General features: G+C 34.9%; 11 protein-coding genes across 13 annotated transcripts; 5 read left to right on the top strand and 6 right to left on the bottom strand.

Annotated features, from left to right (window-relative positions):
• Window positions 1-27,155: 27,155 nt before the first annotated feature.
• LOC105231109 (uncharacterized) lies at window positions 27,156-30,730 on the top strand. The gene is made up of 2 exons (XM_019992013.3): window positions 27,156-27,315; window positions 30,335-30,730. Exons 1-2 carry the CDS (start codon window positions 27,256-27,258, stop codon window positions 30,728-30,730), a joined length of 456 nt encoding a protein of 151 aa, XP_019847572.2. The 5' UTR covers window positions 27,156-27,255.
• An 11-nt stretch (window positions 30,731-30,741) lies between these two features.
• On the bottom strand, window positions 30,742-31,676 carry LOC125776309 (general odorant-binding protein 99a-like). The gene is made up of 2 exons (XM_049447936.1): window positions 31,517-31,676; window positions 30,742-31,422 (listed from the first exon to the last, which is right to left on the bottom strand). The coding sequence occupies exons 1-2, from the start codon at window positions 31,580-31,582 to the stop codon at window positions 31,009-31,011; spliced, it is 480 nt and encodes a 159-aa protein (XP_049303893.1). The 5' UTR covers window positions 31,583-31,676; the 3' UTR covers window positions 30,742-31,008.
• A 5,062-nt stretch (window positions 31,677-36,738) lies between these two features.
• Window positions 36,739-37,473, bottom strand: LOC105231032 (general odorant-binding protein 99a). The gene is made up of 2 exons (XM_011212115.4): window positions 37,280-37,473; window positions 36,739-37,211 (listed from the first exon to the last, which is right to left on the bottom strand). Exons 1-2 carry the CDS (start codon window positions 37,319-37,321, stop codon window positions 36,798-36,800), a joined length of 456 nt encoding a protein of 151 aa, XP_011210417.1. The 5' UTR covers window positions 37,322-37,473; the 3' UTR covers window positions 36,739-36,797.
• Window positions 37,474-51,271: 13,798 nt separating this feature from the next.
• Window positions 51,272-64,070, top strand: LOC105231031 (uncharacterized). Its single transcript, XM_049447942.1, has 3 exons — window positions 51,272-51,997; window positions 62,740-63,003; window positions 63,067-64,070. The coding sequence occupies exons 1-3, from the start codon at window positions 51,986-51,988 to the stop codon at window positions 63,826-63,828; spliced, it is 1,038 nt and encodes a 345-aa protein (XP_049303899.1). The 5' UTR covers window positions 51,272-51,985; the 3' UTR covers window positions 63,829-64,070.
• A 1,666-nt stretch (window positions 64,071-65,736) lies between these two features.
• LOC109579885 (uncharacterized) lies at window positions 65,737-66,657 on the top strand. Its single transcript, XM_019992025.3, has 2 exons — window positions 65,737-66,142; window positions 66,211-66,657. Exons 1-2 carry the CDS (start codon window positions 66,088-66,090, stop codon window positions 66,591-66,593), a joined length of 438 nt encoding a protein of 145 aa, XP_019847584.1. The 5' UTR covers window positions 65,737-66,087; the 3' UTR covers window positions 66,594-66,657.
• Window positions 66,658-66,798: 141 nt separating this feature from the next.
• LOC105231029 (pterin-4-alpha-carbinolamine dehydratase) lies at window positions 66,799-68,085 on the top strand. 2 transcript variants are annotated; one of them, XM_019992024.3, is made up of 3 exons: window positions 66,799-67,020; window positions 67,118-67,208; window positions 67,698-68,085. In XM_019992024.3, the coding sequence occupies exons 1-3, from the start codon at window positions 66,875-66,877 to the stop codon at window positions 67,995-67,997; spliced, it is 537 nt and encodes a 178-aa protein (XP_019847583.2). In that variant the 5' UTR covers window positions 66,799-66,874; the 3' UTR covers window positions 67,998-68,085. The 2 variants fall into 2 exon arrangements, with proteins under 2 accessions (XP_019847583.2, XP_019847582.2); XM_019992023.3 differs by having other exon boundaries at window positions 67,115-67,208.
• On the bottom strand, window positions 68,044-68,898 carry LOC105231030 (N-alpha-acetyltransferase 40). The gene is made up of 2 exons (XM_011212113.4): window positions 68,410-68,898; window positions 68,044-68,351 (listed from the first exon to the last, which is right to left on the bottom strand). Exons 1-2 carry the CDS (start codon window positions 68,766-68,768, stop codon window positions 68,117-68,119), a joined length of 594 nt encoding a protein of 197 aa, XP_011210415.1. The 5' UTR covers window positions 68,769-68,898; the 3' UTR covers window positions 68,044-68,116.
• Window positions 68,899-69,343: 445 nt separating this feature from the next.
• Window positions 69,344-70,933, bottom strand: LOC105231028 (ATP-dependent (S)-NAD(P)H-hydrate dehydratase). The gene has a single exon (XM_011212109.4). The coding sequence runs from the start codon at window positions 70,840-70,842 to the stop codon at window positions 69,799-69,801; it is 1,044 nt and encodes a 347-aa protein (XP_011210411.2). The 5' UTR covers window positions 70,843-70,933; the 3' UTR covers window positions 69,344-69,798.
• Window positions 70,934-71,216: 283 nt separating this feature from the next.
• On the top strand, window positions 71,217-75,436 carry LOC105231027 (integrator complex subunit 5). Its single transcript, XM_011212108.4, has 9 exons — window positions 71,217-71,870; window positions 71,933-72,262; window positions 72,333-72,677; window positions 72,739-73,000; window positions 73,083-73,515; window positions 73,572-73,629; window positions 73,699-74,346; window positions 74,407-74,549; window positions 74,619-75,436. Exons 1-9 carry the CDS (start codon window positions 71,300-71,302, stop codon window positions 74,889-74,891), a joined length of 3,063 nt encoding a protein of 1,020 aa, XP_011210410.2. The 5' UTR covers window positions 71,217-71,299; the 3' UTR covers window positions 74,892-75,436.
• A 618-nt stretch (window positions 75,437-76,054) lies between these two features.
• Window positions 76,055-79,086, bottom strand: LOC105231025 (serine/threonine-protein kinase stk11). Of its 2 annotated transcripts, none has more exons than XM_011212107.3 (5): window positions 77,632-79,086; window positions 77,228-77,550; window positions 76,959-77,153; window positions 76,732-76,895; window positions 76,055-76,661 (listed from the first exon to the last, which is right to left on the bottom strand). In XM_011212107.3, the coding sequence occupies exons 1-5, from the start codon at window positions 78,439-78,441 to the stop codon at window positions 76,438-76,440; spliced, it is 1,716 nt and encodes a 571-aa protein (XP_011210409.1). In that variant the 5' UTR covers window positions 78,442-79,086; the 3' UTR covers window positions 76,055-76,437. The 2 variants fall into 2 exon arrangements, with proteins under 2 accessions (XP_011210409.1, XP_019847587.1); XM_019992028.3 differs by having other exon boundaries at window positions 76,521-76,661; window positions 76,728-76,895.
• A 1,837-nt stretch (window positions 79,087-80,923) lies between these two features.
• Window positions 80,924-125,085, bottom strand: LOC105231108 (elongation of very long chain fatty acids protein 1). The gene is made up of 6 exons (XM_049447793.1): window positions 124,336-125,085; window positions 112,938-113,128; window positions 111,951-112,031; window positions 101,939-102,101; window positions 100,508-100,644; window positions 80,924-83,130 (listed from the first exon to the last, which is right to left on the bottom strand). Exons 1-6 carry the CDS (start codon window positions 124,478-124,480, stop codon window positions 82,819-82,821), a joined length of 1,029 nt encoding a protein of 342 aa, XP_049303750.1. The 5' UTR covers window positions 124,481-125,085; the 3' UTR covers window positions 80,924-82,818.
• Between the last annotated feature and the right edge of the window lie 19,094 nt (window positions 125,086-144,179).

Raw genomic sequence — 144,179 nt, 5'->3', positions numbered from 1 at the left:
GCAACTTTGGCTCTATCAACAGTTTAGAGAAAAGTGTGGATTAATAAAAACTTTCGGTTTGGAAACTACGTCGGATAGTACATTTTTCTGAATGCCTGAAAAGCCCGAGTTTAACGCTAAGAAGGTCCACAGGAATGATTTGGTAGACTTAATTATGAGGTGTAATGTCACACCCTGAACAGGGTATATAAGTTGCTATGAAATTTGTATTATCTAGAATGAAACGTCGAAAACTCTATAAATTATACATATATATAAAAAAGCTGAGTTGACTTAACCAAGATCGTGCCATCCGTCTGTAAACTTGTCGGAATCGGCGATAACGGACCACTATAGCCCACATTGGCATATCTCATAAAATTTAACTTAAACTAAATTTAGGCTGAAATCACAGACCAAAAATTTTGTAATGAAGTCAGCTAAGTTTTCAAGCATCTCGTTTGCAACCTACATGTACAAGGTATGACAATTAAGTAATGAGACTGATTCCATAAAAACCGTATGTTTAAAAATTATTCTACAACTCCTCCATCCCCTTCAAAGTAGTCCCCTTGGGCAGCTATGCAGCGATTTCAGCGCGTTTTCCATGCTTCGTAACATTTCTGGAACGCTTCGACTAGGATGTCCGCAAGTGGCCTTGTCACGGCCGCCTGGATGTCCGTAATCGACTCAAAATGGGTTCCGTTGACCACCGATTTTGTTTTAGGAAACAAAAAAGTCACAGGGTGACATGTCGGGGGAATAAGGCGGCTGTTGCAACACAGCGATCCCTTTAGCGGCCAAATACTGGGACACGCTGATGGCGGTGTGGCACGGCGCGTTGTCGTGTTGAAGGATCCAGTTGCGAGCGATGTCTGTGCGCACCCTGTTGACTCGTTTTCGCAATCTTTCGAGTACTTGGCAATAGTAGACTTGATTCACAGTTTTCCCTGGAGGAACGAATTCTTTGTGGACGATTCCACGGCTATCAAAAAAAGCAATAATCGTCGTTTTCACCTTCGACTTGCTCATGTGAGCTTTTATCGGGCGGGGGGCGCGCGGAAACAACAATTGTGAGCTTTGGCGTTTGGTATCCGGGTCTAAGAGCACTATTACCATACACTCTTACAATTTTAGCGTACGTTTCCGAAGCTGTTTCGCCCACTCTGGCGCAAAATTTTATCGCGACGCGTACTACAAACACACGTTTACTCAACTTGACGCAGCAGGCGAACTAAACAAGCTAGAGTGATGGTACATATATCAATTGAGAGGGGAGGAATGCCGGAAAAAGAGAAAGGCAATTTCAAGGTCACAGGTTTACCACAAGCGCGGCAATAAAATCAGTCTCATTACTTAATTGTCAAACCTCGTATTCTACGTTCTTTTTGCAAACGATTAAGCTCTTTTGGTACGAGTCTAGCAGTGATGCGCTTCATACCCAAAACATTAACCAAAGTATTGAGTCGATACATGAGCGAGATTTAAACATCTAACCTCTCTCTTTGCCACCTTTTTCAAGCACTGCTTCTTCGAATTTTTCGGGGTTACGCACAATGCAAGTTTTTGATTTCAACCATTTCGATCAAATGAAACAGTCCGGATCATATTTGATCACACGGTATAATTTTTAAAAATTGTGTTGTATTGGAAATTCAGCATTTTCTTCTGAACTAATTAACTTCGTTTAAACTGCTTAAAATGCAATCCTTTAAGACGACACTCTCATCAACTTACTTATCCTTATAAATGTATAAGTAACCATATCCAAAGCAACACCTATTGTTTCCACAAATCGCGGGTTGTTCGCCAATTTTGGCTTGCTTTCAGTGACACAGTGGTGCACAGACTTGCCTACATGCACCAGTCGCTAATAGGCATGTGCTCACCTCTAACTAATTTGTTACCTTGCCAACTGTCTAACAGATTTGCAAACAATAGCAGATTATTATGCCGTGAATGCAAAGTATGAGTAGCGGATCATAAAAAGTCCACACAATGGCTCAGGCCAACAACTGCAAATTATGAATGGGTCCAACAAAAACACTTCCAAAGTACTTGTACTTGTGTTGGCAAAGCTGCGCCGAACACGCCAAACAGTTGCTATGAATAATTTACAATATTGTTGGCACTGCTTCTGTAGGCCTATCTATTATCCGGGCGATTCTGAAGTGGCCACAAATACACACTTATTTACGAGTATGTACATGCAGCATAGTGTAAGTTATTTAAGCATGCTCATACATATTTAAGTGTTTATATGTAATATAATAATTATAAAGGGTGTTGTTTTAGGAAAAAATGGGATTGTCAAATAATGAATAAGTTTATTCGCCTGAAGAAAGCAATTTTCGTTATTGTATAGCGAAATAAAATTGTCCGACTTTAAACCTCAAGTTGCCATTAAAACTATCTGTGATTAATAATTCGGCAATATTATGCACTAGGTTCCATTACGGATTTCACAGTCATCTCAAGAATACCTCTCCACACAGCTCATCGTTCCATCGACGGTGATATTCGCCGTGACCAATGTACAAAGGACCATTAAGCTTTCGATGAATCTTTCTCGCGAAAGCTCGTAACATCGACTCATCAGCTGTTGTCGTCGTCCATGCCTCTGCTCCATATAGCAGGACGGGTATTATGAGTGACTTATAGAGTTTGGTTTTTGTTCGTCGAGAGGAGTTTATTTCTCAATTGCCTAGTCAGTAGGTAGGCAAGAGTTGTCATTGTTGCTGCTGTTAATACTGGTCCCAAGATATACGAAATTACCGACGACTTCGACGTTATGACTGTCAAAATGACGTGGAGCCAATTCGAGAGTGCGACTCGGGGAGGTCCTTCCCGATCCTGACGGAGCTTTTTGGTGATTCAACGTCAGTTTACTCAGCCGTATTAGTTTGGCGGAGATACCAAATTCAGACATAGCGGCACAAAGACCAGTATTCGTGCTGTCAAAAACAGCTTTGAAATCGAGGAGACGTGATCAATCCCCTTTTCATGAGTCCTTTCCAAGATTTGGCGCATGGTAAATACCCTGTCAGTTGTTAATTTTCCAGACCTAAAGCCACACAGATAAAGTCCAATCCGTTTGTTGACGATGGGCTTTGATCTTTCCCTCAATTTCACTCGATTCACTGCTCGATAGAACCTTATATGCGATGTTGAGGAGGCTTATACCACGGTAGTTAGAGCAGATTGTGGGGTCTCCCTCCAAAATTTCAGATCAGACTTCAATTGAAATGTTAATAAGTCATACTGAAAAATTACAGTTGAATAAAAGCTCAGAAACCGATATCTGAACATATTATAATCCCTTGCATTTTTCTATTAGCATAAACTGCCTTTTATCGCACCCTGTACCACCACGAAATATTGCCATCAGAATGAATTTTACATATGAGCAGGTCGCAATTGTTTAGATTTCAGCACACTCGCGGTTATAACTTATTAACGGTAACGAAGAATAGTAAGCGTGTCCCCACACAAACCCCCGAGTATCCATGTGGTCTGTATATGTATAAGAATACATATGTAAACGATATTAATCCACTTTCTACTAACTCATACTCGTGTTTACCGTACACATTAACTCCGTTATTGTGGCATATGCATCATACTCAACCCCTATCAACTAAACCCGCACTCTTCGAGATACTCACACAAACACATATTTAGATGAGATCCTGGTTTGACTTCATTGTCTTATTGCACGCGGTCAAATACAAACAAAGCCAGGCGGCATGTTCTTCGCTCACCTTTCCATATTAGCCATACAGGCATATATGGTTTGTATGTGTTAAATCTCAAACTCCACCAAGATTGGCTTCATCAAGAATTGTAACTTACATGACTGGTTGGTTGTTGGCGCGAAATCAACTGGAAATGAGTACAATAGAATAACAATGAAGCTGCTGGTAGGTTGGAGACTGAGAGCAAATACAGCTAAAGGGGTTACATACTGTAGATACAGTGTTTGCGAACATGTACGTAAGAAGTATCAAAAGCTGAAAATATGTTTAGTATATTTTGTTTTATATCCGAAATATTTACATATACAAATTACATAATATTTGTTCTGTGGGGCGAACATTCTGGTGCTTCCTATATAAACTCAACAAAAATAAACGATATATGTACATTTTAGAAATAGAGAGAGTTCTGGTTCGATTACGCCGGCGAAGAACTGACAAGGAGCATATATTAGCTTCTTGGTAGAATATGGTCGGAGAAAAGCATGCCCAACGATTTAAGTATGCTCTCCTCAATCCACAAAAAGGGAGACCCCACAATCTGCGCCAACTATCGTGAGATACGCGTGCTCAACATTGCGTATAAGATTTAAGCCTACCATCAACAAACTGGATTGGATGTTACAAGTGCGGCTTTAGGACTGGAAAATCAACAACTGACAAGGTATTCACCATGCGCCAAATATTGGAAAAGAGAATCGACACGGACCACCTCTTCGTCGGACAAAAACCATCCAGCTCTGAGGGTCTTCGAAGCAGTACCCGCCGGGGGAAGTAGAGGAAGAGAAAGATCATCACTCCGTTGGAGAGATCAGGTGGATGAGGATACTAGAAGAACGACTGGGGTGTTGTAAACTCGGCTATAACTTTGCAAACGGTTATCAAAAGTCAGGAATGGTTTGCTATGTGTTTGACGGAATCTATAGGTGAATTCCTGTACAGTGAGTTGCTCTCCATTGGCCAAACTCTTAATTCGGTCCTATAATGGCAACAATTGAACCGTCTGAAGGAAGTAATCGCTCAGAAGTGGCCAGCTTTTTGACAATAGGAGAGGAGTTGTGTTCTAACAGAACCACTCCAGACCACATACATACATCGAAGGCGATTCACTAGAAGATCCGGGAACTTGGTTAGAAGATTGATATGCATCTACCTTAAAATCCGGACCTGACACCAAGTGATTTATATTTGTTCTTATCTATGACAAAATGATTTTGTTGATGAAGAATTCGCCTATCTAAGATTAATTCTTTTTTTTTTTATCAGTAGTGAGGGGATTTTAATCACGGTGGTTCAGATATAAGTAAGTAAAACAAAACCAGATAATATTAAAGGTAGTTTAATAAGGTATACTCTCTGTTATCGAACTCAACTCGCCAACATTTTTGTTGTTGTCACAGTTGAATTTTTCAAAAACTAACCGCATATTTTACAATAGTATATAGTTTACATACATATGAATTCCTCGGTTGATATTGACTAAATTTTCTAGAATACATATGTAACAGCTCCGACTAGATCTTCCTTCACAAAATATAATATTTTCTCCAACACTCCGAACTAGTATGAATTATATTCAATATATCCTTTTGTTTCCACAATTTAACCCTTTTCTATGCGCCAAACTTCCGATTGGCTTGGCTACAAATTTTGGTTCATGTTTCTGATTTCGACAGTTGTCATGCAGTCGCCAATACTGCGGGTGGGCTCCCTTACAAATTGAATACCATATTGCCGCGTACAACGCTTATGCCATAGTTCGAACGAGCTGAAGATAAATACTGACAACCAGGCATGTGGCAACAATTGAGGCAGACATAACCTCAAACCGCCAACCATAAATCGCCACGCGGGCTTTGTCTATTGATTTGCAAGCCAACAAAGGATACTTAGTTAAGGATTGAGCAAAAGTCAATCGTTAGTGCAAACTCAATGGTTGTGTCTTGTGCTGCAGGCGCCTTTGTTCGCCAGCAATCGAGCAGAGACTAATCCCGAGGCTGAGCCCGAACGGCAGCTGCTCTAACAACTATTGGCTGAGCGCTGCGTTTGAGCATAAAAATAAGTATTACATTTTACTTTGTTAGCACACGCACATACACATATTTATAAATGCACACATATTGCAGAGCAAAAGCTTGAGTGGGTTTGTGTGGGTGCAAGCTTTGCCTAATGGACCAAATTAATTATGATTACCAAGCAACGCAGAAGTGCAAGCACGAGTCACACACCTTACACACCCAGCTCTGTTAGTCCACGCCTCGCGTAGTGAAATTGTAATCCATACAAGTATTATGCTGCCGCAAAGCATCCTCTTGTGGTTGCAACGTCAACGCTGCCAAGCAATTTAGCGGCTCAAATAAGCGCGCATCATCATGGTCAATGAGATCTGCTGGCCAACAGCTTGTGGTCAGCGAACGCCCATCAGCGCTTTATGTCTATTTATGTTTCTATCCGTGCAATTGGCGTTTTGACTCCTGTGCATGCAATGCGATAAACCAACACACACGCACACACACTTAAGCGCGATTATAACCGTATATTGGCTAGCTTTATTCCGCCCGCTTTGGCAGTATTTATGGAACCACTTAATGTGCACTTGCAAGCGCTTTTCAAGCGATCAACCAGCCAAACGCCCACTTATTCAGCCACCCACAGAGCTATTTAGCTACATGGCTTAGCCCACGCCGCGTCGCCTTGCCATCTGCAATTAACTTCTTTTTAACATAAATTAAATATTCTTTCATTTTTTCCCCGTGACCGCTCTTTCTTCTCTACGTCATTTTTTTCCGTTTGATTCGCTTAATACTCGCGCAACATGTTGCACAGGGCATAATGGTTTTGTGGTGTTTCGAAACAGAAGAATATCCGACCAAATCCACGCCAACTTTGCATTGAGATAATTTTAAATTTCTTCAGACTTTTTCGTTTTCCAATATACCATACATACATATACAAGTACTCGTACATAGGGTTAAGTACAAAAAGCGGAATAAAACTTTGAAGAAAAAGAGCCTTCAAGGTGAGTCACCTCTGACGTAAAAATGATTGACATCGGTCTATAACTTTTGAGTTTTCTACATATGGACTATGAGGACAATAGTATCGATCTGCAACCGTTTGCACCTCATCTGGGTGCCGAGTCATAAAGAAGTAGCAATAGACCTTAAGTCGCACTACAAACCTCAATCCCATTCTATTCTAATGAGATTAGTGCTATAAATTAATAAATTCTTTTACATATTTCGTCTTCCCCGCCTATACATAGATTACATTTTATTTTTCAGGATTTGGTGAACCTAGTCTTGCAATGTTCAACTCACAACTTTCTTGTAAAGTTTGACATTTTTTATGTTATATATACATACTCAGAACGTTTTGACATACGACCGCTATTTATGTTCCTTACAGTAACTTGAAATATGCATCTCGAACAAAAAACGTGGATTGATGAACCATAATCAGGTTTTGGTGATGAAGGGCCATCAAAGGACAATACTTATCGATGGTATGGTGAATTCAATCGAGGTCGTAGATCACTCCAAGACGGATTTCATGAAGGTCGCCAAAAATCAGTTGTTGTTCCGGAAACTACTGATGCTGTGCGCAATCGAATATTTCCAGATAGTCATGTGACCTACAGTCGGGAAAAAATGTTAAAAATATACGATAGCTTTGCGTCTAAATTCATCTATGAAATCGTGTAAGAGGGGACCGAAAGTAAAGAACAGTCAACTGCATAAGTGTTTCAAGATGAGTCGCATCCAATAAAAGTTGCTCACGCACGAAGCACTTCCAAGCAAATGGTTGCCTGTTTTCTTAGAACATCTGGATATACGCGACCATCCCACTAGAAGGACGAAGAACAGTATATTCTGAGTCATACACAACCATATATTTGCCAGTTGTCTTTCAAGAACAATCGGGAAAACCATCCGCCCTAAACGGATCGCTTTTCACCTCGACAACACAAACTTTCACACATCGACTGAAGCAGCTGCATTTTTGAGTACTCAAAACATGAGTCATTCACCGTATAATCCTCAGTTGGCACCGAATAACTTCTTTTTATTACCGTACGTAAAAGATAAACTCGTAGGTCAAAGTTTTTCGACACTTGAAGAGGTGGTTGATGCTTTCAGAACGCATGTTTTCGAGATACCTGAATCAAAGTGAATAAAGTACTTCGAAAATTGGTTCAAAAACAGAAATATGTACATAGATCTTAATTAAGAATATTTTGAAAAAACGTTAAAGCGATTTTCGAAGATTAATATTTGCTTTTGCTTTCTGATCCCGAAATAGAAAAGGCAATCTACGTACCCAAAGTAAGAATTTTCAAACTTCTGGTTAACTTATTACCGAATGCTTCAGTCCAATTTGAAGTCACATTAATAAAATGACATGGAAATATGTGCTCGAGCGTTTGTGACTTTTGAAAATTCCGAGAGTATATAACGTTCGGCTGCAGCCGCATCCATCGCTTTCTTACTTGCTTTTATTTGCATTTATCCACCGACCGCAAATTGCCGAGAGTGGCACTTGGCGCCGCAGGTTGTGGCAACACAACTTTTGCGACGGGTCGGCCAAAGGCGTTGTGTAATCATTATCGCCCCCTTTTCACTGCCCGCTCTTGAGCACGCACAATGCGGGCGCTAAACGTACTAATTACTATTAATTAAATTTTTTCTTCGTTTTCTTTTGCATACTTTCAGTGCGGAAAAATGAAATGAAAATGTAAATGTAGAGCAAAATGTTGGCTGCCAAAGAAAAGTAAAAAAAGAAAGAACTATGAAGACGGAGAAAACTTGAACATTTTCTTCATTAACAAATGTGGCAAGCACGGGTAAAAGTCATTTGCCAGAATTCGTCTTGTCCTCGCCCCAAGTAGTTGCAGTGCAATGCTGTGGAAGTTTCTTCTTTTGCTGCTACTTTTTCTTCTGCATTTTCTGCTGCTGCTTCCACTTCTTGGCATCGTCAAGAATGCGCTGCCAAGGATGAATTTGTTTTCTACTTGTTGTTTTTGCTTTTCTATGCATCCCTCCTTAACTAACTCTCGTAGTGAGTTGTTGAAATATGAGTATGCCTACAAAGAAATGACAAAGTACGAGTAGTTAGTCAGTAAGGAATTTTTACGTAAGTTTCTTGCCAACTCGATTCAATGCACACACTGTGGACACTTAATGAATCTACCCGGCTGAAAAAGTTAGATATCGAAAGCTCGGAAAAATTCGTCGGATATCAATTAGTTCGTCCGAACCATTTTAATAAACAAGGTTATAGTCAAAATAACATTTTTTACTCACTACGATCGGGAGATGACACCTCGTTCATTCAACTTCTTTGGTGTAATTGAATCATCTGAATAATCGTAGCTCAGTTATGTATATTTCCGCATTATATAGTCTATAATAGTCGAGTGCTTTTTGAAAGTGGGCTTGGCTTACATATAACATTACTTAGCTATACATATGTATATGCATCAAGTGGATTTTGTTACTTTTATAAGTGATCTGAAGTTCTTTTACTCCTCATTCGTGACTTACTATCGAAGGAAATTGCCGATAAGTGGAGTTATTGATTTTTTCCTTCCTTCATTGCTTATGCATCTGCGAAGGATTTCAGAAGCCGTTGGTGCGGATGGATCTAAGTGAAAAGTGTGGGAAAGAGGTGGACTCTTCTGTCGGGAGCTCTCATGCAACTCTAGTTTTAAGCTGTCTGAAAGATTTCAGAAGAAGAATTTGGAGATGTGGTGTGGATGGATCGAAGTTAAAATAACCCTAAATCTAGATTAGACCAAAATGATTAGATTTACTAACTTTTTGCTTTGGGTGTTAGTAGCAAATGACGCTCAAAAGTTTCTAAGTATTTTAATAGCATTGCAGAACTTGCATCTTCTGCGCAATGCATAATTTGTGCATTTTCTGGAAATTACAAACACATGCACAGAGATTTTAGTTTATACACATACTTATATTAGTGCACTTTCTATGGTTGCTGTACGATTTCGATGATTAGTGAAAAATTTTTAAGTTTTACATATCCATATATCCAATACCTGTATGTTATGTAAAAGCTTTGTAAACCGAGGCTAAAAATAGTCAAGACTTTTCGGATATTCCTGACACCAAAGAGTTTCTTAGATCATATTTCCAACAGTTTTGGGCCGCGATTTCAAATTATATGCAAACAAAATTGTTTCTGAAGCCGCTACTTAGACGAGCATTGCCTTTTATCTTTCAGATTATATTATACGGTCCGGCACTCGAAGTGTAACCAATTAAAAAAGCCATAAATTCGGTTTGGAAAAATATTTTTTATTTATTTTAAAGTACAAAATGTGTGAAAATAATCATAAACTCACGACCAATTCACTTTTGCTCGATATGACCACCTTTTGCCTTAACTATGACCTTAAGACGGTCAAAAAACGAATCGCAAGCTGCCCGGCCGTGTGAAAAACATAGCATTTCCAAATTTATGCCTCACACTATGCGACTATATTTAGGTCCTGTTGATTGACATCTCAAATTCAATTTTCACTGGAAACGGAACTTAAAAGACGCACAACAGTTGAACTTAAAAGAGAAATCCTTCGACCTTAAAAGAATTCGTAGAATCAAGCATTCTCCTCCTTGTATTCGATAGGTGCGTCACAATCAGTCAGGTTCCATTACACACTTTCGGCGCTTGAAGATTGCGAAATATAATAACGACGGATCTTACTTTGAGACGCAAATGATACGGTGGCATACGAAGCCTGTCTAAAGATTTTGGTACTACCACTGGATAATTCTCGGCGTCTTCTTCATACGACCGATCGATTTGTATGAGCGCAAGTCTCCCGTAATTTGACTTTAAATCTTTCAGTTGAAGTCAAAAACATCGGTATTTTTGGCAGCTAACATTGCACGTGCACTTAAGGAATCGTAGTTACGATAATTTGGCAAATGTCTGAACATTTGTGATGAGTTCATCTTTCGTGAATTGATAAAGGGTAGATGGAATTGATATCGAACCACCGGAAGTATCAACCGTTATTGTACCATTTCCAATTTTTAGCGAAGACGATGTAAAATGTCTTTGACAATCTTTATATCGAAAAGTATGCGAACGTCATTTTCATTCCAGTGATTAACGTGTTCCAGCATTTGTAATTGCTGGCTTACTTCTCCAAAACTTTCACATATTCCCATATACCATTCACAGTAAACAATGACTCAAATAAAGTTGAACCGCGTACATTAATCAATAGCTACCGAAGATAGAAACAATCGTCGTTTTTCGGGTGGATTGTGTAAATTCGTCCTAATGCATTAGTTGATAAGACACCTGCATGTCAATCTACTGGTTGGCCTTGCTTTCTGCGTAACTATTCGACGATGCATTCCATGTATAATACCAAGGTATTTTCGAATAGAGCAATGTTCTCACAAACGAATCACTGACGAAAGTTGAGAAAAAACTCGTCAATGTTAATTTTGTTGCTCTCGATGTTTTCCACTGGCTATACTGTATTCTCTGGGTTGAAATACACTCTTTGGCCATTCTCCAAATTAACTGCGAGACGCACAACAGTCGGAAAACGTTCATGAATTGTAAAAGTAAATATCCTACAAAGCGCTTTATTGCAGTTCACGTATCGACCAGTTGATACTTGCTGATTTCATCGCGTTCAAGACCAATAACCGCCATGTTGCTTGCTTTAGTGACTTACTTACAAACGTATTTTATCGATTACACCAAACTGCAATACTAAACATTGATATGAGTTTTGAATGTGAATTAGACAACAGTGGAGAATATAGTACGATCCATGTGTTGTCAACTTCGATACTCCCGCCTCTTAATTGAATGCTAAATGTTCTGCCGTTGTCGTCTGGTGAGCGACATCGATAGAGTGGATATCCATCATTTCTAGTTTGTGTTTCCGAAAGAAAAGTACGTGGATACTGTTTCGTGCATTTATTGACATGAATCTTATTGGTTTTCATCACTTCGTATAATACTGGATCTTTCTTTGCATCAGGAATTGCCGCATGATTGAATGATTTCATCAATTTGATCTGATGTAATCACCTTCCACCATCCAAAGAAGAATGTGTGCGTGCGGCAAACCTCTCTTTTGCCACTCAACAGGGTACATCTAGCATCTAACAGCACCATAGTATATGCGTTGCTTCAAGATAATGTCCATCGAAGCTGTTGCTTGAAAAGTCTTGCTGTGACATCGTGACGATCGCTTTCTGATTGATCGCGACCCATAATACCGTACGAATGTCATCGCATCCTGGGAGCACTCGTTCATGTGCCTTGGGCTGCTAATGTGTTGATGCCAAAAAGAACGCCGACCGATATTAGCGCGACCTCTTCATGGCATCGAGACAAATTTCAATCTATAATTGATCACTTTATGTGAAAAACACATAACATTTTCACTGTATAATTTTAAAAAATTTTTGAAGCAAACGCCAAATTTGAAAGATTTAAATAATTGAAAACCAAAACAAAAAAATTGAATAAAAAATTTGTATGGAAAAAATTAACTTTTTGGAATTGTTCAATTTTCCGACTTTTCCTCATGAATGACATACAGGTTTTTTTATTTCTAAACCTTCCCCAATCCACGCAGAACATTCTCTGCAAATTTCATCAAGATTGGTTCAGTCGTTCCCTTAGCGTTGCTAATAAACAAACATCCATTCGTTTCTATGGGAAAAAGAAAAGGGCCGCTTTTAGGGATTTTCCGGCAATTTTTCGAGTTTTTTTCTCCGCATAAACCATCCCTGAACCTCAACGAACATTTTAAAAAAAGAATTATCAAATTTGGTTCAGTCGTATGAAAGTGATGCGCGTACATACATTTTGGCGATTCATTTTTATTTATATATGTAGATTCAAAATGTGTGAAAATAATCATAAACTCACGACCAATTCACTTTTGCTCGATATGACCACCTTTTGCCTTAACTATGACCTTAAGACGGTCAAAAAACGAATCGCAAGCTGCCCGAATGTGACTTGCAGGTAATATACTTTGTCCTACTCAAGGACAATGGCTTTCTTCACCATCTCGGGATTGGTGTATTTTTTACTTCGGACCTTGCTCTCCAAAATGGCTCAGAGAGAATAATCCATTTGATTCGTATCTGGTGAATACGAGAGGCATTGTGTGGTCGTAATGAAGTTCGGAACGTTGTTTTTCAGCCATTGTTGGTACACTCGTGCTTTGTGAGACGGTGCTGAGTCTTGTTGAAACGTCCATGGTTTATGACCGAAATGTTTGTTTTCCCGATAATATATCGTATTTTCTTTGACGCTAGGCTCGATGAAAACAATTGGAGAGCGCCCATTTGCGGTCACAGCGGCCCAAACCATTATTTGTGGAAAGTACATGACATCGGCTCACAACCACGCCTACTTCTCATGTAGCACATCCATCTGATGCTTTCACTTTCCAGTGCACAAATCAAGAAGCGATTAATATACCGGTATACAACTTATGCATGAATAAAGTATGGCCAAAAATTGTCTGATTAGTACAAAAACTGTTCAAGCCCCTAGGTAACGAATATTTGAACCCTAGCACCTTTAGTGGAGTTTTTACCGCAAATGTGTGAGGTATATAACTGAAATTCATAGATAATTCTTTCCGGCTAATGTTATGTATATGTGTCAAAAATGGGTTAAATCAGGTCAATAATTCCCTTAACTGCCATATATGTATATACATATGTACCCAATACAGCGATTTCCGAGCTTCAATTTGACTTTATACCGCATAGATCAGCCAACTTGTGAGTTATCTCAATGAAAATGAGAGAGCGTGCCTTACTGCTAACAGTGTTTTTCTGTGTCTAAAATGGATAAAAACTTGACCTAGCCGCTTATAACTAATATCAAGATTTTCGAACATACGGCTGACTTTACTCCATGTGCGTGGTGATGGTATATGTGGTAATGGTATATGAGACATCCGAAACCTACAAAACATTTTATTGGCATGTTAAAAATATTGGTATTGGCGAAATAGTTAAAATCGGGTCGATACCTAACCAATTCTCATATACTACATACACTTAAGCCGAATGCATATATCGGCCAATGTATGAGTTATGTATATAAGTAATTGCTTGGATTTCGATCTTCTGCTTGACGTTTTCCACCTTAGGATATTTCCTTGGCTTTGAGTCTTGGAAGTTGCAAGAGTATAAAAAGTTCGGTTGCACCCGAACTTAGCTCTTACTTGCTTGTTTTACATTAGGTAACTCGTACGTTAAGATATGAAATCAAGCTTTTTCACATATCCTTCACAGTTCCTTTGATATGCGACAAGTTTTATCGAAACGTTGGTTCTTGTTTTCATTTTAGTATATTTCTTCGACACGAACTGAGCGAATCGAGATAAACTTAATTTTATTGCCTTTATGCTATAAGTAATTCACCATGTGCCAAATCTTGGAAAATACCTGAAGAAGATCGACGCACATCACCTTATTGTCGATTTTAAAGCTACTATTCACAGCACGAAAGGTAACTGCCTCCATATCATACACCATAAGATCCATCAGCATATGGAAGGAATGTACAGCTGCTGATTTCATATCAAAAGCAACGTTAGTTCTGTTTTTTCCAGATTTTAATAAGGAAGCGAAGCAAATGGTTTTTGTAGCGAACGATTGTAAGCCGAAATATTTTCTGTCATCTAACAAGAGTCATCGGACTCGCCACTTGGCTTCCAAGTCACTGGAGAAAACCATAACTTCGAATTCGTAGAAAATTTCGTTTATCTTGGAACCAACTTTAACTTTAATTGAGAAGTAAAGTTCTCTCTCCACAAAAAAAGACCAAACTCTACAAGTCACTCATCATCCGTTCTACTATATGGTGCACAGGCATGGACGATGACAACATCTGATGACTCGGTGTTACGAGTTTTCGAGAGCGAAAGATTTATGATCCTTTCCCCTTTGACAACGGCGAATACCGCACTTGGTGGAGTGATAAGCTGTATGAGTTATACGACGACATTGACATAGTTCAGGGAATTGAGAGATAGCGGCTACGCTGTCGTCCGAATGGATGAAAACACTCCACCTTTGAAAGCCTCCGACGCAGTACCCGCAGGAGGAAGCAGAGTAAGAGGAAGACCTCAAAGAGAAGGTCCTGGAAAGACCAGATGGAGAAGGTCCTAGAAAGACTAGGTCGAGAAGGTCCTGGCTACACTTGGAATCTCCAATTGGCGCCAAACAGCAAAAAAGAACGACTGGCGCGTTGTTGTAAACTCGGCTATAATTTCACATCCGAATGAAATTGAAATTTATGCGCCAAAAAATCGATGAAGATGTACAGTTACTCACAAAAATGAGTATACACAGAAGTTCGTAAAATAAATACACAAACTATGGAAAATTTAGTGAATATATTTGAATTTTTTTGATGCACATATATAGATTGAACTCTTATCGACTATATTTGAACATAAATTAATTCATTTATTTAACGTTAAGCAAAAACTTAAACAAAAAACTATAATTATTGACAAATTCAGGTCACAAAATTGAGTATACACTCCATGGAAAATAACAATTTTATCCAACTAACTTTTGTTTTTCTTTAATTTAATAGGCTGTGGGTCCACCTGCTGCATCTATTACAGCTTGCATCCGTCTAGGCATCGATTCTACCAGTTTTTTTGTAAAATTAGGTGATATTTCGCCCCATATCCTGATAATCTCCTTTTTTAGTTCTTCTTTGGTACGGGGACTGGATTTTTTCAGCTCAGATTTCAGTTCTCCCCATAAGTGTTCTATGGGGTTCATATCAGGTGATTGTGGGGGAGTTTTAAGCTGTTTTGGAGCATTATAAAGCAACCATTCTTTAACTATCATCGCTGTGTGCTTTGGATCGTTGTCTTGCTGGAACCAAAACACTGACGGAAGCTTTATTTTCTCCATGCTTGCACGTAAATTGCTTCAGTATATTCAAATAAATCTCCTTGGTCATGTTGTATTCAATAAATTGAATGGTGTCCACTCCATTAGCTTCCATTGACCCCCACAGCATAACTGAACCACCGGTAGATTTCACTGTCCCAACTAAATGTTTACTTCGTAGCTCCGTGTTTGGCTTGCTCCGTACAATTTGTCGTCCATCATATCCCCAAATGTTAATTTTTGTTTCGTCAGTGAAAATTAGACTTTCCCAGAAACTTGGAAGGCTTACCAACGTGATCTTTCGCGAAATCAAGACGTTTTTTTCCTATTTGCACTAGAGATAAATGGCTTTTTACGTGCTATCCGACCATGCAAATTATTTTTGCGAAGAACACTACGAACTGTTTCAGTTGATATTTGTTTATTTATTATTTTTGACACTTCAACCGTTAATTTAGGAACACTTATCTTTGGGTTTAATTCCACTTTACGTAAAATATTACGCTCATCAACCTCAGTCAAAATTTTTTTTCCACCTCTCCCACCGGAATTTCGCAATGTTCCTTCATATCTCCATTTATTTATAATTTTTTGGACTGTGCAATGAGGTCTACCAATAATTTCACCAATTTGTCTGTACGATTTACCTTCACAGTACAATTTAATCACTAATTCCCTTATTTCCATAGTTGTCTCCTTTCTAGTACCAGCCATGGCGAAAATAATGCACAAAATACAATAAATTGCGTATCTAACGATAATACACGACAAAAACTTTAAAACGTATTTAAATGTCAACATGATCACATAACTGTAAAAAGATATCCAGAGATTCCACATATAAAATGCAAATGTATACTTAATTTTGTGACCCAATTTTATCAGTACATTTAGTTTTTTGTTTAAGAATTTGGTTAACTTTAAAGAAAAAAGTTATTTTATGTAGAATTATAGTTATTAAGATTTTAATTTCCAAATATGCATCAAAAAAATTCAAATACATCCACTAAATTTTCCATAATTTGTGTATTTCTTTTACGAACTCCTGTGTATACTCATTTTTGTGAGTAACTGTACATTTCAAAAATAAAAAAAAAAATAATATAGAGCAGATTTTTTAAAAACATCCCTGAATTAGAAAATAAAAAAAATTTTATTTTTCAAAAGCATTTTAACAATGTTATAAAGAAATACATATGTATGTACATATATACATATAGTATTTTCTAACAAATTACATTTGTATACTGTTGTTTGTTGGCATTATATTTCGCTGCAAAGTAACTGTTTTGTTCACATTGCGCATCGCTGAATCTATTCAGCCATAGAATTGCTGCTAACCGCTTTCATTTCGCTTTGTTGCACTAAATTGCAAAAGTTTCGCCCTTAAATGCAGGCACGCTCCGTAATGGTCAATAGTCAGATATTGTACCCCCCCAGCCATCTCTCACTCTCTTTCTCGAGCACACAATTTTTGAGCAGAATCAAGAACATCCAATGCCCAGACCAAACCAAATCCATTCAATATTTATTTTCCATATTTTCAGCACAATTTACAGTCCGAACACTTGAATGTCCATTGACCAAAATGGTATATATGTAAGTATGTACAATTGCAAAACAAGTCAACAACAAAAACAAATTGCTTAGTAAACGGCTGGTTTACGGCGCTTAACGGACTGTATTTTTTTTTAATTTTTGTCTAAATAAAAACACTGGAAATTTATATAAAAAGGGCAATGTTTCCTTTCTTCTGTTGCCCAATGCTAAAGCGTAAGTTTCTTCTTTTATTGCGCTTAAACAGAGTGCACGCGTTTGACTGCATTCAAATATGTTATATTTATTTATTTATTTATATTCCCAATATACATATAAATGTATGTTCCTATATATGCACCATCCGCGATGAGTTGGCACAGTGGTTGGTAATGATTGACTTAACTTACTTTTTCGTTTAATAAAAATAAGAACAAACTTCAACTTCGGCTCAGCCGAAGCTATAATACCCGACACGCATATAAAAAGTACCTTACAAGAACGTGTTCCGATCGTGCAGTTTGTATGATCCGACCCGTGCAATTTCTTCGGAGATTACAAAAATCCGCGGAAATACGTTCTCAAATAAAAGCGTTTTCCAAACAAGGACTTCGCTTTGATTGATCTATGGCAGCTACATCCTATAGTGGTCTAATCATATGGGTGGCTCCGACAAATAAGAAGATGATTTTTCAATGAAAATCTTCGTTGGCATCCATCATTTCCAGCGCCCAATCGGCAAAGCTTCAAATGGTCTCTCGGCTTCAGTTCATTTGCCAACACAATTTTATATGAGACCCAACTCTGCAGAACCGACTGATTCGAATTGGTCTCTCCACTGGCACGAACAGTACCTCGTTATCAAGCCAACTTGCTTCAACTGTATTTTTCCCTTCAAAAAGCAATATTTTATAAGCTCGAAAAATAGTTGAGTATTATTTTTACACTCGCATACAAAAACTCACAGCAATTTAAATAAGTTTGCCTCACTGTGCAGCTCTTGACATATGAACACAAATAAATATAAAAGAAACCCGCATATTTCAATGAAAATCATACAAAATATTAAAAATAAAATTATGTGAGCATTTGTATGTGTATATGTAAGAAAAAACTGCCTGAAACTGAAGCACGAAAAGTGCAGTGCAAAGCTGCTGTTGACTGCGCAATTTTACGCGCCGCTCGAGCCGCAGCCGCCCAACACCCGCTCTGTGCCTACTTTCGCATATCGCGACTGACCTCTTCAGCAAATAAAACACAGTATTTTTATTCGAAATTAATTGGAGTATTTTTTCAGTATCGCCAACAACAACAACCGCGGCTGTGAAGGACATTGCTGCCACCACCGTAGCCGCCGTCAGCGCTGCCACCGCGTGCTCCATTCCAATTCAATTGTAGAACGCGCTGACCATTAGCCCATTTACCCCAATCCGAGCACAATATATTGCAGCAAAAGCAATACACTTGCAGTTCGCATGTTAAACTGAGCAACTGGCCCGAACACTGCATATTGAGCACTTGGCCTCAAGTGGACGGCGTTTGGCCAGCAGCTGTAACTATAGTAACGCGTGTAGGCTCGACGCAATGGACGAGTAGCTTGATGGCAAAGCCGACAATTTAAAATATGAAAATTATGAAAAAGACATTTATATATAAATACAGCACAAAAACAATAAAAACTGCTCTGAAAGGAGTATAGAACAAATACATATAATTTATATAATAAATAAAGGCATACATTTATATTATGTAATGAATACAGTAAAAGAATACGTGGAAAACATGAAAATTCACATTACTTCGTGAGTAGGCGAGATATAAGAAGTGGGTTGCTTTCAATTAACGGGTTTTATTGCGACATAAAGAAGCTGCTAATTATAAATGCACCTTCCGAGAGAATGAAGGTGTTAATTGTATTAAATTTGAAGGGGGTTATAACGTGCGATCCAAGTAGGGATGCTTTTTCAATAGCCTTTTCTTGACTGATCACGCGCGAGTCGTGTCAAACTGTCATGTTATTTTTTCAGTATTGCTTAGCATTTCATCATGGAAAGTCTTACGCTTGAGCAAAGTTTCCAATCGTTCAACTTTATTGTGTTTCTCACGTTTCGATCAATTTATGATCAACATAATCGACCTAAAAAACATAAGGTTTGGTACGGTTTGTGGGCCGGTGGAATCATCGGTCCATATTTCTTCATAAATGATGACGGTGAGGACGTAACCTTCAATGGTGACCGTTATCGCGCAATAATAACCGACCGTTTGATGTCTGAAAGTAAATTGAAGCTCGTGATCTCAGCAACATTTGGTTTTAATAAGACGGCGCAACTTCCCACTCATCCTAGCGATCAATGAATTTATTGAGAGAATACTTCGGTTAGCAGATAATTTCACGTTTCGGGCCGGTCGATTGGCCACCGTTAGACTTTTTTCTGTTAGAATATGTAAAGTCTATGCGAATAATCCTACTTCATTTCAATTGGAACAATTGGAACAAAACATCACCCGTGTCATTTGCCAGTTACAAGTGTATAAGGTAAGTTAAAGGAGTCATCGAAAATTAGACTCAACGGAGACGTAGCAGTGACCATCACTTGAAGGATATATATGAAAAATCGATGAGCTTGCTGGAGAACGAACTCTTTCCCCAATTTGATTCGATTAGAAGCGAATCAGTTTTCCGATTTCTTCTTGACCTTCGGACCTTCTGACCTATAGTGATTTGTAGGAGGTCCTCCGAACTATTGGCTCTTAGCAACAATTACAGGTATACTGACCGGACACTAGTATTGGTTCACATGCGGTACGACTCTTTTTGCCAAAGAAAAATGGAGGAAGACGAAAAGAATTTGATTGCCACTTCCTTTGACCTTTGCCAGACTGAGCTTGAATTATCTCGCTGGACACGATTTTGGTGAACTAAGCGAAGTTTCTGGGTTTGATATTAACCGCCTTAATAAATTTATAGTAAACTCAAAACGGTTCGTCGATCTATGAGGATCTGATGATACACCCTTAGGACTTTATGGGTAACACAAAGGACGAATATCTGTCCATGTGAGAATCATCGATTTGGTTCAGCCCTGCGATCTGACCCCAGCCTAAACTAAGCTGAGACCCTTCCACCCCCCTCCCTCCTTAAACGTGCTGCATGAGCGGTATTGTAAAAAGTGACGCTTCTACTAACTAACATTCTAACTAAACAATTTTTAAAACTATTCGATTTCATTTTAGTCTCCGTTGAAAAAAGTTTTAATAAAGCTATTTGTGACGTGTCTTCCCAATCCATCAAATCATTTCGATGACACATTCATTTCTCACACAAGCATTCGTGCAAGTTTTAGCGATTCAATTACTTTTTCATTGCTTTCTTTACTTGCTTTCACAAATTGATATCCTGTCTGTCTAAATACATGCAGGGATATATTCAAAAAGTTTGGTTTCCAAATAATGTGAATGAGTAGTAGGTATATTCAAACTAAAAAAAAATAAAAAGATAAAAATTTAAAAACATAAATACTGATGAATCAAGCATTAGGCATCTCAGCTCTCTGTCATAACTTTTTAAACATGTTTTTGACAGTAAAATGAAATCAAATTATTTTTTACAAGTATTACAAAATAGAATCCAGAACAATCGTTTGTCTTACTTATTTAAGGTTGGATATAAAATAAAGCTTAAAATATCGGTGCCACACGAGGTAACGCAAGAATAATCACGGACGAATTTCCGTCTGTATACCACCAATAAATTGTAACCAAATCGATCCATTTCTGTAACGAGTAGTCACTTATAACAACATCAAGCGAAAACCGTGACGGTGAGCCCACGCAAACGATGGATTAACAAAGAATTATCTACTGTGACCAACTCCCCTACTGCCAAATTCTTAATTTAGAGCTGTAATGTAAATATGACCATCTGAAGGAAACAATCGCCCAGAAGTAGCCAGCTTTTTTCACTTATAAGAAATGAGTTGAGAGAACAACGCCAGGCAGCACTTAGATGGTGACTCACCAGAAGCTCCGAAAGCTTTGTTGGGAGGGTCTTATGCATCAACCTTATAGTCGGAAGCTAGCACTAAGTCGCCTGTTGCTATATATGGCTAATAATATTGCTGATGAAAAACTCTCTTCAAGAAAAGTTCTTGAAAATCGTTATGGCATAAAACGAGTCATACTATCTTCATAAAACTTCAATCAAATGCAGAACTGATGGTTTTCTGTTTACAAGATCTATTAAAATAAAGGATTGGATTTTGTTTCAATAGTTATTTTTGCAATTAATAACTCGAACAATAAGGTTAAATCCACACAAACCAAAAAACCCACGACTAAGACACTCAAAAATCAAGGTGTTGCCATATTTTTTCGATATTCTTGATTTGGGGCATCATGAATTTGTTCCAGAGGGACAGAGGGTCAATAAGCAGTTCTATTTGGCCGTGAGAACCTAAATCGATAACGACCTGAATTGTGGAAGAACAATTCGTGGATTTTACACGATGCTAATGCACCCACACATCGAGCCACGATTGTGACCGAACTTAAAGCCATAAACGTAATGAATGAGGTGAAAATAGCACCTATGATTACATTTTTACTTTGGGGCATCTGTAGGACTACTGATCCTTGACACTTTTAACCCTTATTTCTTACTTTCCGTAGTTGTAAGCCACCTCATTATTTCTCTACAGCTCATACATTTCTCACTCAGAGCTCAGATATATGAGGTGCAAAAGTGAGAGGTTGATAATTTTAAACGAAGTGGTTATCAATATGTTTTAGGGAAAAGTTCCTTGACAGATTATCGAGCCTGGCTGAAATTGCAATTCTGCAGGAAACTGCAACCAAGAAACTCCGTGCTAAGCTTCCAAATACACAAATTCAAATTAATTTAACAGCGTGTAGCAAAAGCTAAACACATTAAGTTACCATAAATCGCATAATGGGACAATGCGAGCATTTTTGGTCTGGTGCACTGCTAACTACGAACACTTAACACCCGCGCACCCCACCAACACGAGTGTGTTGTTCAAGGCGCTAAACAGCTCATTGAGCACAATTTGAAAACTGATTGGAAATTCTTGTGCTAAACCTTGCAACGGTAAATGTTAACTGCAGCTTGTGCCGAGAGACTGCAACAAACACCAAACAGAAACAAAAGCAAAAAAAAGAAAAAAAGGGAAATAAAGAAGGCGCAAGTCAAGTCATTAAGTCACATATTTTCAAATCACAAGTGAAGCGAGCGCCATTTCGCCATTCACTTTGACGCAATCGCAGCATTTTGCACTCGGCATTTAGCCCTTTGCAGTTGCACTTGGTGGCCGTTGCTGCTGTTGCATGCAACGCAGTTGCATATTTGGATTTTGCATGCACTTTGGTGGCATATTAATTTCTCCATTGTTTTGGCCGTTTGTTTGTGAGCGCATTGTAACGCTTCACTTGCGCAGCACTGACGCCATTGACGGTGGCAAATTGACAAAGCTAATCACGCCGATTGAAAGGAGCCGAGTCCTTGTGTTTTAGAATTTACAAATCGTGGCATAAGCGGGGGTTGCGGTGGGTACAGGTGGGTGTTCGTTGCTTGCAAAGTTCGCACTTGTGACAAAAGCAGCAGAAAAATACAAAAACAAAAACGAAATAACAACAACAATCGTTTAGCCTTTGCAACGATTTAATAGAAAGCAATTGCACATGTGGGTGTGTGCATGTATTTGTGTGTGTATGTGTGTGAACACAATTGAGACTGCTCGAGTTCTTCCACCATTAATAGAAATAAAAAACACTTTGACGTCATATCAAAACGAATTTTAGCTTCGCAAGAGTTTTCTTAATATTGTTGAAACACACAAATACTTACACATATATTCATATTCATACATATATTTGTATGTATATTAGGGTGTTCGTTATTTCTCAAGTAAAATTTTTTCAAAACTCCAACTGAAATTTTACTTTTTGATAAAAAAAAATGCAATGTGAAAAACAGAGAGCCAAAAATATATATACAAGTAATCCTTAATTGATTTCGAGGTTCCCTATTTAAAAAAAAAACACTTAAACTTCAAATTTAATGGCGAACGTTTATTATCATTCGAAAGAATATTTCTTGGCATTTATTTAATGAAGATTATCTCTTTCACACATCTCAGATGGTCCATGCGCTGAGTCCAATTTTTGATGACTCGTTCGAGCATTTCGACAGGTTACTGGGGAATTACACGCGTGATGTTTTCCTCCAAGGTCTAAATCCAAGCAGTATTTTCCGCATAGACTTTAGACTTTACATATCCCCACAGGAAAAAGTCTAACGGTGTGTTATAACATGATCTTGGTGGCTAATCAAAACTTCAAATTTTCTGCTCACCAAAGTGTTCGCATAAATCTATTGATTGATGCAATGTGTGAGAAGTGGCTCCGCCCTGTCGCCGAAATCACGAGCTTCAATTTCATGCATCAAATAGCCGGTTATCATAACGGTGTTCATTAACGGTTACATTTGTTGGTTTTTCTGGATAATATGGCAGCTCTTGAATCTCTACAAGTTTGCTCTTCATCCCAAATTTTCATCCAAACTTTTTCGTGCCTCTACTGGTATTGAGGTAGGGCACCCAAGCTACTTGTTTCTGAATCATGCGTCGCGCATATAGTCTCTTCAAAATGGCTGATCTTCAATACTAAAGCAAGCTCTTCCTGTGTTTGACACGGATCCTCATCGAGCAATGCCTCTAATTCACCGTCTTTGAAGGTTTTTGGCCTTTCTTCACGCGAGCGAGCGAGGAAATCAACCGCGGCACGCCTTGGAATAGCACCTTCGTAAACTTTATGAAATACCCAATGTTAAGTCGTCAATTTCTTTGACTGAAAGCAAATGACGATTATTTGCCAAAAAATTGATCAGACACACACACAACTGAAAGTATTTGACACGTCAACAAAGGCACTAATTTGGAAATACATTTTCTTTTTCAAATGACTGTGTATAAAGCAAAATCGATCATCATTAATTGTTAGATCTATGTATAGTCTAATACAAAAAATGATTTAGTGATTTTTTCAATAAATTTACTTCTTTAAAAGTCACACTTCATAAAAGTTATACATATATCAAATGCACTCCGACTCAGTCTTCAGTAACTGAGCATGCATGTGTCATATCGTATGAGTAACGCAGAATTTATAAGACCTGAATGTTCAGTACATATTCAAAACTTTAACTGCGTATAATTTTTAAAGTAGCATTTTTATGAAGAAAATTATTAAACCCTTTTTTGAAGAGAACAATGTTTTTTCAAAGTTGTAGATTAATTTGCATTAGAGATAAAAAATTTTTAAGGCAAAAACTTAAACTCTGGCGGGCGTTTCCAAAATACAAACCAACTTGGGAAATGATGAAAACCCTAATATAAGTATACACACAAGCTTATTATTCACCTCTGCATCAGTTTTTCCAGCGCAAGTGTGTTCTTGCCACTCAATACAACCTGCAATTCAATTATTTTTCCAACTTAATTTCTTCGCTTTCTTTACACTCTTCAATTTGTTGAAATGAAAAGCAAAGGATAGAAGAGAAAATTAAAAACATCATCAATCAGCTGGAGAGAATAAACACTTCAAATGGAATCGTTCATTGATTCTGTGTTTTTTTCCACAAATATTGTATACATACATATATACACACATATGTGGTGTGGCTACAATAAATATATACACGATTATACTATTATACATTTCTGTGTAAAAAATATACAAGCAAAAAGTACTCGAATTTTTCATACAGAATAGATTGAATCAATATTATTTATTGTTCCTTTGATGAGTTATATAGTGTATACTATATATTTTATTTCTGCTGGTGGGCACATATTCATGGTTGTCTCAGAAAGTCTCTGAGAATTTATAATCAAAATGGTGCAGATATTTCTGGCCTATCTTCTCCCAATGGCATCATATGAATATCATATGTAAATAGATTCATTTACTTGTCAACATTACGATCTGCTAGTTATCCATTTTATTTTTGAGATTTCCTCTTTATATTCAATTGAAGAGTGGGGAATAAAGATCACTCTACCAACAGCAGAGATCGCGATCTACACTCAAGATCAAATGTGACCCATACTGAAAGCTATGTCTGACGATATTAACATTGGAAAAAATTTGAAGTATGAGTTTGTTTGAAGTTTTGTATATTTAAAGGACTGATGGCTACGGAATCTTTGAAAATGTTGCAGAAGTGTTTTGAAGAGTCTACTTCATCAGGAACACAAGTATTTGAGTAGCACGAAGCATTTAGTGAAGGCCATGAAACTATCAAAACTTGCTTCAAGCGAGTCATCCATCCACCTTTTCTAATGACGACAACATCGAAAAAGTTAAAGAAACAGTGCTTAAAAGTCTTCTTTTGCATATCAGAGAGATAGCAGAGGATCTCAATATCGCTTATGGATCGACTTAATGGATTTTTTTTTGTTTCCTTGCCTGAAAAGGCAGATGAAAGGCAAGTATTTTCAGACGAGGGAGGCCAGCATGCACCTCGGCTCTCCAGGCTATTCCGGAGAATGCCTTCCACGACGTCTCCAATGCTTGGAAATCGCGCTGGCAGCGCTGCATCGACGCAGAAGCAGCCGATTTTGAAAGTTTTTAAAGAATTGTAACGATTGGTTCAATAAATTTGTTTTTAATCGACTCAGTCCTATTACCTTCCGGGCAAACCTTGTATATTGTACTTCAGAGTAGAGACCCGAGTACAGACCATTGTGGGACTCCACCGAAGATTTTGTATTATTAATGACTCCCTATCATTGAAATAATTAACTATCCGGTAATAAATATATGTAAGCATGGAGAAGTTTTTAACGCACTTAGTATACTAGGCCAAGATGCCGAGTAGAAAGCATTTTTTACATCGAGGGTTGCAAAAAACAATATTGTATTGTGCCACCCTTCCATCTTTTTCCACTAATGACCTTTTCAGCCAGTGTCTTCACTAGGGTTAACCATAAAAGGCTTCTTCAAAGAGGTCTGGGTCGAATGTTTTGGTTCGATAAAAACTTCTCGTTAGGGTCTGTAGGTGGAGTTGTTTGATTCTTGCAACTTGCACGAATCAAAGGGAAATCGGAATCCAAGCAATTTTATATGTATGTATATGTAAATACATACTAACTTATATGAATACAACTCGTTCACTGACCAACATATTCGACATAAGATTTGTTAGAAAAATTAAAATCATTATAAGTATGTATATGGGAGTTGGGGAGGTATGGACCAGATTTTATCTATCCAAAACCACATACTATAAACATGCCATATAGCAAATTCGATGTTCCCTGGGTTTCATGAAGTACCTCACATACAATCACAAATCACATGGTCTAAAGATAACCGAATGTTTGAACAACTTGATATTAGTTATATGAGAGATAGGTCAAGTTGTATTTATTTTAGGCACAAAGATACACTGTTATGAAAAAAACACATTCTGTAATTTTCATTGAGATTGGGTGATATACTACGTATATGTAAGGTATATATTTTATAAAAACATACAAAACACATACATACATATGCACATACAAACATATCTACATATACTTGTATAATTAAACATAGGTAGACTTCATGTCTAACTACGAGTTTGTCAAAGCCGGTACCATTGAATTCTAGGTTAATGACGCATACTTACTCGCATATACATATCTATGTACGTATGTGCATATGTATCTGGGTATATGCTACTATTAAATCATCGTCTATCAGATTTTTTTTATGTGGCAATTTAAAAATTTCAACGTTACATATTCTAAATCAGATACCTTGTATGAATACATATTTTATGTATAAATGTAGTGTATGTATGTATGTAATTGAGTAATAACAACAAAGTTGACCTAACTATAAAAGCCCATGCAATTTGTTTTGTTCGAAATAGTCGCGAGTCAAATGCGTGGAAAATAAAACAGTACAGCGAATATAGTACGGTAAAAGCGCGTAAAATATATTTTTTTTAAGCTTTTGAAGGAAATTATATAAATTGCCAAAATATGTTAATACCGAGATTTCTAGTAATACCGATAACAATTGTGTTTTGTATTCTAATCAGTGTAAGCATTTTAATTATTTTATGAATATTTAAATAAATTTTCGTTATTAAATATAACAAAACAAAAATGTGTAAATATATATGTATGTGCATGTATTGTGACAAAAAGTACCCGGAAAATGTAAATAAAACGCAAAATATTTAATTATTTATAAATATTTATTTTGTCGCCTTCAAAGTAATTCAAAAAAATAATGAGCATCTCCTTGATTTTTGAGCGCCTCTGGCGTGCTTAATTTCCCTCATTCCGATGATTGTTGACTTGTTTGTAGTTAAAGTGCTCTCCATGAATGTGGAATCGTAATTCTCCTGATCAAGCATGCCCAAAGAAACCTGTTTACTTTACTATTTTTGAAAAAAATTCAGCTTTATCGAGTAAGAACGCATTTCAAACCCAAAATATCCACCAAAATCATTCGAATGGACTCACGAAAGATGTCGAGCTCTGTTGCCATCTCTATAACACTTGCCTGATAATTTTCAGGCACCATATCCACAACTTTCTTAATTTTTAATCGGTTAAAGAGGTCGAAGGTCGTCCAGAACGAGGCATGTCTTCAACGATCTCTCGGCTGTTGTTGAAGACTTTTTGTACAACTCGTAGGCTTCTGTTTTTGAAAAAACTGAATTACCGTAAGCCTTTTCCAACATTCGCAACGATTCCACACACAAAATTTTTTTAGAAGTTCAAAATTTGAGACAAATTCTTTGTTCGATATTTTTATCCATTATAAAAATCGAAATGCACCACTGAGGTGTACCGACATAAGCAGCTGCTGTAAACAAATTGGTTGACAGATCGCCGTACCAGAGGTCATCCAAATCAAAATCCTCTCAGGGATGAAAAAGTAATTAATCATGGCTCTAAACCCCATTCAACGCAACATTATTGCCTGTTTCATTGTTGAAGAAATATAGTCCAATGGTGGCATTTTGAGGATGTAGTTAAAGGCTATCTTCGTTCAAAATGCAAAAATATTGTTTGTTAATATCTCTATTCAACCAAAAGCGAGGTTAATCGTTATACAAAATTTTATTGTGAAAACCTACATCGGCGGTTATCTCCTTTTAAGCTAATTCAACGAACGTGTGAGGCATTTGATGGTCAGCCGACTTCAATTCTAGCACGTTTTGAATATTGAATGCCTGAAAATTAAGATTCTTCCGTAAAATATTGTGTAAAGTAGATTGGCTCTAAATGTTGTGTGCGATGACGGATGAATTTATACGGGTCTTCTTCGATACACTGCTTCACAGCAAAAATAGATGGAGTGCGCACTGTACGGTGTCTCTTAGGAAGCGTGCTAGACTACTAGAGTGATGTCAACGTTTCACCCAAAGTTTCATAGCGATGTTACCCTTGCTGTTTTTTTACAATGCTAAAACATTGTTTCATGATAGGTTGAGGTTATGTCATACCAGTCATATTTTCATTCATAAACGTTCTCTCATTATTGATCCAAAAGCTTTTTAGCCCCTATGTAATGTTCAAATGTTGTTTCTTGAGGGACTCAAGTAGTCATATTCGAACAAAGAAATGAAAAATAATATGAAATAATGGCTTTGATAAAAATAGTGCGAGCTAAAACAAACAAAAAGTACAATAGTTACTGTTAAAACCAGAAGATAACTGTTTTTGAGTCGTTACAATATATAAGTGTTCAAAAACTATTGTCCAGTTAGCAATAACGAAGCTAACGATTACTTAACTATCTCAGTTGGTAACTATGGTCGTATTCTTTCCACAAAAAACGTGTGTTGACGTGTGTTTCACCCTAAAGTGTTTGATCTTATCAACGGAACCCTTGCATAAGTGTCTCTCAGGCGCTCTTGAAAGTTTTAATAATTTGTTAATTACCTCTGCATGTTTATATAAGCGGATGAATCACTATAATTTTGCGTATAGTAAAGGGTGATTTTTTAAGAGCTTGATAACTTTTTTTAAAAAAAAAAACGCATTTGCAAAATCTCATCGGTTCTTTATTTGAAACGTTAGATTGGTTCATGACATTTACTTTTTGAAGATAATTTCATTTAAATGTTGACCGCGGCTGCGTCTTAGGTGGTCCATTCGGAAAGTCCAATTTTGGGCAACTTTTTCGAGCATTTCGGCCGGAATAGCCCGAATTTCTTCGGAAATGTTGTCTTCCAAAGCTGGAATAGTTGCTGGCTTATTTCTGTAGACTTTAGACTTGACGTAGCCCCACAAAAAATAGTCTAAAGGCGTTAAATCGCATGATCTTGGTGGCCAACTTACGGGTCCATTTCTTGAGATGAATTGTTGTCCGAAGTTTTCCCTCAAAATGGCCATAGAATCGCGAGCTGTGTGGCATGTAGCGCCATCTTGTTGAAACCACATGTCAACCAAGTTCAGTTCTTCCATTTTTGGCAACAAAAAGTTTGTTAGCATCGAACGATAGCGATCGCCATTCACCGTAACGTTGCGTCCAACAGAATCTTTGAAAAAATACGGTCCAATGATTCCACCAGCGTACAAACCACACCAAACAGTGCATTTTTCGGGATGCATGGGCAGTTCTTGAACGGCTTCTGGTTGCTCTTCACCCCAAATGCGGCAATTTTGCTTATTTACGTAGCCATTCAACCAGAAATGAGCCTCATCGCTGAACAAAATTTGTCGATAAAAAAGAAAAGAACCGAACACTGATTTTGGTAATAAAATTCAATGATTTGCAAGCGTTGCTCGTTAGTAAGTCTATTCATGATGAAATGTCAAAGTGTCTCTCAGGCGCTCTTGAAAGTTTTAATAATTTGTTAATTACCTCTGCATGTTTATATAAGCGGATGAATCACTATAATTTTGCGTATAACGTAGATTACGGTATTCAATCTTCCCAATACTTAGCAGAGATGACAAAAAATTCGCATCATTGTAGTAGCTTTCTTATCAAAAGTACTATGAGAAATGGTTATAATCGAGGAATCACTTTTAAAGTTAAATTTAAATAAACAGTTGTAAATAAAATTCCATGAAAATAATTTGTTTTTCATCATCACAGTTCCCCACGCGCGCAAAAGCAGTACCGATATCGGAACATGAAGAAGCTTCTCGAAGACTTTACAAGGCGCATGGATTTTGTGTTCAAAACAGCTCTACGCCCACGTCAATAGACAAGGAGTACCGGAGCACCAAACGAGAACCCGCCGCCTACGTACGCTGTGTAGCTAGTAATATGGGTTTATGGACCGATGCCAGTGGCTACCAAGCCAAACGCGTGGCGAAATTCTTCATTAAAGAACACAATGAGAACGAAGTGATGACCGTGGTGGACTATTGTAATCAAAAGCATCAGCAAACGGATTTGGATTTATGGGCCTACGAGGCGTATCGTTGCGCGACAGCAGGACGAATGGGTATTTGGTTGAGAGAGTACGTAGTGAGTGCGAAATTATGAGAGAAACCAAATTTATGTTCGTATATGGTATACATACATATATATTTGCTGATATTATATGTTTACATACATACATACATTCATGTATTATAAATTTTTTACGATTAAAATCATATTTATTACAGTTCACTGATTTTCTAAATTGATTTTTAATAACTGTATGTGCATATAATTATATCACAAACAACAAATATTTTATTTTAACGAAAACAGATGTGCTTGCTTATCAGCAAATAAACAGCAAACGTAAGTAAGTATGTATGCGTGTGCAAAGCAATTCAAGCGACATGATTTCCCACACGCCGCTCTTCCAACTTGCGACCGACATCCTCCTTGAACCACTGACCCACCCGACTGTTTAGCACACACTTGAAGGCCCTGTAACACCACTTGAGGGTCGGTTCATTCTGTGCATTCCGATTGCAGTCGCTCAATATCGGCACCAACACTTCCGTATTCGCCTTATCGCGATAAAGTGCCGCTATGTGTTCGACGTTGAAACCGGTGCGATCATTCCACAATTTCAACTCTGTCCAAATGCAGTGCACATAACGCTGGACCGGCTCCTCGTCCGGATAATCAAAGTTGTCGAAGCGACGCTGATAGGAGGCGGCCAAACGCTCACGCTGGAAACAACGCTCGCCGGCGCTTAAGAAATCATCCTCCGTCTTCTCCTCGTAATCGGCGTTGATCTGTTACATAAATATTGGCGATCGCACAAAAAAGACAGGCAGTAAACAATGCAATTAAATTAAATTGGTGCGGTGTGATTATGTGAGTACTTACGTGCGCGAATAATGCAGCGAAGAGAATAATGAAAACGAACGCTGTGCACTTCATTGCTTGTGGCATTGTCCAAGTTCAGACTGCAACTGAGAAGAGTAAAGTCACCGCTAGAGCCGTTGGATGTCAAAACCACAAACAGCGCATGTTGTCTGTATGCAAATATGGATGAGCGAGTGCAGTTCACATGAAGCAAAGGCGTATCACTTAATCGCTAGCTAAAAATAAAAGTGAATTTCGCTCGACATTTAGTTTTGTGTGTAGAAAAAAAAGAAATATTAATAAGGGATTTACTATCATCGGCTCAAGGGTTAATATTGTACTTCCTACATACTAAGTTGAGTTGGTATGCGAAAATTAGAGCTTCGAAAATACAGATAAGATTTTTTTTCTGAGTTCTAAGTTCTCTGTTTAGTTGTGTTAGTTTGTATGGTGCCCCGATATCGGCGAATCCGTCACCGAGACCGTGGAGTGTCGATTTGGTGCCGTTCGCAACAAGTCGGACTGATGTATGGAACGTCTTGGCCTATTTTACGTTAAGATCTTAAATTGAAAGCATACAGTAATACCTTCCCAAGCGGCTTCGCTTTGCTCTATGGGTTCTTAAAAGTTCCAAGAAGATCCGACGTTTTCCAGCCAAATTTTGTTTAGCAATAAGGCCCATTTCTGGCTCAATGGGTATGTAAACAAACTAATTTGCCACGTTTGGGACGAAAAGCAAGCTTAAGAGTTTCAAGAGCTGTCATTTCATCCAGAAAAAACAACGGTTTGTGTATGGCATGTGGGCCGTCGGAATCATCGCTTCATATTTCTTTAAAAATTTTGCTTGTTGGAACGTAATCGTCGTCGTCGTCATCGTCCTCGTATTTGATGCCTGAAATTGAAACTTGTGATCCCGCCTTCTTATAAAGGCAGGCCTACGCGGGATCTAATCAAAGCAAGAGTGTTTCTTAAGTGGTTACATGGGTTTACGAGTTTCAAGAAATCGATTTTCTATTGTCTGCACCTTTAGAATATTGTATTAAATTTTAAAGTTGTTCTCAAGGCTGAACAGGCGCCGTCTTTAAACGCGTTCTTCTCGAAACTGTGTTTTTGAAGTCGGTTGGCAAAATATCTCGAGAACTACTCAACCGACATTCCTTAAATTTTACACATCTTTAAGATACAATTCTGAAAGACTTGGGCGAAGGATTTTTTTTCAGTTACAACTATTCAAAAAAATGTCAAAACTTTTTACTGAAATTTTCATTTCTTTTTGTAAAAATGTCTGCCCGAAATCCAATTATTAGTTTTTTCCTTCGTAGAAGCTCTAAGTTAAGGTTTTAACTAAAATCCTGCCAACATGGGCGGCATCCTTTTTCCGGGGGGTTACCGGAAATATTTTTTTCTAAAACTTTTTTCTAAAATTTCTTTGTTAATACACTATTTTTAGCAAACAAAAAAATTCTAAAAAAAAAATTTTTCTATGAGAAGAAAATTGTTGAAAAAAGTTCTTGTATTGGTATTTGTCAGATTTGAAAGTTGGAAGTAAAAATTTCTTTTTGCTCCCTGAAACTTCTATAAATAATAACCGTTGAATATGTATTATATAACGTTTTCACTATTTGATACAGACCTTTAGGCGATCGTGGCTCATGATGATCAAAGTATGCAGAATAAAATATTTAGATATTATTAAAATTATCGATAACTGTATACGACATATTTTTTCCAGCTCTATTTTTTAATTTTTTTTTTATTTTTTTTATTTTTTACCATCTATTCCATCCTTCTACTGCTTGCTTTGTCTATACATAGAGAACTGTCAACAAGCAATTCATATCCATTCATTTAGCCTCAAAGATTGCTATCTTTCAAACAAGGTAATTGTTTGGAACTCATTAAAAAGCACCGGTACTGTTTCAGATAATTCACCTGAATAATTTTGAATTGCTGTTGAAGCGAGAGCAAATATACAAACCTATAGATTGCATATAATTCGACCCAAAACAATCACTAAAAATCAAGCTTTAAAATAAATTACTCAGTAACCGAACATTATTACCATTTATGAATATTTCATTAATTATTATTTTTCAAAACAACAATTATGAATTGTTTCTAAAAGTAGTAGAAATCATTTATTAGTAGATTTTTTATCTGACAAATTATATATGAATACATCAGAATTTAACTTTCAAAGCTACCGTGAAGCTGAACTTCATCGAAATAACTCATTGTTTTTATATTTTCTTCCAATTATCAACGGCGCTGAGTAGCTATGAAGCTTGCTAAATATACCGGTGATTTTCCAATTACTTTATATGCACATCAGATAAATACTAAATTTATTTATTGCCACTTACTTACAAACATTTCTTAGAATAATTAGAAGTAACAAAACTGGTAATTAAAATAGTGCCTCAGTGCTACTGAGGCTGTGAGATTATTTGTCTGCTTATTACATATGTATATGTGTCTATTCATATATATGTATATACATTTATATATGTACATCTACATATATGCTATATATCAGGTCATAACTGACCTTATCTGACAAGCAATAACCACAACAATTGCTACAGTTTGTACATAACTAACTTCTGAATTCAGTATTGAATTTTATACACATACGTAAATACAAATGAATATACATATGCGAGCACTTGCTTTAACAGGCATGACCTACGAACATGTTCATTAGGGTGTACCAACAATACGGTGGGGATTTAGAAAGGAAGTGGCAATAAAAGAAAAACTGGAAGAAAAGTTTACTGGATTGAGCTTTTAAGATTTTAAGGGCGTCTAAACTCAAAAGTGAAGTATTGAAGCGACTTTACTCTGTTGTTGGTACTGCAGAATCTTTTGGCACCTCGTTTCATATTGGCAAGAGTCAAATACCAATGATTTTATTTGAGAGGTTAAAGGGAAAACTGAGTAGTCATAACAAATAATTTGTTCTGAGCAAAACAGAAAGAAATAATCGATAGCTTAAAAAAGTTAAAAACCTTTAGCAGGAATAAAGCTGATATAAATAGTTTAGGTGTCTCAAATCAAGCTACACTGCAGCTAAAAAACACTTCGAAAAGATTAAAACATACCGAAAAAAAAAGAAAAATTAAGCTTTTGGATAATATTCATCAGCGGTCCATTTTTTTTAAGCAGCAATAAGAAATATTTCACTGAAGCTTTCGAGAAATTCTGCTGTGATGATAGTTAAAAATCGGGATCGTATGGGTTACGTCATAAACCCATGTCTCATGGGCAGTTATAATACTCTCCATGAACGTTGGATCGGCATTCGCACGATCAAGCATGTTCAAAGAGATCTGGTTAGAATACTCTTTTTGAAAAAGAATTCAGCTTTATCGGGACGGGTCGAGCAAGAACACGTTTCATACCCAAAAAATCATCATAATTATTCGAACGGACTCGCTAGAGATGTTGAGCTCTCTTGCCATCTTTCTAACACTTCCCGATTTTCAAGCACCATACTCTTCACTGTTTTAATATTTTCGTCAGTTGAGGAAATCGAAGGTCGTCCAGCATGTTTTCAACGATCTCTCGATTTTCTTTGAAGGCTTTGTACCACTCGCCTGCTTTTGATAAAACTGAATCACCGTAAGCCTTTTTCAACATTCACAACGATTCCGCATACAAATTTGATTAGAAATACAAAATTTGAGACAAATTCTTTGTTCGATATTTTTATCCATTGTAAAAATCTCAGCACACTACCGAGGTGTACCGACTTAAGCAGCTGCTGTAAACAAACTGGTTGAGAGATCGCATTGATATTTGGCATAGTAATTAAGGACAGTCCTACCAACTTAGCAAAATACATATTTTTGAAATATCATTTATCCAAGCAATTTAAATTACAGTTTTCAAGTGGTTTTTTGTCACAATGTAAATACCTACAGATTTATAGATATACCGATATATACGAGTATATTTATAGACATACAGAACGAGAATATTACCGATTTGTAGTTGTAATTATGAACAATTATATTTACATATATACATATATAGTTATGTATATATATATTTCTAGAAAGCAACTTAATTTTGTTTACATTTTTATTATATCTCAGTATAAAGTCACACACCACAATTGATGCAAAATTTTAAACTAAGTGGTTGTTATAAAATAATTTATGGACCGATTCTATGATATCTATACAGGTATGAATCACTACATGATTAGGTGAAGTCGTAGGAGTATTCTTTTCTACAAAGTTAACACAGAATCCTACTTAAGCAGCTGCGGACGTTAGTCTTTTATAGTTCCAAAATTCCTGGCATGGATCACTAGACCCTTATAGATCTAAAAATCGTTTTAGGCGTACCACCAATATGTTAAATTTGTTCGCCAGGTTTGCCGAAAATGAGACTACAAAGACATCGCGATTTCAATGTAGCAATAACTCGGCAATTGAGAAGGAATTGGTAATTTGCGCCCAACAACATATCTCACCTCACCTAATACAAGCCTATTGGGCGGTTTTCACTCATAAACCCACCACGGCAGTGAGATGAAACTTGCTAAGAGCAGGTAGGACCTTTTTTGGTTGTTGATCAGCACTTGCCACGCTTATGGGATGTAGATGAATCCAACACTAAAGTACAGGAAGACACCGATGGAACGACTCGTTAATAATCTGATGATATTGGAGTAAAAGTGCTCACCAGCAAGCTTATTGATTTTGTAGTGTCCGCAGTGACTAGCCACCCAAACAAGTCAGATGACAAGATAGCCTGATGCTACTGATAAGGAGGTCAAACACTGTTTGACTACACTAGAGGGCACTATCAGTAAGCTCAAGACCAGTCTTGAAGCTCGGCTAATGGAAACAAATGCACACCTTTCTAAAGGAAGTTGCAGTTCTAAGCAGAACATGTACCTTGAACGCAGTCAACTTTACTTGAAAGACACTGCAGGTAGCGGGTTGGTAGTCTGAAGTTGAGGGAGACCTCCTGACAAAAGGGACCCCCTCTGATAGCAAATGCCTGGTTATTTAAATATTTCCATACAGTTTCATTAGAAAATTCACCGCAGGAACAAGAACCAGTATATTAGGGAAAGAGATTGAAGAGGTTCAAGAAAACATAAAAAACTAATTATGTATTACGAGTTTACTCGTCCGATTGCGATCAGAAGAGAGTAATGACATGTTGGAAACTAAGTTTTGTTTCGACATCCCTTTAAACGTATGCATGTATACAAGTAAAACAAATAATTTTGGAGTAAAGATATATTTCTCGTACAATCACCAAAATTTTTTTTTATTTAAAAACACTATTTGCTGCTTTTTTCGACGCCAGCTTGCACCAATTGTGCGTTGTTCTTGAGGAAACAGGTGAAGCCATTATATGCCCGAACGCATGCGTCATCGCCAGCGGCTTCCTTTGCGCAATTCTCAATAGCTCCGTGCGTAGCGTCCGAGTGATCGGCATTAGCGCCCACTAATTGGTGGTGTATGTTGTGCACATCGAAGCCCTTTGCCGCATCGAACAATTCGAACTTCTCCAAAACGCACTTCAAATAACAGCGAGTTTTCTCATCATCTGGAAAGCTCCACTCCTTGTACTTATCCACTAGATCCGAGGGAATACTCAACTTCGAGACACATTCATCGCGATAGCGTATCAAATCTTCATTGGTTTTAACCACGTAATCGGTGTGACCGGCATGATCTGCGACGGCGAAGACCTAGAAACAACAACCGGAAAAGTCGTTGAATAATCGAACTGGTTAAAAACGTATGTATTCTTACTAACCACAACCATCAGCAGCGACAGCAGAGCTAAGCAGAATTTCATATTTAATTAATGTTGTTGGACGAGCTGTGTTGAGCGAAGTATTTGGAGCGACTGTTGAGCGGTGGCGGCTCGCGTGCGGCTTTTATAGTTCGCGGTCTCCACAGGAAAAATAGGCAATTGCAATTCTCGGCTAAAGTGATAATGTAAATACACACTTCTGTACTTATATTTATATAAAGAGAATATAAGCAAAGCGCATCTGGTACCAGATGCTGCTGGTACCGCCTTTTTGCCGACTTACTCACTTTCTTTCCGCTTTTTATTGAGTTCAATCGGTATAATTTATTGTAAATACATTAAGTTTCCATTTCACTTAGTTACAAATTACGAAAATTATATTCGCAGCGAAGCAACTAACTCGGGTACATACATTAGGGTTTCATATTTACTGCATAGACGTCATCTTCTTGGCAGGCACTTAACACAGAGATGAGTTAGAGGCACTAACTTGTCGCAGCAAGTATTCTAGGTTTGCAAAAACAAAAGTAAAATGAAATGATTGCGATATGCGAATATTTTATAAATACATATACATATTAGGGTGGCTTCTCTGGTATGACATCTTTTCAGGTAAAGTGTATACAGAAAGACGGAGTTAATCGGAAGCGCTTATAACTGTAAAAGAAATCAGAACTCGTCAGCGTATTGTATTTTAAAGTCTTCTTAATATTTCTGGAAGGTTTTTCTATTCCAAGCAAAAAATCCACGAGTGTTCCAGAACATCTCGGTAAAGGTTTCTTGAAGTGTTCCTTATTACAGTCCTTAAATGATACCATGTAGCACTCGTAGGATTTACGGTCTTTAGAATACATCAGGAGATTGTCCGAAACATTATTTTCTATTTCTAAATAAGATAACCTCGTCGACTTTCATGTCGAGTTTTTACTTCTTCGACAAAACGACAATTGACATACATAGTTCAACGAATTAAGAGACTGCGGCTAAGCTGGCTAAGTCATGTTGTCCGAATGGCTTTATGTCTTTATGGATGTCCAATCAGTTTGTTGACGGTTGGCTTTGATCTTTCAAACAATACCCTCGATAGTAGCTTATACACGATGTTGAGGTGACTTATTCTACGATAGTTAGCGCAGATTGTGGGGTCTCACTTTTTGTGGATTGCGCAGAGCACACTTAAATTCCAAACGTCGGTGATGCTTTCGTCCGACCATATTTTACGAAGAAACTGATGCATGCTCCTTATCAGTTCTACGCCGCCGTGTTTGAATAGCTCGGCCGGCAATCCATCGGCTCCCGCCGCTTTGTTGTTTTTCAGATGGGTAATTCCAATTTCAGTTTGCTTTTCGAATAATATATATGTATATATTATAGAGGTGGTAACAAAAATCCTCAGAATATACGCATACTAAGTCGTTATCTAATTTTTAAGCTTAACAATATTATAATCTATTAATAGGTATGACCCTATGTCGATTACTTCTGGTTGTTACTCTAGATATTATCTCAAAATTTCTCAGACATTTAGTAAAGGAAAAATCTATATATTGTCCCGTTAGCTGCTTACGTTCAAAGGATTTGAAAGTAGCAAAACGAACAAATATCTTAACTCTTATGAGGTCTCCCCACACTTAAATTTATTCAAAGCAATTTTTCTGCATTTCTTTTCCTCTCAAGTAGCTAAATTTCAAGGAAATTTCAAGAAGGCTATCTAAAAATCTGAAGTTCTTTCAAACACTTCACAATCAAGTATTAATATTTATATGATGTAACATGGTATGGATAGAATATGAAATTGGTATAAAACTTTGATATAGAAAGGGTTAACTAAGACAGTTTGAGCGCCACATGCACAACAGTTTAGTGAAAAGAAGTCGCATGCGATAATTTGCGCACATCCGTGTAATAAACAAAAGTTAGAAACGAAACCTTGCAATGCAGAGCCACCTAGCGGCGAGTAGGTAATTTTAGAAGAATTATTTTACTACGAAGCAAATTCAAAAGCAATTAAACTTAATCCGTTAAATGATTTATTACCAACAACGCCTATGTAATTTTTTAAGCAGCAAATTTGCAGCTGCATCTATGGAAATACCGAATGGTCGCCAATAAAATGAAATGAAATAAATTCCTTTTCAATTTTCCACAACTAGAGAAATCAAATTGTATAGAGCTAATATTTTTAATCGCAGAAGATTTGCGCCAAGAACGTGATAAGCCAGCCCCAAAATTGAATTATCGCCGACATGCCGCGCAACTCCCACAGCAACTCGGCGCTGCTCATCCTCTCAAGTGAGTTATGGCTAAGCAAATGAACAGCGATTATAGAGCTAAGTGAGGCGCATATTTCACAAGTGGGATTGACATGCAAAAACCAATAGTTAACAGATAATTTAAGCAATTATTAATAAACAATTTGCTTAGATATCTAATTGTGCAACAGAAATTGACTTATCTTGCTTTGATTTGTGCTTTGTTTTTGGAATGCACAGTTTCTATATATCCATATAATAGCGTTAACGTGAGTTGGAAAAGGGCAAGCGAGCAATTTACCACGAATTGATTTAACGCCATTTACACGCTCTTCATAATAATGCGACGCCCATTAATTAACAGAGTTTAGATTTATCAGGGATTTCCATTGTTTTGGTTGTCAGCATTTAAGCAGGTTTCCTGACTCATAAGAGAAGTGCTGTTAGACCAGGGTAGATAATTTTTGAAAGCAGAAAAAAATCATATTTGGATGAAACTCATTGGAAATGGAAGATAATATATAAATTAAGAAGGAGAAAAGTATGATTGAGTTATTAAGGATTAAAAACGTTTTAACTCAATTTCCGAAAAACTACAAGTCTTTAGGAAAATCCCAATCAAATTCGTTAATCATTCCAGCGATATATTCGCCTTTGCCAATGTGCAAAGAACCATAAATCTTCCGCAGAACCTGACTCATCAGATGATGATGAATATTGCCTTCTTACAAGACAAAGCGAATACTTGAAATGTAAAGCTTTTTGTATGAAATCCAGAAACTTCTTCCAAAATTTGCGATACTTAAATTTAAAATAAAACATTTTATATTCATAAACAAAATTTTGTTAAACCCAAAGTTCAAAGCGTCATTACTTTCAATGTCATCCAGCTACTTCAACCGACCTGACAACCGAACTATTAATAACATGTAGGCCATGTACGACTTCAATGGCAAAATAAATAAGAAATGTAAACAAATCGATTGTTGCACTTATTGGCAATTTCACTTAACAGGCGATTTCGCGCTATTTGACCGCGCTGATGTAACAACAGCCATAGATGGGCACACTTGGCGCTTATGCGAAAATGACGCAGAAATAATGCGTAATCCGGTCAAAACACCCGACAACGAATCGGTGAAGATATGATACATCAGTCACGAAGCGAAAAGCAAAGAAAGTGAAAAAATAACAGTTAACGGCTTTGTGCCCCCAAGCGCTAAGTGGGGAATGGATACGTCCAGCGGCCAAAATGTAAACGTGCAAAGCGATGTCTCAGCAAAACTACAAAAACAACAACATCAGAGGAAAAAAATGAAGAGAGCTGAGTAAGACTGACATTGAAGCTGCGATCCGAGACGAGAGCAGCTCATATTTATCTTCATTAATTTCGAGATTTATAAAATTCATTTTTATTTTAAATTTTCAAATATTTTTCATAAAACACTTTCTAACCAAACAGCTGGCAACCACGCACTCCTGTTACTAATTTTATTATCTAAGCTCATAGATGTCATAACAAAACACATATTAAACTAAAAAACTTAAAATTTTGCTACAAATTGTTTGTTGTTATTTTGTATTATTTGTTTACGTCGCGTATCGGTTCATTAATCAATGATTTTTGGAGCGCGAGGTGTATATTGAAAATGATATGAACACGAGAATCACTTCAGCAGTCAAATGAGTAACTGTAGTAAAACACTTGAGGCATTTGAATGAAAAAGAAAGTTGCTCCAAAATCGTCTCGAGTGTCGAAAAATATTTAAGTGGACTTGAAGGGGAAAAGCGAAATATGTTACAGTTATTTACAGACACTTACGGATATAAGTACGTTTGTAATTTACATGCATACAGGTATAGTATATGATACAGCACTTTTCCAACAACACAGCAGAAACATCTGAACTACGCCATGTGTAGTCGGTGAAGAAATCAACTAGTTATAAACCTGGTTGATAACTAGTCTAAACTTTTGTGTGCGGAAACTACTTTCTGGTCTCGAAACGTTCAGAATGTTGGAAAAGACCTTCGGTGTTAATTGTTTGTCACGAGCATGTGTTTTTGATTTGTGCAAATTATTCAAAGAGCTCGAAAACGCAAAGACTACGAACCACGTCCATGATGGCCATCAACATCATCGGATGAACAACACGTCAATAAATTAAAAGAATTGGAGAACCGACGATTAACAGTCAGAGATCTCACTGGCATCGTAAGAATATGAGAAGGATCAGTGAAAACCATTTTGAAAGATCATTTGTTCTATTTATATTCTAAGAAAAAAAAATGTATTATGAATTTTACTCAGGCCGTCCATGATTTTCTTCTGTTACTCCTTCCTAACTAAATCTCTAAAAACTAGGTACAAAACTTCTTCTTTTCAGACTAGTTTAGTTTTAATGTGAAAAGTTCACTACTTGTTTTGCTTCTGCATAATGTAATATGTATATTTTATACTTAAATTTACAATTCACAGCAACTATCTAATTAGCTTGTTAAATTACTCATGTCGTTCTTTGGGAATTTTACACCACAAATGCTCAATTTTTTTTATTTACGCGCGAAGAAAGTTTATGAGTATTTATTCAGCATTGAAAGTGTAAACCAATATTAAAAGAAGATCGCATCGAAAGGGTCAAAATGAGTGTTGTTGTCAAACAATAAGGAATGTTGTCATTTTATTTTTGCAGCAAATGATGAACGCTCTTAAAGGCAAATTAGCATTCTTTTGAAAACAGAAAAAAATGTGATCTTGTCAATCAAAATGTTGTAAGATGTCACCACAATTGAAATTGACAACTATTGTCAGTTAAGCTTATGTTTTCGTCATTGGATTTGCCATAATTAAAAACTGCTGAAGACCTATCAATCAATCGATCCCCATTTAACATTAAGCATAATTTTTATCCACAAGTTTATGAGCGATTCCGTACACTAAGATTTTACAAAAAATAAAAATATTACTCGTACCTTTTATTTTTTTCGTGAACAGCGAGCTCGAAAATTACAATTCTTCCTATATTTCTCAGTGATACATTTTCTTTGAAAGGGAAAACTTTGTTTACTCGATAATCGATCGGTTACTCCGGAATGAGCATGGAGAGTATATTATTATTAAGTTACAAATATCAAAATAAATTTAAGTAAGCTAAGTGTACTTTATTTTTAATGCTTTTATGGCCAAATATACAATTCTTTGTCTTATCTCTTCGATCGACGGAAAATGCATCCCACGGAGCGGCAATTTCAGTTTGGGGAACAAGAAAGAAAAATTAAATACTTTTTCCACGATTCCGACCGTTTTCGACGGATGTTCTCACCAAATGCCTTAATGTGGCCAAAAAGAACTCCTTATTGACCGTTTATCCCTTTGGAACATATTCATGATGCACGAAACCACGAATATCGAAAAAACAATGAGCATTACCTTGATTTTTGAGCTGCTCTGGCGTGTTTTCTATGGCTCCTATAATGCCCTCTATGAATGTGGGATCGGAAATTGCACGATCAAGCATATCCAAGGAGACCTAATTACTGTACGGTACGGTAAAAAAAATCAGCTTTATTGGGTCGAGTTGAGCAAAAATGCTTTTCATACCCAAAATATCCACCAAAATCATTCCAATGGACTTGTAAGAGCTGTTCAGCTGTCTTGCCTTCTTCCTGACATTTGCCTGATGATTTTCTTGTCCCATTTTTTCCCCTTTTTAATATTTTCATCACTTGAAGAGGTCGAAGGTCTCCAGAACGAGGCATGTCTTTAACGATCTCTCGACCGTCTTTGAATGCTTTGTACCAATCGTAGTCTCATGTTTTCGATATAACAGAATCACCGTAGTCTTTCCCAATATTCGCAACGAAATTTTGGTTAGAAAGACAAAATTTGAGAGTATTTGTATTTTGTTTGGTATATATTTTCATCCATTGTAAACATCTCAACGCACTACTGAGGTGTATCGACTTAATGACAGTCTTGTCAAAATGATACGTGCGATTGGTTTATACAATATGGTGTTAGAAAGAAAAGAAGAAACCTTTCAGACCGTTTTGTGATCGCTTGGATATTGTTGGAAGACAAACAAACACAAAATGTCGTTGATACCAGTTATAGGCCGGATTCAAAAATAAACTCGGTATATGGATGCCACACGAGTTAAGGTTAAAATCGCAGCAAAATCATACCATTTTTTAAAACGATGGTTACTGGTGATGAAATATGGTTGAATCGTGAACATCGTCACTTTGTGGTTCAATCGTGAAAGGCCGGCGCAAACGAGTGCCAAGTTTGGATTGATTGCCAGGAATAGACATGTCAATATTTTTCACTCTCTTATATTTATTAAAGGAGTTCGCAAGTTGAACATATTTCTAGTAATAATTTATTTTATTCAAGTCATTTTATAAGTTATGTTTTAAAGTGTTTTCTAATGAGTTTTGCAGTGATTTTTACAAAAAAAATAATGAAATAAAATTATTACTTTTGCCGACGTCATAATAAAACAATTGTTATTATAAAATAAATAAATAAAAACAAATAAACTATTTATGTATGCTGAATTCATATTTCACGAATTTTCTTTTGCTTTTCTCCGAAGAAAAATAACTAAAGCTTGTAATTGGCACAAATTCACAATGTCGTTGCACCAATATAAAACTAATGGAAGAATAACCCAAAGGATTGAACATAAAATGTGACCTAGAAAATAAACGAAAGTTCAAAAGCAAATACCTTCATTGAGCACACAATCCGAGCGACATTACCGGCACTGTGGAAATCACAACAGATTCCCATTGATTATTTACAACTTTCCAGAACTTTCATTCTTAAACAGCTCGGCAACATATGAGCTCACCCATATGCACTCATGCTGACTTACAGATCTGTGCTTCACGGTGGTTGACGCGCATTGTCTAATTGTAAAAATGGGACAAATTTCTAGCGAATGTGAAAATAAAACAAAATGCCATTTACTTTAATAACCGCAATGCCGCAATATGAAGTTGATGCTGGCAGTTGCTACACTAGAGTGCACAAATTTTGTTAACGCAGAGCTTTATTAATTTCCGTTAGTAATATTTTAGCTAAGAAAATTATTGAAAATAACATTTATCATATATGTCAATAACTTAGGTTAGGCTAAACGTAGCAAAGGAGCTCGTGATCATCGGTTTCTTGTGAAGACAAAACTCCTATTTGTTGATCAAGAGACTCTTGTTGATTCACGAAAAATTTTGAGGCTACAATCGATTCCAGTTAGCTAATTTACTGAAAGCTAGACTTTCGAGGAGAAACGAGATGTTTTCACTTAGCTTTCTTTCAGACAACTTTGATAATTGACGTGCGTCAAAATTTATAAAAATAAATAAACTTTGTTCAAAAGCACTTAAAAACTCATTTGCTTCAAAAAGTTAAAGAATTTGTACAATCTTAAAGTAGACTAACCCTTTTAACATTTACTTAGCTTAAGAGAATTATGGCTGAATATAGCGCTGAATGCCAAAGTGTTTGCAAGGGTTTTTATGGAATCCTCCCACCTAAATGAGGCTCAATTGTAATTTCATGCCTGAAAAGGCTTAACTCACTTTACTTACTTTCGGTACGCCGTTAGATATACAATGTTTGATTTCAGGATTTGGTTCTACTGGTTTCGGGCATGAAACATAAAGGAAAAAGTATCAAGAAGGGATAATTATACGGTGATCCATTTCGAGGTTCCCTATTTTTTTAAAGAAAAAACTCAGTTCTTAAAACAGAATGCAAAAGTTTTGCACACAACTGCACTTACTACCGTAAGGGAGTTGTAAACAAAGGAACCAAGCGCAGCTGAAAGACCACAGCCCGCAGGCAAGCGAGTGGGCGGGCGGTCGTTCGCTTCAGCAGACGCTGAGCGGAAGCATTTAATATCCTAATGCCCATTGAAAAGCGATCATTGCGCCAACTAAATAGCTACAAAAGCGATAATCGCGCGCCGAAACAACAACAATAAAATACAAAACAAAAACACCATAAAAACAGTGTCGCCCGCAGCGCATTATAGCGGTTAGTCGATCAAAAGCGATCGCAGCGGCGGATATGCAGTTCAAACGCCAGCATTTGCGTTGTGCAGACGGCACACACACAACCATAAATACATACAAAAATGTGCTTTTGGTAAGACAATAGCATGCGAAAGTGCAATTGCAATGCACAGCGAAAAATGATCAAATGGAAATTTCAGCAAACAAATTTTTGAGGGGAGAAAGTTGTGATATAATTTTTGTTTTTTTGGTTTACAAGTTAGAATCTATATTTATACCCTGAACAGGGTATATTAAGTTTGTCGGACTACTATGGGATAAAGCTGTCATACAAATTGATCGATTAAAATCAAGTTGTTATATGGGAAACTTTTTTATTTGACAAGATATCTCGACGATATTAAGCACGGATTATTCTCTAAGACAATGCTACAATCTCCGTATAAATTGTTCAAATCCGACCACTATAACATATAGCTGCCATACAAATTCAACAATCAAAATAAAGTTCTTGTATGGACAACTTTTTTATTTGGCAAGATATCTTCATGAAATTTAGCATGAATTATTTTCCAAAACAACGGTACAATCTCCGTATAAATTGTTTAGATCGGACCACTATAGCATATAGCTGCCATGTAAACTGTTCAAATTACAGTCCGTGTATGAACAACTTTTTTATTTGGCAAGATAACTTCGCATAATTCGTCATAAATTATTATCCAAGGCATCACTATAACATCCAAAGAAATAGTTCCAATCGATCCATTATAGCATATAGCTACCATACAATCAGACAGATCAAAATCAAGTTAAAGATATTTTTATACCCCTTTATGCTATAAGCAATGCACCTGTGAAGGGTATTAAAGCTTCGGTGCAAAATTTTCCAAATTTGCAGCTCATAATTTCAAGTAAAATAAATATTGCAAAATTTGCTGGCTGTGTGATTCGCGTGGTGATGCATGCCCCATATGATACCGTATGACTGTTTGACTGATGGCTTGACATGTGGACCAAGTGGCAAACGCAATCCAACAAACAAACGGTGCATTTGGCCATTTTGGCATATATTCACATAGCATATTCACGCGAAATTGCCAAGTGAATGCAATGACCGGCTCGCTGCCGCCTCTCGCCCGCGCAACTCCCGCAAATTTGCAACTATTGCTACTCTTTTATTGTTGCGCTTTATGGACTGCTTTGCAGCAATTGGCATGCCCCTCCACTGTCCACACGCCCACTTGTTGAAGCGTGCCTGCAGTTTGTCTGTTCATTTGGCTGTTTGGTTTGACTGACAATGCTGCAACCACTGTCAGTGTCGTTTTGCTGCACACACACACCTATACATATACACAGAAAAAAGCTATAGGTACACGCTGCCGACAAGAAATAGAAATTGGGTCAAAGTAAATGACAAACAAACAACGGCAACGCCAACAGCAACAACAACAACTGTAATGATATTAATAAAGCTCTTGAAAGCCAAATCAAAATAAATTTATAAAATTTTAGCAATAAATAAGCAATATAAATCATTTTCGAAAAATAATAATGGCAAATCAATAACACCAAGCCACTGAGAGCATTTGATGAAAAACAACAACACATTTTTATATGTATATCAAATGTGATACTAGTGCATAGCGACATATCTTTCATATTCATTAAAGCTTTTCTTCATTCAGTTCTATTAATTATTAATAAGCGAAAATTTCACATTCATTGCTTGATTTCAAATTGCTTTTGTCAGCTACATATGTACATACATATCTACACATAATTTCAAGTCGCTTTTTCCTACCTTAATGCATTTCTCCGCCGTATTCTGGCGCGTCATTTTCGAAAAGTGCTGCCGCCGATTGTCATTGCGCTGCCACAGCACGTAGACAATATTCATTTCAAGAGCATTTCTAATTGGCTTACTTATTCTTAAGGCTTTGATTGTTGAAAGATCGCTTTCACATTGCCACACATTGAGTTTTCTCACACATATCTTGCCAATGCGAGTACTTACGGCATGATGAATGAGTTACAACAAAAAATAAATTAAAGAAAATGAAATTCGATAGAAGAATATTTATTTAAAAAATGCTTACATATAAAAATATTGCACAAAAAATAGTTAATATTGGGTAGTCGAAAAAGTCTTTTCGTATTTCTAATCAAACTTCAACTTAGTTTTTTTTTTTATTTTTAATAAACTTTAATGAACCAAATACATACCATTTTGTCCGATCACTTTTTGCCATTTTTTCGCTAAAGACATTATTCCATCAGTATATTGTCTGGTTTCTCGGCGAAAACTGCGAGAAGTAATTTTCACAATCTTCTCTTTAAACCAACTTTACTCCATTAAATAAGTTCTGCATTGACCAAAGCAAATAGTAGTCCGATGGTGCAAGGTCAGGGCTATATGGTAGATGCATCAAAACTTCCTAGTCAAGCTCTCCCAGTTTTTGCCGAGTCATTAAAGATGTGTATGGTCTAGCGTTTTCCTGATGGAAGACGAAGTCCTTTCAGTTGATCAGTTCTGGCCGTTTTTTTCGATTACATTACTTGCTTAAATATCATCAGTTTTTGACCGTAAAATATGGAATCAATCGTTCCAAAAGGCTAAAACAGTTAATATTGGATGACTCCTTTCCAATCCCACTAAACACTCAGCATAATCTATCGAGGCGTCAATTCTGGCTTTGCGACCATTTGTTGAGCTTCACCACGCTTGGACCATGATTTTTCGGATATTTTTGTCGTATTTGACCTACTTTTTGTCTCCCGTTACCATTCGCTTCAGAAATACTTTGATTTCATTTCGTTTCAGCGAAGAATCGTTGTTAGTTTCACAATTATATTTTCGACAGACACTTCATGTGAAACCCAAACATCGAGCTTCTTTTTGTAACGAGCCTGTTTTTAATTTTTTAAAACCGTTTGATGATGAATGCTAAATTTCTTAGCGATGTCATGGCTGCTTATGTGACGGCTCTGGTCAATCATTTCTATAATTGCATGGACTTTTTCAACGATAGGTGGACCAGAACGAGGTTGATCTTTCACATCGAAATTTCCAGAACGGAAGCGAGCGAACCATTTTTGTGCTACACGAACTGACTTACAGCATCGTTCTCGTAAACTACACAAATCTCATTGGTGGCTTGCGTGGCATTCTTCCCTTTTTTATGCAAACATTTCAAAATAACGGGAATTTCTTCCTTATTCATCATTTTTTAGTTAAATGAAGCTTAAAATCTCACCTTTCCAATACTTTCAAATACGGTGGTTGATTGATCAACACTTGCCTAGCATTTTTTAAGAACCATATCCTTCCCTTTTTTAATTTTTTTCTCAATTGAAGTGGTCGTACGTCATCCAGAACGAGGCATGACTTCAACTATTTTTTCTATTCCTTCTATGCTTTGTACCACTCGTAGGCTTCTGTTTTTGATAACACTGAATCACTGTAAGTGTTCTGTAACTGGTTTGTGATAAAGCTGGGCAATCACAGATAAAGTGGCAACCTGTTTCAATATTGCTGCTTGTGTGCATTTTCAGCAAAAGTTGTTATATGCAGACCCCTTTTTAGCGCATGTTCTCCAAAAGCCTACTGCTCGACTATGTCCTGTCATTCTTAGCCCGTCTATGCTTCGTTATCTTTCATTTGGTTATGGATATCCATCTGTTCTGAATTATTTTTTAAAAATTTTTAGATTTTAAACAAGTTTGAGTAACTAGAACCTTAATATAGTCATTGTAGGCATATTAAAGCTCGTGTGCTTTTTCGTTGCCAAAAGGTTCGTGTGACCGGGAACACATATTGTATTATGGACAAGTGGAGTTGACCTTACAATGAGCTTAAAGCCCTCGCTACTCAGGAATTAATCTTTGTTGACAGCAGTACCATCTGGCTATCTGCGTATACGGTTGATTTCTCCATCCCCCCATAGTTATTCATTAGAACTTCACAGGTCTTCCCTGTGCCTAGTACTTCCGCTCATAACATGCTAGCTTAGTTTGGTAGACCTATAAGGAGAGATGTTAAGATCCTTGGAGTTTACTCCCGCCAAAATTAATTATTTGTTTAAGAAGTTACATGCCATTGCGACACCATTTCCGGTGACCTCTCGAAAAAAAGATGCGCCCGCGTAGGCAGGAAAACTCCTTACAGGATCATCTAAAGAGGAAAAAATACGTGCTTTAGTCAAAACCCTTAACTTAAGAATAGATCGAAGAAAAAACTGAAAATTGGACAGACATTTTTACAAAAAATTTAAAAAATTAAAGATGGCGTAGTTCTCGATAAATCTAGCCAACCGACCTCAAAACACAGTTTCGAGAAAAACGCGTTTAAAGACGGCGCACTTAGCCTAACTGGACAATATTCTGGAGGTGTTGTAATAAGACTATTAAAAATTTTATTTTTGGAAACCTGTAAACTCATGTAACCCCTTAACAGACTCTATTATTATGTCCTTAATGGAATAAAACTTTTTATGGCCTGCTATTGTTGGCTGTCCTCGTAGGAGACATTTGCTTTTCTATAAAAATTTACCTTCACAGATCAGGTATAGAAACGTTCCTATATTTTGCGATATTTGAAAACGACTTGCTGAAGAGAGATACCAAATAATTACTCAAAACATAAAATTGAGTGTGAGAAAAAAGTAAGGACTCGTAAGCACTTTTTTGAGTACAAAGAAAATAAATTGTATACTACCAAAGCTATGCTCATTAATTATACAAAATTCGGGAAAGTGTTTATATATCCATATCAAAAGCAGAGCCTTTCTTGAGCCACGCTTGTAATTGATAGATTACAGTCCTAGCGAAGAGATATGACATGAATCATTTCAGTAATCTTTATAAAAAATATTTTGTAAATTATTGAAACGTGTTGCTACGGTGCATGAAATATTGTCTATTTAGAACGCTCGTCAGTCACCTTTCAATCTCAAGTACCAAATAAAGTGGACAATCAATACCACTTTTGCACAAAAAGATAAAAAAAATACTCCGACCATTAATATTAAAGTTCTTAATACAGATTTAATCAACAATACTAGCGCTAAATCAATTTGATTGCATCTAATTTTCAATATCAATTCAAAATAACAATATTTTTAAGCTTAAACAAATAAGGCATTTTCACGCTGACCCAAAAGCTCGCAGTTTGCAACATTTAACAGTTATTAGGCACAAGAAAAATATGAATAAAATTAAAAAAGTAAACAAAGTCGCTGTAAAAAAAATTGTATTTAACTTTGGGGCAATTACGCACAGCAAGCACAAGAATCTCTTTGTGCCAACAACTGCAACAGCAGCCAGCCAGCCAGCTTGCAGCGCGCTTGAGAGCACAGCAAAACGCTCGTTTAGAAAAGTTCCACCGACATTGGCCGCCGCTGTCAAATGCGCTTGTCAGGCCGTTAACCAACTTTATGCCGGTTAACGCTCATGAGCAGCTTTAATTGCTGCAGCAAGATCAAGACACGACTTGACGCAGCCGCTACGCCAACGCCGCCTTAGCGGGAGCAGCAGCTGCAGCAGCCACAACTACAACAATACAGTTTTCTAACAGCGTACGAGACAAAATCAAAGTCATATTTGTTAATGTTGTTGTTGTCGTTGCTGTTGCTGTTGTCATAGCTGCCGCTGGCCAAGTCGTCGTGGCTGCTGCCGCTTGAAAACGCTGAAAAGGTATAAAAGGTTCGCTGCTCTCGCTGAGCGGTTCAATTCGACGCGAAACGTGTGCGCTTTTGGTTTGACGGCGACAGCAGCCGAAACGGGAATATTTTTCAACCGCACTAACAGTAATGCAATTATAAATTTGAAGGCGCTTTTTACCAAGTGAACTAATTGTTGAGACTCGGTTCAAGTTTACACAAGTGAAGTGAAACATTCTGCAAATCACGTACAAGAACGCAGCTCACGAGCAAAGCGACAAATAAAAATTCAATTTATTGACAATTTCGCAACTTGCAGCGTGCGTTTTCTCACGCTGGTTGCGCCACATCTAGATGCACGTGTTCTGTAAAAATACAAAAAAAAATTTGCATACTCGACTCCTTGAGCGCTGGTGTGGCGTTTAATTATTCATAAACTCACATATTTTGGAAACGTGACACGCGGACTTGAGGACAGCACAGCGCATGCGCAGCGCACATCCTTTGAAAGTGAACGTGAGTGTGTGGAAAGACCTTGCCGAAAATCGTGTTGAAATTGAAAACACATTTTTAAATTCATAAAACGTTAAGTGGCGCAGGGAACTTGAGCAAGTGACACGATAACTTATAAATTGCACGAATTAAATAAGTAAACAAATAATTCACAAACAAATAAGAAAAGAAAGAAGTGAGTGACAGCTGAAGTACGCTGAAGTTGACGAAATCGAAAGCAACAACAGCCCACTAAACTGAAGCGATCGGAGTGCTGCAATATGGATGCGAAGGTGAGTGTTATTGAAAAGTTTTGGGTGTTTGCAGAGTTGTGCGTGTTTGAGAAATATTTATACACTTAAAAGGGTGTATGAAGATTGGTACGATGTTTGTAACACCCAGAAAGAAACGTCGGAAAGTACATATAAAGGGTAATCCATTTCGAGGTTCCCTACTTCTTTAAAGAAAAAATACAGAAACTTCAAATTTAATGCGGAATGTTTGTTATCATTGGAAAAAATAGTCTTTGGGATTTATTTTTTGAACAGTATCTCTTTCAAATTACTTTCGGAGATATATGTAGTTTGCTGACCCGGCATTCAAACTGGTTCGCCTGGAACGCGAAACTTTAAACGCGTTTTTCTCAAAACTGACTTTTTCGGAACGATGCCCACGATTTCTCAGGTTCTACTGGACCGATTTAATTGAAATTTTTATAGAGTCTTCTTTGTAGGCTCATCTATGGTTGGAACTAGCTCCATCCTCAAATTTTTATTTTTATTATTTTTAAAAAACTCGAAAGATTCAGAAAAAGTGATCCAAAAACATTTTTTTTAGGCAATCGCCATTTTGTGAAAAATTGTTTTTCCCACTTCTCCGTAGTTCCGACCATTGCGACATTATTCTAGATTAATAATCTTTTTATCTTTTTGGTTTCAGATAACTAGGAGGGTTGAAATCATGGGCATGGTCACGTGGAAATTTTTAGAGACCCCCACTTCGTCAGCTCATAATTTTTGAAATTTTTGTTTGTTATCATTCGAAATTTTTTTTTGGGATTTAGTTTTTGAAGAGTATCTCTTTCAAATATTGGCCGTGGCGAATGACACACGTGATGTTTTGCTCTAAAGCCTACCAGAATCGAAATGAGATTGTCTGGATAGACTTTACAAGAAAAACTCCAAGTCAAAACGTGAAATTATCTGATCCATGAAGTCTTCTCTCAGTAACTCCATTGATTGATGCGATATATGGGAAATGTCGCCGAAATCACGAGCTTCAGGGCGCTATAGCAGTCGCCATTGACAGCGACTGTTGTTTTTTCTGGATGAAATGACAACCCTTGAGTCTCTCCAGGTTGCTCTTCGTTCCCAATGCGCCAACTTTGCTTGTTTATATACCCATTGAGTCAGAAATGGGCCTCAACGCTGAATAAAATTTAGCTCGAAAACGTCGGAACTCCTTGAAACTTTACAAGAGCCCATAGAGCGAAGCGATGTCGCTTGGGAAGGTCGAGCAACTTCAGTTCTCTGGAATATCATTCAATAATGAATGCTGGGTCTCAAGATGGGAGAACGTGTTGCGAATATTACGCGCAGTGGGACGATTATATTGACCTTAAGTTGAATTTTCGTAATAAAGTTGAACGATTTGTAAACGTTGTTCATTCGTAAGTATTTCCATGATGAAACGCCAAATAATACTGAACAAAAATAACAGAACAGACTATTGAAAAAAGTACCTCTACTTGGATCACCCTATATAATAATATTACGCGATTTTTGGATTTAATATAGTATAAAAGAGATAAAAGTCTTTCTCACCGCCAGACATCTTTTATGAAGGACCTCCTGGAAATCAGCTAAAGGAGCAATGGGATCTAAAATGTATCGAAATGAATTGCCGATTATTGCAGTAACTTATAAAAAAAACACCCGGTTGGTAGTAAAACGCAAAATATTTAATTATTTTTTTGATCCCTTCAAAGTAGTCCACACCAGATGTAATATATTTATGCCAAAAAATTTCCCAGTTTTCGAAACGCTTTTCATAAGCACTTTTTGGGATGGCTTTCAGCTCCTTCATTGAATTTTGTTTTATCTCTTCGATTGACTGATTGTTCGCATGCCAGACTCATAAGCACATGCCTCATCGGCACTCTACGAATATAGGATCCGAATTCGCACGATCAAGCATGTCCAACAGACCTGTTTTCGGTACGCTTTTTAATAAATAATTCAGCTTTATCGAGACAAGCGTTTCATACCCTAAAAATATCCACCAAAATCATTCGAACGGACTTGCGAGAGATGTCGAGCTCTTGTCTTACCATTTCTTTAACACTAGTCTAACGGATTTCCAGCACAAAATTCTTCACTTTTTTAATATTTTCATCACAAAACTTTCATTAGAAGCAAACTTTCCAATATTCCAAAGAAATTTAAACCATTTCCTTAACACTACATATCAATATTCATATAAACTTGGTCCCTATGCACTTAGCCATTTGAACGATTGCAACACATTGATTCAGATATGGTCGAAATTATAAGACAAAAAACACAACAACCAATAACAAAAGCATCTAAGAGCATACCGTTTCATCTGTAATTGCGGCCGCTCCTTTGACTTTTTGTTACACTTTCACTTTTCTAACATTTCTGTCAGTCAGTCGCTCACTCAAGCAGTCCGTTAGTCAATTAGTGGGGCAGACAGCTTGTCTGCGCACAACTCAAGCCAGCTAGATAGTCAGTCAGCACACTTAGCGCCCACTCGATATATGTATGTATGTATGTAGCGGAGGTCAAGTACATGCAAATAGCGCATATGGCCGGTAGGCGCGCATGCGCAGAGCAAGAGCAAAGTAGTAAAAATCGATACATTGCTTAAGCGCACTAGAGAAAAATTCGGATAAGTGGGCATGCGCTGGAGTATGCTGCAACGGCATGCTTGTATGTAGCGTATATGTCTATACACACACACATACATGTGCATAAGTGGAGCATTTGTATTTGTTAATACTTTGGGTAGGAGTGTGTCAAATTTTGTTGTTGTTTTTCTATTTCGTCTATTCGCTGGCAAGAGGTTAAGCGTGTAAGGAAAGTCAAAACGAATTCAGAAAATGAACCGTTACAAATATTTATGGCGGGGGAAAAGTAGGGAAGAAATGGTAGTTTGCAGAAATGGAGTTACGAACCAGTGGAGAATTTCCTTATATAAGCAGTGTAGTATGAGCCAAATGTTAGTTATGCATATAGTTGGTACAAGTAATGCACCTGTGAAGGGTATAACTTTTTTCATGTTTTAATGTGATTTTCTCTCAACTTAAGCAATTTACAGCTATACGCTTTTATAAGAATATGTCTTAAATAATTTAACCGATTCTCTGTTTTGAGTTTATAAACCAGAAGACTTAAGCAGCAAACTTGTTCCAATGCTAACGGTTTTTCGCACAACTTGAGTGTTAGCAAAATAATGTTTTTTGTATAGTAGTTAAGTAATAATATCAGTATTACTTTGTAATATTTCATAAATTACTTACATTTGCTAAAAAAATAACGGTAACCACTAACCAGCTTCTTATCAGTGACAACATACCCACATACTGACCAATCAATAACTGCATAGTAACTAAAACGGCATGGATTTGCTTTCAAACTCAATCGTTTTATATAACAAAATTTCAAAGTCTATTAGAGAACAAAGAACGAAGCATTTGGCCTTGAGCTTCAGGACGCCTGGGGTTAAGCGCTAAGCTGAATAAGAAACAAAATATTCAAAGCTTTGCTGACAGACACACACTGAAACACAGACATATTATACAATTATACACAAATATGCTGAAATATACAGAAATATACTGGTATATTTTCAAAGCGATTCAGAGCAAACGTTCACAGACACTACAAGCCCCAAGCCCCAAGCCGCATGCCACGCCACAATGTCACACATGGGAGGGTTTGAGAAAAAAATTTGCATATGCTACATGCAATCTAAAATGTTGTGGTAAAATACAAGAGTGACTTGCAAGTTCCGTTAACATACATACATATGTACTTTGCATGTATGTACATACAAATATATAAATTTAATCATGTATATACTAAATATATATATATATTATGCAGAGCATGCTAATGTAATGTTGACAACCGTGCCAAAGCAATAAGATTTGTAACAATATTATTATTTAGCAACAACAAACAGTAAAATTCTTAAAAAATGTTCGGAAAAATCAAATTCACGGTCTGTTGTAAGATTAGCTGGAATTTCGTGAGACAAGTAGCAAATCTATTTTTATAGCGATTAACTTGCTTTTGCTGTAATCTTGATTCACACTGATAATCAGCTCGATTTGGCTGCTGAATTGATAAAGTAAAACCAACAACAACAACTTACATTAGCGACGTTCACACCCGCCAGTTTCCGCATTTCAATGCGGAAGTTGCTAGAAAATGCCTTGATTCTAAGGGAGCAACAACAACAGCGCGAGCTAATAACATAATTGACAATTAATTTCCAAGAAGTAACAAAGCCATTTGAAATACAATACGGTAGTTTAATTCGCTTTGTATTTGGTTTAATTGTGATAATGGTAATTGAATTTTTGTATGGAATTTTATCGCGCCCAATAGGTGTACATATGTATGTAATTCACTTTTGAGTTGTGCATATTTGAATACCAAGCAAAGCCAATCACAAAACAAGACCCAACAACGCCGCTTAACTATTGGAGTTCGTATATAATGGTGGTAGGAATTTTAATCCCATTTATTGTGCTGATATGAAATTTCAAGCGTGAAGTCCTATTATCATGAATCTACACGCGCAAATTCTGTGCCATAAGTGGCCGGAAATTTATGAACAAAAACACAATAGTGATATTATTTCGTTAGATAGTTCTAACAATAAAAAATCTGTTAATGAATGTTCCCGTGTTGGTACGTATATGGTCCGATAAGTGCATATCTTCTTCAATCCTTCACCGTAGCATATCTGTCAAGTAAAGTCCGCTGTTCCGACTTGGCTTCTGGTGTATACCAATGATATGAACATGGTGATCCACTTCCAGCTCTTGAAGCTCTTCAGGTTCGTCTCTTCGTCCCAAATGCAACAATTCTGCTTGTTTATATACCCATTGAGCCAGAAATTGGCCTCATCGCTGAACAAACTCTCGTTTGAAAACGTCTGATAGCGAAGCGATGTCGCTTGGAGGGTCAAGTGGCTACAGTTTTTGCACAAGCTGTATTTTGTACGATTTCAATTTAAGATCTCAACGTAAATTTCACCAAGTCGTTCCATACGTCAGTCCGAGTTGCTGTGAGCGGCGCCAAATCGACTATCCATCGAACCATCATACATCATCGGCAGAGAAAAGTCATCATATAAAGCTGGCATCACCTTTGATTCCACTGTGCAACATCCCTTACAAAAAATGAAATCGAATCATTATCCGTTACTTTTCCTTTTCTGTTTTCTAAAATCTACCGACACGTCTGTTGCTTTCACGAGTCATTAAACTTTTAGCGAATCGATATCGACACGACGATGACATCGATATCATTGGTAAAGTTGTTATTTCCCGCATATGTGAATATTCCGATTTGGGTCTGTAAATCGACCCACTCTAATGAACATGCCTAAGTCGAATCAGCTCGTCATGCTGATCACTTTCAAATATACTTTAAAGGGTCTCCAACGTTTCTTTTGGGATCTTACAGCAAATAGCAACTGTTTCTTTGGTTGGCACTTGGTACCAGTTCCGGTCTATTTATGAATAAGAAGAAAAATAAAAATACCATTTTCTACTTAATTTTTGAAAAGTCATATTTGGATAAGATAACTTTGGTTGAAAACAATTGTTGAATGGAAAAACGTGCAATTAAACAGCGACAAACAACCAAAACGGCGCTACCTGAGTGGCAAATCGCGGAGGCAAAGGTTTGTCGTCATTGCCAAGGCAAAACCCAACTAAGAGCAAAAGCCATCAAGATGACAATCAAATAGTTGATCAATGAAATCGATCGATTAATTGTGATACAAAGAAAAGTGACATTCAAGCTGCAGAAATAACTTCAAGCAGTGATCGATAAAAACTTTGTGATACAAATAATAATTTTAGAAGCATTTTAATAATGTCAAATATAATACAAACCAACAGAAAAAAAGTATAAGTAGAATATGCTTAAATGAGAAATTAGTAATTTGAATATTTGAATAGGATTTGTGACACATCATTAATCAAAACGAAAAAGTAACCCAGCAGCTGACAGCTAATCAAGAGAATATAACAAATCAGCAGCTAAATAGACGAATGAAGGCATACACGGATTTTCGCACACAGATGTACACACTTTGTACTATTCCTCTGGGCTTAACCGGCCCGAATGGACACCTACTCGTCTCGTTTCCAAGCCACTCTTAGGCCAATTTTCAAAGCGAAGCAAGCGCAATAACACTTCTTGGCTTTCATAAATAAAAGTATGCATGGAAAAGTGGAAAATCCCACATATGCACTTACATACCGCTACATACATAGAAACAAGAGCATGACTCCAACTTCCGTTTCTCGTAAAAAGCTTTGCAAGACATGAGTAAGGCATGCAACAGCGTGGCAAATACGAACACTTTTACTTGGTGATACTGCTCTTCTAAATAAAAAAAATCACGCACATATCCATGTCATGAATATAGTTAGTATAGTATAATAGTATAATAGAGTATAAATGTAAATTTGTGGTTGACAGCTTTGTTTTGCTTAGCCGCAATTAAGAAAGCCCATTGTTAAATGTCATATGATATGTCAGCTATGAAAAGCTAGTAAACTATGAAATGTGTAGTAAAATTAAAGCAGAACCTTTTCTCACACATGCGCTTAGATATATTCATACTTACTTAGAACACGCTAGTGACTCAGCCGATTTGCTACTTTTACCATCTCACAGTCAACTGCCCTAGTTACCCACTAAAGGCGACCTTTCCGCTTTAAAGCAATTAGATGTCTCATAATTTCCCCAGAAGAGGCATATTATATTTTAATTGTGTTGTAAAGCCAACTTTTGCGTCATTTTCTGCTATTTATTTAAGTTTTTATGTTTGTTCTTACACAATTATGCACAGCTATGAACCGAATTCGACATAACCTCAATTGTGATTTGGTTCTAAGCTACATAAACTTGCAATAAATGGCGGAAATTTTTCAGTTAATGTCTAAATTCGTTGTAGGTTGTATATTATTTTGCATTGTGTGACTCCATTACTTTTTATTTATATTTTTCAAATGAGTTGAAGGTTTGTTCTAAATCTTAATTAGTAGATTCTACAGTTTTGAATGGTACAACAGCATCTGATCAAATTTTACCCGGATTAACAAAAAAATGCAACATTTTTGCGTATTTAGTACAAATTTTTATTATCGTCTTCAAAATAGAGCCTAAACTTTATTACCGGCTTTTGACACATACCAGCTAGCCAACGCTTAATTTTCCATACACTTGTTGTAGGCCGCGGCTCGGATGGCCTTCAGTACCTTTAACGAATGACTTTTAATGACTTCACTGGACTCATTGCACTATCCCTGAAACGGATTTGGCAAAAGCAGTAGCTGAGCGATGAATCTCCCTTCACGTTTGGTCAAGAAGTCAGTTACAATCATGCTGGAATACCACGCCCATTGACGTGGTGAAAATCCTTGGAATTTCTGCCTACAAATCGGGTAACTTAGGACGAATTGTGTCACATATACGCCTCAAAACGACCCAAGTCATGGTGAACCACATCACGGTAATCCAAGGAAACGTTGAAAATTATCTTGATTTTTAACTGACTTGACGTGAATTTTCCTGTTTACGCTCATATTTGCAGAGCGATTCGCTAAATTGTTGGACAGTTTGGACTTCATATTTATAAACCCACGTCTTTTCAACAGTAATGATGCGTCGTATGAATGTAAGGTCCTAAGTTATGTTGTCAAACATCTCTTTTGTGACCGCTGCTCGACAATTGTCTTTGGAAATGATTGAAATCTTTCAGAACGAGCCTAGCATTACCACGCTTCATACCAAAAAAAAATTATGTGAAGAACTTCTGCTAAGTATCTGTTGTCTCTTACATAACGATTTTCAGGCACTGTTTCTTTAACTTTTTCGATGTTTTCGTCAATAAAGGGGGTCGAGCCCCCCAAAACCCTTCTAAAACATTTTCAACGATAGAAAACACTTGAAATTCAAGCTAAGTCGTTGTTCAAAATTTTTCTCTTGGTAAAAACCGCTGGTTAGTTTGTATGCTGTAGTTGTCTAATATAAACTTTTTCGAAAAATGAGCAGCTTTTTGTGGAGAAAAAAACATATGTGAAATTTCAGGCCACTATCTCAAAACTTTAGCCAATTGTTCGTAAATAACGGGTGAATCAAGTAGAGATAATTTTGTCAACCTTTATACGTAGAAGGTATGTAATAAAAAAGCTATGAAATTCCATACAGCCTTACTTAAAAAGCTGAATATCTCGAGAAGTATTAATGATAGCGATTTTGACCTTTGAACTTTTTTGTAGTAAATAAAAATTTCTACAATTTGTCATAAACATTTTTTCTGTAGCTCTTGTCATTTACGAGATAGATACAAAAAAATGCGAGTTTCAGGGAAAAATGAGGTTTAAAACCCCGTACTACTTCGCTGGTGTAAGTTACGACTTTGTTGCACTGGGCACTTTTGTAGAGTGAACAATTCTGAGAAATATGCGTCTAAAATCAAAGCGATGCCATAAAATACCTCTGATCTGTAGAGGAATTTAAAGATAAAAAAACACGATTATAGTGTATTTTCTATGGAAAATTTTTACATGCCTTGGTTCAGTTCTTAAGGTTAATATTAAGGGCTAAAATTTTCAGGGAATATTTTATAAAGTATTTCCAAGGAAATTTCGTGACGGGATTGAAAAAAATTAATAGTTAAAAAAAACACCCTAGTGTATATACTTTAAAGGGTCGCTGACGTTTTTCACCTGGCAAACTTAATTTATGTCGTTCAGGGTATAAATATCTAAATGCTGGCGTACATTACACCTTTCCACTAGAATTTCCCAAATCAGAATTTACAATAAGTAATTATGTATGTGGAAACTATATCTCTATGCAGCATGCACTTGAAAACTTTTTTTTTATTCTACGATTATATCATTTAATCACGCTTTAAGTAAGTAGATCACATTATAACGGTCTATTAGAAGTGTGTTAATTGTGTTTACCTATAAATGTATCTTTACACATAGCTTATGATATGTATTTGAGTTTTAATTACAATTACTGCACTAAACAAGCACATAAATAATGCGGAAAGATAAACAAAACGTAATTTACACGGAGAAAGACTTATTGACGAAGAGAGGCGTATCAGGCGTGTAGCATAAATTACGGTATTATAATGTTGAGTCGCTAACTAAAGGCAACCGAACTGTCATTACTGTCATTATATGAAATAAAATGTAGGCAGCTTCGACATAAAAAAGATTTGTTTTGCCTTCGCATGTACTGAATCGCAAAATTACTGAGGGAGTAGACAGCCGAACGGACACTGAGAGAAAATATTTGCACTTTATTTAATTAGATAAGACAACTAACTCTCTACACTGTGTCTCAGTTAGTTCTATTGTCATACAGGTTACACATTTGAAAAAGATATATGCAAAACAATCCTCAATGATTGAATGCGAACTAACAGTACTAACATCGATTGTGATTCACTCCCTGGCTTCCGTACTCATTTTAATTGGACTGATTTTCTTTAGAAGTGTGAGTTCCGTTTCGAATCAAAGAACTCTTTGTGAATCCCCGAATGTTTTTTTTTTGCTGTCATTGTCTGTGGCCAGCGGTTGTCTAGGCTTTTCAATGTCATGTCAATGTCAAGTCGGTCATGACTATTTGGTAGACAAAACGATTACGAGTTCATGCCGTACTAATACTACATATCCTTCAAGGGGAAAGCCTCATTTTCGCTGTTTGTCGGCAATTGAGATCCCAACAAAGCCAGGTCCTTTTTCACCTGGTTTTTACAACGGAGTGGAGGTCTTTCTCTTCCTCTGATTCCTCTGACGGGTACTGCGTCAATTACTGTCCGAGCTGGAGTGTTTTTATCCATTCGGACGACATGACCTAGCCAGCGTAGTCTAACTATTTTTCAAGTCTGAAGCCCATTGATAAGATCCAATCAGTTTTTTGGAAATGCGCTTCAGTCTTTCACAAAGTATGCTCAATAAAACCTTATATGCGATGTCGAGGAGGCTGCAATAGAATCAAGCGCAAAATAAGTATGGTTCGACGAAATAGCCTCCAACAATCTTCTGAGCTGAGCCGACTTCTTCGGTAAAATCGGTATCTTTCGACAGCTGATACAGGCTTACAATAATGGCAACTTTGGAACTGATTCCCTGATGACTAGAATGTTTTACGTTTCCATATTATAAAGATTGCGACAATAAGCATCTACTCTGAGAAGATTTCATAGGCAAATCTAAGACCGAAGCATTAACTGGCAATTAACCGCGTTCGAAACGTGAACTTACAACTCACTTAGAGACAGTCAAGTACTCGAAACAAGTTCGGTTTCAGAAGCGTAGCGTTCATATTGCACCGCGCAGCCGCTATTGTCAGCAGTATCAGCGTTTGTTGTCCATTTTATTGAACTTGGGTGTTGCTCTAGATTTGATTTATTACCAAAGCGTTCAACCCCTCTTTGTAGTCGCACAACATGAAGCGAGCGCATTTCAATGGCGTAGTCAAGTGCAAACCGGTTAGATAAAGCTCATTTGCATATCTGCAACTGTCAAGAGCCTGTATGCGGTATCGGCGGCTGACTCACTTAAAGCGTCTACATAATTGCTTACTCTACACCAATAGAACTCTATTAACTCATGAAAAAAGGGGGCACATATACACACATACTTGAATGCTAATTGTTTTCATAGTTTAGACCATATATAAATCATTAAATTCAGAAAAGAACTAATAAATTTATTTGAAACTTTACATGTGTCTTGCAGTTACTAATCGCGCTGGTAATAGCCAGCAACTGTTACTCCAGCTGTGGCGCAGCTTTGCGGCGCACGCCAAAAGTCTACAATGCACTCATTACAACCGACGATAATCTGACTTCCAGCCGCGCCTATCCCGTCATACAGCCGACAATACACGAGAGCGGTGTGGCGCACTATCCCTTCGGGCCATATAATCCGTATGGTTATTACTCGCCACCGGTGGTGCGTTTCGGACAACCTATCGTGCCGGGTTTGCCACCAAGTCCACAGGTATGTGCTATATATTTTTTAATTTTTCATAAAAATATGTACTATAAGTCCGTATATTTGCAGTATCCTTATCCAATACCACAACAACGCTTCCCACCGCAGTTTATGCCTCAGCCGCCACCAAACAGTGGACCACAGCTGCTGCCCACACCCAGTGAGGCTGCGCAACAGCCGCCGCCACAAGATGGTTCGCCAGTAGAAGATGCAGCGCCCACAGCAACACCACCAACCGAAGAGCAACAACCAGTGCAGCCACCAACTCAGCCACCGCCACCGAAAAGTCCCACTTTTATGCCGCCATTCGAACCGAATCCACCCAAGCAGATGCCTAACGAGAAATTGCCCATACCTTTGAACGAATATGGCTTGCCACCATCGCTTATACCGCTGCAGCAATACCCAAATCGTAATCCCCAGAATCCGGTAGCACTTCCGCCATATGCTTTCAATCAGTATCCGGTCATCTATGATCCCATCACTGGTTATCGTGAACAATATCTACCGCCATATCAATATTTCCCCAGTCAGCATCAACATTTTGCTCTTGGTGGTGTGCCTAAACCACCATTTCCACAACCACCAACAGCTGCATCCATTGGACCAGCAGTCACCCCGCCACCACCACCACCGCAGTATCCAACACCAACTCAGCCCGAGGAAGCAGCAGCGAGTGAGCCGGAACCACAGCCGGCAGATCCACCACAGACGCCGCCACCAACTGTCGACTTTGACAGCATAAAGAATGCGTCGAAGAGCAAGAACAGCGCTGTGCCGGACGTGCCGCCCCCACCAATACCATCAGGCGGCAAGCCGCAGAAATCCTAACATGGAATGTGAAGAAATGATTCCGCTTTACTTAAGGCTTAAAGTTCACTAATCGCATTTTAAACAATTAGGAAAATTCTTATAAGTTATTATTGGTTAATAAATACTCGAATTAATTTAATTTATTGTTAACGAAATTTTTAGTAAGAAAATTTTGTATTTTTGCATTTAATTCTTATTTTCGTACATCAATATTATATTGGATATATTGTAGTCATTAAAACATTAATTTGTCATAAATATTTTCAGCGTTTTATTTGTACTCAGTCTCTTTCGCTTCTTTCCGGTGATCACACTCATAAGGTCTGAGAACAAGAATACCCCACTGGGGATCAGATCATCGTTTTCACTGAAAAGACACACTATTCATTGCGATTTCGCGCGGCGTATATCCGAATTATAATGGACGATATGACCAAAACGTTTTTGTTTTTTTTTTTGGGGTGTCAGCTATCTCAGTCAACCTGTTTTTGGGATCATCCAAAATCATTTAGTCCATCTTTGATGTTTTCGTTCGAAGGACTCTCTTTGAACGTCAACGGGATTCAGCGTCTTCGGCGTTTTAAGCCCGGATAACATTCAACAAGCCATTTCTGGTATCCGCCTTAAGTTTTTAAGGTTATGATTTACCAAAATCTCATTTTCTTTCAGTTTTTGTCAAGACTTACGGTCAAATTGTCGGACAGCCGTGAAATTGTACACATGTCTATTTTGAAGGTGAGATCTAACTTACATCTGTACATATATGGATTCGACTCATAGACTTAGAGAGGTAAGGTTGGATAGTTAATCCGTCAGCAAGCCGTGGGCTCGACTTAGACTGTTATGTACAGGCCTTTGTACAGCTATACGAAAAACTACGGTAGTTGGATATCAGCTATCTATTGGTAAACACGACCTGGACCTAAAATCCTAAATCTTCTTAGGTATTTTATTTCTATTTCAGCTATTTCACCTGGATACCTAGAAGTATGAGATCTGTCTTTTTCTTTGCCTTGATCTGACAAAAGCGGAAGATTCGAGGAGAAAATGTTAAGATGATTCTATCTCATCTTCTTCCAAACGGTTTACCCCAGACCAGAAGGACCATGCGACTGCACAGCTACTGGCAATTAACCAACACTTGCTGAACTGATCTGAGTCCCAACAGTCCAGTAGTGTAACACAAGGAGCCATCGGAGCTCCCACCCATTTTCCTTCCGCAGTTATTGAGACTGAAGTACCTATTTAGCAAGCTCATCAGCCTTGCAGTTTCCTGCAATACCATTAATGCCAGGCAGCCAAGCCAGTCAAATCATAAAATAACTCGACGTTAGAGATAGAGAGTCTAGACATTCTTTCACAGTCACTATCGGAATGGAGACTGTGCTCCGAACTGCTACCTTTATGGCAGCTATATCCGCTGGGAAGACTAGAGCTGATGAAAAGTTTCCGACAGTGTACTTCTCCATCAACTCTCCTTGCAGGCTTTGACCATATAGTATTACTGAAGTTAATATTCAAGCAATAAAACGAAGTAAATCCAGGTTCATCAAGTCTTTTCAAAAATCATCAAAGATATACTTACTTGTACATATTTATTAGTTCTATGTATTCTCAGACCGATAAAGTACAATCTGATTTCGACGAACAGAATTTTTAAATTTTGTATGGTGAAAAGGAATTAGATCTCTACGACGCTACGGCTGGAACTACCCTAATAGTATAGCCCAAATACAGTGAAACTACCCAAAGAGAAGTGGATATTGTTGTCGTTGTAGCGTCTGAAAATATTCCCACTTTAATATTTTGAGGAATGGTACCGCGTGGACAATCTTTGTCTGATAAAAACCGGATCCCTTCCGTCAAGTTAGAAACGTCTTAAAACCAAACCTTTTAAATTTATCGTCCATATATTATTGAATCCGTATACGTATCTATATATTTTTGCTTAATGTACAATATAAATTTCCTACATTGAATCAAAGTGAGGGTCACTCACCTTTCGAATCCCCAAAGACCGTATTATCAAACGAAACAGAAGAATGCACAATAAACCGCACACATGACTGTGTCTGTATATCCAAAATAATGCTTCACACTTTCGCTTTTCCAAAGAGATAAGACTTGCAGTTTCAAGAGCGAATAAATCGAAACCAGATGCCTTTCCAAAAGCAGATCAAAGCAGAAATGTTGGGATGTTTAATAAAAAGTCCGTAGGTATAAAAGTAGAACCAACGCGTCGGAACTTAGTTTTGTCACGGTGAAATTCTGCAGAAAATGAAGTCTGTCGTATTGCTCGGAGTACTGATACTAATAAACCTACTTACTATTGGTAGACAACGCATCCTCCAATTATATTATATGAAACTAATTATATGCTATATTTCTTTGTAATAATAGAGTGTTCCATTGCTGATGGAACTTCTAAGCCATTTGTGCGCAGCCGTTACAGCAAACGTTGGCGCATCGCAACAACTGAGGCAAATGTCAACAGCAGCGCAGCCACAACGGAGCAACAGGAGAATGTAGGGGTTGACTTGAAAACTGGGGAAACAACTATACTGAGCAACGTGCCCAAATTTGAGGAAACAACAGTTGTGGTTAGCCCATCTATGCCACTGCGAACCACAACAACTAGTTCAAAAGTTATAGAGGAACCAGCCAAAAAAACGCTTAGCACCACAACTGAACATCCAAGACATAATGGCCCAAATGGCTTACCATTGGACTATGATTACTATGGTAATGGTGGCGAAAACGAAGAAGATGCAGGTCATAAATAATTTAACTTATTTTCTATTCAATATACTTATCATTATACAACCGTTTACATTACTTCATACAAATATATACCTGCATAACATATAAGTAGATAAACTTGAAATTAATTGGATATTTATTTAAAGTTTTGTTATAATTCGACCACAAAAATTTTGCAACTACAGTTGAAGAGCAACTGTATTAGTATTTAACCTTAACAATGGCAACTCCTCAAAACAGCTGACCGGCAAATAGATTGTCTACAAAGTGTTTATTTAATAATTTATCATAAAAATAAAAAATAATGTACAGCATAAGCAAATTTTGTGCACAAATTCAGCCAACAAGATTTTTCCGTATATCACAATTACAAACAAATGAATTGCAGCGACTACATACTTTAGCGGTGTATTGGCCCTATCAGAGCCGCCAACAACGCTTAATTTGTAGGTATGTGTTTATATAGCTTGTGGTGATTAAATGTTATATGTACATATATATAACTAAATCGAGTTTTAAACAAATCCAATGAAATACTTTGTAGTAGTCTGCAAAGAGCAGTACGAGTAAACACATTTGAAAGTGAGAGGCGATATTCTACGGTGATTGCGCAGAAAACCCCAGCGAAGAAAAAAATGGTTAGTATATCAAACAGTCCTTTATGGATGTAAAAAAGTGTTAAGGGGTGGTGATTTTATATAGATATAAAAACACTCGTTGAAATTGTAAATTAAATGCAAAGCAATGATAATGGATTTCCTCTAAGCATTTTCAAAATTTAAATCACCACGCATACTAAGTTCGTAGAAGTTTTCTCTTATCGTGAGGTCAATTCCGAGATCAATACGAGATTAAATAAAGTGGTAACAAGTGAAAGTAGGTGTGCATGATTTTCAAGGTCTTTAATATAACTAATTATTTTTCTATGACTATCGGTAAGGCAGAATTATGAGCCAATTTACCTTATATATGTATGTATGTAAGTGTAAAATATTTTTTGTGTAAACTGGTTTGGAATAATTTCTCACTAAGTACCTAATTTCATACTGATATTCTTTTTGTGTGTAATTGTGTGTAGAAGCATGAATAAATGATTAAAATCTATTTTTTTAAATATCTAACTTCAGGCAAAACTCACCGAGCAGGAAAGATCTGAACTACTTCAACCACTTCTGGCTGCTGGCTGGTCATTAGTAGATAACCGCGATGCCATATACAAGGAATATTTGTTCAGTGATTTCAATGCTGCTTTCAGTTTTATGTCCGGTGTAGCCTTGCTGGCCGAAAAGTTGAATCATCATCCCGAGTGGTTTAATGTATACAATAAAGTACAAGTAACTTTGTCTACTCACGATGTTGGCGGTCTCAGTGCAAAAGATATTCGGGTAGCTAAGTACATGGAAGAACAAGCCAAACGCCTACTCTAAGGTATCGTTGCAATTATGTGTGGTAGTTTCTTGATATTGTTAAATATTTAAAGTTGGAAAATAAATGTTGTATTTAAAATTTAGCAAATATGTGTCTTATTTTGTCATTCTAGGTAAACTTATGCTAATATCTTGCTTAATATCTCATATTCCGCCTTTTCTAATATGTCAGGCGATGTCTCATCCAAGCTGTAGCCGATTGTTTTAAAGAAAGCTATGGCATTGGTATTATTTTTTAATACTGTGAGCACAACTTTATCCATGTGCCAATGTTGGGCGCACTGTTCCAGTAAGTTCATCATGAACTTACCAAGTCCTTGACGTTGAGATTCTGCTTCAATCTGCATTTCATAGCTATAACAATAGAGAGATACAATACATTTATAAATTCAATAACAGCTTTATTACTCACCAGTAGAGCACACTGTTTCCATAATCCATATCAAAACGAAACATGGTATAAGCAACGGGTTGCCCGCTTTTGTCTGTCGCCACTAAATAGCGTGCCCATTTTTTGTTCAAATCATTTTGCTTTACCTTTGGTTGCCAGCCCATTTTTAAAGCCTTATAAAAAGGACTCACATTACGCTCCGCCAACTTAAAAGCCCATTTCAATGTTTTTGCATCCATATCACCTTTTGTGCGACAATAAAGTTTGTATTCTGCTCCATTTTTTGCCGTAAATTGAGAGGCATTTTCCACAGCCTCCAACGGGTTTTTAGCTTTGCCGGCATTTTCTACATTTCTTTGTTGATTAGTTGTGTTCGTCATTTTGGAATTTTACTCTAGACAGGTAGAATTTGTGAAATTAAAATGAATACTGGCGACAGATGTGTAAAATTGAAGCTCCTGTGTTCGTTCACATGTGTAATTTGTAAAAATTTGTTTTGCTTTGCTTAAGCGGGAAAAAACAAAGAAAACGTAGGGTTGCCAGCCAAATAAAATTTGTTTAGAGATCGTGAAGCAGATTATTTACCAAAATCTCGTAAAACTAAATAAGTTTAATTTTTTGTTAATTCATGTTATTTTGAACGATGTACGATAATGTATTATGTTATGTTAATGTTTATTGTAAGATTTTACTTGAAAATTGTTTAGAATTAAAATTTTTCCATGAATACAATTATTACGAAGCATAAAACACATTTCCAGAATAAACTTCTTTAATACATCGGGAATATTTGACATTTTTGTAATCCGTTGTTGTTCTGTCGGCAGAAAACATACCTCAAGTAATTAAGAAAAAAACCGCCGAATGGACAGTCCATGGCCACATAAAAATCAAGGTCCGCCCCGGTTATATTATCCTCCCCAATTGTCTGGGAAATGGTTTATGAGTATTCTCATTTAGTTTGCTTTGTTACATTTGCAATTTATTAATTCTGGATTATGTATACATATATATTTATTAAAATATTCAACAATATCAGAGTATATATTTTAAATTTTATGTTCCTTGGCCGAATAAAAATCCGGCTCGTTCCGTTTTCGAAGACCGATTTTTTTGGGAACGGTTTATACGTATGTGTTCTCAATTAGTTTGCTTTATTACATCGGTAATTTTATTCATTTTCAAATGCTTAATTCATACAATAAAATCAGTTTATATATTTTAAATCTTAACTTCCTAAATAGATATATCGCTGAGTGAATATTGATTTCTATAAAACTACGAACTTTAATAAGTTGAGAGAGAAAGAAGAAAACTTAAAAATGCAATCAACAAGTGTTTTCGGTAACCATTTACATAAACTTCTTCGTGGTCGTTTATGTGAATAAATATTCATTAGCACAAAACAAATTAAGGCTCTTCATAAATGTTGCGAAACACCGAATGAATTTCGTTTAACATATCGCTCGCCACCATACTGCGACCCCATTTCTGAAATCCAGCCGCATTGCATTGCTTCACCAAATAGCTTGCCGCAAACGTTGCTATAAAGGCCGCATTTGCCTGATTAGTCTCTAAAGCCCAATGGAAAAAGGTAGCAATCGAACCGCATAGCAAGTCACCTTGTCCACCACAACGACGACCAGAACCTCCCGATGGTAGTGTGTAAATTTCTGAGGTACTTGGTATAAAAATTTTATCCTGTGCACCTTTTTCAAGTACAATTACGCCATCACCTAGTTGTGCCATTCGCTCTTTTATTACTTCGACATCGGTACTAAATAAACGCTGGAATTCTATAACGTTTGGCGTCAATATGACATTGCTTAATCCATTTAGCAAATCAATATTTCCATTGAGTATGAAGAGGCCATCGGCATCAATAACTAAAGGCTTATTCAATTGTTTGCAAAGTTCAATAAGACAAACAGCAGTCTTCTGTATCTTCGGATCTCTTCCTAGTCCTGGACCAATGATTAATACGTGTAATCGCTCTAACCATGGTAAAATTTGTTCTACAGCATCATCCGCATCCAATAAAGGATGTACGATTAATTCAGGGCTATAGGATTTAATAACAACAGCAGCATCGCGTTGACAAAATACATGGGCCAAATCAGCACCTACACGCATAGCACTAATGGCTGAAAAATATGGAGCCCCGGTATACTCTAGGGATCCACCAATTACTCCAATTCGTCCAGCTTGACCTTTGTGACGGCGATTACCCTTGCCATCGCTTACATTTACTTTAGGAACTACCGTGGAACGGATTAATTTTAGCAACTTTTCTGCTTGCACTGGTACTTCGATAAACTTTGACATTTTACTAGAATAGGCACAATTCTGTTGCAAATTGGCACCGAGCCAATTACCAATAATCTTTTGCTGCGAAGCGGTAAACAAATAATAATTGAGCCTCTTCACATTGACAAATTGCTTTGACAGGTTCATTATATTTCTGTTTTATGTTTGTTTTGCTTTTGATAATTCTTTTCCATTTCTGGAATTCTCAACAACAAAGAGAATCAGCTGTTGCAGGTTAAATTAGTTCGAGTTGCCGTAATCTCTTTTTTTAGGTTGTGTGCCAACCGGTAACATTTCTCCATGTGTCGAATTGGGGTGAACACTTTTCTCATGCCGTAAACAAGTTTTACATTTTCCTGTGTCATATACAAAGTAAAAATTTGAATACTATTTAATTTATTAAAAACAAACGCTAATACAAACTAACAATATTAATGAAATTAGAAAAAAAAATTCATTAAGTTGAATTTTTATACAGGTTATTTAAGAAATTCTTGAAATATGGTAACACCTACTTTATCTTTAATTCAAATTTCTCCTTTATTTACTCAGTTTTGTTATGATCGGTCTTTAATTTGCTGTAAATTTGATCGAAATTTATAAAATGTTAAAACAGCATGTTTTGTTGGAGTTAAAGCAATTCATTCAAGCAGTAACAAACCATAATGGTAATCCTAAGAAGCTTACAAATAGCACTTTGCTTCGAAGTTGTTTTCGCCTGCTTGAGGACCTGCCGGCTGCACGCGAGATTATCTTGGAGTATTTCTCGATAGTAGCTGAAGTGGCGGTGCAAAATTATTTGGCTAATGCAAATGTAGATTACGCCACTGGACTGCCAATACGTCAAGGTAAACAAGGTGCGGGTCCAAGTTCAAGTAACAATGCTGCGACACAGTCAACGGTCATAGAGGATAGTAACTGGTCCGCAGTACAAGAAGCGCTCGAAAATTTAGTTGTTAAAGGACCCTCAGCTTGGGGTCCTGTAATAGCTTCGTGGAGTCTTGACCTTGTAGGAAAGTTATCAGACAGGTATACCAAAAGAAAGATGTCTATTGTAGCTGCATGTAATTATTGGCTCAATTGCGGTGCAATGCGTGGTTTACTTACGTTGATAAGCTTGAGTTTCCGTAAACTAACAAATAGTGAAAAAGAAGCTTGTGTGGAAACTTTATTGGGTATGAATTTTTCAATTTATTTCGGAAAACAAATAAATTTCAACACACCTTTCAAATTTCAGGTGCTTTTCAACGTTACTCGCTAAGTTTTGATTGGGTCGTAGCGCGTTTGGGCGGTTGCTTTCCCTTAAGCATTATATCCCAGATATTGCAATGCAGCCTCAAACGTTTTTCTGATGATTACCGTTGTCATTTCGACTCTGAACTCGGTATATTGGACTACTTATCATTTGCGCACGAACAAGAGCTTAAGCAAGCATTGACTGAGCTACTGAAAGATGGTTTTAATCCAAAGAAAAGTTTAGATGCCTGTATCATACCATTTCTATTGGTGATGGCTACGTATGCGGATGCATTACTGCAAAACCTAGTGATTGTGTTTCTTGAAATGTGTAAGTAATTAATAATAAAGACACATATTTCTTAAATTTAACCGAATATGAAATATTTTCTAATTTTTAGATAATGATGATCTACGCAATACTATAATACAAAAAACGCCCCTTTGGATGAGCAACAAGGTGTTTGCAGAAATGCAACCATCTCTTAACAGTCTGACATTGCGTTTAAAGTCAAATGGTGCACATCTGCTTATCGCTGTGTCGCAAATGGCCGAACAGTATACTTGGTGTCAAGATTTCCTCGAATATACTATGCAAGATTTGGAACAAGTAGTATTAAATGCTACAGTTTGCCCGCTGATGAATGACCTGGCGACAGAAGACTCGAAATATTTGCTTTGGAAGAATTGTTTAAGCGCAAATATCTTTCAACAGCAAACTGCCGTGCGTCTTCTGTTGATTGTTTGTATGTAAAAGCTTGAAATATTCAATTGCGCTTTGTTATAGTCAATGTTACATTTTTTCAGCTACACAACATTCACATATTTACTATCAGACGATATCGGAACTACTACGCAAGTCTTATGTAACTAATCCCAATGGTTTGGGTGCTGTCATACGCATAATTGGTGGTCAAAGTGGTGTAGTTGAATTTCCATGCATTAAACCCGGTTTACAAATGGTCCTAGAAGATGTGCTCCTCCAGGAGCAATTCAAACACACGCGTTTAATAACCAGTGACCAGTCGGAGGCGCTTAACACATTCAAAAATCTTAACACGCTAACAAAGTAAGTCTGCTTATACATATGTATATAGCAATCAGAAAATAAAAATAATTACTAATGTGTGCTTGTAATTTTGTCGGCGCAGAATGCAAAAGAAGAATTCATTTCAATATATGAAACAAAACTTGCTATCCAATGTGCTCAACGATTGTCTACCGAAAATTCTACAGATTCTCGAAGTTACGCTAACTAAAGTGATTCTACACATGAATAAATTGGCCGAAGCAAACAGCAGAGAGGCAATTAAAGCTGCACGAAATAACAAAAATGTTAGCGGCAACGAGTTTGGTAGCAACAAAAAAGTAAAATTTGGCGCGGCTGATGCTGAAGTGGAGGCAATGGATGTAGATAATTCAGATGAGGATACAAAGCTTATCATAGGCATACCACTGCATGATTCCGACGATAGCGAAGAAGAAGAAAAAGATGTCAACCGACGTATCTTAGCACATACTATCATAGATTTACTCAACACTATTGATGTTGGCTTGAAAGGCACGGTGATCCGCACCACAGAGGTAAGCATTTTTTACAGTTATCACCATATTTGATTAACCTAATATTTTTCTTGCAGATTTTAAAGCTGTCAATTTTAAGCGTAAAGTATTTCTTCTTGGCGCTCACCGAAAAAAGTAAGCAACATTAAAAAAAAAAGTTTGTCTATCGTTAATAAATATCTCTTCACTTTTCACACATTGCAGGTTCAATATCCCGTTCCGCTGCAGTTAATCGTGCCTACTTGCTGTTGTCGCGGCAGTGCGTTGCACGTAAGGCGGCGCGCACTGCTTGCATACGTGAGTTGGTAGAGGGTGCGCTCTTCTATTATGGCTATCTATTCGGTCAGTATGACGAACCAGAAGTGGATCAACTTGAAATACCAGAGCACGAAATGGTTTTGCTACAAAATCAACGGCATAGCTTGGGACCAAATGCCAATCGTACTGTGCTTCATGCGGGTGTGATTGGGCGTGGTTTGCGACCTGATTTGCAAATAAAGGAGCAAAAAGTATGTCCAGCCGAGATGCAAACGCTGTTACTTAAAGCGCTAGATGCTTGTTGCACGGTGGCAGATAAGCAAAATTCCGTCGAGGGTTACTCAATGATATCGCTATTGCTGGTGGAAATGGTCTCAACGGATGTCATGTACAATGGCCTGCCTTTTCCGGACGAAGAGTTCACTAAAGTGACAATGGAACGTGATCTGATGATACGTCGCGCATTTTCCACATCTCCAGTGCTTTGGGCATTATTGGGCTTTATAGCGGCACATAGACCAGCGCTGTGCTTTTCATCAGTACTGCTGCGTGCCATGTGTGCCACCTGTTTGCATCAGTGGCGCGCGAAAAATGGTACATATGATGAGAATTGCCTTTAATATTGTATTTTATTGCTTTTGATTTTTTTTGCAGTTAACAAATTCCAACCTTTCGATCCCAACGACGAACTTATGCTTTGCACGCAGAAACTGCTGCAGTTGCTAGCAATGGGACAGTTACTGCCGCCACCACTTTCCAACCTACATGTAATCATAAAACATTTTGAGCCGCCAGAGGTTAGTCTATTTGCCATCCAGTAACAGTTATTTGAGGTTATTTTCACACTTTCCAATTTCTTTTCACAGATTGCTTTGCTGTTGAAGGAGTGTATTTGGAATTATTTAAAAGATCACGTGCCCTCACCGGCGCTCTTTCATGTCGACAACAACGAGCTGCATTGGCGTAATCCGCACATGTCCAAAATTCCACCGCAATATGTCGATACATTGCGTAATTTAATGCAGAAAAAGCTGACGAAATTGGGTCAACATTATTACCAGATGTTTATTATGCCCGAGTTGAATGAAGCGCATGTACCGCAAGTTGGTCCAGTAGATTTAATTAACGCGGAGTTATAAAACTTTTCAGATTTATACATAGGCAATAAAATAAGAAAGAAGCAACTTTTCATTTACAACAAACGGTTTATATTTTTTCAAGTGTTAAAAATATGGAAAATATCTTTTGTTTTTGTTTTTCTGTATAGGTGTATTGGTTCGATTAAACCATTCACATATGTAATTCATAACAAATAAGATTTCATTTTTCAGCTATGAAACGAAAAAACAATATTTTTGTATTGTCGGTAGGAAATGTATGCTTATATGCACTCTATGAATGTTTATATTTATGTATACACTATATTTATGTATGTATCTTCTCAAAAATGGATTTTGGCTACTGCAATTTTCAAGTTTTCAAAATATATTCTACAAAATACGTATGTGTGTATGTGATTGCACATGTTATCGGCGCAAAAAAAAAATAATACAATACATTATAAAAAAAACTCATTATGCCTCTTAAGATAAGTGTCATCTTGCTATAACGTTTGTTGACGCGTTGAAGCCACCACACATTAGACAGGTGTGAGTATTAACACTCAGATTTATTAAACAAAATTTACACGTAATCGCAATATTTATACGATAAAAATCATTTTTGATTGATTGATTGTTTAATTTTGCATATCTTCCTTCCACTGTAAAATATGTGAAAGAATAAACACACAAAAATAGAATAAAAGAAAAAAAATAAAATTAAAAAAAAAAAATAAAAAAAAAAAACAAAAAAAATTTAAAAAAAAATAAAATAAATAAATAAAAATAAATAAAAATAAATAAATAAAAACAAAAAAAAAAAAAAAATAATTATATAAAAAAAAACAAAAAAAAAATATAAAAATAAATAAATAAAAACAACAAATTAAAAAATTAATAAATAAACATAAAAAACATAGAAAAATAAAGCAAACCAAGAAAAAACAATTAACAAAAATAAATAAATTTTTGTTTTTTGGTTATAAAAAATCCTAACCAAAGAAACAAGAAACCCAACCAACAAAAAACTAAACAAATATCAAACTAAAAACATAAACCAAATCAAAGAATGTTCCAAAAAAAACGAAAGAAAAAAGTAAACAAAAAACCAAAAATACGCAGGGTATATTTTACACAAAAGTTAATAAATAAAACGTATGTACTACCTAGAAATTACACAACAAAAAAGCGGACGCGAATAATACAGATTTACCGAAAATTAATTTTCATTTTAATAAATACTACGAAAAACAACGCAAAGCAAAACAAATTAATAAAGAAATACTCCATTGAAGATAAGTAGTAGTTCCTATGTTCCAATAATTAAGATGTGAATAATTAATTATGACTTGCATTTTGGCAGCGCGAGAAGTTTTTAATTATTCTCCGCAGCACTGCAAGCTGCACCATATACATATGTATGTAAGGCTAACTGACTTGACATTCAACAACTAATGAAATGTTCAGAGTTGAAAATTCTTAATTTTGTTTACATAATATTAAAACTATGTTATTTTTTGTTTTTTTTTTTCATTTCCAATGACTACTTGCATTGCGCTTGTGCGCACAGATACATAACGGCTTATTACGATGGTCGACAATTGGAGAGCTTCTTTACAGATATACAAGATGTTAATTTTTTGGCGCGTCTTTTGAGTGAGGAGGATTTTTTCTCCTTGCTAATGCTGTTGGAAGTAGACGCGTCCGCGCTTGTTGAAGGCCCTGTTGCATTTGCAGCCGCCAATTGTTTTTGTTGCTGTTGTGCTTTAATTTCGGCAGCGGCAGCGGCTGCCTGACGTGCAAGTTCACCTAATTGAGCGAAAATATGAAATAAATATGCGATTTTAGGAATTTGTATTTATTCAGCGCGCGTACTCACGATTGAGATCGTGTTCGGTAAAGTAGACCTCTTCCAAATCACGCTCAGTTTCATAGTGGTAAGCATCTAAATAAGGCAGTACCGTGGAACGGCGATAAACATCGTGTTTTAGTGGCGGTATGGGTATTGGTGGGCCCTTCTCTTCCGGTGCCGAAATGAACCAGCTGTGTGTAAATGTTTATTATTTTATCATGTATGAATTAAAATATATTTAAACAACAACTTACGGATCACAGCGTATTTGTTGTATAGAGTATCGCTTGGCTGGTTCAGCTTGTAGCATACCCAATATGAGACCCGCTAATTGTGCGTCTAATTTGTATAGCCAATCTGGTGCCTGCCATTGCCCACGCCCGATATTCTCAAATAGCCTATAAATATTATCACCTTCGAATGGATACTGGCCTGTACATATGTTATAGCTGTGGGCACACAATAAAATTGCAAGATTTATAGATTTATATTATTATTTAATGGGTAATTCCAATGTACTCACAGCGTTACACCGCAGCTCCAAATATCCACTTTGGTGCCTGAGAATGACTCATGACCGTTGGCAATTTCAGGCGGTTGAAATGCAGGTGATCCCTGCCCGGTGGTGCATGTATCGTCTGCAGCAAATAAATCTAATTGCTCAGCGACGCCGAAATCGGAAATTTTTAATATTTGATCTAGTGAAAGCAATAGATTTCCAGGTTTAATATCTTTATGTATTATCCGACAACCATGAAGATACTCCAGGCCACTAATTAATTGGCAAAAGTAGCGATGTGCCTGGAATAGAGGTAGTTTTTTCTCGGGTGCGCTATCCACAAGTTCCTTTAAAAAAAATAAATAGTAAAAGTATAAATATTAGTATCTATTTTATTTTAAATTAAAGGGAGAATCTACGACACCTACCTGGAGCCCGCCTACGCAGTATTCCATAATCATGTACATCTTTTGCTTCTCCTCATTGTACAAAACATCCAAAAGCGCCACCACATTTTTGTGCTGTAGGTGTTTTAATAGTTGTATTTCACGCTGAACATTCTGTTCTCCATTCGGAATGCGTCGCAGTTTTCGTTTTGTTAGTATCTTTACTGCACGCCGGCAGAGATTTTCCGAATCGAGCACCTCTTTCACTTTGCCATATGAGCCCTCGCCCAGCACATCACCCATTACATATTTCCCAACCATTTTGATTTCCTTCTTTTTCTTTTGATAAATTATCTCCGCACTATCGACGCGATTAAAGAACATATTGCCAATGTCCAATGTTGTTAAGTCCAGCGCATCAATTTGTTCACTATCTAGCCATGTCACTTGTGCATGTGTTTGCTCACTGAGCAGTTGTTTTGCCTCATCGCCGGCAACAAATTTGGCGCCGCCATTGCCGTCGACGTTGACATCGGCTTCAAATGACTGATCTGGGTTGGAGAGTGCGTCATAGTGAAAATTCTTGTTAGCCAGCAGTACTGACACTTCACCGTCAGCGGTGTCCACATCCATATTGATATTATTAGCCTCGTTATTGGCGTGTAATCCCTGTTTGTTGGCCAACAATTTAGTATCTAAAGGTGGCATTAAAATGCTATTATTGGCTGTCACAGAATGTGTTGTTGCTGCAACTAGGGTTTGTTCTAAGTTACTTTTTTTGTTGTTATTATTAATGTTATTGTTGTTATTGCTATCATCAGTTGAGAAGTGTTGATGTATTTGTATTTCCATCGCATATATGCTATATTGGTCTGCACTTTGCTGCAATGGCGTTGGGACAAGGCGTCCGCTTTTTCGTTGTATATTTAATTCAATAGCTGGACTAGAAATGCACTCACGGTTGTTTGGATCTCGGTTGCTAAATATTTATATTAATCACTTATTATTCTTTTCTTTTACAATTATGAGCTCCACGTACGCATGCAGAGCGCTACTTCTAGTTTACATTTTTACTTAATTTCAATTTTTCTGTCATTCGTGTTGCTGCTAATACTTCGACGTTTGTTATTACTACACCGTAATGCGGTGACTTAATTATAGCCTTTGTTAGAGTTAAGATTGCACTTTCCGACGATTTTTGACAAGTTTCGGTGATTTTCTCAAGCGCTTAGCAATCATGCACAGATCTTATCACAAGCAAGGGGGAGCAATCCACTGGCTTCGCCTTGAGATCTACTTTTTTACTTTCTCGGTATTTTTCTTGTGTTATTATATAATTGCTGGGATCTTTCATCTACAACAGTTATTTATCAATTATATATTTGCGCGATTTTTTCATCCAGTTTTTAATTGAATAACTTTTTAATCACTAAAATTTTCTGCTTTGCCTGCTGATCGTAACACACTTCATTTTTTCCCCATCAACACGCCTGTGGTGTTGCCATATATGCGGAAGAAAGGTTGAACAAAGCAAATAATACAAAAGCGGCATGGCGATAACGTATGCGGAAATTTCTGCGTTAAGCGAGAAATTATTGTGGGTCCGCACGGTATCGAAAGTATGACATAGTTATTATTTGTTGCGAAAATATTATTATTAATACATTACTGCTCAAATTTGGTTAAATATATTTGAAATAAAAATAAAAAATATGTAAGAGGATGCATTCATGCTTTATTAATATACATACATATGTATGTTTGTGTGAATATTTTTTATGACTAATTTACGTTGAAACGACTTCTTTATGTACATATGTATATACCACTGATAGCCGGATTAATTTATTTAACCGACGACATGTGCTCAAATGAACAGGTTATCTCTCCGACTTCTCTCGCTTCTTCTCTACAAGGAACTTAATACTATCTCCAATCCGCAGCGACCACATTCGCGACTGTGAATAATTCAAAGATTTTAGGTGTAATAGTAGATATCCTGTGCTCCTTTATTTCTCCGGATATCTGAAACAGTACAGAACCGCAACAAAATCCTTAAATCGCCGACATTTCATGGCGAAAAGACAAGAAAACTTGTTGGCATCATACAAGGCCCACACTGTTTGGGGTTCTAAGTAGGCATCTGTAAGATATGCTGCCTGAAAAGGGTTGAAATCGGTTGTCATTTTCTAGTCGCCAAACACCCAACGTAATGACTTACGTTCTTTCGATATGTTTTACTTTTAAATCATACAAGGAGGGTCCGATAAGTACATAACCGACAAAAAAAAAAAGAGTTCGGAAATATGGATGAATATTTTCCACATAGTTCCGTTTAGTTCACCACACTTGAGGCAAATTGGCCAACTTCTTTAACTTGTCTTCAAAATTATGGACCGAACCAAATCTGGAGATTACGAGCTTAATTCGACCTATTTGTTTGTTAGTGTCGATGCTTTTCGCAATTCGACATCAAATCGACGGAATAATTAAGCTTAGTGGACCCTGTGAACCTTATGTTCGCCAGTTAGTTTAAGTAGATCGCACCTTGTGTATCACAGGAAACCAAGGATTTTACGACGAATGACGCCGAGTTGACATCCCGACTGTCGTGGGAACGGGCTTAGATCGACCTCTAGCGATATTTAGAGGAGCCTATTGTCTCAACTATCTCGAGCACCAACACTCTGCGACATAAGATTTAGGGATTTTATCACCTCATCTTTCTGCGTCACGATCGGGATGGAACTCTACGACCTATCGTGGGACTTATTCAATCTAATCCTGGAGAAAATAAGTTGAGATGCAATCTGTAAGCAAAAATAATTATACACAATAAAGCAAACACATTTTATTATTAATAAAAAATATTTCAGATACTTTATTCTCGCTATTCCATAAAAAGTACAGTACGGAATGGAATTTCATCTAAGACTAGTTTTATAAAATAATCTAAGTAAATATACAAAAGTAAGAATTTGCAAATAAGTAAACACAATTAATATCACTTATTTAAATTACATACATATATAAGTATTAAAACAGTTTTGATTTGCGCTTACAGTTAAACACAGATTCATTAAAAGTACAATAAACAAAATTACATATTAAAAAAATACATACAAATTTTACACAATTTGTAATTCAAATACATGTAAGTAAACGTATTTTATATCATTAACTACATACTATATATTATAATTTTATTTTTTTTTACTTTATATTTTTACTTTTTTTATTTTTGCAAAAATTTCATTATTATCAATAGCACTATATATTTATAGTATATTATTGTCATACATAAAATCGGCTTAATATATATTTTTTCTTATTATAATTACTAACAATATTTATTACTCATTACATTGGTAGTTCACATACAAACATAATCTCTACAATAATTAATATATACATATGTACATACTATATTATAGAATGGCTAAGGCTAAGGCTAAGGCAGATCGCAAAAATTGACCCATTTTGTGATTTTCACAAACTCTATGCAAATGTTTGCAAAATTTCCACCTTCACGGCGAAAATCTATAAAAGTGTCTACGAGTATGTGTGTGCGTGTGTGTGTTTATATTTGTATTTGTATTTGCATGTTTGTGGTTTTTGGTTTGAGGCAAAGCGACATAAATTATTTTAAAAATATATTACATGCAATATTCAGCCGCAAGCAATTTTAACTGTTTTCCATAATTCATGCGAACTCTACATGAGCAACTGTTAGCTCGCATGCGAGAGATTTGTGAACGAATGTTTGCTTTTCGGCGTGAATATTGTTCGTTTTATTTACTTTCGTATTACAAGGAGCGACATTTGTTGTAATTGCATTTAAGTTAATAAATGTATTGTTTTATATTTATAAATATTGTTTAGTTTTATGTTTTTATGGATACTCATTTCTTGCACTACTTTCATATGTTCTAGGGAAATTGTTTGTGTTAAATTCTAAATTAATTCAAATATTTGTAAATTGTTGTACTATTTACGATAATTGAACTTAATTTTAAGTGTGTATACAATGTAATTTCAAAAAATAAAAAAAAAAAATATAACAAAAAAAAGGAATTTAAAAAAAAAAAATAAAAAATATAAAAAAAAATTATAAATGAAAAAGAAAAAAGGAATACTGGTAAAAACCATTTAGTTGCTTAAGTTGTTGTCTTTAATTAATTTCTGCTGCTACTGTGGTATATGTTTATAAGAAAATGCTTGCTAATTTAGAATTCCGTTTTTATTCAAAAGTCAATTAGTCGCGAACCTTGACAGAAACCCTTAAATTAAGTCTTTTTACACGCAAAGTTCAGATCTACTTCCATTCTATAAAGAGTTGCCATGAAAAATAATTCAAATTTGTGCTTTTCCTGTAAGCTACGTTCACACTGATGTTCTCAGTTAATTCAATTTGACAGCTTGTTTTTTTTCTTCTCGGAAAATTCGTATTTTAGACGCACTTTTTTTGCTTTTGAATAAAATAAATTTAATTTATGAATATGAAATAATTGAAACCGAAAAGGGGCAGAAAAGATTCCTGCAGTAATTTTGAGTATTGCTGTAGAGTTGACAGTCCTTGGCCGGATAAAAATCCGGGTCCGTTCCGGTTACGTAGACCCGACTGTCATGGGAACGGGTTATTACTGGTTGCCTTCTAGCTCGTTTGCGCAGCGTCAAACTCTAGCAAGTTGAAACGAACAGCTCTACAGCAATATCGAAACTTGAACTTACATCCTTTTATCTTAATTTCGTAAATTATTTAATTTTTTTTTCCAATTTGAAGCATTTTACATTGCTTTCAAAACTATTTTGTAACAATTTAGAATGAGTTCTGAGCATTAATGTGAACATAGCATAATGTCTATACCATTTTCTCGACTAAAGGACTTCAATTCGACACTTTCTATCACCTGTCTGTTGCTCTCTTGTTAAAAAAAATTAAATGTAGCTATTCAATTGAATCAAATACAGGAAGTAGACGAACCGTTCGTATTGATCTAAATAATTTCAAATTTTAATATTTTAAATAAAAAAAAAAATAAAAAAAATAAAACTAATTCGTTAAAGCAACTAAAGCTTTTCCAAACTTATTCCTTGTCAATCTTACGCACTTGCGATTATCATTTCCCCTTTTTTTTATAAAATTTTTGTCAAAACACATAATTTGTCTGCTACTTATGGCCAATGAGCGGTTCATGGAAAGTCTGTCACCACTTGTTTTGCACATATTTAATTCAGTTTTTCCTTCAGCGCCAACAAGCCAATAGCATCCATTGTGTCCATCGTGTTGTTGTTCATTTCCATAATCTTTTTCGTTGCTAACGCACAACCATTCTGGGCAGGCGGCGCACCGTTCATTTTGGCGGCAATGGTCATTTTCTGATTCTGCGATTTCTTGTAGCTGGCCATGTAGAAGTTCATGAAGAGACAGAAGAAGATGGAGGCGTTCAACAGCAGCAGCGACGAGATGAATTTCGAGAATTGGCATTGGGAGCTGATGAGCGCGCGGGTGGTGTGCACGATGCAGAGCACAAATTGGGCCTGGAAGGGTAGGGAAGGAATGAGACTTGGTTAAAATATAAATTTAATATATTAAAAAATATAAAATGACTATTTCTAAATAAAAATAAGAGTAGCGAGTATCTTGAGGACTTTTTTTTGAACTTTATTCAATTAAAAGTTTTTGTAGAAATTTGTATGGGTCAAACTGTGCTGGCCAGAAATATCAAAACATATATTTACTATACAGCTGGTTTGAGCGCTATAGCTTTATTTATACATAAAAATATCTACAATTTATTTTTCCGCATTTAAATTTTTGTTCTCATGACATCACAAAAATTCCTACCGAAACTAATTGCACTCAAATTTTACTCTGCTGGGAAGTAGATTTATCTTTCCTTCTTATTAATTTTTTTTTTAGAATTCATTTAACATTTTATTTGTACAAATATTTGCATGCAAAAACTGAGCGGCATATTTATATTTATAATAAAACCTTAGAACTATTAAATTGCCATTTAAGTTAGTATAGTCCATGGCGTGTCCACACTTGCGTGTTCAACTAAATGTTATTTTAATTATGTGAAATTTGTTTGTTAAAAGCTTAAGGAGCTTAAACAATCATGCGATTATCAGTCGAGGAAGTTAGCATTTAGCTGGGTTCAACACTCGACGTGTTTTTCCAATGACTGCTGGGGTTCGAAAAATTCCCAGTTATTTATTGTTATTTAATATTTTTCTATATTTATTTTAATACCTGTGCGGGGGTTTTGTGTGGATCTACAAAGCTTCCAATTACGACAATTTTTTTTGGTAGAATGAAAACTAAACAAGTATTATGTCATTATTTAATAAATTCTTGAATGTTGAGTTTTTTCAAATTATTCAATTTAGGCAAAGAAGAATGGCATTCCACGTTTTCGAATTTGAGTCTCTCTCCGCTTTTTTTCTCCTTAAACGATTAGAAATGTGGGTTTTGCATCAAAAGTATAATCGTATGGATAAGACAACCCAATGACGAATTACTTCCCGTGCGACAAGTTTGTTTCTTAAGTCTTTTGAAATGATAAGGACTTTTAGCTTGTTTGCAAAGACTTGTAAGCACTAACCGTTAGACTTTTAAGCACTAGGTTAGATACCGAGGGCTAACAAAGAATAAAAAAATATTTTTAAAAATATATGTTTTATTTAATAGCTGCCCTTAACCGATTATGCTGAATTTTAAAATCGCAAGAATGCGATGTCTAAGATTATTAAATTTAAATATAATTTCGAACATAATCATAAATAAACATTTTCTCAAATATTAAAAATATAAAAATTAGAATTAAAAAAATAGAAATTAAAAAAATTCAAAAAATATACTTAAACAATAACAACTTTCTACCAAAACATAATCTCAGTAATTATAAAGCACCTACGCTAAATTTTAATATTTATTTAAAACCTTTCAACGTTCTATGCTACCTACTGTAAAAGCTAGTTTCTGTAAAGTTGCTTGCTTATCGGTTAACTGTGTTTTTACTAGATAATATTCTACACATAACAGTTGCCTGAAAATAAAACGAAACTGTTAAGTGAAATTAAACACGATGGCGCGTGATTAGCTTATTACGAGATCTGTGGCTGAAACTAGTTTGTAGATTGCCTTTGGCATAGTTTAGGAAATGTTATTGAATAATTAAACTACATAGCTTGGAGTATAAGTTTTGCACTTCCGAGTGCGCGGTCAAGGTTTTGCTGGCTAAAGCAAACAAGCAATTAATAACAGCAATATTTATAGCAAAGATAACGTGACGCATACAATTATGACACGTTTGGGCCGATACTCTTCGTTTATCTTTCGAACATAAAAGTGTTGATATGTAATAATAGTATTGATACACAATAAATATTTTTGGGACAAAAGCAATGAAGAGTGATTTTATATCTGTGCTGACCGGAAGCAATTTAGCATGATTAGTAGTAAGTAGAATGTGTAGTAAAGTGAGATTGATTGCTTTCAAGTAATATATAGTTATTTTATCATAGAAAAGTTTTAAAATAATTTGTATGTTTTAATACAATGAATGATTCAGTTTTTTTTACGGAGGGATTTACTTTTTTTTTTAATGTATTTTACTAAATTGGTAGGACTGTCCTTAATATTTAAGGAAAAGTTAATATGGCAAATAGTTTCGGAGATATGAGCATATTTGCAAGAATTTTTGAACTTTGTGTAATCGGTTTTTTCGAGGACCGCTGATTTCAGAGCTGGTGATAATTTTTCCAAAGAAGCTACACTGTTAAAATTTTCAGCCGTATTCATTGCTTACTGTAATAGCTGCAAAAGTGAGACGTGATTTTATGAGCTGGGCTCACGCTTCGTTGTTATTTTATGAGTTCTTGGCTAAACATAATACTGCAAAAATACTCCAGCCTCAAAATTTTCGAGGTTTAAAAAATTTAGTTTTACAAATTCATTGAGAGAACACTTCGATGATCGTGTAACATCAAACCGTTAGACTTTTTGTGGTGAAGATATGAAAAGTGTAAAGTCTATGCGGACAATTCCGCTTCAATTCAAGCCTTGGAGCAATATTCCCGTGTGTCATGCACCATTTACCAGCCGAAATGCTCGAACGAGTGATCGAAACTTTGGATCCTTCACATATATTGTATAACATAAGGTTTTTTTCAGACATTTATGTTATAAAGCCAGATTTGTTGTGGACAGTACAGATGAGAGTCAGAAGATGAGATAACAAAAGTTTCATTGATGTACTTGGTTAAAAATTAATGAGTGGATCCACATTTCTACTAATATGATATTTTACAATACTAAGGCCTTAAAACCTATCAAAAAATTTATAAAGTATATAATTATTCAATTTGTTTTCAAACACCATAAAACACCATGAGAATTCATTGAACCATAAAAAGTACATTAAACTGCGAGGTTATATAAAATTTTCGTTAATGAACGAATCTCTATGTAAAAATTTACACAAAAAAGTACAGCATAATTGTATATTTTAAATATTAAAAGTCTGTAATAAAAAACAAAATGAATACGAATATTTGTAGTTTAAAAAAAAAACAACTTTGAAAAGAAACAACTCTGTTGCTGTTGTTTTTTGGCTTGTAATACGAAAATGACGTAGCTAAACTTTCATTAATGACTTTGCGCTCAAGTAAAAATAAGGGCTTTAGAAAGAAATCTCAATATGCACAGCAACCAATCTATCGGCATTCTTGCGAAGGACGTTATCAAGTACACCACTGCTTACACATATACATGTACGAGTAAGTACATATGTGTGTGCATTACAATTACCTACATTTGTACTTATTCACGGTACTTTAACCAGTTTGTTGAGAAAATGTTCAAAGAACTTCGCAGCAGCTTTTTGCTAAGTCATACATACAAAAACAAAAACAAAAACAAAACCCAAAAGTGAGTTGCAACAAATTCTTGCAGTTGCGCTGAAGGCACTGTTGTTGCCTCCACAGTGGTTGCCGGGAATGTATCGCAGCTTGCTTGGCGCCAACTGTGTTTGCCATTAATGATTTTTAAGCCATCCAGCATGATGACGCTTTGTGTTGCTAGCCAATTATCATTTATAAAATATTCTAATTGCGAAACTATTTTATATGCTTTCCATTAAAACTTAATTGATGTATCTCTACATATATGAATAATAAATATGAATATGTGCTAATGAGCGAGTAATTATATGATTGAGTTATTACTACTCTAATTGTCAATATTTACTATTATTACGTATTTACATAAACATTTTTTCTTTAATGCAAATGGAGAGCGCTGATAATAAATGTCACTTCAGTGCTTAGAACAGATACACATACATATGAAGCTAGTTCAATGAATATAACTATTATTATAATTATTACACAATTATTATCTGGAAAATGGAAAAGCGACAATATCCAGAGTTATATAAGTTTATACCGAACTATATGAGCTAATTAATTTCGTTCAATAAACTCTATAGTTATTCTAACGACAATTTTAACTGACTTGGTTGTATATGAAATGAGAGATCAATTATTCAATCACAAATTGCAATATTTCATAAAAAACTGTAACAGTATATGCATATATCAGCCTAATTCAATATTAAAATGAAGAGAGCGATGTTTAAGTCGAGTGATATTTGAGTTCCGCTCGCAAATATTTGAATTTTAACCAGCAAAGGCAGACAAATGTGAAAAATAAAAAACATCAAAATCTTTTGATGATTTCAACTAGCGCATTCTTCAGATTTAGGTTTATACCATTACAAAATTGAATAAATTCAAGCTTTGGAAGAAAATATATTTTTTAAATGATTTTGGTGTTGAAAGTACTTTTCGTTTATGGTTGGTCAGAAAGTTTGTAACATCCAGAAGAAAGTATCAAAGACACCCAATAAAGTATATATAGTATATGTTGCTGATGGGTTATACAGCGTGATGAGCTGTATCGTTTTAATCATGTCCTTCTGTCTGTATATAGGCTAACTGTCTTTTTTTTTTAGATATCGATCTAAAATATTGTAAACGTCTTTTTCTCTCCAAGAAGTTCCGCAAATGTCGAAATATTCGATAGCGGACTACTATAGCATATAGCTATCATACAAACAGACCGATCTATATCAAAACAAATAGCTTCTTATACCATTTTATGCTATAAGAAATGCAACTGTATTATAGTTTCGATGTAGCCAAAGTTAATGTTTTTTTTGTTGTTGCTAATTTTCGAATCATTAGCAAAATCGTCGTAGAACCCAGTTAGTTTTACCAGAGATAAAGATATGCCCAACTCACATAAGTTGATTGGATCAAGTAGGTTATGAGGTTTCACAATTGGAACGTTTGAAATTGCCAGATTTAAATTCTATCACAAATAAATGTGAACGGAGGGACCTGGCTATAAAAAAAAATGTTAGAAAAAACGCAAATTTTGAGACGCTCTCACACTAGAATAAATTGAGCATCCCTTTGGTCCTGGTTTCACCATACATACATTTCACTATACATACAGGTATACCCATACAATACGACATTTGCACAGATATTAATATTGTAGCGTTATTATTCCATATTTTTTGAAAAGTGGCTATGAGCGCCGCTAAGAATGCCAAAGAGTGCTGAAACTGAATTTTCTACAATTTGGGACTTTGGACTCTGCACCCTTATGAAAAGATATTTTTATAAAATTTAGCAGTATAAAAGTCATCATGAAATCTTTTGAATACATATTATACACTTAAATTTAAAGAAATAAATTAAAATTAAAATAAATAATTTAAAATTAAAATTTCGTAAAACTGTTACCTACGAAATATATGACGTTTCATAGCTTTTTAACTGTGGCCACATGCTCTATATACGAGTATATGGTTCGCAAAATTCGTTCTCGCAAATTCAAAATACTCAACTATCTGGATAAACTTGAATTTATCTGTGCTTTTGGCGTTCTTTTTATAATTCTATAATTTTTGTCACTGAAAATATTTTCCCAAAGTCCAACAATGAGGCAATATAACCTCTAAGAGTGATTTTGCTCACTTTTTTGTCACTGTAGAGTCCTCGGCTCTACAAACAAAAAACAATTAAACCCTGAGTTACGACTAACAACTTGACTCACTCAACACATTTTGTCTATGCAAAACCATTTTTAGTGACAGCAAATTGAATGATTATTAAGCTTGTCAACACAGAAATTATGCTGACAGCTGGTGGCAGCGCGGCGTGTGGCAAGTACCAATGACAGCCGTAAAATCAATGATACGCCAAAAGCGAGTACAGATACGCTGGCAACAACTACAAGAGCGTGACGTAGGCGAAGGCGTGTAGCGACGCCATTGAAACGCTTTGCCGCGTCATTCGCATGACGTTGATGCCGCTGTGGGCACTCATTCATGTGGGTGATCAACAATCTATATATATATATACTTATATTATTGTATGATACGTATATACAAATACATATTAGTGTATGTGCATATGTGCGTGGTGTAATGCGTTCAAATTGTTTTGAGTAATTACTGTAAGAAAAATACCCACAGATATCTTCATTAAGCGTTTGATAGAATTGCTATAGTTTTGCTTTTACATATACTATATGTAATATGTAATATACGTAGCATTTTCAACAACAATTTTGACAAAAGTAATATTAAAATATTTTTTTTTTATTGCGCGGCTGGCATTTTTTCACATATCATGCGACTGTTTAAAGGTTAGTTTTATTATTATTATTATTTTTTTCTTGAACTATACTATGTGTGTATTGCTATTGTTATTGTTATTGTTTGACTGAAATATGCCAAAGTACATTCGAGTGCCACAAGTCAATGACTTGCTCCTTAGCGTTCAAATGCTACAATTTTTTATGGACTTGTTTTAATTAGCCGAAATATTTCTGCCAGTCAGCAGCTTGAGTTATTTGAAAACAAAAATAGTTTCAGCAGCATTTTTATATGTTTTTTCCACCGTGCACCTGCTGCAGTTTAATTATTTTTTATGAATTATTACTTAAAATTCTGGGGAAAATTTAAGCCTCGACACATTTATCGAGGAAATTTAATTAAAGTTTGTTTTACAAATATTCATATAAGCAATCTTTCATATTTCAGCTAAACAATAACAAATTTACTAACTTCGAAGTGATCGAATTTTCGGCTGAGCTTCTACTCAGTTAAATTATTGGAAACATACGTAAGTTTAATTATTTTTTTTATGAATCACTATATAATATACTTTGGAATATAGACACATTTAACGAGTAAGTTATATATTTATGCATGAAAATATTTTTTAAAGCAAATCTACTAATTCTAATGTGGTATAATTTGTGAATAAACTTTTACTAAATTAATTTATTTTAGTTATAAAAATGTTATGTAGCTTTGTTTTCACATCAAAGTAACATATTTATGCATTTAATAGTTCATTGAAAATTATGATTAAAATTTTTTAAACTGTGAAAATAAATGAAAATATGTTTAAAGTACAAATAGTTGAAGACAAACGGGGACTTTCAAAAGAATTTAAGTAAAAAAAATAAGAACATAAATTAATCTGCTTGAAAATAGATTAATACTTCAATTGTGAAATTATTTATGTTCACTTAAGTCACTATAAACCATTTTTGGAGATCTTACAAAATCGTAAGAAATAAAGTAAGAGCATAAATGTATTTTAGGTTGTGTTAATGGAACATAAAATCAGGCCAACGATTTTTTTGAAGAAGCTGCAACCTTACATGTAACAATAGAACTATTTCAAAAGTTGTAGGAAAAGACAATAAAGCCAATGAAGTAGATGTCATGCTCTTCTTAGATGCTTACTTCGTAGAAGAATTTCTGAAAAATCATAATATGCTAATAAGTGTCTGTAATAACTGTTCGCCAACATATGGCATTCTCTGATATTTTATAATTTTTGAAGCGAACAACCGCGGAACTTCTTTTCATCTTCTTCTTCTTCTCATATAAATTTTTTAGACTTCTCAAAGAGCAAGTTATGTGAGCTAAAATCTGTATTCTTTGGAATTCTATATTGGTTTTAATGTTGTGTTTAAAGTAGAATTTTATATTCATTTTAATATAACGCTTTCTACTACGAAATCTCTTATCTACAGAAATGCCTGTGATACATATTGTTTATATGTAAGTTTATTGCATTTAATTTAGGGTTCGAGTTTCCTCAGCGAGAAAATTTTAAGTCATGGAAAATATTTACTGTCAATATTTTCTATCTGTTCATTTTCCTTATTAAATAAGGCACGAAAGAAACAAAATCTTTAGTGATTTCTCAATGCGGTACACAAGCATATATATAACGGAAAAAAAATTATAAATCAGAAATTTAAGGAGCTCCTGCTGGGTTGCTTTGTAGCTTTATAAAAAATTATTTTAAAGATGATCACATCTTCAAAGAAAAAATGATTTATTTTTTACTTTTAATACTTTAAATTTTTAGATAGAGAAGTACTACACACTGACATAGTTGAAGGAGCTTATTGTTGAAAATAATTTTTTTCCATGGAGAGCTACTTTGAGGGCTTTAAGATAATGTATTTTCAGACGATTTAAAGAGGTTGCAGCATTTCTGAGCTTAGTCTATCAAGCTAAGAGACTGTGTTGAGAAAATTGCAGAATAATCACTTCTCTAAAGAAAAAAATATGTCAAATATAAAATTTATTAATTAATTTAATTTTTTTTTATTTTTAATGTTATAAATTTTAATATAGAGAAGTACTACACACGGACTTAGTTGAAGGAGCTTATCGTTGAAAATAATGTTTGGAAAGGTTACCACCTCTTTCAAAATTTAAAATTATTCTTAATTACTAAATATTTGAATAATGTGTTATATGAAGGTTTATTCTAAATACTAGTTTTTAGTAGAGCTGCCACCTTTTTAATAGTTTTTGCGCTGTATTAAATTGGAAAATGTTACAACTAGGCTGATAAGCCAAAAATGTTTTAAAGTTTAAGATATATTTTTGACAAATAAAAAAAGAAAGAGTTGCCACCTTCTCAAAAGTTTTTGTATAATATAAAGTTTGTTTATTAATATATATAAAAGATTAATATATAAATTTACCACATAAAAAACAATTTTATTTAGAGTTGCCACCTTCCTTTTGTATAATATATTACTATATGAATATTGAGTTAAAAAAAATTGATAAGTATTTTTGTCAGAGACATTTTTGTCTGTTTCTCTGTCCTTGAGATATCCCTCTGAAATTTTGCACGCACCCTTTTCGTCTTACAAAACTTCTCGTTCGTCGGAACGGCCGGTTTAGAACCACTGTAGCGTGTTGCTGACAAACAAACTGAACGTTCGTAAAGAAATGCTTGTATGGAAAACTTTTTCAATTGACAAGATACCATCACGCAATTTGGCATGGATTATTGTCCAAAGCAACGGTACAATCTCCGAAGAAATTGCTCAGATCGAGGCACTTTTGCATATAGTTGCCATATAAACTGAAAGTTCGGAATGAAATGCTTGTGTGGAAAACTTTTCATTTGACAAGATATCTTCATGAAATTTGGCATTAATTATTGCCTACAATAACTATAGTACAATTTTCGCAGAAATTGCTCAGATCGAGGCACTTTTGCATATGAATGGCTTACAAACTTACCAAACAAAGTGCTTGTAAGGAATTTTTTGTATTTGTGAAGTGTATTATAGCTTCGTTGCTAGCAAAGTTAACATTTCTTCTAGTTTTTTGGGTCCGAAGTATATTTCTGAAGTATTTAAAATTACTATTAATCGGCTCTGTATTTTGAATAACCATTTACTCGCTACTTTTTCCAACACACACATTCGAGCTTAACTCAAAAATTTATTCTTGTTACAGCCAAACGTTTATATAATACATACATTCATAAACTATTTTCTACAATATCCAATACAAATAAGTAGTTTTTAATAATATAGCTTACTATTTGTTCTTCAGTAAGAACACACATCACTCGTCGTTTGCCTCACCAGCGAGTTCGTTTCTTAAGTCTTTTATATGCGTGCAGACATTTGGTATTATGTATTATATGCACAAAGCGTGCAATAAATAATATTTTGTGTAAATGTTTATGAATTATTTTTACAAATAAATTAAACATGAACATTATGGTTAGAATACAAGACAACAACAATTTTATTGTTATTCTATTGCAAAATTGGTAACATTTAAATGCATTTTTGAGAGCAATTAGCGCGCTTTTCTCTTCTAATGCAAAGCAATTTAGAACAAGTACATATTTATTAGTCACTCCTATATGCATACATATATACATATATATTTATATAAATAAGTTTCGCGTGCAAGTGTTAAATGGCAATATAAACAACATGAGCGCAATAAAACAATAATTGCTTGTAACGCAAATTGCAAGCAACGCACACTCACATACACACACACACATATGTTCCGGTATATAAATCTGTAAAGTTGCAGCAGCGTTTGAGTTTACTTGTAATGAACCTTCATGCCACTTGGCTAGCGGTGCATTTACGCTGTGTTCCCACTGAAAGCGAGAGCGCCTTCGTAAACGTGTATCTTTGTTTGTGTGTATGTGTGTCTGAGTGTGACCTACAAAGCAATCGCTGACCAGCCATGCGAGACGGCGGCAACTGCAGCAGCAGCAACGACAAGTAAAACCGAAATATACCCGTTTTTGTTGCCTAAAAAAAGCAGTAACAACAAATATCGATTAGCACGCAACGGCAACAACCACTACTGTGGCAACTGACTGCAACCACTATGGCAACAACTACAAAAATACTCGTGCAATGCAATAGTGGTAGCAACGGCGATTGTGCCCCCAAACAGCAACAATGTGCTACAATCTCCAATGGTACGACGATTGCACGCTACCGATAAATTGCAAGCCAAAAAGGAAAGACAAAACATACAACAACAATGTAAAAACAAAAAAAAATAAATAAAACAATAACAACTTAATAGCAATTCAGCAATATCTGCAGCTGAATGTTGCCATTTGCGGTAGCTCAGTTCTAGTGTTGTTGTTGTTGCTCTGTTACAAATGGTGTTGTTGCAAGCGCTCGTGCTTGGGGCTCGGTAGGCGTGCAACTGAAAGCGAATTTGTGTTGGACGAAAGCACTTGACTGCCAAACTGGAATAGAATGACCAAGTTATTGCAAATCGTCTAACGGCATTCGAAGCAGCCGCAAACTGTTGCTACATGCCATGTGTTGCACTGCTCGTTGGCATTGCGATTTGAGACAATTTGATGTTGTAAAACAAAAAAAAACAAGAAATAAATAAAAAGTAAAAATATTTATTTTGTGATTTTTTCACTTCGTGGGGTTCACTCTAACAGTACAACACGCAAGCGCAGTTATTATGGCTGAGTTATGTGCTGCACAGTGGCTGGAGTGCACTTGCAACATGACAGCCATGCTCACATGAAAATAAAGGAAATGTGTGGCATGCAAGTCAATAATCAGAAAAGGAAATATTTGCCAACGAAGTGGTATTTGGCATGGCTTTTTGTTGGTATTATTTGCATAAATTTGGGGAGTTTGAGATTTTGAAGGAAGATAAAAAGTTGTATGTCAGCTGTTCAAAGCCAATTGGCATTGCCGTATATAATTAGTTTATTTTCCATTTTTGGAAGATTTGAAGGTATTTGCCTAGTTTTTTTGATAATATGGGATATTGTTTTGAATCGATTTAGACTGATGTGTGACTATCTGTCCGTCGTCGCTCAGTTTTTGAGTTGTCAGTCTGAGATTTTGCTCACGTTCTGTTTTCCCTAAGAGCTGCTCATTTGTCGGAATTACCAATATCGGACCACTATAGCGTATAGCTGTCATACAAACTGAGCGTTCAAAGGTATGTCCTCGTTTGGATATGTTTTTATTCGACAAGGTACCTTCAATCCTGCTTGTTTCCAGTCTTGGAAAGTCAGTCGCGAGCAGAAGTTTTGGCTGATATGGAGATTATCGCCGTCCCTACTTTGAAGACTTCCGGATAATGTATTTTTTTTGAGGATTTAAAGAAGTTAAAGCATTTCTGAGCTTAGTCCATCAAGCTATGAGAAGACTATATTGAGAGAAATCGCAGAGCTTACTCATAGCTCAAACGATTGTGCACAGTACCCCATGCGTTAAATACAAATGAATCTTTGAATATATATTTAAGCATATCTACACACATAGAGACGTATATATTTATAGATTTATATGTATATATATTTGTGTCATTATTGCGCAAAGCTGCAATATTGTCGTAATTTTTCCAAGTCATTTCCCTCTTTGTCACACAGCAACAACATAATACTTCTAAGAATATCGGTCAGTGGCTTTTGAGCAGAAGTAAACAAGATTCGAGAATCAAGCGGTAAATACTAACGTAGTAAATCAAATGAAAATGTGGACACGATTTGTAAATACTAGTTGCAATGTGCTTAATGCTTGCCGTGCGCAAAAGTTGCTTGTGCTCAGCAGCTATGCGTGCAGTTGACAACGGATGACTTTCTGGCGGCAGACATGCGGGTTAGACGTTGCAAGAGTCGAGAAAAAGATAGATAAAACTGGTATAAATTAGCGGCAAGTAATGGGGCATGCAGCAATGTGTCTCCATATAATGGATGATTCAAGTGAAGAAAATTTTTTCAATAGCCTTTTTGTGGCAGACAGGTGTACCCTCTGAGATATAGCCGCGGCCAACATTTGAAACAGATAATCTTCAAAAGTATTCCCCATTAAATTTGAAGTTTATGTGCTTTTTCTCTAAAAAAGTAGAGAACCTCGAAATGGATCACCCTTTTCTTTGACATACATGTCTATTGAGAACATATTTACATCAACATAAACGTATATAACGTGCGCATTTGTTGTTAAATAATCAAGAATGTTGTAATCGGCCGACTGAAACCAATAGTCAAATACCAAAAGCAACAAAAATAAAGAAAATTTAATAGACGAATAATAAAAATAATAACAGCAACAAATCAATAATTAAGCGAAATATATAAACAAAAACAATAAAACTGAAATTGTCTGCCAACAACGCGAGTTGTAAGTGGAAGCCGAACGGAAAACCGCTAAAAAGCAAAAGCGAAAAGTTCGCTTGGAATCAGTGGCGTGTTGCCACTTCCACATTTAATGGTGACTTCCACTAAAACGCCTGCTTCTACTTGGTTAGCAGTTTGTGCCACTAAAGTGAGTGCGGCGACAAGCAAAAAGCACGCCCAAGCACTCAACAAAAAGTATACAGTATTAAGTAGCTATATAGTATGTGCATATGTATGTATATATGTCTTACATAGGTGAGCGCCCATATTTAAAAGTATTTTGCGAGCGATAAATAGCAAATGTTGGCTGTAATAATGAGCACTGCCAAATGCATCAGACATAGAATGCCCGTATGTGTGGAGTTAGGCTGGCAAGAGTTATTGCTGTCACGCCAAACAATGCCGGCAAGCAATACAATTGAATTGAGTTATGCTTTCAAAATCTCACTTTTCATATTTGTGGTTTACATCTGGTAGTGTGACAAAAGGGAAAATATTATGCAATAATCAGATACACTCTTTTCTTCATTGCGTCCTTTGAAAAATAATCAAGTTAAAAAGTGCATTCATAACTTAATCATGACACTGTTGAACAGGTCCAAAATTCTCAGTTTGGATTTTGAACGTTATTCAACTTGAAGTTAATTTTTGGAATCAAGTATTTAAATAAGGTAATCTGCATGATCTAGTTAATTTTTACAAAGAAGACGGATAATGTGAGATGCTAGCAAATCTCATGACTTGTTATGATATCGAAAAGTGAAAGTAATTGGCATTTTAAGGAGCGTTTATACATATAATTTAATTTAAAAATAAGAGCCGAACGTTTACTTCGTGCATTTCTAATAGCATAAAAAGGTTCAAAAATATCCTTTTCTTAATTTTGATTGACCAGTTTGTACTGGAAAAGTATTTCTAACCCTTTTTATGCTATAAGAAATATGTCTAATACATATTTATGGTCTCATCTGAATAATATTTATATTCGGAGAGTATAATGCATTCCAAATTTTCTGCAGATATTTTTTCAAATAAAAAAGTTTTCCTCAAAAGTACATAATTTTGATCAATTAGACTTTATGGTAGCTCTATGCTATAGTGCTTCGATATGCGGCGGTTCCAAAAAATACCCTACTTCTTAGGGAGAAAATGACATGAGAAAAGTTTCTGGGTGATATATCAAAAACTCAGTGGCTAGTTTGCATATACCTGATTGATTCGACTCAGCTTGTTCCGGTCATCATTCATTTTACAGATGCTCCAACGTTTAGTTTTGGGTCTTACATACTTTGTGGTAAAAATATTGCGAAAAGATTGATTGAACTTGTAGTCGGAATATGCTATTCGCGTACAATGCAAAAATAAATTGAATATTTCTTTCACATCTCGATCAGTGAGAAAGTTGTGGTGTATAATAAAAATTACGGTACATATTTCGTACCAACTGCGGAACGTTCTTAACAATAACAATGAATATGAAATATACATACATACATATATAAAACGGATGCACTTAACCTTGAACGCCATGCCTGCAGAAATTCAGTAAAAGGGGAACTTCGCTTTGCTGACATGAAACTGTCATTGATCTCTCTGTATTTGTCGAATTCATATTATTTAATTTGCATTTGCATATTTGCATACAAATATAGTAATATTCTTATTGAAAACAATTTATTTGTCACAATGATTAAATACTTGTTTTTATTTTATTATTTCAAAAATTTAATTATATGTGCTGCGGCAAAAGCAAGGCGAGTTCAAACATTCACTTTTCAAATATTATTTTGGCTGATGTTTACATGTTTCGGAATTAGAAAAAAAATGAAGTTATAATTTATGATCATATGCGCATATACTTGTAGGCAACTTAACCAATGAAATTATTTTTAATTAAATTATTGGAATTTTTCGACTGGAAATCACAAAGAAAGTATATAAATTAGTATTAATGCTTCAATTCAAAATATTGTCTGATTATTTTTCAAGAATGAAAGCTTTCCTCAAGTACTTTTATTGATGCTGGTTTGACAAGTCGGTTTTACCGTTGCTAACATTACGTTGAGGCGAATTATTTTGTTTAAATAAAATATTGTTTTCGAATATTCTAATTTACATACATATGTACGTATGGATAATGGACAACAAAGAAAGAAATTGTATGGAATTTTTTGAAAAATTACCAGAGAGTTTAAAGGCCGAGAAAGATGATACTAAATATTGAAATTCCCCAATCTCAGAAGTATAAAAATTTTGAAATGCAAGCAAGATATAAAGATGACTACAAATGTACCAACCTGTTATTTTTTCTCTGACAGAAAATTACATTGTTATATGACGTCATGAACGAAAGCGGAAGATAGACTGCGGTTACTATGCAAGTTTGACAGTTCGTTTCGTTCATGTCTCCTCTACACTTTCTTAGCTGTTACTAAATATTATGGATTCAAACATTGTAACAGCATGTGTAACAAAAATGCAGGAATTTATTTTATTTCATTGCATAATGCATGTTGTATGTAATTCATAAGTAGATGCGTGGTGTAATATAACAGTAACATGACAACCGGCTTCTGTGGTCGCTTGCTTAATTAATAACAATGCGATTTGTTAATAAAAAAACAAGAAAGCAAGGGTTAATTTCGGTTGTAACGGAACATTTTATACGCTTGCAACTTTCAAGGATCAAATTGAATGTTTCTGTAAAATCACTTTCCATATGATTTCGATACTAAAACTCAAAGTAAACTGTAGTCATAAAATGTCCACCGGAAATCTGCTTTGTTGTAAGAAAAAAAGTATCTTTTGAAAAAAAAAAAAAAACACCAAAAGCACAAAAACAACAAACTGGCCTTATTTCCATATATACTTGTTTAGGTGAACATCCGATGAAATATCAACTTTTATAATACTTATTTAAATATTCTTTCTTTGTATTTGTTCACTGCAAAATATGTTGGCAAACAACATTAAGAAATTATATGAATTCATTTTAAAAAATTTGTGGTGAAAGTGCAAAAGTAAGATACACAAATTTTGGAAACTTTTTAAATACCTTATATTATTTATTATTAGCTGATCATTAAGTCATCAAATTTATGAAAGAAAAATTACCAAAAAATGTAAAAATTATAAACAAAATAAAGTCAATACCATTTAACTTGTTTTGTTGCTGTCTAAGTCTTTGTTTTTTTTTTTTGTAATGAACACGCCAAACAGTTCAGAATTTGTTTACAGTCTGTGTACTTGTTTGTGCAAGTGCCTCAACAGGTTCTATTGCCTACACGACCTCGCCACGCAGCGTCGAATGCGCCAACAGATCGCCGAACGCCATAAAGTGTACAGAGACCGCGCGAAGAGGGTTGATACGCTGTCAATGACATTCTTGCGGCAGCTTACAAGCCGCACTTAATTATTTGCCAAAATTTAGGCAACCAAATAAAGTCAACAACAGCAAGTACAATACATATAACACATTTGCATGTGTGTGTGTTTATTTTATATGCAAATTGGCGACAGCGGAGTCAACAAGTTGAACTGCGAGAATGCGGCTAAAGAACGATGCGCTTTGCTCAGTAAACTTTGCTTGCAGCAAACACAAGAATATTACCCAATAACTGGCATGCTAAAATGCTATTATCGCAGCGCTTAGTTGCTTTGCATACATATATACTAGGATGAGTGGCGTGTGTTTTGGTTTTGAGTAAATTTTGCTTCTCAAAGCGGTTTGACGATTTGTAAGGATTTTATGATCTATTACATACCTGATAACCCCCTTGTATATTTCACTTCATTGGAGTTCTAGGTACTACGAACGCCGGTCCGTTCTAAACTGCCCATGAGAGATACCTGGTAACCTAACCTAATCTAACATATGTTATCGCATCTTTCACTGAAAGAAAATCGTTCGTTTTTTAATGCAAAGCAGACTGGTAGCATTGTGACCCATTACAACAACGATAAACTTATGTTTGGTATCAGTTTTCGGTAAAATAAGAGAAGTAGATTACAGAAATCAATATTTTCTTTAACAGCGTTCACAACTCAGCTTAATTAAATAATTTTAAACTCTATTGAATCATAAAATAAATTTTAGGGTCAATTATTTTGCGCATTACAAAAATTGGTTTAATCAGAAGCAGTGTTTAAAAAAGTGCCCTTGGTTTGGTATATTGTATAATTTTCAGGCAATTTAATTATTTTTTTCATATTTCTGCCCAAGCTGATGTAAAACCTCCTATGAAATCTTTTTTTCTTAGCGCAAACTGACCTGACCTAATGAGCACACGTACTGCTTGTTATTTAAATGAAACGTGTTGCCACTTTTAGTCTTTTTCTCACATTTTGTGCGCAAATATTGACTCGTTAGTAAACAAGAATTACCCAAGCCTTTCCGGCTGACTTTATTTCTTTGCATTTAACATTAACTTATTACCACGAACCAATGCGCGTCTACGTTGCGGCATGCAGAATTTTCCAACAGGTTTTTTCAATTACAAATTAAGCTTATTTATTCAAAATAATATTCTCTGCATGTTATTTATATTCAGTCAATACTCGTACTTAGTACGTGTAGCTCGTTTTCGGTTGCCTTTGCATGTGGTCACTTGGCCGAAATTTGGCAATAATTCTAGTTAGCTGCACATGCTGTGGCTCTGCAGCTGTAACCAGCTTTTGTATTTGTTATTTTCGTTAGTAACTTTTCTAGTTTTCGGCATACAATTTTGTACTTTTCATATTTTTTTTCTTGTCTAAAGACGAGGACACAATTAATTGTTTGCTTAAATTTTTGCTGTTTGCTTTGTGTTTAGCCAAATTTATATGTTTATTATGTACATATGTATGTGTGTATAAGTAAAATACTTACGATTTGCAATTCAGTCATATACTTCTTCCACCACAGAAACTTGGCGTATTCTGGTCCCATGGCAGACATCATATAGTAGAAATACATGCAGACGTGCACGAAATTGTTCAGCAGATTGGGGAATGTCGCATTGCCACCTGTGGAAATTTCGAAAAAATTAATATAAATAACTTTAAAAAAGTTTAAAATAATAAAATCTTATTATATATCTGATATATGCATATTATTATAAACCATCATCATTTCGTTCAACAAATAAATAAATAAGAGTCAAATCACTGGAATTATTTAGAGTGGTCCTTTGTGACCATATGTGATGTATGAGACGGCACAATAGACCATAGGACTCAGTGCAAACTCTCAATTATTTTCTATCTACATATATATCTATCAAGACTGATTCAATTGATATAATAGTTAAATCCGAAGAAAAGTTGCTAAACTTTACTAGACAAGACATGTGTGTTGCGTTAAGGCCACTCCAATCACTTAACACCATCTGGTATCTATTGCCTGCAGACGTCGTCCGGAGGTGTATGGCTGCGAGAGTTGCTATCGGACTTAGAGAATCTGGGTTCCTAAAATAATACTTGTCTGAACACTCGAAAATCCTCACTCAATTTGGCTTCATCAATTGGATCATAGAATCGCCAAACCGTCCTCTGACGGTTCCTTCTCTGCTCATATACCGCCAAGGTAGTTATGGGTGGGAAGAAGCCATTGGAGGAGAGGGACAATGAGCTTCTTTGCGGATGGGTCAAAGCTTGTGGTGAAGGTTGGTGGATGGGTTTACTGTCGGAAGCTCTCTATCAACTCCAGCTCATACTTCCTGACTATTGCATTGTTTTTCAGGCCGAGGTTGCAGCAATAAGGTAGCAGTAGATTTACTGCTCCTTAGTGCAGCCTACCCCACAGAAGTGACCATCCACTTAGTTAGCAGAGTGCGATACTAGCCTTAAACTCATTAACAGTGCCTTCAGGGCTGACCAAGCAGTGCCTTACCTCACTATCAACAGCAGCGAGTGTCTTTGTGATTAGACAGGGATGGGTGCTAGGCCACAGCAGAATCGCACGAAATTGTAAAGCTGATGAGGTAGCAAGAAAAGGCACCCTAGAACGGCTATAAGTTTGAACACAGGAGTTATTCTGGCTACATATAGCAGTCCGCGTGCTCAGCCATCTACCCTAACCTTACTTGCAAACTTGTCACCAGGCTGTTCGGTTTCTGAAGCATAGCCTTAGATAATATAGTCTGTCAAAAATATGCACAGATTGTATTTCTTAGACTATTTCAATAAAATCGAATCTGCAGAATTTCAATAGCTTTTGTTAAAAAAAATTTAAGTTTTCAAAAAATTTCTAAAATTTGTATATTCAAAATCACCAATCATATAGTAAGTATTTTAAATTTCTTAAGTCTCAAATACGTACCAGCCAAGAACTTTACGAGCACCCAGGTTTCCAATGGCGTTACCGAGTGATGGTACACATGCAACCATGTTATTTGTGACGATTTTTTCCGCAGCACAAAGAAGAATGTGTCAGCAAATTCAGTCAATTTCGAGAGGTAGTAGACGTAACAGAGATTCAGCATCTGCAAATACAAAAAAAAAATTAATATTAGTAAATTAAAGCTGATTCGAAGTATATTAAAAGTCGATAAATATAATTTACTTAATTATAAAATGTTTACACTTAAAGTTTGTTTATTACATATGTCAATATATTTGTGGGCAACAAACTATTGATATTAACCAATTTTAGTCTGGATGTTTCTGTCTAAGACTTGCATACGTAAATTTAAACTGTAACAGTCAAAGACAAAAACAATTTCGTTTTTTTCATATTCATTTGCTAAGTGACCTTACATCTTAGACACGCGTCCAAATAATATATGCACAACTACATACATACATATATATTTACATATTTATTCCGTCATAACAGATATTCGCACTTTTTTGCTTGAAAATAAAAAAAATGAAAACCATAAAAATCAAAGTTTTGGACATTGTTTTTGCAAAGAATTAGTAAGCACAAGAAAACTCACAAGCGGTGAATAGCGTAAACGTAAGCGTCACTGGCACTATGGGCATCAATGATTTTGAATAAAGATTTACGCTCAAATATATGTATGTATGTTTGTATATTTGTATTTAGTAAATACTATAAAAGTCGCACGGCTGGTATTTTACACTGTTTTTGCAATGTTACGAAGGAGAGGGCATAAAAGACTTAGTTGGTTTGGTATTTGGCATAAATATATTGTAGCAAAAATACCATAAACTCACGTAAATACATATTTACATAGTTAGTAACTTAGCAGGTTTATGTTTGCATACCATACTTATTGTTTTAGTTTGTATTCGTGTGGGTTTTCGCGGCAATTATCAATGGCTCTACTTGTAGGTCAAACCGCGAAGTATTAAGACCAATGATGAAGTGTGAATTTGAGTTCTACATAAAATATAGTTCGGGACAGGCAAGTGTTAAAGAGGTGTGAATTCGTTCAACAGGAACAAACGGTCAATAAGAAATACTACTTTTCCGTTCATCTACGTGAAGCGTTTCGTTGCACACGACCGGATTTGTGGAAAGAGAATTAAAAACATTAAGTTTTCCCCAGACATAAAAAGAGAGTCACTGCTCAGTCCCATATTCATCACATTTGGCTGTCTGTAGCTCTCCTTCGTTGAATTCGTTGGTTCATTGAAAAATCGGCTCTAAATATGCACCATACAAAAAATTAGGTTAAGTTAATTAAGTTATCTCACATGCTAATAGAGATATACGGTATAAAGTCAAACACAGTAATAAAGAAGTCTATGATGTTTTATATTGGATCGCAATGGGAAGAGAGAAAAGTCTCTCAAATTTTAATTACTGACAGGGTCCATATCTAAATCATTCATATAAACCACAGTTTTATCTCCTTTTTATTAGAGTTTTTATTTTTCATGACAAAAAAAACTGCGCCAGTTTTATGTAATGAGGTTACTATTAGTTAATCTGTAATTTAGCGTTCATCAAATCTAATTTAATATATTTAGAACAGTTGATGTGTACACAGTAGCTTAAACTAATAAATACGATTTTTTTTCAATTAGCCATAATAGAAATCTGTCAAGTCATATTTAAGACTAAATTAAGTTATAGTAAATATTGTGAAATATTTGTACCCGGTCTATTCCAATTTTCTATTTCCATTTTTTTCATATTTTTTCACACTATCTACACACTTATAGCGCTAAGCGGCTAGTTAAGCAAAGTATTTTTTTATTATTATTAGAGCTTTACAGCACTTCAACGTCAATGTTACATTTAACAGCTCTGTAATTGGTTGTGTGGAAACACCAACACCGGAAATTCCATATTTACTCAGCTGGTTTTCATTTTAAACGATTGTGAATTCACGATACTATCATTACCTACAACTTGGTGTCCTTGTTGCAGTCAAATAAAAGTTAATGATATCAGTATGAGTATGTAACTATGTATTTACTGTATATTTTTCCATTCCTTTTTTGTTTTTTTCTTTTTACTGCAGTGCGTAAGTTCTGTGCGTTGCATATTGGATTTCCCCGCCAATGGTTTTATTGTCTTGTTTCATTTACGCATGAATAAGCAAAACTTACATCATTTAGGCGGGTTTGAGGAAAACTCAATTTAGGGAGGGCAATATATTCGAAATTGAATTTTGAGATATGTGGTGTATCATACACAGTAATTGTATATATGTATAGTAAATATACCCAAAAAGGTCGTGAATAACCAATGCAGTATGACATGGAGCATTATCGAGATGAAGGAACCAAGAGTGATTTGTTCATAATTCTGGCCGAATAGCTAGAAGTAACTCATAGTGCACTATACCACGATAACTACATAACCTTGCTTTTTTGTCACAGGTAGATTTCTTTACTTTTATAATATTTTTCCTTATTTTCATATGAAAATTTGAATGAAGAACGTGCGCCATAAAAGCGAGTAGAAAAATTGCTTACAGAAGACAGCTATTATACTTAGAGGTCAGTGAGTATTTCGAAAGGAGAGCTCATTTTATGTTCAATTTCGCCGTTGATATATTATTTTGATCGATATTATCGTCACAAAGTGCATTATACTAACACCGGAGCAAAAAAAAATGTAAGCCCTGAACAAGTTATATCAAGTTTTTCCGAAATTTGTAACACCCCGGAAAGGGCGGGAATCAGCGCGACGAACTGAGTCAATTCTGTCATATCCTTCTCTCTGTCTACCTGTCTGTCTGTATATACGCGAAAATATCAGTTTTTGAGATATCGATCTGAAATTCTTCATCACCAGTTCATTTCATCTCAAAAGCCTGCTCATTTGTAATAATCGCCGATGTCGGAACAAACTGAATGAACCTTGTATGGACAAAACTAATTTATACCACGCGATATTTTTACGAAATTTAGTGTAGATTATTGTCCTAAGCCATAGTACAATTTGTGGTAAATTGTTTAAATCGGACACTTATATCATTAATTACATTAATCGACAAGAATCCAATTGTATGGCAAACAAGATATCTTCACGAAATTTGGCATGGATTATTGACCAAAGCAACCGTTCAATCTCTGAAGAAATTCTTGAGATCCGAACACTATAGTATAGCATATAGCTGCTTTACAAACTGACAGGTCGAAATGAAGTCTTGTATGGAATTTTTAGTATTTGTGAAGGTTATAATAGCTTCGGAGCAAGCGAAGTTATCGCATTTACTTGTATTCTTCTTCTATTTTGTCAGAGAAAGTTAATTGAATTGCACTTCCCACCATATTTTAACAAAAACCACATATAATCCAGCGCAGTATATTAAACAAAAATTAATTAAGATCAAAAGTTCAACACAAATAACGGTATATGAAATTACAAATGGCTGTGTTTGCGAAGACACATTAAATTAATTAAAAACATAAAACTAACAAATGAAACGAGCATACAATGCCATAAATCAACTTAAGCCGACAAGAGTACAACAACAAAAACAAGTAATTGTACTCATGTACATACAAGTGCATACACTAACACATGTACATATATATGTAGGTAAGTAGTACTTGTTCTTCAAGTGATTTTTGTAGCGGCATACATTGCCTACCCGGCGTATGAGCGATGTCAATAACATGCTCGTATGTACCTAATTTTGTACAGAGTGTACTTCGGCATAAAATATATACTCGTATATCATATATATCGACATATACACTTACATATGTATAGTATGTATTAGAAGCAAGGCGAGTGCATTGGCGCAAGAAATAAGAAGGTAGCGCTGGAAGGTAATAGCGGCGACCTTGATACGCTGCATGTATTTGCTGTTTATTTGTTATTACCTTTTAAATTTGTTGTTGCTGTTGCTGTTGCTTTTTTTCTTAGTAAAAACAAATGCTTCGATTATTATAGTTGTAGGTTTTCAGTGTTTCTCTTTCCGCTTTTTAAGGTTTTTCTTTTTCTTGACAGCAATTGCAGTTAAGTTTACAACACAAAAGTGAGAACGTAGTACAACAACAATAATGTAAACAGTAGCTCTATTGTCAGCACAAAAAACCACAAATATGTAATACTCATGTGGCGGGTATGAGTAGCATGTGCCCGTTAGTTATTATAACCGCATTTGACGGCGTGAAGCATGAAGGAAACGTGCTAGACAAGTAAGCGAACGCTTGGAATTATTATAAAGTTGCAATCTAGATGAGGGATGTGGAAATAGCTTTACCATAACTTTATAAACTAGTTTAGATATTGGCTATATTTTGAGGCTTTGGAAATTTGTGCAATATTTTTTCTTGCATTCTGTGCTTCCATTATATTATAACCTAAGAGTAAAAACGTAGTTTTCTGGGTTTTGGACGAAGACAATTTTTTTCGAGTGACTTAAAAGTGAAAAAGGTAATTTCTCCGTGTTTTGAAGTTAGCCTCCAAATTGAAATATTGGTCTTTGAAGTGTGAAATTTGGCTTATTGGAAAATGTAATTAATAATAGTAAGTAGTTACAAAAAAAGAATATCGACATCACCTATCTTTTCCTTTTATTTCGATAGTTTATAATATTTTTCGGTAAAAAAGTGTATATTTTCTTGGGCTTATTGACTAACTGCTTCAAGATTTTGATACTAAAGTACAAAGGTTTTCACAAAACTCAGAAAGTTCAGCCGAGACACATACCTCTTACGGATTCCGCATAATATCTTCACTATTAAATTTAGCGGAGACACACACATCTTTCGGAATTAGAATATATTCACTAGTGAGAAAAATGCCCTCGAGAACAATAATAATTAAACTATATCTTAACTTAGCCCACAATTTTTAATTTAAATGTAAAAGCAACTTTTATTTAGATAATTTATTTCAATTTCTTTGACATGTCAAAAAAGATAGAAGCAAAAATATAACTTTGTATCATATGTATATTAAAATAATTTGATAAAACGCTTAAAATGCAGTATTAAAATCGGGCTTCCATATCTAATACTTTCCTAGAAAGATCAAATTGAATCTTATTGGCTTTCTGAGAGAAAAATCAGAGCTTTAGTTAGCTGTAAAAATACATTATAAGGCCATTATATTAATTTCCGAATGAAATTTTCGACCAAACAGTCATGAAGCTTATAAGAAGAACGGTCGAATTATTTTAGAGAAAAAACGATATGTTGATTAGTTTTTTATTCTGTCATATGGCAAGGCGTTAACTTATAACGTACCTAACCAAACTGGTTGATATCTTCATAATAAAATACCTTGACCCGATGAAATCGGTGTCAATTCCAGTATCGTAGAATTGGCAATTTTGGAAATCGTTTTAAGTTCCGATTTCTGCCTTCAATGGTACTCTATTTTGAGGTTGAGTTAACTCGATGCATGTGAATGGGTTCGCATGAAAATAATACTAGTTTCTCTCTACAGCCAAATATAGACAAAATCAAATAAATCTGATGATAGAACTTGAATTGTAAACATTTTTAACCAAGAAAAAAAAATATTATAAAAAATATTAAATAAAGTGGAAGAGACCAACGTAATAGGAACCCAATTTTATAAGTAATGACTTCTTGCTGCAACCAGTAATTCGGTAGCACCGATTGCAGTCGGCAATTCTGCAAGAAGTCGCAATAACCGCCAACATAATAATTGGAGACCAATATTGCTGCATGAACAACAAGAGTCAAATCCAGCGCTGAACAATGTACATACATACATACATAGTACGCTTGCAAAAATATAAAAATAATCACAATCAGAAATAAACGCAGAACATTTTCGCTATTAGAAACGTATATACTATATGTATACATATGTTTGTCTGCATAAGTAAATTGTCGGGTTCATTTAATGCTCCAATGAGATTTTGGCGCGCGCTCAGCCATGCATTTCAAAACAATCTTATGTATGTATGTTTGTGTACAGTATAAAAGTACATATGTATATAGAATCACTTAACATTTATTGCAAAGAGAACAAACACTTCTTCCGAAAATACTGCTATTATGGTGGCAATGCCGGTATGCATTGGCTGGGTACTGTATGTAAATACTGTGTAATTATTTTGTCATGACTTTTCGTTGATTGTGTCATTGTCAAAATATATTCTTACATATTTAGTAGTTAGTCACAATTTAAGTAATCACATTATTGTATAGGACTCTCTTAGTTTTCATAACAACTGTATATATGTATGTATATTCGCTATAAAGAAATCTTTTGACATTTGACTGATGTTGATTTAATGATGTCAATGAATGACATTTGATCTGTCATCGAATGTCATCTGGCCTTAATGTTTACTAATTATTCATGTAATCAGTTCGAATTGTAACGAATATTATATAAATATATTTTAATAAATGATAAGTACTTTAGAAGTGTGAAATATCTTAACATATCTGTAAGAATTCATAATGAAAATTCTGACAGCGAAAGGCAATACTTTTAGTATACATATTATCCACAATACCCACATTGAAATTGACCGAATTCAATCAATTTTTTATATGTGAGATAAAGCATGATTAGTTATACATATCACTATACTGAGTGAAGGAAGGTTAATTGGAGAAATGGTTGTTATAATATTCGGTATATGAGTGCTAAGGAAAGATTTCGAATATTTTCGAAAAAAAAGTTGTCATATATCAGTGGTAAAATTTTTGACGAGTTTACTTTCAATAATTTTTCTATTGATTTAGTTCTGCTGGATTATTCTATTAGTTTTTCTTGATTTGTTATACTTATGTATGTGAAGTGGTCGTGGTTGTGGTCCAAATTGATTGATTTTCTGACTAAGCCTGCAATGCATGGAATTGAAAGTGTATGCGATCCTATCCGGGAAACATATTCCCGTTTTTGGTCTAATTAAAAGAGAGTTCATATTATTTCTGGGGAGTTTTAAAAAACAGTTTTTGAAGAGAGGACATGGTTATGTTCAGTTTTCTCTAGTGTTGTAGCCATCAGTACAAACTAGTACCGATAATTAGTACCCAGTTTGGTAGAGGTAGGCAAAAGAATTTATGGTAATTGGCATCATATTTTACTTCTGTTTAAATTAGAAACAAAGTCCAGAACCTTTGCAGTATAGTATGTAAATAATGGCGTTATAACAAAGATTGTAGCGATTAGAACTAGAAATATTTACGATTTGATATTATGGTGGTCAAAAACAAAATTGTTTTGAAAAATATTAAATATTAATAAACTATAAAAATATTGTTAAAAAAACAAAAACAAAAACGTTTTAGAAAGAGTTGCCACCTGTTTAAAAATTTAATATTAATAAAAATTTAAAGTTAAGCGCAGTTCAAGAATATTCATAGTGAAACACATTTTTGAAAGGAGGTACCATGTATTTTAGATAAGTAATTTTAGAAAGAGTTGCCAGCTGTTTAAAAACTTGAAGTCACTAAAAATTTTAAAATAAGCGCAGTTTAAAAATATTTACAGTGAAACATTTATTTGCAAGGGTGTTGCCACCTTTTTAATTTTGTTACTTAATTAAATATAATAATATCCATATACAGCGATATTTCGAGAGTAAGTCATATAACTTTATTTAAATTTTTAATTTATCCTATAGATGTATAGACGTTATTAATTGTTAAGAGAGCATTTAGTGTCCAGTACAGAATTACAAATTTATTGAAATTATTTTTAAATTGTACTGTTTCTTGGTAAATATGCAATATTCTATATTGTAAGTATTTATGTATATATAATTTATTTTTTCTTTTAGTTCATCTTTACACACTGATAAATGTGCAGAATCGTAAAACTCTCTATAAAATATGTACATACTTCTCTCTTTCTGAAATCAATGACATCAAATGGAGAGTTGGGCTTAGTGCCATTACAAAAAATTAAATATAATGAAATGCAAATTGTTTTAGCGTTTGCTTTGATTGTTTCACTTTTTTTTGTTTATAAAAGTATTATGATATTGAGCTTCATATAAAGCTCTACAGCAATTTACCCACTGCATGAATGTATTCATATTTAAATTAAGCAAATAATTATATATTAAATTAATATTTGCTTGAACTTGCGCGAAGCATTTGAAAATACCTGTTTAAGTTGACAAAAAGAGAAAACAAGAGATATGTGAAATGGGAGATGATCGCACAAAAGCCAAATTGGCTGTTTAAGTGCAGCAAAGGCGGCAATGGACAACGAAGACAATAAAGAAATTGAAAAAACAAATTCAACGCCTGAAATGCTGTTAGTCGCCTTACGTTAAACAGAAATTCATATTAATCTTTTATTTTGAGTTGCTAACAGCGCGTCGCACTCTCCCTTTTCTGCGCTGATCGCTTTCTATGAGCTTGGGTTTAAGTCTACGTTTGTTTGGTTGCATGTTTTAAGCCGCATTTCGCCATACATTAACCTTGAAAGTTGACGACGAAAACAAACATGAGCTAATCGCATTGCAGTCGGCGTTTTTTTATTTATCACAAAGCGCTTGAAAACTAAAAACTTTAAAATATGGAAATTAGATTTTTGTTGGATCCTGCTTTTAACTGTTGCGCGTGCCAGTTAGTAAAGGGTGATTTTTTAAGAGCTTGATAACTTTTTTTTTTTAAAAAAAAACGCATAAAATTTGCAAAATCTCATCGGTTCTTTATTTGAAACGTTAGATTGGTTTCATGACATTTACTTTTTGAAGATAATTTCATTTAAATGTTGACCGCGGCTGCGTCTTAGGTGGTCCATTCGGAAAGTCCAATTTTGGGCAACTTTTTCGAGCATTTCGGCCGGAAATAGCCCGAATTTCTTCGGAAATGTTGTCTTCCAAAGCTGGAATAGTTGCTGGCTTATTTCTGTAGACTTTAGACTTGACGTAAGCCCCACAAAAATAGTCTAAAGGCGTTAAATCGCATGATCTTGGTGGCCAACTTACGGGTCCCATTTCTTGAGATGAATTGTTGTCCGAAGTTTTCCCTCAAAATGGCCATAGAATCGCGAGCTGTGTGGCATGTAGCGCCATCTTGTTGAAACCACATGTCAACCAAGTTCAGTTCTTCCATTTTTGGCAACAAAAAGTTTGTTAGCATCGAACGATAGCGATCGCCATTTCACCGTAACGTTGCGTCCAACAGCATCTTTGAAAAAATACGGTCCAATGATTCCACCAGCGTACAAACCACACCAAACAGTGCATTTTTCGGGATGCATGGGCAGTTCTTGAACGGCTTCTGGTTGCTCTTCACCCCAAATGCGGCAATTTTGCTTATTTACATAGCCATTCAACCAGAAATGCGCCTCATCACTGAACAAAAATTTGTCGATAAAAAAGCGGATTTTCTGCCAACTGATTTTTGGTAATAAAAATTCAATGATTTGCAAGCGTTGCTCGTTAGTAAGTCTATTCATGATGAAATGTCAAAGCATACTGAGCATCTTTCTCTTTGACACCCTGTCTGAAATCCCACGTGATCTGTCAAATACTAATGCATGAAAATCCTAACCTCAAAAAAATCACCCGTTATATTTATCTCCTTAAGGAATGCAAAACTACTGAAATGTAGTGAATTATAATTATAATTTTAAGCAGTTGAATGCGCAACATTCTACTTTTCTTCGCTTGTTAGGTACTATACAAAAAATAGAAAAATTTTGTTCAGAGCTTCTCGTAAATTTATCGGAAGTTTAAGGCTGATCGTAGTTAAGCTATAAATTACGAAATATATGCATTGTATTTTCCTTGGTCATAAAGAAAATTTTGTTCAAAACATATCTCTGCACTATCTTCTTCTCTCCAAAATATTTTTTTATATAACTCATGTCAGTAACACGTTATTTTTGAAAAAAAATATTGTTTATTATGTATTATACAATAAACTATCAATATATATATCAACCCATCATTTGCAAACAATAGTATAACTGTTTACTATTCATATAAGAAAATAGACGCATCACTCACCCGTTTTGACATTGGCCCATCTGAGTAATCCACGGGTTGACATTTCAAATTGTAGTTGTTCAGCCAGCCAGCCATCAGGTGCTATAAAAATATAAATATGTTTTACAAATTTAATTTTTGCGTGGATATACTCGTTATTTATTTAATTTCAATTGTATAAATTTTAAAATATTAGAGGGTTGCGACTCACATAAAAAATATGGTTTAAAAATTTGCTTTTCAATTTTAAATTCCAATTTTTGTGAAATGAAAATTTAATTTTCAATATAAAATGTTTCTGTTCAAAATTTGAAAATTTTTTCTTAATTTTTAATTATAAATATACATTATTTTCATTCTGTACGGAGTTATCCTGCCAACGCGGGCGCATATTTTTTCCGATGAGTCACCGGAAATGACGTCGCTATTGTCGAGCTTAAAATATTTTTTCCAAAAATTTCAGAATTTCTTTGTTAATAATGTATGTTTGTAAAAATAAAAAATTCTAACAAAGTATTTAATTTTTTTCATGAGAAAACAATTTTTGAAAAAAAGCTCATTATAAAATTTATGGTAGCTTAAATTGCATTACTAGTTAAAGTCAAGTTATATTTTTCCATTGATTTGAATTTATTTTCCTTTATAACTTTTTTCCGTTTTGAAGTGCTCTAGTGCTCTAAACTTCATAGAAGAATTTTCCACAAACAATGCTTTAGTCATTACTTCACTTGAGCGAAGAACTTTTGCCAATAGTAGCATATGGATAGACTTATCCCAATTAGAATTTGAATATAATTTTAAATAACACACTCATCCGACATATTCTCTAGATTTACTTATTACCAGCAATATTTGTTTAATCAATAATAATAATCTTACTATTTATTTACCACACTTATCTCTACATATTATACAATTTTTTATGCCTCCATTGTGTAGCATATCAAATAGACATACATAAATATTATTAAATCAATTTTTTTCGTTTGCTTAATGGCTCACACTCACCTCGTAGAACATGTACGCGCTTAACGCCACCTGAAAGGCATTGTAGATGACTAATGTACGCCGCAGTTGGAAGGGTTTTCTGTCGCGCATGAATGTTGGTCCGATCAAGAGGACCCAAGACAGGTATATGGCAACCAAACCGAATGTGTAAAGGGGATGCTCCATTAGGGGGAAACGTGTAGCGCGGGGATCTGAAAGAGTGAAATACAAATTTACAATAAATACAAGTTTTACAATAGTACAACTACGAGTATAATCGCGTAAGCAGTGACTTCGTCAATCAAGAAGTAGAAGAAAACCGAAATGAGTGCATATTTACGAAAGCAAATCCAAATAAGTTTTCGTTTACGTTTTATTTTTATTATTTATTTCGTAATTAAAAATTCTAGGTAAGAATATATAGAAAAGAATATCTAGTAAGTGGTGAATGAGATAAATTCGAAGAGTTTGTAAAAAAAAACTAAAGAAACTCTATTTTGCACGTTTCAAAAAAATTCAATAACTAAAACTATTTCAATATTGTGTCCATAGAGCCTTATTAAAAATGACTTATTTTAAGCGGTCTTGCATGTTTTCTAATAAAATTTCAATAATGTCTTTCGGAATTGCACATATTTATTGAAGCTTCTTCATATTGGCTTAGCTGTCTTTTCATTACGTTGGTACTTTTTTTCACAATAATTTCTCAATAAAATTGGGAAGATTGGCTTGTAGATTTTGAAGATAGTCCTTTTCGTATGATAATATCTACTGAATGTGGCCCTCTGTCTTTTGCCACCAATGTTTAATATTTCCCCACCATGTTTAACAGTTTGCTTTACATGGTGTCTGCGTGTACGCCAGCAATATTGCTTTCTAACTGACTGAAAATGGTTAAATTTGAACTCATCAGACCAAACAACCCATTTTCAAGGATCACACTTGAAATGCAATATATCCGATCGATCTCATTCCCATCTTCTGAATATTTTAAGTAATTTTTTTTCTTATAAACTTTTTCATAACTGAATTGAAAAAGTCATTTAAAATTGCAATGAAAAATAATGTTAAAAAGTTAAAAAAGAACAATTATATGGAGTTGCCACCTATTTCAAAGATTGAAATGGCCAACTATTTCAAAATTGTAAGTCAATAAAATATTTTAAAATATAAGAAGTTTGAGAATATTCACAGAGAAATATATACAGGGTTGCCAATTTTTAAATTTATTTGTTTCTAAAAATTTATTTATTTAATTTTTTTTTTGTTATTATTTTCATTGAAAACATACAATTTCTTACAAAATCTATGAAATGAGATATTTTTTCCAATAAATGGAAAAGATATATGAATTTTTCTATTTTATAATAAGAAAGAAATAGAAAACTAACTAATTGGTTACAATTCCAGTGCCCATACTTGGAGAGATTTTCTTAGAGGTGTCTAAGAACCTATTATATTGCGCAGAGCACCAAGCCACAAAAATTGATTTTTGCTCACCCTAATATATATACATAACTAATTATCCATAAAAAAAAATGGAAAATTAATTTAGTCTTCATAAGGCTTCTTACTTTTTTTACGCCAAATTCGGCGAAATATCCGGCCACTGACATCGGACTATATTTTCGTTTAAAAACATTTTTTAAATAAACTGTTGTGACCCCTTAGCCTTGCTGTGCTTACACATTTCAAATATTTTACTAAATGCTAAGGGATACTATTATATATAAATTAAGTGTAATAGTAGTTTTGTAATGGCTTCTGAAAAGCTGGCCTTACAGCGCATGCAATCAGAATTAAATAACATCTAATAAGCTATTATTTATTTTATATACTTAATTGCCGTTGTGATTATGTAATCGTGTGTGGACGCGTTTATTTAATTAAGAATATAATTCCACGTTTTATAGTCTCACTTTAACACACTCATGAATAAATCTATGCATATATATACATACATATATTAGGGTGGATTATACTTGTATGAATTTTTTCAACTCTTACCCCCTCAAATGTTAGTGATTGAGGCCCTGTAGCTTAACTCTACGGGGTCGGTATTTTTTTTTAGGGTCCCATACATTTAAGATAGGAATTTTCGTTTTTTCATTCAAACTAAAATTTCACCAACTAATTTTCATTTCTCAGAAATATTCCTCACATATTCATAAAGTTGGCTTTTCAAACTTCCAATATTCTCTCGACAAAATTATTATTCTCAGAAACTTTTTTTATTTTTATTGAAAAAATTTCAAATCTCAAATTACTATATTTAATCGCCTAATTAAGATAATCAAACTTTGTCGCAGAAATTTTTAAACTTTGAAAAGTGATCTTTCTGAATATGTGAATGTGTGATTCTAAAGTTTAGTTTATTATAGAAAATTTAAAATTCCGATAAAATTAAATTGAAAATTAATTTTGATTTGTACGGTAAATTTAACACAAAATAGCTTATATAGCATACAGTCACATATAATACAAAATAACGTTACATCACTTTTCATAAGTTCACTGGTGAGGAGAAAACAATATAATAAAAACCAGTCATATTAAAACAAAATTTGGATTTTGGTTATAAAATGGTTATATATTGGTTATATCTGAAAGCGGAAGCTTAAAATTTTACGATATCAATAATATAATATGTTGTACTGAATGGTAAACAATAAAAAACTCAAAAACCCAAATAAAATTCCAGCTGATTGAAAGTTTGAATAAGTTCCTGTACAAAAATTATTCAATGAGACTTCCTATATTTTTAGTTCCGCTCTAATAAACACAAGCATTTCTTGTTTTGTTCAGCCAAATGACAACTGACGTTTACTTAATAATATAAACAGCCATTTATTAAATAAGACAGAAGTCATGACCCTTAACTAGTTAGCCATTAACTTGTTTGCGTAAAGCAAATTAAAAAGCAAATAAATATAAAATAATTTATTTTAATTGAATATAATTCATTTTAGTCCGTTGTGGGTAAGCTGGACTGGCAGTGTAACTAGACTGTTGATCATAGGAGTCAAAAATCTACAAACGAAAAGCACTTAAAACATTTCAATTTAGTATCTAGAAAAGGTTTTTGTTTTCACTTTATGAACTGTCTTGCTTCCACATACCATTTCGATCAAGTTTTCTAAACTAAAGTAAAGGTAAGAGGTAAAAGTGGAAAACTGTAACCTTTTTCTGTTCTCGCTTCGGCAAACGCGCCAGTCCATTGCCTCAATGTATAAAAGTCCGGATCAAATATAATTTTGAATGTATGTAAATGAATAGCGTGGCGACATGCCCGTCTGTCTGTATATATGTACGTGAACTACTCCCTCAGTTTTTAAGATGTAGATCTTAAATTTTTCACAACATCTTTTCCAATCAATAAACTATTTATTTGTCAAAACCGGACAAGTAGCTAGGTAGCATTGGTGGCGAAAATGCATTATGTAGGTGCAAGATTTGGTTGAAAAGGTTTTTTTTGTATAAACAGAAGAAATATGTGCTGCTTCGTTATTTATTGAAATGTTTTTTTGGTAAATACAATTTAGAATGTGAAAATAAAACACGTCAAACCTAAAAACATGCCTACTACATACGAGAGACCAGTGAAAGAGTTGGATTCAAGAAGTCTGCCGTCGAGAATTTTTTGAAAAGTTTCAAAGCAGTGGGTCTCTAAGTAGAAAATCAGGCTCAGGAGCAGCAAGGAAAACATCTTCTAGGGAGGATGGACAAAACCGCTGAGGACATCGGAACGAATCTCATAAAATACCTTGCTTTTTTATTTGACGACATATCTTTATGAAATTTGCCATGGATTATGGCCGCAAGCATTCATGGAATCTCCACAGTAATAGTTTATATCGGACCACTATAGCACATACCTGCTATAAAAACTGATCGATGATAATTAAGATACATATTTTCATATCTTTCTTTCTTTATTATAATAATATGCCTATTAAACAATAATTGATTACTATTATTAAAATAAAATAACAATAAATATATGTCGTTGGCTACTAACTAATTACATAGATTAATGCGTTAATAGTAAAGACTTGTTAAAGGCTTAAGTTTTTCTGTGTTTATTGTAATTGTTTATTATTTTTTTATTGTAAATATGTTCTTGTTGTACAGCTGCGCGCATATTAATTTTTTTCCAAAAAATGTATTTGTCACACTATTCTATGCTTGGAATTTGTTTTTATTCTCTTCAACTGCATAATGAATGCAAAAAATGTTCACACTTTTTTAGATACAAATCTCAATAGCTACCAGCACTATTATTTCCATAAATTAATGTCTTCAACGATTGTTCTTTTATTAAGACATCGCTTGCTACTCGACATTTGAACAATTAATTGCTTAGACGTGCTACATGAAAATAGTTGCAAAGCATTTAATAAGATCTAAGAGTTACAGTAAGGCAGATAATGCGCCACAGTAGCCACATATACACAGAATCATTTAAACGAACTGTTTTGCTTTATTAAACGATTGTGTAGTTCAGCATTCTTTCACGATTACGGCAAATGCAAACAAACAAAGTTATCAATTTATATTTTATATCTATATATATATATACATATGTAAATACTGGCGTGGGCAGCTGCCTTTGTACATAGTAGCCGCTTGTGTATTTCGTGACATTTTTGAGCCTGTATACTTATACATTTGTATTATTTGTATATATAAATAGACTGTTGTTGAAAAGTAGCAAGAATAAAAGCTGCTGTTACAACGTTATTGTTGTTGTATGTGTTAATAAATCTATGTGTTGCGATTACAGCTGCAACTAACTAACATTATTGGCTGTTAAGCATAATTTTAATGTCTTCAGTGCCAGCAGGGTCACAGGCCATTGTTTAAGTACGCACATAACATTATGTTAACGCTCATTACATTGAGGGACATTTTCAAAGTAGAGGGTGAACAACAATTGCTTGATTATTGCCGTCATTTACGATGAGCTTCTGAGTAAATAATTTACTATGAATATCATATTTTATTATAGACATTAGAAATCGTTTACACTATTAACGCCACATTAATGCACGCAGCGTCTCTCTTGCATACATTTCAATGTTAATATGCGTTAACAGCGGAAGGTTTGTGTCTTAAGTCTTTTGCGCTGGTGAGCATGCAGCCAGAACAATGTTAAATGTAAAGTTTTTTTGGCAATTTTTATACCTTTCCGTGCAGCCAAAATTTATGTTTTTTTCTTTTTTTTGTAATTTTGCATTTAAGTTTGCAAATTTTTATTTTAAAAATTATTTGCGTTTTTGCCATATTTATCAAACGCCGTTAACCTTTTCAGCAACAGTGCATAAAGGGACACAAGGCATGTGTTTACATACATAAATAAATACATTTTTATGAAACTGAAGTACACGCAAAGCCGAAATAAAAGGTTAAATAGCAGTAAAAGTTATAAACATGCGCATATATACAAATCTACAAGGTGGCTGCATGCTCAGATGCCCACCAACATTGAGTAGCTGGCAGTGGTGGGAGGCAAATAAGCAAGCGGACGGGGGAAATAAGTTTAATAGAAATAAAATTAAAAACTACGCACAGTTGAAGGTGTATTTATGTCTGTGTATACACATTCCTATATCATAACAGAGCAATAAAAGCAGCGTAGAAGGAAATTGACAATTATTAGTCTTTTTTTTGATAGTTTAGCTGACATTTAATTGCGGTAATAATTGTCGCAGATAAAAGAAGCAAGTGTCCACAGCAAAGGTACGGCATTGTCAAGGCCGCCGATGATTGTGTGCTCATGTAAATGTATTTAGGTTTCTTACGCGCTTATGTATGCCGGCATTACAATGGTAAGTATATACGCGCACACTTTTAGGCGAGGCAAAGGGCGTGATGCATACTATAAGTGGCTATAAAGTATTGTTTTCAAGTTCAACGCTGCTTCAATGACGTTTTTGTTTATTTTTGTTTTGTGCTTCGTGAAAGCAGGTTACTACTGCAGCTTGGCACTTTGAAAATTGAAGTTGAATTATGTTTTTTAAGAGAATGTTGGAAAATGTTAGAAAATGCTATTTTAAATTTTTCAGTGAAGTATGCTATGTGAAAGAGCAAAAAATCCGTAGAACAGCACAGGCATAAATGCATGAATTGCATAATTTTGTAACACACTTTTAGCTAATTTTTTCATAAAAATTGGAATATGTCAAAATTGCTTTGCTCGCCTGAAAATACACTTTTGCTCAAGCGCAAATAGAATTGCAACGAAAATTGTTCAATTTGTGTAATATCTCAAGACTGATAATTTTTGTATTAAAAAAAATCAAAAAAATTGTAAAAATAATAAAATTTACATTTAAAGTCATTTTTTAATTTGTAATTAATTTTAAATAATTAATTATAAATTATAAAAAAAAATTAAATTTAATAAAAACTAAAATTAGTTAATAATTTCGCAAATTTGGGATGAAAGATTGAATAAAGTGAATTCCAAAAATCAGTTTAAAAATTAAAAACAAAACTTTTAATCATAAATATTGTTCTGAAAAATACAAAAACATGAATCTCCAGTATATAATTACAAAATTATTAAATTAGAAACATAAATTGTTTCATAGTTTAAACTTTTTCGTGTGTGTTTATTTCGTGTTCTAGCACTTTGATTATCTTTTGGAAAATAAAGCCTATTTATTGTATATTTACGTTTAATTACTTTCAATTACAGTGAATTACATATACATATATAGCTTTCCATTTATCCCTTTCATGCAAAAAACTTTTTATTTGTTATTTGCAAAAATTTGGATTTAAAACTGAAAATATAATCAAAACTCAGCAACGGAATTAAAAATTTAATTAAAAAAAAAATTAATAATTAATTAAAATTAAAATTAAAATTTTGGGATTGAAAAATAATTTTTTTATAATTAATTAATGATGATTAATTATTAAAACTAATAATTGGAAATTAAAAATTAATTGCTAACTTTAAAATAATTAACAATATAATAATAAGCCAATTAATTATTAATTAATTATTAAAATTAAAAATTAAAAAGTAATTATTAAAATTACTTCATTATTATCAAAATTTAATTAAATTAAAATTAACAACTAATTCAAAAATTTATTATTTAAAATTAATAAATAAAAAATTATGTTTCAATTTATATTATCTCTGCAGTTTTGGATTTGTGCTGCGGCGAATCGGGACCAAATGTGTATAATTTCTAGTCAGGAAAGCTATAAGAAGCAGTAATCTCAGAAAACATCGCGAGAATTCATAAAATTTGGTTGAGAAAGCTTTGCGAGCAAAGGCTCACGTTTATGAACATCGTTCAAATATATATAGCGTTTCAGAGGAAAGTCTGACACTGACAATAGATATGAATGTTTTTGCTGCCAATTTTTGACAATGGAGGGGGGATGGAGCATAGATACACACCTGAGACCTACCAGCTGTCTGCCGAATGGTTGTTAGCTGGTGAAAGTCGACAGTCTTCAGGCAGTGCTTTGGTACTGCATTTAAAAATTCCATGCAATGCTTATTAAATAAGCGCTTTGTAAGATTTTCACTTGAGTTGTTATTATTGGAATCATTGACACTGTTCTTGTTAAATATGTAAGTTTTTATTATATTTGTATAAACGAGTATTGCTAACTTTGAAGAGACTACTCACTTATTGTTATAATTGTTGTTGGTTTAACGAGAATGCAAAAAAAAATTAATTTTTTGAAAATTCTGACTACCCGTAACCCCTTAAAAGCGCTTTTTTGTGGAAATTTCTTTGAAATAGCTAACATTATATACAGAGTTACAGAGCTAAATACATTTTTTTTACAAAAATAAAAATCACCTCTTGCACAGTACAAAATCAAAACTAAAAAGTTGACTTTTATATTTACAGTACAAAAATACAAAATAGCTTTACACTCTCAAAAAAATTGTTTGAAATAGAAATAATAGCCATATTTGCAATTCATCACCATTAGCCTGTGAAATATTAGATTAACTACATTCAAACATTTTAGTTGCCTTCTTAACCCTTTGCGCGCGTCACTGACCCTCGCGAGCAACACGAGCAAAGCTTACTTAGACGTGCGAGCATCTAAGTGCGCCGTAATGCTTCTTAATTGCAGTTCTATGTCAACGCAACTCATTTATGAACTTTGTTTTAACGTCACAAATGCTTTGTGTTGTTGCCATTTTCGCAGTAAATTCTCTTTTTAGCCGGCATAGTGTAGTATAGCATACTTATAATTGACGTTTACAACACAATTTGCAAAGAAATGAACACATACAGCTAAATAATTTGTGGCATCTTGCAAAAAATATGCGTTTTAGTCAAGCGATTTTTTGTTGCGGCCATTCATGCATTTGTTGCGCCTTTCAACCGCCACACATTTGTTTATGTGCACGCATTACTCAACTCATTACACGTATCGGCTCGTAAGACTTTTTTGTCTGTATTGTGGTGTTTAAGCTTTCCACTACAACTACATTAGCAATGCACAGTTTTATGCTTTGTGGAAATTATCTGCATTTCGCGTAGCCTACGGACTCGTTTAGAGGGGATTTTTCGCACTTCTTAACAATTAATTGCGCGATTTGTTGTTGCACATACTTTAAGTACAATTATTAAGTATAAACAAGCTTATATTAGGAAGCATACATTTAATTGATTTATTTTGCATGGAATGTTTAGAAGCTAACTCCATGTAGAACGAAATAATTGTTTGAAAATTAACGGGCTAAAGTTCTTACTTATATAATTATTTTCTACGAACTAATGGAACAATTTTGAATAATTGGTAAACAACAAAAGCTTTAGTGAGAGTGTGACGATATTACTCGATTGTTATAGCTGCACTTTATATACTATATATAAAGAAAATTAATTGAAAAAAAAAAATTGTTTCGAATTAGTCAATATTATAATATTATATAAAATACGATATTATAAGCCTCGAAAAATATATTTAATCAAAAAGGCGAAATTTTAAACACAAGCAAACACATTTTTTTACATATTAACGAGTATAGCGAACTTTTTGCCTGAAAAAGTGTTTTTGCTGAGAATTCTTCTTCATTATCTTAAAATCAAAAAACTTAACATTTAGCTGAGCGAACGTGCCAAAAATAGTTAGTAGTGGATTTGATTTGAAAGAGGAAGAACATTTTGGGCTACCAAAAAATTTGAAGAACGTTAATTTGAGAAACTGCAACCATTACGCGATAAAAATTGTTGTCAAACACAGGAAGAGCTCGCAGAATCTTTAAGAGTCATTCAAGTAGCCATTTTGAAACGCTTTCATCTGATTTGAAGCTAATAGGTCCTGAAAAACAATTTGGAATATCGGTGCTTAAAACCTACACCGTAATTGATCCAGAAGTCGTTTTTACATCGTGTTGTGAATAGTGATGAAAACTGGAACGATTACGGCCCTAAAACTCATATGAGAATCAGTCTCAACCCTTCATAACGCCAACTATGAATAAAGAGAATAAAGGGCATTCAAATTTGATAAGAATAGAAAAACGTACTGTATAATGAACTTCTAAAACCAAATGAAACCTTTAACCGACAACATCGTAAAATTTTGTGTTTATAGAAAAATATCCGGAATTTGTGGCCAGATACGACACCAGATCATGCTAATACACGACTTCATGTTGCAAAACCGCTTTAAAGCTATTTGGAAAACAACGGCTGGGAAGTTTTACCGCACCCGTTCTATAGCACAGACCTTGACCCGCCTGACTATCATTTGTTTCAGTCTATGCAGAACGCTCTCAGTGGAATATTGAACAGAATATAATATTAAAAATTGTCTTGATGCATTCTTGGCCACCAGGCTGTTAAAATGGAATTTTGGAATTCATAAATATCCAGAAAAATAAGAAAATGAAAATGAGAAATGCTTCAGATAGGCAATATTTAGAATATTATTGTAAATATTTTTCTTAGTTAAACGTTAAAATTTTGAAAAAAAAATTTGCACACATACAAGTTGTAAACTCATAATATTTATATATTTTTGGTCGGAGCAGTATTTCGTTTTACTAGGTTTGTTCATATTTGTTCTTCTCTAGAGCATTTTCGGTGTTTTTTATTTTGACATTTCAGTTTTTCAATGATTTCAAAAGTACACTGCTAATTTAATAAAATACTTCAAAAGATCGATAAATAGTAATCAATAAATCTTATAAAATATCGATAAATAGTAATCGATACATTTTTCAAGATATCGACAAATAGTAATCGATACATTTTTCAAAATATCGATAAATAGTAATCGATAAAACCGTCGATGTATTTTGAAGATAAAAGTTATAAATGAAGTACACAAAAATTTTTTCAATTTGTATGACAACATGAATTTCATAGATGCTATTAATGTACGATTAAATACTGCAGGTCTACGAAAATAAACATATTTTTTAGTTTTCAAAAGAAATTTTTTATTTTCTTTGAGAAAAAAATTAATAAAATATTCTTGCAGAATTTTGAAAATTTTTATTTTCTTAAATAACTTGAAATATTTCTCCAGTTAAGTTGCATCTCATAATGAGCTGAACTTCAAGAATTTCGCACAGTTAGAAAATGAAAGTAAGTATTTTTGGGCAACTTTCGTTTTCTTTTTAGTAAACTTTTAAGTGACCTACAAAAGGTCAAAATAAATATTGAAATTTCTTTCCTCCATAAACAACAAGTATCTGCAAAAGCACAACATGCGTTCAACACAATAAAATGAACATATCTCCATAATTTCTTAATCTTTCAGCTCTAAGGTTTAAAATTCACCACTTTGAGGTACAAAAACATTACAAGATACTCGATTTCTTAGTTCCAAACTTTTTTATTTTTATTTCAAGCAATTATTTTAGAAATTTTGCAGAGTATGAATGTAAATATATTAGTCTAATTTGATGTACCAGTAACTTTCAAATTCTTTCAACAATTTTTTTTCCTGAAATTTTCACAACAGCATGTTTTTTTCCTTTTTCATATTTTTCATTAAACATTATGTTGAAGAAAAAGTTGTAATTTATTTTATGAAAGCATCTTTTTCCTCATGCATAACATCTATAGCAACTTATTCGAATTTTTTGCCACCATCTTCTTCACTAAACCTAACAGCCATAACAACTTATTACAATTTTTTGGCATTTATCTGGACAAATGTGTATTATTTACATTAATATGTTTGATAATTTGCATTTTATTTGTCACCAAGGCTAAACTTTTTATCTCTTTATCTCTATCTCTTTGTATGACTGTATAAATTTCCTCTTTCTTTACCTTTAACATTTTATTCACACTTCTTTCTCAGCACAATATTTATCAACCCTTTGCCTTTACGCGTCTAATTACTTGCAAATAACACCCATAATACATTAAAATATTTTGCATTCGCATATTTGAATGTCACCAATACATACCGCCGAAATCTCGCTCGACCAAATGGTAATAGCGTTGTATCAGTCCCGTATAATTCCAATCAACATGGTGCGATTTGAATTCGTCCAATGCTATGGACGCAATCTCAGCGGCCATATCGAAGCGCGAAGTTATGTTGCTGTTCATTTTGACTGTGTTTTTGGTGAATTACTTAACAGACGCTAATATACTGTAACTTAGTTTATTTATTTTTTTGTTGTAAATAGCTTGAGACGAAATTCGACAATAAAACTGCTCACTATATAAGGATATATGTATATGCACTTTTAAGCGATATTTAATTGTATTTTTCGTTCTGCACACTCACACGCACACTAGCAATGCTACGAAATAGTCCATTCTATGCACTTTTTGCGTATAATAATTCAAAAATTATTTTTTTTGCTAATTTATTTAATTTTTATTTCGAGCAAAATAGCACAAAATTTAACTGAAATCGTTTCTGGTGAGCACTAGCATTGGCAAATGGTTAATATTTTGTTACTTAATGATTATAAACTTTTTTAGCACTTTGTCTGCATGGCTGGAAAGCACATTCTATTTAGCATATTCTAAATACTAAATGTTGCGTATACGCCACCACGTTCAATTCACTAAGTTCTAGAATCCAACGAGTATTGCTTTGTATTGTACAATATGTTAGTCGCTTGTAGTCGCTTTTGTTAATATTGTTTCACCAAACCGCACCGTATGAATGTTTATGCTCAACTGACTGCAAAACTTCTCGACAATCACAAGATAAAATAAATGTTTTTTGCCAAACGTGCAAAGACGCTGTCGAATTGCAATACAAAAGCACAAAACGCGCACAGCGACTAGAAGGCAGCGACGCGGCGACGCAGAGAACGCTGCGCTAGGAGCTGACGCACAGCTTAACGATCGCTTATGCGAGCCAATACAACAACAAAGGCCGCAATAATTCGCAAAAACACTGCGGTTGGCTGTCGAAAAGCAGAAAACGAATTAACTTAATACGGAAAGGGAGCGCAGTCGCACACAACGACACCAAAATATCACAAAAGTCGAAAAATCAAAGCCAAAGCAAAGCAGGCAAAGTCAAAAGTCAAACGAAGTTGTTGCCAAAGCAGCTGTGGCGGCAAAATCAGCACCGGTAGTCGGCGATCGCCTTCAATTCGAAAGATAATCAAAGCGACGAAGCAGTCAAGCAGCTCTGCACGAGCAGCGACGCCGGCAGCGCAATAAGCGGCGCAGTCGGGTTTGGTTTTGTAAGCAAAGTTAAGGGTGTTTGTGTTGCTGCTTTTGTTTATGTTTGTGTTTGTATTTGCTTTTGCGATCTTTGGTTGCCGAGGTATCAGGCTTCACCAATACACTCATACTTAGGCGAAAACACTGTTATAACTTTAATTGAGTTCGTGTCCGATCGTTGGGAAGTGAACGCTGTTCGTTGTTTGTCCACTTCTAGCGCTGTTCTTGAGCAGCCAGCTTTTGCTGTTGTTGTGCCGAAAACATACTTCCACTTCTGTATATATATGTGTGTGTGTGTGTGTGTAGAAGCAAGTGGATTTGTACACATTAATTTATTATTGCTGTTATTTGGTCATATTTGTTTGTTACTGCAAAAATACCAAAAATTAAAAATCGTTTCTGCCACAATACAGAAGCAAAGAATAGGGTGACAGGTGGAGGAAAAAGTATCTGGTAATAAATAAAAATGTTTTTATTATTTAAAATGTATGAACTATTAACGAATCCACCAAATAACTATTTTTCACAACGAAACACGAGTTGTAATTGCGAAATGGAGACAAATTTCATAGAATTTTTTAGCTACCTGGTTGTAGGAATTTGTGTGCCACTGAATATGTCTTATGCTTAACATTTTTTTGATCAAATATCTATGTCTATATAGTTCCAAGATAACTATGAAAGTTATTTTTAATATATATGGATGTATTTTCTGACATATCTTGTTAATCCCCGAAAATAAGGATTATATAATAATTAAACCTCCTCAAGCCGGCTTAATATTTTTTTACTTCTTCTTATTTTTTTTTGTCCGGTCAACTCTTAATGAAAGTCAGGAGCTTTTGTATTTCAGTCAATCTATGGCAATACATAACGAAATTTCATACATAATTTTCATATAAAGAATAATATTTGGTAAGTAACTATATTCGTATGCTATTTTTTAATCAAAATTTGAGAGTTTATTTCAAGAAAATGTGCACAATAATAATATATTGTTCAAAATCTTGCCCATTTGAAGGTATAACACTTCTCTAGCAACATTTCTCAATCCGCATAAAGTAATTCGTCTAGTTCCTCATCTTCAAATGTTTTGTCACCTGATATATTTTCCAAGTCAAAATCTCAAATTTTAAATTGTGTAAACCACCTTTTGCACATTCGCCCAGTTAGAGCAAGCTTTCTTCATATTCGTAATAGAGAAGAACTAACCAGACTAAATATAGGGGGAAAAATTATTGTTGTTTGCGTTTGACATGAAGGACAAACACTGAAAAAGTCGCACAAAGATGCACAAGCTTTCCAATGTTTCAATACATACAATGTGCATTCCAAAGCAAACAAGGCTTTTTGAATCTAGTGCCTTCTGGTGGCGCCATCTATATGTCGACTGGTGCGTTAGAATCTGCTATCTTTAACCATTGTCCGGAGAAAATTTCATAGCATTTCATAGATTGGAAGTGAAGTTATTGCGTTAACCACTCCCCGTATTCATCTGAAGCGGCACCGTGCGACTTCTTCCTTTCCGGATTTGGACATAAAAGGAAAGCGTTATGCAGACTGCACTGGCATCCCGCCGGCCATACCGGCCAACGAACTATAATACTCATTCGACATGCTTTTAGACCGTGCAAAAAGCTGTAGGAGACTCTTTAGAATAAAATAAAATGATTATATTAACATTAGTGTCGAAATCACCATTAGCTATAATTTGAAACAAAACGAAGCGAAAAAAACAATGAAAATTAATATCGCTGAATGTTAGGGCACTTTGCAAATGTGCGAAAACCGTTACAACTCGAGATGGAGAAAAATGTTATGGAAAATAGGAAAAAATGTTAACTTCGGCTGCAAAGAAGGTATAATATTCACACATCTGCATTTGTTATAGCATAAAAGGGTATAAAAGAGTCTTAGACTAATTGTGATCGATTAGTTTGGACGACAATTATGTGTAATCTAATTTCAACTATGTATAATTAAATTTCATGAAGACAAAGTGCGTGAGTTGGATCGGTCAGTTGTATGACAGCTATATGCTACAGTAATCCGATCTGAACAATTTCTTGAGGGATTGTAGGGAACTTTTGGATACAAAACTTCTCTAAATTTCTTGAATATACATAAGTAGTAAAATGAAATATACTACTCCAAACCTTTGAAGATATCGCGTCGAGTACAAAATTTTTTCATAAACAACTGAGGGATTAAAATCTGGACGTTAAATCGACGCTGTTTTCCGAAAAAATTTGTCGATTTTGGAATCAAGCTTTTACTTTCTTTAGGACCAAATGTTCTTTCAAAATGGTTTTCATGGGTTTTTCCGATATTCCAACGATGACAGTAAGTTATTTTAATGAACCTTTTGTAAATGTGAAAAACATTATTATTTGGCGTTTTTTCTACTTTTTAGTAAGTATGAGCTAAGTATCATTGTAGGTGTCATTACAGGACATTTACCTCTTAGAACGTATTTACATAAGCTAGCAATGGTAAAGTTGCATCTCTAAGCTCGTTGGGTGCTGAGTATAGCATTTTGCCGATCGAAAACTATCTTCTTTAGTGCATAAGCTTAGCCAATAATTAAGAGCTTTATAGGTGCGGTCAACTTGTAAGGCTCCGCCTACTATATAGTAGAATAATTAATAAATATTTGAACATTGATTTAGGTAAACTTACAATTGGTCAACAGAAACATTTTAAGCGAGCTTCAAACTTGAATTTCTTTTATCGAGTAAACAACAAAAATGATTATAAATATGCGTTCCATAAAAAATTGGTATCTGTCTTTATAAAGCTTTTAATGAAAAGCAAATAATACTTTGATGAAGCTCTAATTTGTAAAAACCACTGCTGCCCTCAATTGGTGCAAACAAATTTCGGTGTACAGATCAAAGAAAAAATATTACAAAAATGCCAATAAACTTAAATGGCCAGAAACTGAAAGAGTTTGCCCTTTCAATTTCCCTTTTAATAACTATGTCTATCACATATCCAATTGTAGTATTTTTGGACTTTAATATCACATATCCAATCGAAGTATTTTTAGATTTTAATAAGTTACTGCTTTTCTTCTTTTTTTTCAATGCTAAATATGTATACCCCGGCATGCTGAGGTTAATGTGCCAAGAGCTTTGAACGAAGCCGTGGTTAGACCTCACCAATTCACACGCTGATTACATTATTTACACTTCGAATATATATGTTTACTGTTGTTATTTGACTTGGTATTTGTTTGAGCAATTAGTGTATATTTGGGCACAAACTATATATGTATATACATACATACTATATATATATATATATATAGTATATATATATATATGTATATTATTGTTAACGAGCAAATGTTTTCATTTTCATTTGCCCATTTACAAGCGAGGTAACGATATTTCCGATTAACTCTTTGAAATTTGTTTGTAAGTAAAAGCAAACTATGCCCTCCTTTAGTTGTTGTATTTTAACATTACTTCGTAGAAAAGTTACTGATATGACTTAGATAATAGAAATGGGTTAAAATCAAGGGCTTAAAAAACAAGGTTTGGCATTGTCAACCTTAATAGATTTGCTTTTGTTTCGTTGCGCAAATTTATATCAGAAAAATTCTGGAAAAAGTTGTTGAAGAGCTCTTCAGGAACTAGGAAATAGCAACAGCGTTGCTTGTACAGCTGCACGGTCATAAATCTCTAGTAGCACTAAACTGAGAATATTCTGCACATGCGAGAAGTCGACGCTGTTGTGTGGAAGCGAAACTTGGCTGGCCTTGAACTCCATCACCTAGAGACTTCAAGCGTTCTTTAAGAAGTGCATACGAATCATCTGCAGAATAATCTGGTCCAAAACGATATGGAATCAAGAACTATGGAATTAAACGAATATGTAATCGGATTTGGAGCAAATAAAACGTAGAAAATGGTTAGTACACTGGCCATTCTCAAACTCTGAGGAAGACTCCAGACAGTATTACGAAAATATCAGTTGACTGTAATTCGCACGGAAGCAGCTGTGGCTGACAACAGTTAACATAAAGAAGGTAGACACTATGAGAATTTGTCGATGCAAAAATCTCCTGGCAGGGCGCAAAGACCACAGCCCTTAATCGTATGAGTTGGTGAAACTATATAGGGGCCATATGCTGCAGAGAGAGAAATGAGAAGCTTAGTTTCATCAACAAAGTCACTTATGTACTGTATTTTAATTGAAATAAAATATATTACAACAATCCTCTTGGAAAAGCACACATACCTTTATGTTATTCTGAAACTAATAAAGACTATTTATGACCACCTTTACTTGTTGTTCTTTAGCAAGCAAAAGCGCGTGTGCAAACTATTACTTTCATAACTTTTGAATTATATACTTAGATATAATTTGATGTTATTGTAATATTTTCCAGTTTCTAGACTAACAACAATTAAAAATACTTCGAGCTAATATGTGCAATAACTATTACTTAAATACCGTTAAGTAATATGGTTTATAGAGGTAAACATACATATATCTATATTGGAAATTGAGTCAGTGATGTGAAAGTTCAAGCTGGTTAATAGTTTCGCAACAATCTTGCAAGCGAGATATTAACAAATTATATAACTGTGTTAAGCAAAGGATCTTACAAAGTATTGCAAGCTTTCATCAGTGCTTACCTTAAAGCCACTGTTAATGGGACACTTATTGAGTCAAGTAATTGCATAATCATCGGAAGATTTGCACTTTAATTATTAAGCCATTATATAATGTAATAAATATCAATTTAGAATGTACGTAACTAGCTTTTATGGGAACATCTTCCGAGCTAAACTATATACATATACACTACAAAGTTAAACAGGGAGCAGTCTATCTTTATAATGGTATATGGGGGAAGTTTTAGGAGCAATGTTTTGTTTTAGCAAAATGTAGTATCACAAAAACATGTCTACTTATTGTATATTAAAATTGCAAGATATAAAGTTAACCAGAATAACAAAAAACATTTTGGATATGAGGGATAGTCGGTACCGGTTTTATACTTGACACTGAAGCACACTGCAATTTAATGGGATATTGACCATTGCTACTGGATCCATAACTCACACATGTTTTTTTTTTCAAAATTTCAACCTTTTTAGCATTACTTTATCAAGAATATTGGGTTTTGCAATTGATTTGGCTAGGATGCACTGCCCGCCATATTTGGCATAAGGTTGTTAGAAAAACGAAAATTATTATACATAAGTAGTATATGGGATTTGGGGTTAGTATCGAGCCAATTTTATGAATTTTTACTCTACAATATTAACATGTCACATACCAATAAAATGTTCCCTGAGATTTATTATAATATGGAGTAAGATCGCCCGATTGTTATATAGGCCTGGGTCAATTTTATCCATTTTAGACATACAGATATACTGTTTTCTGTAAAATGCGCTTTCTCATTTGCATTCAGATAACTTACAAGTTGGCTGATATATGCCCTACAAAGTCGCCTGGAAGTTCGAAAATCTGTATAAATATTAGGGATAAGAGAGCCTTGGAAATTATTAATGCGATGTAACCCATTTTCGACACATAGCCAAACCATTGTCGGGAGAGGATTATCTCTGAATTTCAATTATATATCTCACACATGGATCGTTATTTGTTGTAAAAAATCAACTATAGGTGCTGTTGTCAAAATATTTTTCGGTACCTAAGGGCTTGAACAATTTTGGTCATAAAGTGCCATACCCTAAAGGTATTATTTGTGAAAAGTTTTATCTCGTTCTATTGATTGCTTCTGGATGTAAGGAAATGAAAGAATCAGATGGAATTCGCAATAGTGTTATATGGGAAGTAAGCATGGTTGCAGCCCGATTTCGTTAATTTTCGCACTCCCCATAACAAATTTGTTCTTCCGTTTAATAGACCCTGAGGTATGTATAATCTCAAACCATGTCCACTTTTCTAAAAATTTTATACTACATATTTTATTCCCACTGTGACAACATATACTGAAATAGGTAGCTTACCGCCATTTCATGGGTCTGGGAAAGCTCTGATTTTGCTCTTACATTCTCAGAACGCAAAAGTTTATGGTTTGTGTACCAAATTTTTTCAAGATATCTCAATTTTTACAAGTTGTCCCCTCCATGGACAAACCGATGTACGAGTACAGCGACACTGACCGACATCTTGGTCATAATGAAAACTTTTTTTCTATTCAGGGTAATTTCAGATGCTAGAAATTGGTGGCTGAATCCGACTACTAAGCACTTTAATTATAATATTTTAATTGTTGCGATCATCAAACATATTATTTTTGATGTTCGAGATGATCTATAAAATATTTATACGTTTTCATTATTTTAATTAATGAAACAATTTTCAACCTCTCTTGCGTTATTAACAACTTAATTGATATCATCACGTGCTACTTCTTGCACGAATTCGTGTATGATTTTACTCTAGTATTTTCATAAATTGCTTCGAGATAAAAATCATGTGACAGAGTAGAATTAATCGACGACACATAATGACATTAAACGGCCAATGACAGAGCATATACTTAATATCGTAAATATGTGCGTGCTTATACTAATGTCTGAGTTTTTTTTACAAATATGTAACTGCAATTGTTGTTTGAGCCAAATAAATGTATATTAAGTATTATAATTTCATATCAATGCCATTGTTTAGTCGCAAGTAACAAAAGAACAACAAGTTAGCGCACACACATGCACATATTCACAATCATATTTGCGTACATTCAGTTCAGTTAAGTCTAAGATATAATGGCTTAATGTAAGTGAGCAGCAGCGTTCGAGTCGGTTAGCCGTTAACGTTTCGCTGCTTAGTTCAATTACTATTATCAGCAACGTCTTGTCTTTATTGTTATTAAATTTATTAATATCATTGCCGGTGCGTTGTGTCAGCGTACTTTGGCTAGCAACTTGTTCATTGTTGTCGTAATTGTTTTGACGTCGTTTATCCATTTGCAGCAAAGTTCTGTTCATTTACTTCACGTACTTATTGTGCACAGTATTGAACGATGTGTTGGCATAGCTTATGTTTCAGTTTTTAGTTTATAATGAAAATCTGTCTCACTACATGTAAAATGAACTGAATTTAATTCTCTATTTATATATACTAATGGAATTGAAAAGATAATAAAATAAAAGTAGGAATTTTCAATTCAATGTTACTTTAAAGGTTACATGGGTTTACGGGTTGCAAAAAATCGAATTTTTTTATTGGCTTATTAAATTCTACAACACTTCTAGAATATTGTCCTAAATTTTCAAGTTGATCCGAGTAATATAATTCGGAGACACAGCCTTGAGAACTTGTGCGCTCGAAGCTAGCTAGACTAAGTGCGCCGTCTTTAAACGCGTTTTTCTCGAAACAGTGCTTTTGAAGTCTGTTGGCAAGATTTATTGAGAACTACTCTCAAGCAAGAGATGAACATAATTTGAAAGTAAATACATAGTTTTAATACCATGAGAATTTTCCAAGTTTTTCTATAAGTCAGCTATCGGTTAAATTATACGTTAATTACCACAGAGCAATAATCTCACATTACATTGCATCAGATAAGTCCTTAGGAGCAGAGAGGCGGTAGAGCGGTAGATATAGTAACTGCTGGAAGGCGACTGTATATACACTGGGATCCATAACGCAAGTGCGTTCTGCTTGACTGCCGAACCAGTTCAAGAAATATGCAAATCGATACACAACGAAATTTCCGAAAGCGCTAACAGACGGATCAGAATGAGCTCGAATGCATTAAGAGCATGCAGGATTGCTATAATCATGTGCAAGTGAGTGGAAGAAAAACACGTAAGCTTTCTACTCGAACGGTCTCGAAAAGACTGCAGGACAGTTGGGGGCCTAGTCACAGGGCACAACTTGATTGCCAACCGTATGAGCATTGACTAAGGTAGAAAAAGCAGGGAAGTAGGCAGGAGTAAACGCTCTGCTTATGTGCGGCCGTATGTAAAAATCGGCTTAGATATTAGGATTTTATTGATATTATATTATATTGATTTAATTGTTATTTGATAAGGAGCTTCGCAGTTATAGAGATTGGATGCAGTATCAGCACAAGATATCAAGTGCCTCTTAAACTTCGCTAAAAGCGCTGAAGTTCTGCACAACGTAAGCTTTATCTCGTATTAATAAACCACCATCTGGTATTACAAAGGATCTGTAGGTCTATGGATGGCGTGACAGACAACCTAACACTACCATAAATTTTTGTTAGAATTTCTATAAATTTTGGATGGTTGACTTGACAAAATTACCTGAAACTCTTTAGAACGTATCTTTGCGCATCACATTCCCTTGCATAAAGCTAAGTTGCAAGGTTTATGCGTGTTAGTTTCCATATTAATGTTTTCTATGTTTTGGATTTTCGGTCGTGACTTGCTGCGTTTTGAATTTGCAACCAGAGATCTGTATAATGACTTTTACTTTCACCATTAAGAAAAAAGTAATCAATTGGAAAATAGTTTTATCTTTCATGTTGAATTACTTGTAAACTTCTTAAATTCTGCACAACACTATAAGCGTGTACCTGTTCAACAATTAACAAGCAATGCTCACATTATGTCAACACATTCAATTAAAACCAACTTGTGTCGTAACTGGTATGCTCATGTTAACTGGAATTCGTGATATAATAGTTTCTAAGCAGCAAAGAACATTTATGTGAGCATTTAATATGTGCATCTTGACCGCGAAATTCATTAATGCCGCTTCTATTTACCTTGTCTGGGCTAGCTGCTGCTTTGTTGTTGCTTGCCTGTACGTTTATAAGGCATCGTATACTGCATTTAATGCGTAATTGTTATAATTTTTCGGCTTCTGTTGGACCGTTAACATTATTTCTGCTAAAAATAGAGATACACACACATATACACAGCGCAACAGAAGAAGTAGTGCAGCAAGTAGTTAGATATGTGTGTATAAGTGTAATTGGCCGTGCAGATTGACTAAAAGAATACTCAAGTGATACACATCGCTTTGTTCGGCTGTATTCTATTAACCTTAATTTTAATTATTTTGACATTGGTGGGGGGCAACATGAAATATGAAATGATAAGGTCTTTGTTGAAAATAAATATAAGAAACTTTTCAACGAGTCATTAATTAATGGTTACTCATTAACACATGAAAAAGATACGTTTATGTACTGTTCATATATATATAGTACATATATATAAAACGGTAAATATGATGGTTTGCAAGTGTATGAACTATTAGCTACTTAAAAAACTACTTCAAACATTAAAGTTTTCTTACATTGAATGAATTTTTGAAACAAATAACTGCAAACCTTTGAATCAATATTGAATTAATTAACCATTAAATTGAACTAGAGAGATAACTAGAGAAAGTTAAAAATCAAAATTAAAGATTTGAAGCAAATTTACATAGATTTACACCAGACACGCTGAAATATAAAAAAGACAATTTATGTATATTATAGTCACTAGAGCTTAGGTTTCCATTAATTTATATATATTTGATAAAATGCCATCGTCTTCTGCTTCAATTGTGGCCGTTTTTCGAGATATCATTCTTCACAAAGGATCCAATATTGCTAGTTTTGCAGCTACGGATGGATTTCTCCTTTCCTTTAAAGATAGTTGAACACTAAATAATGACACCAGATATGCCTTAAGCTCGGTACAACAAAAATAGATTTACGGAACAGCAGAGTTAGCCATATTCTCAAACCGACATAAAAACTGTAGTTTATTCCAATAGAGTCACAACCAAGGAATGCAGTTTGCCCATTCACTTCTTTTAATGAAGATAACATCAAAAAAGTTGAAGAAAAGGTGCTTGAATCAAAGAGATTCCTGAGAACTTCAACATCACTTATGGATCTACTCAACACCTTTTGGTTAATAAAGCGTGTCAATGCCAGACTTTTACCAAAAGAGCTGAATCTTCTGCAAAAACAAAGTGGAGTAGATGGCACAAAGGAGATACTTGACAACTTTACCAAGTATTCTGCTTCCATCATTCCCATCATTATTTGTGTCCAAACTGGTGTTTTTGAATTTTACATCGAAATTTTCCAAAAATCTTTCGAATAATGTCAAAAGAAAGGCATTATTCTTCATTTTCTTTGATTACCGAAGTGTGGGTCAGTCAACTAAAAGCATACGGTGAACATATTCAGTACCATGGGCCTTGGACAGTTTGAGTTCGAATTGGGCAATTTTTAGTCATAAATTGTTGTGATTTTATTCATTTTCACATTTTCGTACATATACAACAGGCCTCAAGGAAAGAGCAAATAAATTCCAAAATTTTAGTAAAAGTTATTAGTAATATTAAAAATTCTATGCAAAATTAAAGGAAGAACCCTGCTCCGAAATTTAAGTATTAAGTATGTTTTATTTTTTCTTAGTTTTGCATCTGTTACGTAAAAATTGCTTTGACCGCGCCGCCGTCAATAAATATTATCACATTTTATCTGCATTTAGCAATGAATATTCATTAAAGCTACTTTGTTTTAGAAAAATGGTGATGACCAATAAACAAATTAACCAAATGATATAATAATAATATAATTAATATAACGGTATGCATAATTTTTTAAAGAATTTTAAATATACGTAATTATATAACTGAAAATTATAATTTGTGGGCTTTTGGTACATAGTAAACCATCAATGACCTCTTAGCTACATACATACATATACCATATTTATAGTATGGTTGTAACTCTCGATTTAACTCAATATATTGGAGACCTATTTATTGCGGTGACAGTGCAGAGAGGCTCTCGTCTTTATTTAATTTTATCTTAGAAAGTTAGCGGTGCTAAATAGAGACACATTTCAAACAACGTCCTAGACATAATGCTCTATATATATCAGTAGAGATACAATGGTAGAGGACGGGAGGGTCCCTGCGGGACTAAAACTCCGCTTCCCTGCTCCCTGATTTTCAGCTCAGTGGCACATTCATACAGATCGGCTAAGATAAAGGAAAAAACCCAAACTACTCTAAAGAATTTAAGCCTATAAGCTTACTGCTTTCCCACTGAAAGCATTAAAAGGCATTGGATGTGCATATCAGGGCTACAGCGCCACCTGAAACCTGCACCACATACGGTATTATTATACATCGAAAAGGCTCTAGAATATAAAGAATACGCTCTTTAAATGGTCTGTTATATATCTGCGGCTTCCAATAACGTTTCAACGGAATATATTTTGAGTAGTTGTGAGTCAAGACTGTTGTACCTGCTATCCAAAGTTGAGTCTTGATCTGCGGAAAGATAAGAGCAGTCATTAAAATGGTCAGGAAGGTCTATAGAGGCACTCAGCAACAGATATTGCTTTATCCGACAGCAAACTGCTATGAAAATACAATGTGGAAATTGTAAGAAAAGACAGCAAAACCTTATACACGCGTAGACAGACCGAAAATCAGCGAGCGACTATTATACAATTTTGGGAATCTTCGGGTATAGCTGAGTGGGTAATGGCAGTTTGGCAAGCCCCGACTACATGCTTCCACTATTCAATTTAATAATAAAGCTAAGACTAAACATAGAAAAGAATGGTTGGCGTATAGGTAGTATGTTAGCTGCGCGCAACATATTAGACATTTAAACGGATGGCTTAAAACTGGAGGAGAGAATTGGTGCGAAGTCCCCGGCCTGACTCATAGATGGCGTTACTACTTAAATACATTTTTCTGTATGAGAGAGTACCATTGAGCCGTAAGTAAGTGAAAACGAAGGAAATAATCTATTATGTGAGCTTCGATCCAGCCAATATTTCCTATTCTCAGACCTCAAAAGAAAGTTGGGTGAAAAGCAAAACCCTGGAATGAAGCCAAAATCCTAATTCTGAGGAACTTTATTTATTTCAAATTTAAATAAATGAATATTAGTTTCTCCGGGCTTGCTATATATATGCAAAGTTATGTGGTGCGGTTAATAATAGTTACATTTTACTAGTTTGCTGTTACACTACTTACTTCAAACAGCGTCACTTAAAACACACTGATGAGGTTTATTAGAATATTTCGCAAACGCTTCAATGGCGAAGCGGCAACAGCTTCCTTACCATAGATTTTTTTGCCAAAGGGAAATACCCAATATTTGACCGCAATTCAAGGTCTTCGCCATCACTGCCCTGCACAAGAAATACCGTAGCTTCTCGCTAACACTTCATCTTATTGGTTCCATTCTTTTTCTGCTTTATTGGTGTCTTTTGCATATCATTAGTATCTTAATATCGCCAATTTGAATTAATTATTCGTTGAATATCATAGTTGTTGCTAATGAAATAAATGGCTATCGGAAGTATTTTACACACGTGATGAGATGAGAGATTGAAGAATATGCAAATTTTGGTAATACGAACGCTTGAGAAAACTATAATTTTTTTTTGAGATATTTATATTTTTTTTTGGTAACTCTCAAGTAGGCAATTCGAAGTTTTTGTAGAAGTAAAAACTTTTCAAATAAAGTAAATTGTCTCCAATAATTGCTGGCATATAGAATTTATAAATATTACGTAAAAAAATACACTAAAATTTATTGAATAAAAAATATTATTTTCAAATTATTAAAAGAGCTTTTTCTGATTGCGTTTGTTGCTATAATATCATACCGTAGGGATCCCAGATGCCTACAGCGTAGTCTTGCCAATGCGAGATAAATGTATAAATGTTGTGCTCTGGACATGCTAGACAGCCTTCTCGATCTGCCAGCCCCACCAGTGATGAGTTAGTATTCCGATCATATTTCTACAGTCTCTTCTACAGTCTCTTCTATGGAATGCCAATAGGAATTTTGTGTACTTCCGATCTACCGTTTTGCACATGACTTTTGCAGTCTTGCTCATAGTTAGCTCGTTCCATTAGGCTTTGCTTTTCTTTACCATGCTTCATTCAAGATCGTCGTACAGACAATACATGGGTTTCCCAATGTTGATCATGTTTTCGGATATTAGCCGTACATCATTCTTAGTAGGTCCACTATTTCAGCCCTTGAAGACTTTGTAACCTGGCTCCCAGTAGAAGTGAAGTTGCTTTTTTCTCAACACTTTCTACTGCTACCCTGCTTCCCAAGACACTTCTGGCCGATATGCGATACGAGGTTACTGCATTGATTGCTGCTTGGCTGTCTACGTAGATGTTAACTCTGAAATTGTCTGCAGGTGCATTAGAGGTCAGCTTCGCGGCTTTCGCAATAGCAAAGACGCAAAAGCAAAGAAGTATACTGCAGGCTGCATAACTCTGGTCAGTATATCAACGCACCATTGGTGAATCTATTCTCTGTCAAAAAAAAAGTGTTTAAAATAAACTTTTTAACCCCTTGAACTCAATGGTTAATCAGTAATAATTATACACAGTAGCTGCTAATTGCATCTAATATATGATTTAACCTCTTCGAGTTTCTTAAAAAAATAAAAGAAAATATTGCTAATTTTGAAAGAAGGGTAAATTAATGCATTTTTTTTGCTTTTATGTTATGCATCTATAAGCAAATATTCAAGTATTAGTTTCTGAATTTACTATATATATTTATAGATTCTATCTAGTATGTGTAGTGATGAAACATCCGATTCACAAAAACGAGTTTGTTACTTAAGTCTTTTGTGTCATTCTCTTGCATTCAACCAAAAAGCACGCAAATTATTTTTTTTATAAGAAGAAACACCGAATTTTTGCGAGTGGCACCTTTAATCCAACCTTTTGTCAATTCTTTTTTTGTTAATAATATGTATTTGTTTCAAAGTTATATAAAAAGCAAGTTTTCGTCTAAAGTCTTACTCAATACCGAACTTCGCAGCACGAATTGTCGCACTGTTATTAGCGACACGAGCATTCTGACTCGGCTCCGATGAATTGCAAGTGTATTTGTCTCTTGAGAAGTATATTTTCGATTTACCTTTACGTATTAAATATGCAGTACTCTTAATATAAAATTCCTTAAATCATGGTCTAGGTCTCAGTTAGTGTGTATCTAGTATTAGAGTAGAGTAATTTTCGATTTTTTTCAACGCGGTTTTGCTGTTTTGCATAAAATTCGCTATTTCCGGAAATAAAAAAAAATTAAATATATGCGCGTGTTTCGCACTATTTGAGCTTAATGATTTTGATGATTGCGAAGGGGGAAAACAAGCTGAAGAAATAGTTGAATAACAGCAAGAACGTAGCTTCAGGGTTGAAAAACAGTTACGAACTATGATGTGTTTTCTTAAGATCCGCACGTACACAACAGTATCAAATATTGCTAGCTTTGATTAACGAGCTAGTGGTGACATTATTGTTGGATAAGAGCCGCGATAGATAACAATCAGTATTGCAAACAGGCTCTCTGTCATATTAGCTATTGCAAACAGACAAATGGAAAAATCTATCACCTGTAATAAGAAATATATATAAAATAGCTAAGGACACAATAGACCTTAGGTCGCGGTGCATAACTCACTTTCCAATCTAATTTAAACTAGCTAATCACATAAATTAACGAAAAAGCGCTCAGACGAACCAAAAACATTAAAAGTTCGATATCGATAATACACACTTGTGTTTATAATAATACGAAACTTGTTATATTTTCATAAAACAGTTTAATAACATGTCCAAGCACATTTTGTTCTATATCATCATGACGACTTTTGAAAAAATCACATTCTCTCCATAAACTCTAATATGACTGCAACAACAGTTTCCATTTTTTTGCGAGTAAACCGGCTTGCTTTCGAAATAAAAATTAGCGCTTTTTAATAGCAATAACATTTAAACTTGCTTAAATTAACAAATCTACATTTATTTTGTATGTATATGCCGATATGACGTTGAGCCTGTGTCATTCTAACTCTTTTGAATTTGTATGTTCTATATGATTCTAACTCGAATGATTTGCAAATTTTATTTCAACGAACTAGAAACAGGCACTAGAAAACATGGTCTTAAAAAGCCTGTGAAACAAAACCGATTCGCAAACAGATCTCTCATCCAATATAGATTTTGATTGTAGAATTTATAAATTTCGTGGCAAAGTTAATATTTGTGAAACTACGTATAAACTGCGATCTGTTGTCCCATCAACTGTATTCTCTAGACTTGACTTCAAAGGAGTTGTCTCTAAGAAGATTAAAGGTAAGTCTTCAGAGACTGTTTTTGAAAGTCTATTTATACTGACTGCTTAGGATGTATCAGTCTTCACAACTTGAGAGGCAAAGCTTATGGCATCAGAGGTCGACAGTGCTTCAGCCGGGTAACTCTGGAACACTCCTAAGGTCACACAATTATTACACCAGTCAAGAGCAATTTGTGTACCGGTGTACATATCTTATTGTTATTGTTTTTACACCATAAAATAAGAATAAGATTAAAAAAGTTTCGCATTTGAGTTTATATATAAAAAATTAAAAATTTCAATTCAATAAAAATACAAACAAATTTTACATATAAATAATGTATTAAAATATAACCGTCATTTATTTAACCCAATTTATGTTATCAAAATAGATATTGTGGGACGGCATTTCACGTTTCTTAAGTGCAAGCTAAACCATTGGTTTTCTTCTTGCGACTGTCGTGTCGCAGTGGGGAGAAAGCAAATAGAATACCTCGAAATGTTGCGAGCGACCACTACACGATCGGGGTGGGATAGGTATCGAGAGATGAAAAGGAAAGCGAGACGCATATGACGACTAAAAAGAAAGATGCCGATATGCGTGAGTATGAAGAGCTTGCGAAGCTGGCTGACAGGGGTATTGATGGATGGATGGCATCTAACGGAAAGTTTCAAGAATGGAGTATACTCTTTTAGCTCTCAAAGTGCTGATATAGTGACGTGATGTTCAAAGCATACTGAAGTTATGGAGGGAACACTTCTCCAGTCTGCCGAATAGCAGCGAAAACGTAACACATGGAGATGGTGAACGCGTTTCCCTAATCGATGGCAATGGAATAGATGTTCATATGCCCTATACTATGATGAGTTTCGATTAGCAATTGCCCGCCTGAAGAACAACAAAACGGCGGGGGCCAAAGTATTACCGGCCGAAATACGGCGGCGACGAATTGACAAATTATCTTCATTGCAAGATGTGTTCGGATGAAAGCATGCCCGATGATTGAATCCTAAGTGTGTTCTGCCCAATCCCTCATAGGAGACCCCACAATCTGCGCCAATTACCGTGGGATAAGCCTCCGTAGATTCGCATATAATATATTATCGAGCAAGACGAAATATGTATCTCCTGTCAGCAAACCAACAGACGTTGCACTCGCGACTTGACTTCCACTATCTTGGAACCAGCATTAACATTAACAAAAACGGCGGCCTCGAAGTCCAACGCAGAATAACTCGTACCAACAGGCAATATGGTGCAGAGGCATGGGCGATACCAACATGTGATGATTTGATGAAAAGATGGGCTGTAAGAGATATACCTGTACATTGTCATATGTAGTTCAGCGAATCAAGAGACAGCGACTGCGCTGGATGGGTCATGTTGTCCGGATGAAAAGCAATACTCCAGCTTTGAAGGTTTTCGGTTCACCACCGGCCGGTGCAAACAGAGAAAGACCTCCGATCCGTTAGAGAGATCAGATGCAGAAGGACTTGGCTGGTCTTGGTATCTCGAATTGTTGTTAACTCGGCTATAACCCCGTAAGCGGTGTCAGTAAAGAAGAAGAAGATAATTATTGCAAAAATATATTAAGTAAACTCATTATTTAGAATACATTTGCATGAGTCACATGATATTTATGGAGTTCACTTTTTGTTCTGATTTTTAAAAGAAAAATTGAATTAAGCTTGATATGCCTCTTTTTGCTTCAATCAAACTTTTTCTTTCTCATCTAAATAAATACGCCATAAATATATATGTATGTATCTATAATACAACTTCTCGAAGACAGGAAACCAAATTTTCAATTATCTTTCCTCTCTTTTAACGCCAACAGCCTGCAAAGACTGACTTTATATGGGTGGTGTATTCTAGATGCAGAATCACTCGGTGTTAAAGTATTGAGTTAAAGTGAGATTGTATTAAGAAATAAATAGTAATTTTCCAAAATGTTTCTGTTTATTTCTAAAGCAAAATATTTATTGAACCACTTCGTAATATGGTCTTTATTACAGTAAATATTTTTATAATAAATTTGTTTACATGGAGCCACAGTAATCCATTAAATAATTGTCAACTGGTTATAGGTCAGAGCAATAATATCTAGTATATTATTGCAATGAACTACACACAGCACAGTAAGCTATGCTATAATTGCTTTAATAGTGCTTCAATTACAACGACGTAACTTATTTGTTTACATTTTGCGGATTATTGGCTTCTGCATATGCGTATCTGGTATTTAGTAAATTTATTATGCGTTCTATAGTATTATTAAACGAAGAAAATAAATCCGGGGAAATTTCCGTTAAATGTGCAGTATTTAATTTAAGTTGTTTCTTGTTGAACCGACAAAGGCTTTTAATTTAACAATATTTCTACTGTTATTGTAAAAATATGTGCTGAATTCACTTTCATTAAATTAATCGTTTATTAATACATATCCAAATGCACGTGTTGCACATGCACTATGGAACTATTTATAATGGATACACATACAGTAGCGGACAAAAAAATACACACAGGCAGAAAAATTAAGATTTTAATAATTTTTTTCAGCAAGTGTTTATGGCTTGACAAAAACTTTTATTAAACTTTACCAACGATTATAGTAGCTAACGACAATAAATCATTTTTAGCTTCCAATAAACTCTTCAATACATAAGAACAAAATACATCTAAGCTGATTTTAACATTTTTACATCCACCAAATGCGCCAATTCAGAGCTTGCAAACGAAAGAAATGGTGTCCCCATTTCTTTGACCACTACTGTATATATATACATGTATAAACTTCCGTACATAAACACACAATTAGACAATCTGTGAGACGCAAGTGAGATCGGCTTTAATGCAAGCGCTTTGCAATTAATAAACTTATTTCCTGGAAATACGAAATTTTCACTACTTTAATATGGGAATCAATTTCAATTATTGAAATGCAAAATATTTTCTGTTCGTAAATATATGATAAACAAGTACTTTGAACCTATATGAGGTCAATGCCGGAAAGGTCGTCAATTAAAACTAAGCGATTTGATAAATGTTCAATAAACGATTGCGAATATTGGAAGAGAGTTTTAGAACTATTAGGCATCTTTTTTGCTCTGAGCTTTGTTTTAGAAATGGGTTTGAGTTACAGCACTTTTAGGATATTATGTCTAAAACTGAGGTTCAATTTATAACGAAAAATCACACATATCAATCGATAAACCATCTGTTCAAATATGACCAAGTGTGGTAAACCTAATTGTTTTATACCCTGAACAGGATATATTAAATTTGCCAAGAAGTTTGTAGCATCCAGAAAGATACGTTGAAGACCCCGTAACTTACATATGTACATATATAAATAACCAGCATGAAGAGCTGTGTCGATTTAGCCATGTCCGTCTATTTAAAAACGCGAATTAATCCCTCTGTTTTTGTTTTATTGATCTGAAAATTTGAGCACATCACTTTCTTCCCAAGAAGCTGTGCACTTATCAAAACCGCCGATATCATATCACTATTGCATATAGCTGTCATATCAA

Source organism: Bactrocera dorsalis, chromosome 2 (genome assembly GCF_023373825.1).
Source record: "Bactrocera dorsalis isolate Fly_Bdor chromosome 2, ASM2337382v1, whole genome shotgun sequence".
NCBI classification, from domain to species: domain Eukaryota; kingdom Metazoa; phylum Arthropoda; class Insecta; order Diptera; family Tephritidae; genus Bactrocera; species Bactrocera dorsalis.
This window is presented reverse-complemented; position numbering and strand designations above follow the sequence as displayed.

Excerpts from the sequence above, each read along its gene's own strand:
- LOC105231109 (XM_019992013.3), top strand. The coding sequence starts at position 27,256 with ATGTTAATACCGAGATTTCTAGTAATACCGATAACAATTGTGTTTTGT. Across the intron at positions 27,316-30,334 it reads TGTTTTGTATTCTAATCAGT|TTCCCCACGCGCGCAAAAGC; the intron begins GTAAGCATTTTA and ends TCATCATCACAG.
- LOC105231027 (XM_011212108.4), top strand. The coding sequence starts at position 71,300 with ATGTTAAAACAGCATGTTTTGTTGGAGTTAAAGCAATTCATTCAAGCA. Across the intron at positions 72,678-72,738 it reads GCGTCTTCTGTTGATTGTTT|CTACACAACATTCACATATT; the intron begins GTATGTAAAAGC and ends ACATTTTTTCAG. Across the intron at positions 73,630-73,698 it reads CTTGGCGCTCACCGAAAAAA|GTTCAATATCCCGTTCCGCT; the intron begins GTAAGCAACATT and ends CACACATTGCAG.
- LOC105231028 (XM_011212109.4), bottom strand. The coding sequence starts at position 70,842 with ATGAACCTGTCAAAGCAATTTGTCAATGTGAAGAGGCTCAATTATTAT.
- LOC105231029 (XM_019992023.3), top strand. The coding sequence starts at position 66,875 with ATGTACAGCATAAGCAAATTTTGTGCACAAATTCAGCCAACAAGATTT. Across the intron at positions 67,021-67,114 it reads CAACAACGCTTAATTTGTAG|TAGTCTGCAAAGAGCAGTAC; the intron begins GTATGTGTTTAT and ends AATACTTTGTAG. Across the intron at positions 67,209-67,697 it reads CCCCAGCGAAGAAAAAAATG|GCAAAACTCACCGAGCAGGA; the intron begins GTTAGTATATCA and ends ATCTAACTTCAG.
- LOC105231031 (XM_049447942.1), top strand. Across the intron at positions 63,004-63,066 it reads GTTTGCCACCAAGTCCACAG|TATCCTTATCCAATACCACA; the intron begins GTATGTGCTATA and ends GTATATTTGCAG.
- LOC125776309 (XM_049447936.1), bottom strand. The coding sequence starts at position 31,582 with ATGCCACAAGCAATGAAGTGCACAGCGTTCGTTTTCATTATTCTCTTC. Across the intron at positions 31,423-31,516 it reads TCGCTGCATTATTCGCGCAC|ATCAACGCCGATTACGAGGA; the intron begins GTAAGTACTCAC and ends TTTATGTAACAG.
- LOC105231032 (XM_011212115.4), bottom strand. The coding sequence starts at position 37,321 with ATGAAATTCTGCTTAGCTCTGCTGTCGCTGCTGATGGTTGTG. Across the intron at positions 37,212-37,279 it reads TGTCGCTGCTGATGGTTGTG|GTCTTCGCCGTCGCAGATCA; the intron begins GTTAGTAAGAAT and ends TGTTGTTTCTAG.
- LOC105231030 (XM_011212113.4), bottom strand. The coding sequence starts at position 68,768 with ATGACGAACACAACTAATCAACAAAGAAATGTAGAAAATGCCGGCAAA. Across the intron at positions 68,352-68,409 it reads GGAAACAGTGTGCTCTACTG|CTATGAAATGCAGATTGAAG; the intron begins GTGAGTAATAAA and ends CTATTGTTATAG.
- LOC105231025 (XM_011212107.3), bottom strand. The coding sequence starts at position 78,441 with ATGGAAATACAAATACATCAACACTTCTCAACTGATGATAGCAATAAC. Across the intron at positions 76,896-76,958 it reads CAACAAATACGCTGTGATCC|CTGGTTCATTTCGGCACCGG; the intron begins GTAAGTTGTTGT and ends ATTTACACACAG. Across the intron at positions 76,662-76,731 it reads TACCGAACACGATCTCAATC|GTGAACTTGCACGTCAGGCA; the intron begins GTGAGTACGCGC and ends TCGCTCAATTAG.
- LOC105231108 (XM_049447793.1), bottom strand. The coding sequence starts at position 124,480 with ATGAACAGCAACATAACTTCGCGCTTCGATATGGCCGCTGAGATTGCG. Across the intron at positions 112,032-112,937 it reads GCGCGTACATGTTCTACGAG|CACCTGATGGCTGGCTGGCT; the intron begins GTGAGTGTGAGC and ends ATATTTTTATAG. Across the intron at positions 83,131-100,507 it reads ATATGACTGAATTGCAAATC|GCCCAATTTGTGCTCTGCAT; the intron begins GTAAGTATTTTA and ends CTACCCTTCCAG.
- LOC109579885 (XM_019992025.3), top strand. The coding sequence starts at position 66,088 with ATGAAGTCTGTCGTATTGCTCGGAGTACTGATACTAATAAACCTACTT. Across the intron at positions 66,143-66,210 it reads AATAAACCTACTTACTATTG|AGTGTTCCATTGCTGATGGA; the intron begins GTAGACAACGCA and ends TTGTAATAATAG.